Below are 121,837 nucleotides of genomic sequence, written 5' to 3' on the forward strand. Positions count from 1 at the left end.
TGCAGTTGCTGAGCCAGAAAGTTGGTTGGACCATGTGAGAGGCAACTGAGCAGTGGGCTTAAATGCCAGAGCTCCTGTCCTTGGGTTGCCACTTGTCCCTGAATTTCATTATTCCAATGCATGGAGAGAAATGTTTGTCTTTCTGTTGTCTTAGAGTTGTCATTGCAAATCAAGGAAGCCATCATTAAATTGTTCTATTTCTCTCACTTTCTGGATTTTTAAGAGATTGGGGGAAGTAACAGTGTTTCACAAGTGACCTGGTAGGGGAGCTATCCCAGAGGGAAAGCAGAGAACCTTGTCCTCTTTGCATCCTGGCAGAGACACAGCCATATGAAGCCCAGGTAGCTGTGACCGAGCCACGGTGGGATCCAGGCAGGGCCCAGTCACCTGCCGAGGGAAGAGCCTGGCAGGCGGGGGCTGGGGCCATGCATGGGCGCCCTCACCACGCCGGGGAACTGACCTCTGTGAGCGTCCTCTGATACTACGCAGTGCCCAATGTCATCCTCACATACCACAGACACAGAAAATGATCGCGCTGCAAAGTGTCCTCAGATGGTACCCAGCAGGAGCGAGGAGAGACAGCACAGAAGGAAGTGCTGGCCGCCTCCAAGGGGGACATGCAGGGAGCCCGGGTCAGCTCATCCAGGATTGGGGATGGCAGAAACAGGCATCTCCAGGAATGGGTTCTCAGTGGGGAGGGGGCAAGAGAACAATCCAAGGTGGAGGCTTCTGTTTGCAAAGATTTGCTGAAGTTCAGAGCCAAGTATAATACTAGAGGGCTTGGGAGAGGGATGATGTACAGATGGGACTTCCAGGAGGAGCAGAAACTGCAGGTGCTATTGAACACAAATGAGGGACACAGCTGAGAAGTAGCTAAGCTGGTTGTGGGATCCTGAGCAAGTGTGCTTAGCCGACTGAGCGTGTGGTGGGTTTCATGGGTGATGAATGCCTCATAAATACAAGGCTGGGACAGAGGGACCAGCACTCAGCATGTTTCCAGCCTGTTCGTGTGTCTGGCATTTTCTTGGCACCTTCGAGGGCCAAGCACTGCTTTGGAAGCTGCAGCAGGCCATCATATCCTTTCAAGACAGGCGGTGCTGGTTTTGAGAGGCAGACCAAAGCAAGACTCTCCAAAGCTGGGCAGGTGGGTACCCAGAAGAGCCCACCCAGAAATTGGGTTCTAACCCTGCCATCTCTCCCGTGAAACCACGCTGCCTGGGGAAACCTCAAGTGCTCTGAGTCTTGGGCACGCTCTGCAGAGATCTAACTAGGCTTTGGAAGTTTCAAGGATTTGGTCCGAAGCAAAGTGACGTTAGCTATAGATAAGCTCAATATATGAAAATTTATAATAGATTAGGGATGAATGTGTCCTTTACAAAAGGATTCAACTAGTAACCAACCATCTAAGTGTGTTCCAGCTTTACACACACAAAGCCTGACTTTCAGACATGGATTCCAGAGTGTGTCTTGTGTTCTTTCTATGAATGATGAAAGAGCGAGGAGCCCCCCACCCCAGAGGGAGAGGCCACTGCTTGGTTGAGCATCTGAAACAGATTAGGACCCCACTGGCCAATGATGGGAAAGATCAGAAGTAGCGCTCTCCATCCCAGCTCATGTGATGGAACAGAGCTTGAGTGTCACTGTCTCAGCAAACCCCTCAGCCACACTGATGTGATGCACAGTCCCACCTGGAGAAGCAGCTGGTGGTTTGGCCCTGGTAACAGGAGCTTGAGAATTGGTCTCCAGTTGGAGGCTAGCCCTGTGCTCCAAGGGAAGTGACTGGAGGGGTAGGGGCTAGCCCTTCCTCAGACCAATCCCTTTGGTCTCTTGTTTCCTAGCATCCGTCCTCCTGCACCTGCCCTCAAAAGCCCCGCCTGACGTCTCTGCTTCTGTCAGGCTACCCCACATGGCTCTAAGAGGCTGAATGGGGTTATTGCAGGCTCGTGGTTCCCTGCAGGGCCACTCACCCTTTCTTGAGCCTACCCTGGAAATTCTTGTGTCATACTTCAATAAAAAGAGGCCCTAATGTGTGATCTTTTAATTCCCTTATTTGTTCTACTTATACTCATCCTGACCAGCTATGGGTTTGGGGATAGCACGTCCCTCCTGCTCAGAGCTGCCCACCCATCCCACTGCAGTTCCTGGAACCTCCATCCTCTCTTCAAGCTTGCCCTGTTTCCTCATCCTTTTAACATGTTTAAGTCTGCTGTTTAAGAACCTTTCATGGGCTCCACATCCAGCCGTGGCCACAGTGGCATCTCCTCTGTGTCCTCTGTAGGCTGACCCCACCTCCATGCTCCCTGGAGAACTTCTCAGCAAGATTCCAGATGGCTCTGAATTGCCACTGGCAGAGGGTATCCCTGGGCATCTTTTTGTCTTTGCTGTACTTGACAGCATTGAGCCTTCTCCCTCCATCAAATTCTTCACTTTAGCTTCTGTGACCTTGGCCCTTGGGCCTCCTTGTTCTTTCTGACCATCCCTCCCTTCTTTCTGAATATTGCTGTCTTTCCAGTCTCTGTTCTTGCCTGCTTGCCTCAATTCAAACTTTAATATTGAAATACTCTCCCTGGGAGTTGATTCTGTTATAGTTTGTGATGTGAATTCTAGAGTCTCTGTCTCTACTCCAGGCCTGATCAAACCCTAAACTCCAGACTTGTCTCTCTGGCTCTCAGTTGAACAGAACCCCCTGGACACCCCAGAGTCTGTCCCAAGTCAGCATGTCTAGGATAGAACTCCCTGTGCCCTTTGCCCCAGATTGGCTCCTTTTCCTTCCTTCCTCCCTCCCTTCCTTTCTTCTTCCCTTCTTTCCTTCCTTCCTCCCTTCCTTTCTTTCCCCTTCTCTCCCTCCCTCCCTTGCTTTCTTCTTCCCTTCTCCCTCCCTTCCTTCCTTCCTTCCTTCCTTCCTTCCTTCCTTCCTTCCTTCTCAGTACTGGAGATTGAACTCAGAGGCGCTCTACCACTGAGCTGGACTCTATTTTAAGACAGGTTCTTGCTATGTTTCCCAGGCTAGCCTCCAACTTGTGAACCTCCTGCCTCCGCCTCCTGAGTAGCTGGGATTCCAAGTGTGTGCCACCACACCTGACTGCGTCCTTTATCTTAATTGGCAGTGCCGCCACCCCACAGGTTGTGCAAGTCAGAAACCTGGAAGCCGTCGATTCTTGAGCCTTCTCTGTAGGCAGCTCTCACGCCTATTCACTCACGAAGCCCCGCTAACTTCACGTCTAAGTAGTTTTGCCCCCCCCCCTTGCTGCCCCTGTTCCAGTGCCCTCATTCCTCACTCTCAGCATTGCAATTCTTGTTAGGAACCACTGGAGAATTTACCTTTACTAAGACCACATCACTTCTGCCTTTGAAAACTCCCAGGGCACCATTTTCTGAGGCATGAGTTTTGCTTTTTTTTTTTTTTTTTTTTAATAAAGATTTATATGGCCTCAAGGCCGCGATCTGCCTGCTGCTCTGGTCTTCAGGCTAGAACCTGTTGGCAGGAATTACTGGGCGCCCCCTACACAAGCCCTTGGTAAAGGGGGGATTAGATGCCCTCCAGACACCGCTCAGCACAGTGGGGGCTGGGTCTTAGGCCCGGGCAGCTGCTGGCCCCAAGCAGCCCTCTGAAGCTTTTGTCTTAGCACACGGTGCCAAACTTTCCTCCAGATCCAATGCACTGGCCCTGCCTGGGGGTGGAGGAGGGAGCTCAGCTGCAAGAAGTAACTGAAGGACTAAGAGAGGGATGCCAAGCCTGAGCCTGTGGTCCAGTGTAAGCATTAGCTTTCTGCAGCCTAGAGTCTCCCATGAGGCTCTGGAGTCAGTAGGTGGAATAGACAGAGCATAGGCATGAAAGCCGGCACCTGCCTGGGTGCTCCTGAGTCCCTGGGTGGCTCCTCTGCACCAGTACCTTCATCTGTATAGTATCACAACCCAGGGCCTTGCCTTTAGCAAGTGATCCTCCAGTGATGGCCACTGGGTGAGGGACACACTGGGCAGAAGCCTCCCTTGGACACCAGTGCTCCATGTAGGGAAGCAAGTGGTGCGGTTAGACCCCAACCTCGGCCCAGCAGCCCGGGTGCAAAACCTAACTCTGCCCCTTACTAGAGATGAGTAAAGTCTAAAACTCTACATGCCTCCCTTTGCTTGCTGAGAAATTGAGGTGCCAACCGCCCGCTGCAAGAGGCTGTTGTAAGGAGCATGTTGTTAACATGTAGAGGACATTTAGACCAACACTCTGTGTAAACACCCAGTGAGAGCTGGCTGTGCTGTCCACACAGCGCAGCCTCCCACCCCACCACCACCTCCAAGTCAAGCTTTTGCAGGTTCAGTGGGGCTTCTAGCTCGGTGTTAGCAGGGCCCAATAGACTTCAGAACACCCAGTATTTTTTAAATTTTGTTTTGTTTTTTAGTACTGGGAATTGGATATTGGACCCGGGGCATTCTACCACTGAGCTGTATCTCCAGCCCTTTTTATTTCTTTGTTTTGAAACAGGGTCTCGCTAAGTTGCTGAGGCTAGTCTCAAACCCGAAATCCTCCTATCTCAGCCTTCCAAGCTGAGCACAGAGCCACAGCTGGAGACAGGTGGGCACTGAGGGTACTGAGACTGCCCTGGGGGGACTTGGAGGGTCCAGGCTGCAGGTTGGTGGTCAAGAGCCTTGGCCCTGATGTTGGCTCTGCTGCTGCTGGCTGTGTGACCTTGGGCAGGAAGGACCTTCCCTGAGCCTTGTTCCTTCTTATCAGCCCATTATACTAGCCATAGTTTCCCAAGTGTGATTCACATGAGAAAGGTGATTTGAGGCTGTATCCAGAAGAATACTTTTTACTCAAGGACTTAGGTAATTATATTTTAATGCCTATTAAAAAAACATAATTAGCACATATACATTGTGATTTTTGTGGATAATCATGCTAAGGACAAGAGAAAAGGGGTAGGGAGTGAACATATATAAAGAAAAATATTTGGCAAGCTATGAGTGCAAATGAGACCATAAGTGGCAAAGTTTTGGAAGTGGCCGGTGCTGATGAGGCAGGTTTGGGCCCTGGAACCGACAGCAAGCAAAGGCACCTTCTGAGCTGCCGTCTACAAGCAACCTGGCTGATGGAATGGGGGTAGAAAGGGCCAGGCAAGGGGTTCTCACAGCTGTGCTACCACAGGGCTGCGAGCCAGCTCATGGCAGGCCCCAGTGGACCCACACCAGACCCCAGGACCCCCCCCAGCCCCACACTGTGCTGTGGCAGCTGAGAGTGTGGACGCAGAGCGGCTGCCTGGCTCCAAGTCCCAGCGCTGACCTTGAGCAGATGGAGCTATCGCCCTTTCCTCCCCTGAAAAATGAGAATAGTCACTCTTCTCATCGGACTACTGTAAGTGGTGTGGGGGGGGGGGGAGGGAGGCATGTCATGTACAGAGTTCTCAGTAGATGCAGTTGTTTATTTTTTTGAAGTTTCCATTTTGTGTGTGTGTGTGTGTGTGTGTGTGTGTGTGTGTGTGTGTGTGTGTTGCTGAGGATTGAACCCAGGGGTATTCTATCTCTGAGCTACACTCCCAGCTCTATTTTATTTTTTATTTAGAAACAAGATCTCACTAAGTTGCTGGCAGTCTCACTAAGTTGCTGAGGCTGGCTTCGAACTCTTGCCTCAGCCTCCCAAATACTGAGATTGCAGGCGTGCATCACCACACCCATCGGTTGTCTATTATTCTTAACATGTATCTATGAGGTAGGAAGGAAGGTCTCCCCACTTCTGCTGAAAGGGGTCCCCACTGGCCCCACACCTCCCAGGCTTCTGTCTGTAAGAAAGCAGCACAGAATTCAGCCTGGGTGTGGGCAAGGAGGCTGATTTCAGTTCTCTCAGATTCTAGCATGAGCCTTCTCCCTAAACCGACAATTCTCACCAGACAGAGGTGGGACTTCTGTGCAAAAGGCTGATTGCTAATTGCATGTCCTTGAACAAACTTCTTTCCCCTCTGGGTACCATATTCTTCAGCCGACCCCCAAAGACACGCCCAGGTCACCTCCCAGAGCCCCTGCTGCCTGGTTGTGGGCAGTTCTGCAAATGTGCTGCAGTGTGCCCTACAGTCCCTGGCAGGTGCTGGCTAAACAAAGCCCTCCTCAGGCCTGGTACTGTGTCCCTGGAGCGCCCTTGCAGCCCTGGGAGTCTTCCATTCAACCACACAAGTGTCTGGTGATCACCTCTCAAACCCCAAACCCCAAAATGGTATCACAAAAGCTACTCCAGAGAGTTCTTCCACTAACCACAAGGATTTCCCCCGCAATGAAGACCCTCTGTGTTCCCAGACCTTGCTCTGCACGCGCATGACACACTCCCTGAGCTCTGGTTCAAGCTCATCCTGCTGCGCAACATCCATCCTAGAAGGTGTCTGAGCTTCCCTGGCCACTGGCCAGCAGAGCATCCAGCATCCTTCCCGTGGCCTCCAGCTGAGCAGCTTCCTGGGGAGACAGCATCTCTCTGAGCTTCCTACACGCGCCAGCCCAGAGCCTCAGGTCTCTCACCCAGGCTGGGGGAGCCAATCGCAGCAGGCCAGGGTGGCCCTCTCTCCCCCTTGGGAGCGATCCCAGATCAGAGGAGCCCCCACCCCTCCTCCCTCCCCTTCTGGGTGTGTCGCCGCCGCTGTTTGAAGCTTAATCGGGTAAAGTGTACCTGGCTCCTGGTGCCGTGACAGGGAAGCCAGCCAGAGGCCGCCAGTGGTGCTGTGGGGCAGGCAGGCAACACAGGAGGAGGAGGTCCTGTGGTTCCCTCGGGAGGCCAGGAGCCACTGACCAGGAGCTGCGGTGCTGGAGGAGCGAACCCCAGAGGAGAAACGGTAACCATGGGATGCTTCTGAATGCAGTGCTGAAATAGAGCCGGCCGTGTGGACTGGGGAGGGAGGCTAGGCACACTGTTTACTCATGGCTTAGTCACCCCAACAGCTTTCCTACCCAACGGAAAGGAAAACAGCCGAGCCACCCACCTGCGAGGGGAGAGGGGAGATTAGCTGTGCTGCCAAGGGAGTCTCCACCAGCCGGGAACTTTCTCGTGGGCTGGAACTCTGGAGAGTCCACAGGGCTTGGCCTGTCCCAGTGTCCAAAGTTTGCATCATGGACTTTCTGGGTGGAAATTAGCCAGGGGAGACTTCTTTGGGAAGGAGCTGAAATGTGAAGGGTATGGGCAGGAGAGAGCCTAGGTCTGGGGCTGAACTTGAAAGCCAGTTCCAGGAGCTTCAGGATTAGGGTTAGGATTAGGGGCAAGGCCTCTGCAGCAGACTGCCTGGGCTCAGGGACCAGCTCAGCAGCCATGTGACCACACTGGCTTATTCAGTTTCCTATTCTAGCATCTGTTAAGTGGGTTAATAACAGTCTCTGCCTCATGGCACTATGGTGAGAATCAAATAAGTATTTAGACCAGTACCCAGCACAGGGTGGAAGCTATATAAATATTTATACTGTTTTTAATTCTGCTATTTATGAGCAATATACTATTCCTTAAGCTCACGGAGCCTCAGTTTCTCCATTTGTAAAATGGGGTAAAAAGTTACCCGAAAGAGAACTCGAGGGGATTAAATAGTTGCTAGCACATGATGGTAGGAGCCCAATAAATAGCCATCTCCTTCCATGAGTTGGGAGCCAAGATTCTGTCCTGTTAGGGTACCATTTCCTCCCATTTGTGCCCCATCCCTCTCCCGAGGAAGCAGCTTGCACGGTCAGGTTTCGTATTCTCAGGCCCAGCCTCTGCATGGCTGGGGCTCTGAAGACATTAGGCAGAGCAGATGCGGCTAATGAGAGCCCACTCTGCCACCACCCCGTGCAGACTGGTGATGCTCGCGCAAGGCTGCACGCCTGGTTGTCAAGCCACCCTCCGCCTTGGGCTACTTCCCAGGCTCCTCGGTTGTGTCAGGCCTCACAAGATGCAGAGGTGCACACAGAACCAACCGGCCCTTCCAGAAACTCCTTTTCCTGCAGCCAGCCAGATGCAAGAGGGCAGCAAGGCAGGAGGATGCCTCGAGAGGGTACCAAACCCACCGTGGCCAATGAAGGACCAACACGCACAGGCTTTAGGATGTGGGAAAGAAAGAGAAGGAACAGGTGCCAGAGAATACAGTGAGGCTCCGTGGAGAAGGAGGGACCTAAACAGGTCTGGGAGGAGGAGGATTTTGTGGGCAGCAGTGAGTGGGTGATGCTCCTGGGAGGAAGCAGGGAGAAGGCAGAGGCCGCTGCAGAGAGGAGAGGAGGGAGATGCAAGGGTGGAGCTGAGGGCTGATTTGGGGATGTGCTATTTGAGAAGTCTAGGGGACAGCAGCTTGCTGAGAACCTTATATGCCAAGCAAGGGCGGGTGGACGGCAGGGAGGTATAAATTGCCTATCAGAAGCACCATGACCAAAACAGTATTTTAGGAAGATGGTTGTGTGCATCTAGGGAGTTTTTGTGGTCAAGACCAGAGCCGGAGACATGCTAATATCCATGGCACACCTGAGGTTCCTGAGCCCCGAACAGCCAGACAGCGTGCAGAGACCGATATCCTCAACCTGAGTCCGGGTGCTAGTGCGAGCCCCATTGTGCAGAAGATAGGAAAGGGCAGAGCCAGGACTCTCAGCCACACCTGGCTGGCTCCAGAGTCACCGTCCATAAGCCAGGGTACACTGAGATGCAGAGACATCTCAGACTACTCCGATCTGCAGAAGGCAGATCGGAGCCCCGTCACAGCCTGATGAGGAGGGAGCTGCGAGGACTGGACCACCAGGAGAGGCATCTGGGCGGGGCAGTGGAGAAGACAGGGCCACAGTTCAGGGTCTCCCAGCCTGGGCTTCCTCCTACAGAGGATGCAAAGGTATTGTAGGGACACCTGAGACACAGGTGAGGGCCAGTATGGGAACATCATGAGCATTCAACAGCTCGAGTCCCGTGGGTCCCCCAGCATGGAGCTACTTTCCTGTTCATTTCTCCCACTGCGTGCCCAGGAGGGGCCAGCAGGCCCATCTTCCTTGGGGAACCTTAATGTTTTATTCTGTAACCTCTAAAGGTTTTTCCTCCTGAAATACCCATCACCCATGGAAGAGGCTCCTTCTGTGGGGAAGGGAGAGAGAACCCCCTTTGCTTCTGGTCCCTGAGCTTCCAGTGAGGAGTGGCCAGGTCAGTACTGGGGCCTGAGGAAGGCAGCACAAGCATGTTGATGGGACGCAGGCAGCGAGCAGCACCCCTGGGGCCCATCCCTAGCCTCCCTGGCTGTGCCTGCAGCTCCCAGGCTGACCATGGCATATCAAGGTAGGCTTAGGCACAGCTCAAATTTCTGGAGTCAAAACCGACTTCTTCCACACAACTGCCTGGCTTATCCTGACCATGCCTTCAGCTGTTCCTCAGGGTGATTTTTCTTTATCTTCTCTGAAATGAATAATGATTAATTCAAAGGTACTCTGAGCACCTGGCCCGGCAGGCAGAGATCAGAAGAGGAATCATAGGCTGGGAAATCAGCTTCACCCTGGGTTCCAACCCCTGCCCTGTCCCTTCTGCCTGCCAGTGTCCCTTGCCAGCCAACACCAATGGGGACACTTGGCCGTTGGACTTCTTTGAAGGTTTCTCTTCTCTCTGAAAGGCAAGGCAAGGGACAATGTTGCCTTCTGATAAGTTTTCCATTGCCAGGCATGGTGGCACACACCTATAATCCCAGTACTTGGGAAGCTAAGACAAGAGGATTGCAGGTTCGAGGCCAGCCTCAGCAACATAGTGAGATTCTCAGCAACCTAGAGAAACCCAGGGCTGGGGTGTAGCTCAGAGGTAGAGTACCCCTGAGTTAAATCCCTAGTAACACACATACACACACACACACACACACACACACACACACAATTGTCCACTGAGGCACATTAGCACGCTTACTGGTGGCTTGGGAACCGAAGTCCAGATATCCCAGCTCCTAAGCCATAGCTTCTTCCTCCAGCTTTTGGGCACAACTGACAGCAGAAGGCGAGGGTGTAGTAGGAGCGATGCACACAGCACACTTCCTCTCTCCTACCTCTCGGTCTTACTTATTATTCTAGACTCAGAAAGACTCACCCCTAGACAGGATGCTGATGAGCTAGTCCCAAAGTGTATACCAGGTTCTCCTGAACCCCAGATTCAATATTAAGCAGTTGTGTGACCTTGGGAGATTTACTTTGCCTCTTTGTATCTCAGTTTTCCTGTCTCAAATGGTGCCTACCCATAGTGACAATTTATGATCAAATGCTTGTGCACGCATATCCATGTGTATTCTTTGGAATAGTGACTGGTGTGGAAGAAGGCTTATGTAAGCACTAGCTCTTGTTCTCTGGGCCAGGCATACTCCAAATTCCAAGTTCTCAGTGACTTCTGAGCCAGTCGATCTGTTTCTGAAAGGCAACGTAGCAGGTCCCCTGTTGATAAACACAAAAATATATTTTCTCAAAAGCTCACTGTTGGCTTGAAAGGATATCCTCTGTTGAAACGGAACTTTATAATCCACAGAGTGATTTAGCCAGATCACTCTCTGGGTCATCAAACCAACTCGCGGGTAGCCTGGGCACACAGTGCTGCCACCCTCCCCAGCTCTAGGGAGGCGGGAGCAAAGCCTCGTGCTTTCCTGCACACCGCACTGGCGGCTTCACCTTCTCCAATTCCCTTTGCCCTCACCTCCCTGGTGAGATCAGTCTTGCTCTGCCGTGTGTGTAGTAAGTGGTGCTTATAAGGGCACCAACTGTCTGGACATGAATCCCAACTCTGCCCTGTACCAACTGTGTGACCTCGTGCAAGTTCCTTGACCACTCTGTGCCTTGGTCTCCCCCTCTGGGACACGGGAATCACACCAGTCCTGATATCACAGGGTGTAGTAAGAGTTACAGGGTTGCAGTAGCATCTGACACACAGCTGAGTGTGGGTGTGTGTTGGGCACAGCTGCTAACAGGTGATCTTTTCCTCCTCTAAGGAGGGGACAGCAGTCAAGGCTGTCCTCAGCTGAGCCCCAGACCTCAGTAGGGTTCCTAAAAGGAACTCAGGTGATGTTTGCTGGGAAGATTGACAGGCAGTAGGATGCATGGCCAAATAGATTCCATTTATTGGAATCATTCAAATTCAGTTGCCATTTTCAATCAAGCAATAGAGAGGAAACCAGATACATACATACATACATATATATATATATATATATATATATATATATATATATATATATATGGAGAGAGACATACATATATATCATATACATTATGCTATATGGATTTCCTTCTAGACTTAGGTCAGGACTGATGTGGGCATCCGTGTCTTAGCCAGATGAATGTTCCTGAGACAGGCACTTGCCATCTTGGGTTCCTCATGCCATCTGGCATCTCTCCCCAAGGGTACCCCTGCTTGATTGACAGGGGCTGCCTTGAGTTCAGCTCTGACTGGGTGCCCCATGGCTCACTTATGATACCTTTGTCTTTACAGTAACCTCATTGCCCCATTTTGCAGGTGAGAAACTGAGACTTGATAGAAATCAGTAGCTGAGCTAAGGCAGAGCCAAAGCTCAGTGGGGCCAGTTTTACCTCCTGCTCACACGGGCTCCTGAGCAGTAAAGCGCTCCGAGGTTCCCGCTCAGCATCCTGGGGGACCAGGAGAGAGAAGCCTGATGTCCTTCTTAGGAAACAGGGGTCTCTGCCTTTCAGCATCTTTCTGTGACTCCCCAGCATTGCAAATGCCAGGTTACAGTCAAGGAACAAAGACCAAGCTGTCACCCAACTCTGTCCCCCAGGAGATCCTGTAATAATCATGACTTCTGTAAAAAGTTGGGGACCCCCATCCAGTCAAGATCATCATGTACCCACCCAACCAGGCCCTGGTGAGTTTCAGTCTAGCTGTGTCACCTGGAACAGCTCTCTCACCTCCTCTGAGCCTCCCTTTCCTCCTTTGTGAATGGACACAATGATGCCAGCTCCCATCAGGTGTGGGGTCCACCTGAGGAAGCAGAGACCAAGCAAAGCTACAGGCACCTCACCCACCCCGGCCTCCCTCCCTCCACCCCATTCCTCTTCCTTCCTGGAGGGGCTCAGCAAAGCAATGCCACGTCTGAGGGCTTGGCTCAGTCAATGCTCTGCAGTGCTCTCTTCTGGCGACAGTGGCTGAAGACAGTGGCTTGGGAGCAGCCTGCTTTTGCTTGGGATCAAGACCTGAGGCAGGAGGTATGGCAGAGAAGGCAGTGTGAAGGGCTGAGGCTCATGAACAGCACTTGCCTTGTTCAGTGCAGGCCAAGGGCCAAGGGGGCTGAATGTAGCTGCACACGCCCCGTGTCCCCCAGAGGCTGAAGCATCCGTCTCTAGCCCATCAAAGGCACCTGTGTGCTCGTGGTCCAGGGCCTGGTTGCCCTCCTCCTTAGCTTGATTCCCTGGGCGTAAAAACTCCACCCCATGTAGTATCATCAAGATTCTGAAATGTCTGCTTGTACTGAATACATATTTGGTGGAATCAATATATATGCAGTGGGAATGGTAAGGTTATCCTTCCAGAAATATTTACAGGTGCCAGGCATGGCGGCGCACGCCTGTAATCCCAGTACTTGGAAGGCTGGGACAGGAAGATCACCGATTTGAGACCAGCCTCAGCAACCTAGCAAGCTCCCGTTTCAAAATAAAAAATAAAAAAGAGCTTGGGTGTAGCTTGGAGACAGAATACCCCTGGACTCAATCCCCAATTACCAGGAAAAAAAAAAAAAAAGGTAGGAAGGGAAAAGAAAAGAAAGCACAGGTTATAAGACAGATCCCCAAGGGAGATTGTAATACTTCTTTTATTTTTGAATAAGAAATGAAGATACTAATGCAGAATTTCCTGTCATGTGTTCTATTTGATTTTAATAGGCTTAAGGATTTTTTTTTTTTAATATTCAAGGACACTTGGAATTTCTGGGTTAAACACAAACAGGGTTCTTTACTAGGGAGATTCCAGAGTCCCTGGGGACCTCCCAGGAGGAAATACAGGCTGTGTTTCTCAAACTATCTGACCACAGAACCCTTTGGGGAAAGCTTTGGTGACCATCTTGCCTTAGGTAAGGTGTTGGATGGTGCTGCAAAGCCAGAGTCCTGTCATTTGAACCCTCCCGGGCTTGGGCGGCGGGAGCGGAGGGGCTCTGGAGGCATTCTCATCGCTGCTGAAAAGCACAGCTGTGGACTGAGCCCCTGCCGGGGCCTCTCACACTTCTCTCAAAGCCTCTTCCAGAGCCACTGGTCCCCTGTTGGAAGGGACATATTCAGCCAATTTCTGACCTCAGACCTCTAACTCTGTCTCTAACCCCAGAAGGGGTAAAAAAAATCTAGGAAGGTAGAATTGTGTTGTCTACATTTTAAGTGGTCCAGCCTGCTCAAAGTTCACATCTGCTTTTGTTAAATGAGTAGTTCAGCTCTTCGCCAGTGCCAATCAAAAAATAATTTTTTTTTTACTAAGCCTCAAGTGTGTGTCTCAAAGATGAAGGACAGAGCAGATGTTCAAACCCAGTTTGCCCCCTGGCCTGGGGAGAGGCATCAGGAAGAGCTGTAAGGAGAAGGCTCTCAGGCTGCCTGCTGACATCCAAGAATACAAGGACAAGGAGAGGATGGGGCCCCGTGAACACTGGGAGAGGCCTGGGACAGGGATCAAGAGATGAGTTATAATAACCACGTGTGGCAAGTTATAATAATGTGCCAGCCACCCCTGGAGGGCATGCAGGGCCGCAGCCTCTGGCAGTATGACAGGAAGGAGCTAATGCTGGTGGGCCAGACACAAGTGCTGCATAATTAGAACAGGGAGGTATGGGAGGGAAGGCCAGGAGACCCCCACTGTTGCAAGCCGAACCAGAGATCATAAGGTTCTTTGCATGATATCTGATGATAGCTGACCCTCTCCAAACTAGACGCCCAGGGTACAGCTGTGCACATATCATAGACATAAAAGGTAAAGCTCAGTGCGGCTTCCTTCGTGGAAGGGCACCAGGCACCTTCTGCCAAGCACATCTGCTGTGCTGTGCCCAGGACAAAATAGACCGAAGAGGATCAGAGTGGGTGAGGTGCCCAGGCCCAGAACCCGGGCCCATGGGAGGGTGGGCAGCACTGCCTGCAGGTAAGAGTCTATGGCTACTTGAGACGCTCCATGGTTCACCCAGCTGTGTTCTTTTAGTAGTTGCCACTGGGCTGACCTGTGGAGGGAAAACCCTTGTACGCTATCTCAGAACTGCCCTTTTACCTCATAAGTTGCTTACTACTGATAAAATGCGCCATTGTTTATTCAAAACAAGTAACAAGAGCCAGGCATAGTGTCACAAGCCTGTAAATCCAGGACCTGGGAGGCTGAGACAGGAGAATTGCAGATTCAAAGACAGCCTCAACAACTTAGTGAGACTCTGTTTCAAAATAAAAAGAGCTGGGGTATAGCTTGAAGGTAGAATGCCTCTGGGTTCAACCCCATGTGTCACACACAATCCCCTGTGACATACACACACACACACACACACACACACACACACACACACACTCCAAAGTGCATTTAATTGTGCCCTTTTTTATCTGTCTGTATATGATGGAAGTTTAAGTGATAGGAATTATTGCTTCATAAACTCAAGGAGAAAATTAGTAAATGTCAACATAAAACCCATTAAGTCTTTCCTGAGGGTCCTCTCTTACCCTGAATTGTCCAAGTTAGCTGGGGACTCACCGTTCCTAAGGAGAGCTGTAACTGGGAGTTCTAACTTTCATGCCCATGTCTGGGGTTAGGATCCTGAATTTTAACCTCCTGTTACTTGTAGTTTTCCTCACCACCACATGGTGGTGCTATTGGCAGATGGTTCCACCCAGTCTAGGGACCTGAGCCCAAGGGGTAGGTTCTCTGCTGCTGACGGATCCTGCCCTGGCCTCTGCCCCTTTTTTCTAAACTCTAGCAAGTGGGTACCTCAAGATCCCAGGGCTAAGCTCCAGATCCTTGACTCTTGTCTTTCCATAACAGAACTCCATGAGTACCTCCTAGGAACATCTCCCAGAGAGAGTTAACCTTCCCAAGGATGACCCAGATGACAGAAGCCAAGTACCAGCATTACAGCTAATCCGCAGTGGGACACCCCTTCAACAGAAATCAGAATCTAGTATTAAACTTTTGTTAGGTCAGTTCAAGCCTTTCTGATCCTTTGATCAGGTGCAAAGAAGAAGAAATAGGAAAAATACCAGGGGAAGAAGGAAGTTGGTATAGTCAATTAGCATCTGTTGATTCATTATTATTAACCATGAGACCTTAGAAAAGAGACTTTGCTTTATGCTCCTCAGTTTTCTCGCCTGTAAAATTGGGTAATACTAACAACTACTTTATAAGAATGGCATGAAAATTCAGTGCGACAAATCACATACAGCACTTAGCATGGTGTCTTGCACATCATAAATGGTAAATAATAGCTATCATTGTCATTACCCCACTGCAGTATTTACTGTTCTATCCCAGTCATCAGAGCCATCCCTATATGTAGAAGGTCCTGAGTAAATCTTTATTGAATGAACACCATGTTGCTTAATAAGAGATACAGGCTACATTGCCTCATTCAGCTGCTGGCAGGGGGGAGAGAATTTGTGATAGGGAGCACAATTTACTCACAGCTGTGTCCTCATCTGTGTTCCCTGGCAGGTTATCAGTTCTTTTCTAAAAGCAAAGACAGAACTAGCTTAAAAAAAATACACATATCTGCTTGGGGGGGGTGGTTCTTGTTTGAGTCACTTTTCTGAATATTTTATGAAAAAATAAAATAAATTATATAATTTATTTAAAATAATTTGTGAATATTGAATCAAAATGAGTGAGAATTAAGTTTATTTATTTATTTATTTATTTATTTATTTATGGCACTGGGGATTGAACCCAGGGGCATTCTACCTTTAAGCTATACACCCAGCCCTTTTTATTTTTTGTTTGGAAACAGGGTCTTGCAAGGTTGCTGAGCAGCTCACTGATTTGCTGAGTCTGGTCTCAAACCTGTGATCCTCCTCTCTCAGCCCCCGAAGTATTGGGACTACAGGCATGCTGGTTATTAACACTGTTGTATTTTTTAACACTGTTACTGAGGTAAATAAACTTCTGACTTCTATCAGACCACATTTAGGTAACTGTCAACTATGAAGAAATGGGGATCATGTGGATGAGTACAATCTGAAATCCATCCAAATTGTTACAGAAAATGAGCCCCGTTCACAAATATTTTGAGCCGAGCACTGAGAGGCTAAGGAGGGTTACCTACAAAAGACAAACCCAGCCCCTGCCCTCTGCCCACACTCTGATGAAGCCTCAACACTCTCAACCCGAAAAGCCCAAGTCTGCAAAGCAGACAGATAGACCAAGAGCCCAAGACAAGAGTCGGCCTCAGCCAAGGTGTAAGTCAGGAACCAGCAAAGGAAGAGACTGTCCTGATGGAGCTCAGGGTCTGTTTGGGAAAGATTTTCTAGAACTTTCTCTTAAAATCAATAGGGAGCCCTTTAAGGCTGTTGAAAGGGGAGGCATGTAGGAATCCGTCCTGATGTCTCAGAATTTGCTTCTACTTAAGAGTAAGTGCGAGTCTCCATGATGCTTGGGATCCTTGTTGATTTTGGTTCTCGTTCAACATGTAGGGGGAAAAAACTACCTACGAACAGGCTCAGGGGCTGCGAGAAGGACAAGGTGAGAGGCAGAGGAGGCACACAGGACCCTGCCGGGGCGGAGCTGGCCCCTTTTCATCGCATGAAGAGTCCTTGCCCCCTCCCCCGTCCAAAGCTCCTGATCTCTCCACTCTCCTCTGAGATGCAACATCCTCTCACTAATTGAGTAAACCCTGAGCAACTCCCACGAAGAGAACAGCAATGTGGTCAGCACTAGGATGTATCTCCTGTGGACACATGGGAGAGAGCAGAGCAGGATCAGAGAGGCTTCCTGGAAGAAATGGCGCTTACCTGGCTCTGATAACCACAAGAGATAGGGCTTGGTGGCACTTAAACTCAACACAGACCAATTATTTCCAAAATAACAGCTTCCTAAAACTTGGGGAAGGCTACATGTAATTAAGTCCCACCCTCACAAGCCCAGCACTCTGCCTCATCTCCTCTCTCTCTCTCTCTCTCTCTCTCTCTCTCTCTCTCTCTCTCTCTCTCTCTCTCTCTCTCTCTTCTGTTATTTAATAAGGATTTGTGGAGCATCTATTACATGCCAGGGGCTGGGCTGAGCTCTGGGAGTGTAGAGATGAAAAAATAGACACCTCTGTTAAGTGTTAAAGGAGAAACCCAGGATGAAGCAAGAAGGTATGTCCTGTGTCCATGTGGACTGGAGTAGGAAGGGCGTTGGTGATTTTTTCTGGCAGGCAGAGGGCTTCAAAGCGCCCAACAACACCGAGTTTCTTGTCATCGAAGCGCATCTCCTTCAACATTGAGCAGGGCCCCTTGGTTGGCTTGCAAGTGCTCTGGGATTGCCGCTGCTGATTCAGTAGGAGTGTCTGAGCAGCTTTTAGACCTAAGGCTCTGGAAGGTATCAGTGACCAGACCAGATCCCCTTTCTCAATAGAAATGACATCATCGGACATTTTTATATTTGATCTGAGCAAAGAGGCTGAAAAGTGGTCATTAGGCGTCTTTATGTAGGAGGCGTTTGGGAATTTGTTTTCTCATTTGGTCTCTTACCTTACTAATCTGTGAAGGATGTTTTCAATGTCACCACATAGGAAAACCACTGGAGGTCACCCAACTATTAAGAGGTGAGACAGAATCTGAACCCCGATCTGCATGTCTCCAGAAGCCACACTGCATCCCCTCATGATGCTAAAATCCCTTCTGAGGGTGAGAGTGATGCAAAGAAACCCCTAATACAGGTCTTTCCTAGCTGATATTTTCTATCTCTTCTTTTTTTAGAAATGCTCCCTGGGATTCTCTCTGCTGAGCAGATACAGTGCTGACACAGCTACCACTTTGCCCCCCACACACACATACACAGACGCATTCTGGGGATCCCCAAGGCCGTGAACAAGAAGAACCAGGCACTGGGGGCCTCCCGGCATGGAGGGTGGAAACTAGCGCAGGTGGGAGGTGCCCCTGCTAGGTTGCAGGAGGACACAGGGCGCATGCGCTGCTCTCTTGCTGGGCGCTTGGGTGCAGTGGAGCGCCAAGGCTCTGGAGGGGAACTGCTGAGCTGAGACTCTGCGTAGGGCCACACTTGTCCAGAGAGATGGCTCACATTAGGGAGTCCCAGAAAGCCACCCCCAGAGGCAAAAAGAGGCCCTAGCAAATCCTCTGGTGCTCCAGAGCTGCTGCTGGTGTTGTGACTTGTCTCCGTGGTCAGGACCGTGCTGACCCCAAGAAGGGGCCATTCGGCGAGGGTCTCACTCTGGGTCCAGCTCCACGTCACACCATGAACAGTAACTTCTGCCGGGCCCTGGTGGACCGGAGGCCCATGGGGGCCCCCAGCTGCATGCAGCTTGGCGCCGTGCCCCCTCCCAGGCAGGCGCCGCTGCCCCCTGCCGAGCCCCTGGGCAACGTGCCCTTCCTCCTGTACCCCGGTCACGCGGAGCCAGCCTACTACGACGCCTACGCCGGGGTGTTCCCCTACGTGTCCTTTCCCGGAGCCTTCGGGGTCTACGACTACCCCTTCGAGCCCGCCTTCATCCAGAAGCGCAACGAGCGCGAGCGGCAGCGCGTCAAGTGCGTCAACGAGGGCTACGCGCGCCTCCGCGGCCACCTCCCCGGCGCCCTGGCCGAGAAGCGACTCAGCAAGGTGGAGACGCTGCGCGCCGCCATCCGCTACATCAAGTACCTGCAGGAGCTGCTGAGCGCAGCCCCGGACGGCGCCACCCCCGCCGCCGCGCCGCCCAGCGGTCCCCAGCCCGACTGCCCCGGAGACACCCCGGCCCCAGCGCGCCCCGAGCCGGCGCCCGCGTCGTCCGAGTCCTCCGGCTTCTCCTCCTCCCCTTTCTTCGAGTCGGAGGAATCTGGCCATTGATATGGCCGTGGCCTCCCGGGCTCGGGGGATCACAGGCGCCGCTCCATCCTCAGGAACAGCGCGGGGGCTGCTGGATCACCCGCGCTGCGGAGCAGGACCCTGGCACTTGGAGGTCCGCGGCGCCCCACCACTGCCGGCTGGTAGTGGAGGTGCGGGGCAGGGGTACGACGCCCGCCAGAGGGATCCGCGATGCGGGAAGGGGTCAGGCCCGGGACGGCCTCGGGGCACGCCGCACTCCCTCCAGTTTGCTGCGGAACGACCCAGATCGGTCATCCCCGTGTTAGGATCCTGTAGTGTCTCAGCCTCACGCTGGGGAGAGTTGGAGGACAGCCTGGCCCTGGTGGCTCCGTCTGTCTTCCATTGACCCACTGCAGCCCAGTCTCTCCGCCCACCCCAGAAGCCAGCCGCGCTGGATTAGGAAGCGCCACCGCTCTGGCTGTCCGCAAGATGGCCTCAGATACTAGCGACCTCTTGCAGAGCCCCTTTGTGGATTGATAGAGGAGCAGGAGGGAGCGGTGGGAGGCCAGAAGGCTTCTTGCACTCAGCCCCAAGGAACCGGAAGGAGGCGCTGTGTAAGCACCCGCGGCTCTCTCTGGCTTCCTGGAGGGAGGGCCCCCAATCTTCTATGTGGCTTTTTTTCATTTTTCCCAGGTTGAGTGAGGACTGTATTTTTTTTTTTTTCATAAGACATAAAGCCTTTGGGTCCATTGGCATTGAGTTTGCATCAAAGACTAAATAAAACGATGGTTGGGTTTCACCATTCCTAGGCCATTGTCCAGCTCCACTCTGCTTCAGGCCACTTTCTCATCTGTCGACCCCCCCACACTCCCACCCCTCACCTCTCAGATAACTTGCTGCTGTGGTCTGAGGGGTATTGTTAACTATCACAGAGAGCTCAGTGTAAGCCAAGGGACTTCTTACAGGAAGGGCTGGAATCCCAGAGAGCAAACAAGCTACCCTTGCAAAAGTTATTGGGTGGGTGGGGTATGCAAAACAGAGGGTCACTACAGGTGCCATACCAGAGGTCCGAGCATTCCAGGCTGTCCTGGGAGCCTTCCACCCGGTGAGGAGGGTTTCGTGTTTGACAGGAGGCAGGCATGGTGGGTGGTGGGTGAGAGTGGGGGGAATTCGGCCCCATCCCTGCAGGTGCCAGCATGGGGGAGTGGTGCTGCACAGCTGTGCTGAGCTAGGCCACCCAGCACCTTCTCCAGACAGTGTCACGGGGCCAGGGTGGGGGAAACCTAATCTTGGCATGAGAGGCGGGCCTAAAATTTGAGGCTCCATACCATAGGTGACCCCTTCTTGAGCATATCACCCCAGCCTTGAAACCTTTGCTGCCCCCTACTAAGCCTGCCTCATCTCAGGCTTGTGTGTAGGTTTCTCCCTCACCACCTTACCCTCCTGGGGGGACAGATTGGGATGCCACTGACTGCTCTGGAAGGAATGACAGCTGCCTGGCCTTGGGAGCTGGGGCTGGGCAGCGGGGAGCCGAGAACAGGCTAATTTTACTCTGGGAGCAGAGAGAGTAATCCTCCGCCCCCACTCCCGCCCCTGCCTGGCTGGCTCAGCAGGGCAGGCTCAGTCAGGCCCAGTCCCCAAGACGGGGGCACTGGGGACGCAGGGAAGAGAGGGAATTGGGGTGGGGGACAGGCAAAAGCAAGGGTGTCCGAGAAGCCATGGAGCCGTCCTCACCCCAGGACGAGGGCCCGAGGAAGAAGCCCTCCAAGAAGCCCATTCCCGAGGTCTTGCCAAGGCCGCCCCGGGCCTTGTTCTGCCTGACCCTCCAGAACCCCCTGCGGAAGGCCTGCATCAGCATCGTGGAATGGAAGTATCCTTCGGGCCCGGCAGCCGGGCAGTGTGTGTGACGCTGGGGAGAGAACTGGGGGTGGTCACAGAGCACAGACTTGGAGGGTTGGGGCCACCTGGGACTTGGCATGGGGTGGACTGCCACAGAACAGCATGAGGGGCTTTGGGAAGGGAGGCCCCCATGCTAGAGAGGAGGGCAGGAGCTGGAGGGCTTGCTGGGCTCCGTGTCGGGCGCTACTCAGGGTTTTGAAGCAGTGGTCTCGCTTTGGAATGAGACAGAGGGCAAGCAGTGGCCTCTTTGAGGAAATCTCCCTTCATGAGGGGGTGACAGTGAAGGGGTGACAATGTGAGGAGGCTTTGGCAGGGCCACAAGCTCATGGAGAAATGGATTTGAAGGGAGGCCCGCCTTTAGAGGCTCCGAGCCTCACCACAGGTCCAGCAAACCTAGCTATCTTAGCTCAGACGTACCACCCTGGGGACAGAGACTTAGAAGTCCCTTTCTATGTTCACATGAACTCTGGGAGGAAGAATGATGAAAATATCCGGGCTATTTGGGGAAAGGAGGAAGGCGCTACGGAGAGGAGAGGAGGCCTGTGTCAAGTGGATTCTCAGGGAGAGGGTCAGGAATATTTGAAATATTCTGAAGGGCTCTAAAAGAGTGGGTGCTCACCAGCTGTTCCTTGGAAGAAATGAGCAGGAGGGACAACTGGAAGGGCAAAAGAGACAAAGTATGGAGTCGGGGTCAGCCTGCACCCCACAGCTGTGCTGTGGCCACACAGCACCACGCCAGGCCACACCCAGCCTCAGCCTCTCCCTGCCTGCCTATCTGCGCAGGCCCACTGGGCAGCTTCCCCCTTCTCCATCCTCTGTCCTCTGAGCCTTCTCCTCCCATAGGCCCTGCCCTGCATCCTCCTCTCTTCTCAAACACTGGTAGTTTCTGGGAAGGAGATGGGATTTTTCAACTTAGCCCATCTACATGGCATGTATGCCTCCCCAGCCCTTTCCCCAAACCACACACCAGTGACTCACACTGCCCCTCTTTCTTCTCTCCTTCCACATACTTGCTTCCTCATGGGTAGCAAGTCAAGAAAGGCATGGGCCCAGGCTGCCCTCTGGAAATGGCTGGGGAGGGGCAGAGTGTCTGGGAGAGGGTGCTCAGCTTGCTCCTGTCTTTCCTCCTTCCCGGTCCTGCTCTGTGGGTACAGAGCCTGAACCTGCCTCTGCCCCAGCATCCCTTGCCATTTCTCTGAGTGAGCCCCCATGGGTTGAGTCAGGCTAGAGTCTCAGAAGTCACAGCTCACTGGGAGAGGAAAGGGGCGAGCAGACACTGGGAGTAGAGGAGCCGGAAGATCCCTGAGCCAGGCGAGGTGGTACTCATCTGTAATCCCAGTACTTGGGAGGCTGAGACAAGAGGATCACAGGTTCCAGGCTAGCCTCTGCAACTTAAGCCCTCTACAATTTAGTGAGACCCTGTTTCAAAATGAAAACAAAAACAGGGCTAGAGGTGAGACTCAGAGGCAGAAAAAGAAGAAAGAAGATCCCCTGATGAAGCTTAGTAGCCCTCAGTCAAGTACTAGCCTTTGCAGTTCCAAAGAGTCTAAGTACTGAAGTTACCTGTTCTTGACAAGAGGGGACCAGGTCCCCAGGCAGGATGCTGCTGAGAGTAGGAAAGGAGCCTCAGGGCAGAGCCCTAGAGGTGCCAACCCCTGGAATTATAGTCACAATCCAGGCCGACCCTCAGCACTCTCTCCCCCTCAACGCTGCCAATCCCACAGCTCCCTTAAGTGCTCTCCTTAACGTGGTGCCAGACCCTTCGAGACCATCATCTTGCTCACCATTTTTGCCAACTGCGTGGCCTTGGCCGTGTACCTGCCCATGCCGGAGGATGACAACAACACTCTGAACCTCGGCCTGGTAAGATAGGTCCCCCGTCCTCTTCCTCGGAGCCCACAGCTCCAGGCGTGGGACGATGCCCTGTTCTGGTGGGTGACACTGCTGGTCACCTCCCTGAGGAGGCAGGCTCTGCCTTCCCAACCACCTGCTCACACCAGCTCCTGTGACGTCATTAACCAGCACTGAGCAAGTATTCACCGTCCCCAGGCACTGTGCTAAGAACCCGGCAGCAGCAACCTCATTTAAGCATCTACGTCCCCATAGAGCAGTCCCAGTTGACAGATGTGGAAACTGAGACTTGGTCAGCCAGTACGGGCCATGGATGGTGAAGTGTGGAAGTTGGATGGCAGGTTCCTTCCCTAGAGATGATCCAGAAGGAATTGCTTCCATTGAGCTAGCCTAAATGGGAACGATTGACCTGGGAATTTGAGGAAAGAGCATGCTTTTGAGTTCATAATACCATTTCCTTCTCTCCCTTTCACCGATGACAAGGGCATGGAACTCCCCAAGGTCAGAGCCTGAAGGAACTTTCCAGGATTGATGCCCTACCTTGTCCTGCCTCCCACTGCTTATGGATGAGAAAACTAAGGCTTCAGGAGAGGTGACAGGACTTGCTAGCCCAATAGCTAGTTAATAATAAAAATGGTTAACATTTATTGCCTATTAGCTGCAAGGCTCCATGCTAAATAATTCACATTATTGTATTATTTAATCTCTATAACTATCACTATGGGGTAAGTAGCATGATTAGACCCATTTAGAAGACAAGAAGCCTGAGGCGTGGAGGCATTTAGGTACCTTGCCCAGGGTTGCCCCCATCCAAGTCTTGTGGTAGGGCCTCCCACTCAGGGCTCTCTGACCTCAGAACCCATTCCTGTACCAGTTTTGTCACTGAAGATATAACTTAGAGGTAGAGAGCTTGCCCAGCACGAGAGAGGCCCTGTATCCTCGGGAACCACCACTGCAACAGAGCTTTACCCTACTGAAACCACAGGGGTGAGGAGAGAGGGGGCCCATTTTCGAGCACCCGGGGCCTGAAAGAATGATGCTTATCTCTTTGCCTCTCCTCTTGCTGGTTTCCATGGGAATCTATCTTGAGTTGGGGAGAAGATGGGATTCTAAATGCGTCCTTTCTATGAGTGGAAAAAGCTGAACCCCCGGACATGGAAGGAGAATGGGATTAAATGAGGGCAGGGCCTAGCAATCTATGCTGGTAGGGAAGGTGCTGCGTGCAGCCAGGATCTTTTGCGAGGCAGACCTAGTTCTCTGTCCCTGAATTTAGGGATGGCTATGGTTCCACATCTTCTTTCAGGACTTCATACTTTGGGGCCTGGTTCCATGTGCACCCCTTAAGAAGTTGACTACTTTTGCAAGAAACTCTGCCCTCCTTAGAGAATATTAAGTTATGTTTTAGTGGTTCTATTCTCTTCCATCTGGAAAAAAAATGGAGGTCTTGGATTATTCAAATGGTCCTGTGTATGTTTTCTTTCTTTATGGGAACAGAACTTGCTGTGGTGGAGGTGGTACTGGGGATTTAACTCAGAGGCATTCTACCTCTGGACTACACCCCTAGCCCTATTTTATTTTTTTATTTGGAAACAGGATCTCACCAAATTGCAGAGGTTTTGCTACATTGCTGAGGCTGGCTGCAAACCTGTGATCCTCCGGTCTCAGATTCACAAGTACTGGGATTATGGGCATGTGCCATCATACGCGGCTTTGCAAAGTCTTGAGTTAGTTCTAGAGCTCATAGAGACAAGGTGGTGAGTTGCATGGAAGAGAGGCTGCTGACCAGAAACCTTTCCAAAGCAGCAGGCATCACCTGGCATATTGATGGCCCTAATCTAACCCTTGACTGCGAAGCCCAGAGAAAGCAGGTGATGTGCAAGGCCACACAGCCAGCTGCTTCTCAAGGCCTCCTTACTCCATCTCGTCAATTACGTGTTCATCTCCACAGCACCCGGCAAGAGGGAAATGACTGGACAGAGCAGGAGGAAGGCAGATTCGCTATTTATCTCTCACCTTACAGGCAACTTTGTAGGTATCCGAGAAAAGCTAAGAACTTTCCAGTTATCCAGAATAACCTGTAATTTTGAAGAAGAGATGCCTAGGGACCAATTCTGCATTAATCTTATCATGCATTTTTGCAAGTATGTATTTAAGGCCTATCACGTCCCTGGCACATACTGGAGATAGAAATATAAACCAAAAAGGCTTAGTTTTCATCTTCATAGAGCTTAATTAATTAAACCAATTAAATAAGTAATTACAATTGAACCAATTAATCAGGTAGTTAAAATGAAATGGGCACTCTGACAGCCTGCTGGAAGGAAACCTAAGCTAGTCTTGGGGTCGCGGAGGCCTCCCAAAGGATGGGATACTTAACCTGAGACCTGAGGGCAGGGCTGGCTTCATAGGTGTGCTGCCTGCACACGACAACATGCTCAAAAGGGCCCCATGTTTTGGGTTTAATGCTTATAGTATTGAAGTTGTAATTAATCGCAACTTGGAATTTACATTTTGTAAGTAAAGTCCACTGAGGCTGGGAGTCCACATGTGCTGGGAGCTTGGAGGATTGGCTCACACATGGTCCTGCCTCCTGCCACCTTTCTGCCTCAGAGGACAGACTGTTAGATTGATTCCTCAGCACCTGGTCCCTGGGACCCTGGTAGGGATCCAGGTACAGAAGCAGGGAGAGTCAGGGCTGGGCACATGGGCCCTTTGGTGTTGCAGGGAAAGGCATGGCTGTGATGTCCTCACCCCTGGGCTCATCTTTCCCTAGTCCATTCGGTGGCCTCTGAGGCTCACCGCCACCCATGTACTTCCCACCTCCCGGAGTACAGGTTGCCACACACATGGGTTCTGCCTGTCCACCGGGGGTTGAGTGGCAAGTCTGTGTGAAGTGAGCAGGCAGGCCCCACTTCGCCTTTGGCCAGGGCATAGGATGTCGCACTGTCAGATGGCAGGGGGCTGGAAGCTGGTGCCCGTCATGGTCTGCATTTGCCCCATACAGCATTTATTTGGTAATTAAAAACACCATGGTAGCCAGATGCAGTGGCGCACGCTTGTAATCCCAGCATTTGGGAAGCTGAGACAGGAGGCTCACGGTTTGCACACAGCCTCAGCTACTTAGTGAGGCCCTTTGCAACTCAATGAGACCCTGTTTCAAAATAAAGAATAAAAAATAGCACTGGGGTGTAGCTCAGAGGTAGAATGCCCCTGGGTTCCATCCCCAGTACCAGAAAAAAAAAAAAAAAAAAAAAAACACCATGGTAGACTGAAAAAAAAAAAAGATGTGGAAACAAAAGCAGAAAGCTTTACGTTTTAGTACCTTTATCAACACCAATTTCCCACTTTTTGAACAAGAGGTCCTACGTTTTCTTTTGTACGGGGTCCTGTTATGCAGCCTGTGGGAGTGTGGAGGAGAGTGTCGCAGGAGACCTGGGCTGGAGGAGGTTCTCGGTGGAGGGAGCCCCAAGAACAAAGGTCTGGAGGCAGGAAATAGAGATGGGGTGGGACAGAGCCGAGGCTCTGGCCGCCACCTCCAGTGTGGATGAGGGTGAGACGGGAAGCAGGGAATGGGACAGGAGGCCACTGGAGTCATCCTGGCAGGGCTTGGGTCTGGAGCCCTGGAGCTGGATAAGAGGGCAGCATTGAAAGAGACCCAGGGGGCCTCGGTGACTGAGTGTGTGCGGGGTAGCAACGGAGGCCTGGGGGAGGCGGAGAGAAGGCAAGGGAGACACTGGGGCTTCAGAGTTGGGGACAGAGTAGACGGTAGTGACACTGGACAGGGCAGCACTTAGGTCAGGGATAAAGGATACGGTGAGTTCAGTTTTAGACACTTTGGGATACAGGTGTCTGTGTGTCTGTGTCTACCCACTGGGCAGCTGACCCTGCAGGTCTAGTGTTTGATGACAGGCAATTCCTCACTTTGGTACGTGCCAGGCTAGCTGGGGCAGAGCCGTGTGGGGATGCTGGGAGCAGGCAACAAAGACTTCTGCAGATGCCTCTGTGCGGGCAGTCAGGGGTGTTGGCATCCTTGGTTATGGGCAGGGAATCCTGACACCTGTCTGTCCCCCTTCTGGGTCCCTCCCCAGTTCCCCTCCTTCCCTCCATGATGGACCTGGGTTTCCTGGAGCCGGGGTACCCCTGTGAAAGTCTGCTCTGTGTCAGTTGAGAAAGGAGGAAAGGAAACCGAGGCTCAGGATGGGCAAGGAGTTCCAGTAATGCACAGTGGGCCAGAGAGTGGCAAAACAGACCAGAGCCCTGGCATCCTGGCTGTGGCAGCGTGCAGAGGGGGACGTGGGCTCTGAAATCACATGGCTGGAGAAGCAGTATGGTGTGGTGGTTAGGGAAATGGCTTGGGAGCTACAAGTTGTGCTTTTGAGTCCAGGCCCGTGCATGCACCAGCTGGACAAGTTATGTAACCGACCCCCTCGGTGCCTGCATTTGTAAAATGGGGATCACATTGCATACTTGAGAGAAGTTTCTGGATGAGTCAAGATCTTTGGCGTTGTACACCTTACCTATCAACATGAGGATAGGTAAGTTCCCACAGTGTTTCAAAGTGGGCACCCCAGCCAGGAAGCCCCTGGTCACAGAGATCCCTGAGTTGCTAGAGTCAAAGGGTTCAACCCCAACCACCATGCCCAAGGATTATTTCAGATTAAAAAATTCCTGTTCACCCTCCCTTCATCTACCCCCTAATTTCTTCTTATTCTTATTTATTTATTTATTTATTTATTTATTTATTTATTTATTTTGCAGTATTGGGGATGGAACCCAGCAGCATTCTACCTCCAAGCTACACCCACAGCCCTATTTTTTATTCTTTATTGCAGAGGGCCTCACTAAGTAGCTGAGGCTGTCTGTGAACCGTGATCCTCCTTTCTCAGCCTCCCAAATGCTGGGATTACAAGCATGCCCCACCACACCCCGCCCCTAATTCCTTCTAAACCTCATCTTCTCTCTTAGAACTGTCCATTTTGTCTGAATGGCTTTCCTGGTCACCTTTCCTGCCCCCCCCCCAGCAAATCACCATCATTGTTATGAACAACAGCAACATCCTGTATTTGTTCTGTGCTTTATCAGCCCTCTAATGTCTATGAGGCAGGTACTATTATTTTCTCATTTGGATATATAAGTAAACTGAGGTACAGAGAGGTTAAATTACTGCACAGGCCCTGCTGGGTAGGTGGGCAAATCTGCATCCCCTGTGGGCCTCTTGGGGTGGCTTTCTGGACATCAGAAGAGGAGGAGGACCTCTCTGCTTCCCTAGGGTGTGGCACTGGAGAGCAGAGCCCCTCACTATAACCCCATTTTCCCCTGATCTTGGAGTTGCTGATGCCCAGGACCAGTGTGGACAATCAGCAACCAGCCCCAGCCTCTAGGCCAGACTCCATCTCTCCAAGACAGAAGCTCGCCTAAGCCTTGGGGGCTGCTGCTAAAACACCTCTAGCATTCTCCCAGAAGAGTGGAGGCTGGAGGAGGAGGTCACAGAGGGGAGCTGTTTGTCTAGACACTAGACGTTTAAAGATGGAGTTTCCCCTGGGCAGAGCGGCAACATGTCCAAGTGTGACTGGAAACCCAGACTAGAGCCCAGAACTTCCAGCCAGCCTGGTCCCTCCAGCGCCAGCTCTGCCCCTAACATCCTGCCTGTTCCCCAAGGTCTGAGGAGCTCCTGCTCCTGGGTGGAGGCGCCTGATTGAACCACCATTCCAACCTCGGCCAACCTGAGGGGCCTGTGTGAACAAGCAACAGCATCAGTGAGTCCCTGTATCCTCCGGGAACAGGCCAGAGATGGACTGGTTTTACCAATCATCGCCCATCCCCAAGGCAATCCTGCATCAGGGGGTGATTTCCAAAAGGTGAAAACGGCCAGGCATGGTGGCGCATACCTGTAATCCCAGTACTTGGGAGGCTGAGACATCACAGGTTCAAAGCTGGCTGCAGCCACTTAGCAAGACAGTGTTTCCAAGTAAGCAATAAAATAGGGCTGGGAGTATAGCTCAGAGGTAGAATGCCTCTGGGTTCAATCCCCAGCACCCCCCCCACAAAAAAAGAAATAGTGAAAATATTTCTAGTTAAAATATAGCAGCAACACAAGTCAGGGATTACTTTGACTCATAAGAGAATGAGCAGGAAGATAAAGCTGGCTCACAGAGAATCAGAGGAGCAGAAGGTCTATGATAATGGAGAAGAATGGTAGGGTGGTCGGGCTGAACACCACGCTGGTAGATGCCCCGCAGGACCACAGAACAGTAACTATTGGGCTGCCTTTTTACCAGGAGAGAACCATTTACATCTTTACAAGACCCAGCAGTGATGGTTGGACAAAGGCACAGTCCCCAGGTCAGCAGCTTTCAACAGAGGGGGCAGGAGGAAGAGGTCTGTCCACCAACAGATAGTTAGCAATATCTGGAATCGCAGGAGAGGGGGCGGGGATGCGTGCTTTTGGCATCCAGTGGGTAGAAGCGGGGACAATGCCAAACTCCCTGCCACGCACAGGACAGCCCTTCCCCCAGCACAGAACTAAGTGCCCCAAATGTCAGTTAGGGCTGAGGTGGAGAAACCCCACCCCAGACAGCTAAGTCATCCTTGGCCGGCTGTTATAAAATGTTCCAGCGTGACATGAGGATATTTTGCCCTCCCTTTGCCCTATTTCCATGTTCTAGAAGATTTTTCTTAGCATCCCTCGAGCGGGCCTTGCCTGCTGCCCACGTGGGGAGGGTGGGTGGGATGGGACTGCTGCCTATCCGGCCCCTCCTGGGCTCCTGAGCCGCCACCGCCCCTCGCATCACCAGGCTCGCCAGGCCCATCACATTCCTGGGGTTCAGGTTGCTGCTCAGCGTCCTCCACGAGGCTGGAGCCTAAGCCCCTGGCAGCCGGGCCGTTTGTCTTTTTATAGGGTCTGGAATGTGCCTGCCTGATGACTCCAGCGACTCATAGCCCACTCCAGCTCACTGCCCAGGGAGGGAGGCAGGGGCTTCAGAAGACCCCTCAGGGACCCAAAACTTCCAGGGCACAGGGTGGCCAGAGTCCTGGCCACTGTGCAAAGCACTGAAGATATTTGACAAGGGTATGTGACAAGGGTCAGTCAAAAAAAAAAAAAGGGCCCAGCTCCCCCCCACACACACACACACAGGGTCAGGGCTGAAGCTACTGCAGGGCTGAGAGCATAAAATATAGAAAGAACCTGAGCATGTTGCCATGTTGTGCAGCTTTAGGGGGAGCTGCTCGGTAGCTGTGTGATCCTGGAGAATTATACAACCTCTCTGCTTCCGTTTCCTGCTCTTTAAAATGGGGTAAAGTACTTGCCATATGAGGTTTCGATGAGGATTAAGGGTATGTATGTGTCTAGAATAGGGACGGGCATGTATGTACGTGGATGCTTAATAAGGTTTGGCTGTTATTATCACTATTACCATGATGGAGCCGGTTGGCTGCCCTCTCCCAGCTCAGCCACTGCTTTCCCTCAGCTCACCGATGCTCCTGAGTGCACAGACCTCTCCTGTGACTCTCAGCCGCACCACCCATCTCCCCACCTAGACAGCCCTGGCAAATCCGGCCACTCGGAACCGGGGAGCCAGGCTCTCCCAGTGGAGAAGGGAAGAGGACAAGGAAGGCCCAGCCAGGGCAGTAGGATGGCGAGACAGACCCACTTGAACTTGGCGATTTGAACAAAGGATTCAATGAGCTAAATATAGCCACTTCCCTCTGCCCTCTACCAGTCGCTTTCTAAGCCTAGAGGCTGAGGGGCTCCGAGATGCCAGGCCCTGACATCAGAGAGGTTGCTGGCTCAGTCCTGGCAGGCGGGGTTGGAACTTGCAGCCTCAGCACCACGCTTCCCTCTCCCCTTGCTCTGCTCATCTGTGAAATAGGAGAAGCGCAGCAGAAGCAGACCTCAGTCCACAGCCGAGGTGTGCAAGAAAACACCTACGTGTCCTGTAAACTCGAGGCACTGGAGTCTGTGCCACTTCTCCCTGGGGCGCAGGAGCTTTGGCTGCAGGTATTCTCAGAGCTTGCAGTCACCCCACCTGCCCTGGGGGGTGCCCAGCCACCGGGGACATAGGTCCTCTGCACCCTTATTAGGGCAGGAATCCTGGGCAAGGCTGGAGCCTGCTTTCCTTACCACATATTCACTGTGAGCTCCACCCTTGGGGTCTCATACCCTGGAGTGAGTCCTAGGCTATAGAAAACAAAAGCCAGGGCTCCTCCGCTCCTGAGGCACAGGGGCCGGGCCTGCTGCCTGCTTCAGAGAGCAAGAGAGGGGGCAAGTTGCTGCAGGTTGCTATGGATTTTCCAAAAGCTCACTCAGAACCTATACTGCACAAGCCTCAGAGTGAGGGCAACAGTCCGCAGACCAGCGCTGCCTATAGTCCGCACCTTGTGCGGTAGTGTCCTGTGACCATTCGTCTTTCATCGCAAGTGTTCACAGGACAGGCGCTGCTCCAGATGCAGGTGGCAGGCAGCACACAGAGCAAACTCCCTGCACCCATGGACCCCATGTGAGGTAAGGAGCTAACGTATATAAGTGGATAGCGGCACCTGGATGGCACACACCTGTGATCCTGGTACTTGGGAGGCTGAGACAGGAGGATCGTCGGTTTGAGAACATCCTCAGCAATTTAACGAGGCCCTCAGCAACTTAGTGAGACCCTGTTTCAAAATTAAAAAATAAAATAAGTTTGGTGTTGTAGCTCAGAGGTAGAACATCCCTGGGTTCCGTTCCCAGCACTGCAGAAAATAAAAATAAATAAATAGCAAGGCAAATACCAAAAAGAGAAATAAAGAAGGGTGAGGAGCTAGATCGTGGGGGAGGGTGGTGGAAGGTCTCAGTGATAGGCCAACATCCACGTGGGGACCCAAAAGGAAGAAGACAGTGAGCCTGAGCTGTGCGGCGTCTGGGGATCAGCCTTCTAGGCAGGGGGAGCCATGACAAGAGTCAAAGCCCTGACCCTGAGATACCGGGAGGGAAGCTCCTACTCGGGGAAGGGGGCCCTGGAGTCCCCAGCAGGGTGGGGAGGGTCCAAACCACACCTCTGCCCTCCCCTGCCCCCAACAGTGACTCCGAGAAACCTTCTGATGGGCGCCTGACCAAATACTTGTCACTAATGGGGATACGGCCTAACCCCGGGCACCCCCACAGTTAGGACGACACAGGAGGACGATGTGGTCTCCAGGAGGCTGCAGCTGGGCAGTGTGCAGCCAGGAGTGTTCCAGTGCCACGGGGGATGCAGAGGACACACGGGGCGGATTCTTTCTGCACAGGATCAGGGGGCCGTAAGAGATGAGCGGTGCACTGGGCTGGAGGACCTCGGGACCCCCCAGACAGAGGGCCCGAGTGAGCAAAGGCACAGAGGCCGGGCAGGTAGAGAGCTCAAAGTCCTTCCCCGACAGGCAGGAGGCCAGCAGCCAGGTCACCGTCAGCAGGCGTCATGGCGCAGATGGCTCACAGGCCTGGGAAGGTGTGTGGATTTTATGTGCCTCAGGGCCGTGGTGGATTAGTAGGTGAGGAGATGTGGAGGGCTAGTAGTTGAGGAGATGCCTGGATTGACCCAGAGAAGGACAAGGGGTGGGGGAGAGGGGAGAAGGGGAGAGGAAGGGGGAAGAGGAAGAAGGGGAGGGGAGGAGGAGGGGGAGGAGGAAGAGTGGCCTGGGAGCAGCAGATGACTGTGATGAGGAAGAAGAGGAGCAGTGGTGCGCTCAAGGGAAGGAGAGGGATACACCACTGGAGTAGAGAGGTCTGGCCCTGGTGGGTGGTGGACCCCTGGGTTGTGGCTTGGAACAAATGAATGTCGCTGGCCAAGGCAGGGGCATGTGAGTTAGAGCAGGTCCAAGGGGAAGAGAAGTTCTGTTTGAAACACGCAGAGTTCAGGATAGGACAGAGCCACACCCTGGTAACTCACCCACAGGAGGCCTTCTAATCCCCAAGATGACTCTTTTGGGTAGCTTTTATTATCTTGAATTTGCAGATGTGAAAACTCAGTTTCACAGACGCTTAGGAAATTTAGCAAAAAGACAGAACTGCTGAGAATCCTTCCACCATACCCCTGAGCCTCCCACCCCAACCCCCATGGCAGACCCTTGTGAGGAACAGCTGGAAACTGGGGTGCTTTGGGATGGTTGGTGACTTTGATCCTGGGAGGCAGCCAGGCTCCGCCCAGGGCATACAGTCCTGAGCTTAATAAATACCCATGGAATGAACATTCCTCATTCCTCTATGCAAGACCACCAACACAGCGTGACATTCATGACACTCTCTCTGCGGCACAAGAGTGGACACACTTCTCTTCCACGTCCCCCTGAACAAGGGCCAAACTGTGTGCACACAAGGTTTTCCCAACAGTGTGTTAGGATTCAGGACTAGGTGGTGAGGATAATGGTGGAGAGGGATGGGAACAGGAGCTAACGGGCTGTGCTACCCGAGTGACCCCATCTGAGGCCCGCAGCCCCCAACACACTTGCTCTGAGCCAAGTGGCGCCTGGACAGGCAGCGGCAGGTGCAAAACGCTCTCCGGTGTACGTGGCTCGCCGCCCAGCCCGTGAGCTCAGCAACTATTTTGGGTCCTGTTTTCCCTGCCCTCAACCCAACTTCAGTCTGTGCCCTGGGGTTGCAGCCACCTGAAAATGTACATGCTGAGCCGGGCATGGTGGCGCAGGCCTTAACCCGCAGAGGGCGGTTGAGGATCTCAGGAGGATGTCAGGTTCCGTGAGGTGGTCAGCAACTTAGGGATATTCTGTTTCAAAATAAAAAATAAAAATAGGGCTGAAGGTATACTTGGACATAAAATGTCCCTGGGTTCAATCCCTAGTCACACACACACACACACACACACACACACACATACACGCGCGCGCGCGCGCTAGCGCACACAATGTACATCCTGACTTGACTCCACTCTCTCCTCTTACACCTTTCCCTGATGCGTGCCTGCAAAGAGGAGAGACCAATCGCCTGCTTGCAAGGAGCCCCACCCAGTGGCCCCACCCACTCCTCTGAGCAAGGGGTGCCCAGACTTCCCTTTGCAGTTCCCTGGCAAGGAGTAAGTTGCTCAGGACCCCACAGTCTTTAGCAACAGGCCCTCTAGCAGAAAGGCAGGCTTTGCATTTTAATCGCTCTCTCATTTCTGGAAGAAGGAGAAAGTTGTGAGACTACAAACTAGTAAAGGAGAGTGGGTCTAGTTCACACGTGCCTCAGTTTCCCCTTGTATAGATTCCCAAGCTTATTGGCTTTCCACTCTCTTTACAGAAAAAAAATTGTACCTAAAGCTACTACTGCCCTCCAGATTGTTCCAACATCCTCCCCCCCCCCAGGATCACTGACTTTAGGAACCTATAAAAGGAGAAATTATGCTGTTAGGAGATTTCTGGGGCCACATCCAGGTTAATGAGCCATTCGGAGATCTCTTCCCTTGCCTTCCACATCTAGCTATTTGGAAGTAAGAATAAATTATCTTCCAAATCACTAGTGAGGTGGCCAGTTCCCAGATCTGACTCTTCCAGAGTGAGGAACTGTGCCTTGTGGTATGAATTAAACCTCCAGAGTCTGCCAGGGGGAGGCCCAGGTCCTTGGAGGGGCTTTCAAGGTGCAGGAGTTGGCAGCTAACAGTAATGGGGACCGGAGTGTGGGGTGCAGGGCCCCTCGTTTCTAATTCTATGGGGTACCAGTCACCGTCACCTCCTGAAGTCGCGCAGCACTTCATTTTGGCCCAGCAGATCCCAGATCAACACCCACTCAGGGAGACCAAGACTCCATGGAGAGGCTGGGGGACTGGAGCTCTTGGAAGCCACCAAGCCAGGGTTCAGATGGCTGCAAGGTGAGCAGTTTCCACCTGGAGCCCTGACAGGAGGAACCTGCTTCCTTAGTTAGAAACAGGTCTTATCTGGGCCCAGAGGAAGGGAAGGGTGATTCTACCAAGCCTGACCCAGGATCAGGCTACAGGGCAGGGGGTGGAACACTGCCCCCACCTGGAAGGAGCGAGCAAGGCCGTCTGCAGGGCTGAATCAAGCATCCCCACACAGTTAACTCCACATTCAAATCACCCTGCCTGCAGGCAGCTGGTGTGGGGTAGGCAATGCAGACAGGGAAGTGGAAGAAAGGGCAAGCCCCGGACCAGCAAGGGAGGCCATCTGGGGTTCTGAGAATCCACCCACACTTCCTGCTGTCAATCAGTAGGTAGCGGAAGAAGAAGGATGCCCAGACACAAACCACCTGGGACCTTTCATCTTGGGGATTGCCCCAGATCATTCATTCATTCATCTAATTCTAGACTCTGAAAGAAGAGTAATGACCAAAAAAAAAAAAGAAAGAAAGAAAGAAAAGGACAGCTGGGCGTGGTGGCACACACCTGTAATACCAGTACTTCGGAGGTTGAGACAGGAGAATTGGAGAATTGCAGGTTCAACTTAATGAGGCTATCAGCAACTTAGCAAGACTTTGTTTCAAAATAAAAGATAAAATATGGCTGAGGGTATAGCTCAGAGGTAGAATGCCTTTAGAGGTTCAATCCCCAGTGACACAAATTAAAAATAGACAAAAACCTATTAGAATATAAACCTTGTTTCATGGAGTTTATATTGTAAAGGGGGCAAGAAAGATCATGAACAAGATAAAAATACATAAACAGTATTTTAGCCAGAGATAAGGGCTAAGAAGACAAAACGAAGCTGGGAGGAGGGACATGAAAGGCTGGGTGTGGCTCAAATTGCACTTGGTGGCCAGGGATGGATGGCCTCAGGAAGGGACTTGTCTTGTTTTGGTACTCAGGACTGAACCCAGACACATTTTACCTCCCAGCTATACCCTCAGCCCTTTTTGTCTTTTATTTTGAAACAGAGTCTTACTTAGTTGCTGAAGGCCTAAGTTGCTAAGACTGGCCTCAGACTTGCCATCCTCCTGTCTCCCCCTCCCAAGTACTGGGATTACAGGATGTGCCACTGCACCGGGCTGAGGGGACAACTTTTGGGTAAAGCCCAGTGGGAAGCGAGGGTGCTGGCAACATAGGGGCGTGTGGTGTGAGGAGGCTTGAGGGGGTCCCCACAGAGGGGCCAGCATAGCCAGCATCCCCAGCAAGCACACTGAGGGATGGAGGGGCTCAGCCTGGAGTGCTGGAGTATGCAGAGGAAAGCTGAGACCACATTTGCTCCCGCAGGAAAAGCTGGAGTATTTCTTCCTCATCGTCTTCTCCATCGAGGCTGCCATGAAGATCATCGCCTACGGCTTCCTCTTCCACCAGGACGCCTACCTGCGCAGCGGCTGGAATGTGCTGGACTTTATCATTGTCTTCCTGGGGTGAGACCCGACTGCGGGGGCTGCAGGCGCCACCCGCACCCCAACACAGAGGCGGGCACTGAGCTCATGGTGGCCAAGGAGTGGCCTCCACTAGAGGCTGGACGGCTGGAGTGAGGCCAGTTTTGTGGGGGTGGAACACTGGCCCCATCTGGCGGCAGGGCAGGCCCATTCCCCAGCTCCAGCCTGAGTCCCGTGGTCCCTCACATCACAGACGGTGGAGATGAGGTGTGTGGTCTAAGCGCCACGCTTTCTGGGGCTCATGTTTCTCATTCTTTGTTTTCGTGGGTGCTGTTTGTTGGTAGCTGTGTCAGTGTGCTAGGACTGTGCCTTCAAGACCTTGCGGGCTGCAGGCCTGAGCGACGGAGACGTGTTTCCTCACAGTCCTGAAGCTGGCCGTCCCCGCTCAAGGTGTCCGCAGGGCCCGGCCCCCGGCCTCCCTCCTGGGCTCTCCTGGGCCGGCTCCTCATATGGCCTCACATGGTCTTTCTAGCACATCCCCATGGTGCGCCTTTGTGTGTACAAATCTCTTCTTATAAGGACACCAGAGAGACTGAGTTAGGGCCTGCCCAGATGACTCCATTTAATGTAATCGCCTTCTTTTCTTTTCTTTTCCTTTCTTTTCTTTTCTTTTTGCACTGTGGATGAACCCAGAGGCATTCTACCTCTGATCTACACTCTATCATCTTTTATTTCTTTTTAATTTTGTACTCTCGCTCTTGCCCCCCCCCCACTGAGGACCAAACTTGGTGCTTTGTGCATGCCAGGAAAGCGCTCCGTCTCTGAGCTAAATCCCCAGCCCCTACTTTATAATGTTGAAACGGGTTCTCATAACATAATGAGACCAGCCTCAAAGCTGACATCCTCCTGTCCCAACCTTGCAAATACTGAGACTACAGGCATGCTCACCTGGCATGTAATCACCTCATTTAAGGCTGTCTCCAAAGACAGTCACATTCTGAGGTGCTGGAGCTTAGACCTCCAATATGTCAATTTTGTTCAACGTTTCCTTTAGTAATCACCACCTATTTCTAACAGCAGTATTTATTGAGCATTTGCTTATGTACCTTAAACAGCAGGTGCTCATTTAATTCTCCCAACCACCCTTTGTTGACTCCATTTGATGGATAAGAATACTAAGGCACAGAGAAATCAAGCAACGTGCCCAGGGTTACACAGCTGGCAGGTGGCATAACCGGGGCTGCCTTTGCTCCAGAAGCAGCGCTCTTAGCTAGTATGCTGTCCTTCAATCGAATTAACACCGTGTCAGTTATCTGCTGATGATTCGGTGCTGCTTTCAGCACGAGGGGGGAAGCAGCCTCAGCCCTTAATGAGCTGCCCGGGTTAGAAAGCAAGACAAGTAGCCAGACACAGTGGCGCACGCTTGTAATTCCAGCATTCGGGAGGCTGAGACAGGAGGATTGTGGTTCGAGGACAGCCTCAGCTACTTAGTGAGGCTCTTTGCAACTAACTCAGTGACACCCTGTTTCAAAATAAAGAATAAAAAATAGAGCTGAGGGTATAGCTCAGAGGTAGAATGCCCCTGGGTTCCATCGCCAGTACTGAAAAAAAAAAAAAAAAAAGGCAAGACAAGTACCCGCAGCACTGAGTGTCAGAAAACAGCTTTGCACACAGTGTCCCAAGAGGTTCCTGTTGTCAGAGGAGAGATTCACAGGAAAAGAGATTCGAGGTGGACTTCACAGGGTAATGGAAATTTGAGTAAACTGAGGGGGGGGGGTGAGCAGGAAAGATGAAAGGGGGGCCTGAGGAGAAGGCCACTGAAGAACTGCCCTGGGTTTCCTCCTCTGGGTCACCACTGAGAGGGGCTGACCGTGGTGCCTGCGGTAAGCTCAGCCGCAGGGCAGGGATTGGGCCCATAGCACTTTGGCACCCAGAGCAGACATCACTAATGGATCACAGACTGTTCTCATCTAGTCTGAACTTGGCCTCAAAATCCTTTTTACTAAAGCTCTCCAGGCAGGCATTCCCAAATCATCACAGTGAGCAGCTGTTGAATCGTACCAGGTGCCCTGAGCACAGGCCAGGCACAGGGTCCCTGACCCTGGGACAGCGTCTTCTCTGACCTCCAGTCCCTCTCTCCATCTCCCACACTAGGGTCTTCACCGTGATTTTGGAACAGGTCAACGTCATCCAGACCAACACAGCCCCCATGAGCAGCAAAGGCGCCGGCTTGGACGTCAAGGCCCTGCGAGCCTTCCGCGTGCTCAGACCCCTCCGGCTGGTGTCGGGGGTGCCCAGTGGGTGGCAGCGCCTCTGCAGACCCTTTCCTCCTCTCCCAACCTGTTCCCTTGTGCCCCTCTACCTGGGTGTCCAGAGGCTTCCAGGATGGATGGAGAGGGAGGGCAGCGAGACCAGAGGGAAGGAAGGTAACCGGTCTTTCCCCTGCCCTTGCGGCAGGCCTGCAGGTGGTCCTCAACTCCATCTTCAAGGCCATGCTCCCCCTCTTCCACATCGCCCTGCTGGTGCTCTTCATGGTCATTATCTACGCCATCATCGGGCTGGAGCTCTTCAAGGGCAAGATGCACAAGACCTGCTACTTCATTGGGACGGGTGAGTCCCGGGACTGGGGAGTGGGACGGGTTCAGGGACAACTCGGGAGGGGCAGCGCTAGTGAAGAAGCTGCAGGTCAGGGCCATGGCTCCCCACCTGTTGGCCTTGGAAATGGATTCCTCCTGGACAGGGGGGAGTTGGAGGAAGGACAGCGCTGCCATGGCCAGTGATCAGAGACAGTGGCCTGAGCCATAGCTTGTTTTCACACCCCCTCCCCCAGAGCTGGTATCTTCCAGGCTGTCTGGGCCAGTCATGGATTGAGATGAAGGCTTGGGATAAGCCTGGATTTCTCTTCCTACTCTCCTTGGTAGTTTCAGTTCTAGTCTGAACTGCTCTTCAAAACCAGGGCCCAAGAGAGGTTTGAATGAGACTTCAAGAAAACCCCACGGCCTGTGTGGTGGTGCACGCCTAAAATACTAGTGCCCAGGAGACTGAGACAGGAGGATAGCATGTTCGCAGCCAGTCTCGGCAACTTAGTGAGACCCTGTTTCAAAACAAAAGAATAAAATAGAGCTGAGCGTGGCGGCGCACGCGTGTAATCCAGTACTTGGGAGGCTGGGACAGGAGGATCACAAGTTTGTGGCCAGCCTCAGCTACTTAGTGAGGCCCTCTGCAACCTAGCAAGACTAAAAAGTAAGGCTAGGGGTGTATCTTGGAGGTAGAATGCCCCTGGGTTCCATCCCCAGTACAGCAAAAAAAAAAAAAAAAAGAAGAAGAAGAAAATAGGGCTGGGAGTGTTGCTCAGAGGTAGAATATTCCTGGATTCCATCCCCAGTAACACACACACACACACACACACACACACACACACACACCTAAGAACCATTTTGGGGTTGTCAGGAGTAACCTATATTGAGGCCCAGATCCATTTGAACAAAATTTCCTAAACCAGCAATTATCTGATTTCTTGGCTTCAGGATCCCTTCACACTCTTTCAAAGTAATAAGGACCCAAGGGAGCTTGTGTTTGTGTAGATTTGGCCTATTGATAGTTATGGTATTCGAAGTGAAGACTTAGAGAAATGTCATGATATTAATTTACTAAATCATTTTTAAACAACAGTAATAAGCTGGGCGCTATGGCACACGCCTGTAATCCCAGTATTTGGGAGGCTGAGACAGGAGGATCACAGATTTGAAACCAGCCTCAGCAATTTAGCGAGACTCTACAATCTAGCGAGACCCTATTTCAAATTAAAAAAAAAAAAATAGAAAGGGCTAGGGGTGTAGCTCAGAAGTAGACTGCCCCTGGGTTCAATCTCCAGTAAAACAAAAAACTAATAAAATATTTAAAGGGCTGAAGGTGTAGCTCAGAGGTTCAATCCCCTGGGTTCAATCCCTAGTCCATAAATAAATAAAAAGAGAGAATCCAGGATATCATCAAAACTGCAGGATTTTAGGGACAATTAAAGCAGCATCCAGGGAAGGTGGAGGGGTGCGGGCTAAGGCCTCTCAGCAGCTTCCCCTGAGAGCAGAGCCCTGCCCGCAGACCGGCTGCCCCGAGGAGCTCCACCCAGAGCTGCTGTGTGGGAGAGCCTCCAATTTAGCCCCCAGATAAGACTCTCAAGTCAGAACATGGGTGTCCTTGCACCCAGCCTGTGGTCCTCCTGTCTCAGCCTCCCAAGTTCTAGAAATACAGGCGTGAGTCACTGAACCCAGCTTACCCATTCTTTTAAGCTGCTAATGAGCACCCTCTCTCAGGGTATGGTCCACCTGCTAAAGTTGTCTGACACTGGCCCCGTCTTCTGCCTGCAGATATCATGGCCACGGTGGAGAACGAGGAGCCATCACCCTGTGCCAGGATGGGCTCGGGGCGCCGGTGCACCATCAACGGCAGTGAGTGCCGGGGCGGCTGGCCGGGACCCAACCACGGCATCACCCACTTCGACAACTTTGGCTTCTCCATGCTCACCGTGTACCAGTGCATCACCATGGAGGGGTGGACAGATGTCCTCTACTGGGTGGGTTTGAGGCTGTGCTTTCAGAGCCATTCACAGGCTGGCCAGGGGAGGAGACAGAAAGGGCTTGCCAGTCCCCGGGGAGAGTAGCCACTGGCTGGGGTGCTGCTCCTCCCTGCCCTCCCCGGCACCTGTATGAGGAACGCCACCATCTTCTCGTCCCTAGGTGTTGTCATAGTATTCTTCGGGGCAGTCCCCACAGTGCGGAGGGACATGTCCGTGTAGGCCCAAGAGGGAGAGAGTATTGAAAACCAAGAGCTCCATGGCTTCTGGTCTTCCAGCCTGGCTGTGAATGACTCCTTTCTGGTGGCCTGCATCTCGGACACTTGGGATGAGCCTTTCTCCTTGCCATGGGACAAGGCTGCTTTCTCATATAAATATTACTAGACATGGGTCTTCTCTTCTCTGAAATAAGGATCATAACACTGCCCACCATATAAAGTTAGTGGGAAAAGTCACTGGGTTACAACCATGCCTGGCACCTAGTAGACGCTATTGTGAGAGTTTTCTCCCTGGAGTGTGTTATTTATTCGGTGTTTATTAGAAGCTAGGTTGCATTTCTTATTTGATTCTCCGAGGATGGAAGGCACTGCTTCCATTTACAGATAAGCACACCAAGGCTCAGGGAGGTTAAAAACCTGCCTGGGGTGATGAACCCAGTGAGCAGTAGAGTCAAGAATCCAGGTCAGATCCATCTGGCTCCAATACAGAGCTCCCCGTCTCAGGGTGACGCTGCCTGGGGCGGGCGGGGTTGGGGGAGCATTTGTAGAACTGTCAAATGCTTCACAAGGATGAAGGATGAATACAATTACTTCTTAGGAGCTCGTATTAGGGAAGCCAATGATTAAACAATGTCAAAGGAATGTCACCGTGTTATCTTACCTCTGCTATAAGCCTATGAAGGCAGAGCACATGTCATTACCCTCACCAGACAGATGGGATGCTGCTCAGAAACAGTCCATGACTCATCTAGGGCCACAGACCTTGCTCACTTAGAAAATCGCGGCTGTAAAGACAACCACTGGAAGCCTGGCGTGGTGGCACATGCCTGTAATCCCAGTGTTTGGGAGGCTGAGTCAGGAGGATCACAGGTTCAAGGACAGCCTTAGCAATACAGGAAGATTCTCAGCAATCTAGTGAGACCCTGTTTCAAAACAAAACAACAGCAAAGAAAGGTTTGGGGTGTAGCTCAGAGATAGAATGCCCTTGAGTTCCACCCTCAGTACAAGCAAGGAAGGGAGGAAGGTTGGTTGGTTGCTGGAGATGCCGTCTGTGTGGGAGTGAGTCCTAACACAGAGATGCCCTTGCCTGCAGGGAAAATGTGCCTGGGCCAGATAGGTCAGCAAGGCCTCCTTGGGAGATCCTTCCAGTCCAGATCCAGGCTTTTTGGGCAAAAAAAAAAAAAAAAAAAAAAAGTCTCCTCTCTGGGCCCGCATGGCTTCTCTCCTATCCCCGGGAGTGGCTGGAGTCTGCGTGGCAGCCTGGGGAGAGGGCTTTGGCTCTCAGGTCAGAGGGTGGGGCTCACACCTTTGTCTGGACCAGGTCAACGATGCCATCGGGAACGAGTGGCCCTGGATCTATTTTGTTACCCTCATTCTGCTGGGATCCTTCTTCATCCTCAACCTGGTGCTGGGCATCCTGAGTGGGTAAGGAGGCTCAGAGCAGTGGGGTGGGTGAGCAGGGCAGGAAGGTGTGGGTTAGGACCTCAGCTCACCCCGGGTCCCCTTCAGCCACACTGGGCCACACTGAGCTCTTGCCCCTGGTTAACAAGGGGAGGGTAGATGTGTCAGCGGGACCCTCCAAGCTTTTATTTCCCTCCCTCCTCTCTTCAAGCCTTCAGCCGCTCTTGCTTCCTTCAGACCTTCAGCATTTGCACCTGTTCTGAGTGGAACCTTTCAGACCCCAGGCTCCTGCCCCGGATGTGCCTAAGAGGATACTTGGCACTCAGAGGCAGCATGGCCTTCTGCTTAACACGGACTCTGCAACTAGATTGTCTGTCTCAGTACCCGCACTGTGCTTGGTAGCTGTGTGAGCTTATCTCATGACCTAACTTTCCTGTGCTTCAGTTTCATTCAAATAGGAATGATTACAGAACCTATCTCATAGGGTTTTTGTGAGGATTAAATGAGTAAATATACATTAAGTACTTAGAACAGAGTCTGGCGTGTGAAAGGCACTAACCGTCCCTATTAATGAGGCTGTTCTTGCTGGTATAGTCCTGCTGGGGTCCCAGCCCAGCGACAGTGAAGAGGCCAGTGGGGGCCATGAGCTCCTCTACCCCAAAAGTTCCCCCAAGGCAGCCTGTAAATAGAATTCAGGCCAGCTGTGAAGTTGTCGAGGATAAATTTATTTTTGTTTTTTATCTCTCTAACTGAAATTTAGTGGGGTTTGTTTTTTGTTTGGGTTTTGTTTTTTTTTTTTTTTTTTTTTTTTGGTACTGGGGCTTGAACCCAGGAGCATTCTATCTCTGAGCTACACCCCAGACCTATTTTTTATTCTTTATTTTGAAACAGAATCTCACTGAGTTGCGGAGGGCCTCACTAAGTAGTTGAGGCTGTTCTCGAACCTGCGATCCTCCTGTCTCAGCCTCCCAAGTACTAGGATTACAAGTGTGCACCACCACGCCTGGCTTAGTGTTTCCTTCAATAATGGATGTAGGCGACGAATCACAGTGGTCTTAGCAGTGGCTGTCCTAACAGAAATCACATGTCACCTTACCTTACTTAGACTGTACTCTCTTGAAACTGTAAGAGTCACTAGGTCTGCAACTAGGTCTTGCTGGTTGCTGAGTGAATGAGAAGCACGTGTATCCCCATCAGAAACTTTCATATTTCATCAGCCATATTTTAATATCACTGGTTCCTTTGCAGTGCTGTGGTTTGATTCTGTGCATCTTGTGCCACTGTTCGGAGGAGGTGTCTATGGGCTTTGCTGACTTGCCAAAGTGTTCAGGGCACAGAATGGTCAAGAGCCCCGCCAGGTTGAGGTGACCGTCCTGCCTGCCAGCGGAGCCCTCCTGGCCTCTGGCTCCAGCTCAGGGCCAGCGACGGCTGTTCCCTCCCTGGGCCTACTCTGGGCTCTGCCTGCTGGCCCTGGGCTGCCCTCTGCTGGTCTGAACATCCCTCCCCAGGGTCAGGCCCTTTGCTTCCACCGCTGATGCCTGGCTCTTTCTAGGCCCAGAGAATTTCCTTCGGGCCTCAGGTCTGTGTGCTGGAATAATTCCCAGGGTAGTGTAAAGGCCGGGCTGGGTGGCAAATTTGAAGACACGTGGCTGTTTATTCAGGACAGCACTGTCCTGTCATTAACTACTAATGTCCAAACATAATCCAAGATTAGGAAGGAGGGAATGAAATGGGGTGAGAAGAAAGAAATGAGGGCCACAGTAGTCCTCAAGTTGTTCCTGAGTGGGAGAGAAATGAGGGGACACCAGGACCCCAGCTGACACCCCAGGCCAGAAGGGGGCACCCAGCCACAGAGCGTACCCCTGTCCTCAGGAAGCTCAGCCCTTCTCCTGACCTCTTCTCTCTTCTCCTCCCTTGTCGCTTACAGGGAATTCACCAAGGAACGGGAAAAGGCCAAGTCCAGAGGAACCTTCCAGAAGCTTCGGGAGAAGCAGCAACTGGAAGAGGACCTTCGGGGATACATGAGCTGGATCACACAGGGCGAGGTCATGGACGTGGAGGACTTGAAAGAAGGTTAGGTCTGGAGGTCATGGGCAGCTCCCCTCCCACAGGACCCTATGAGAGTGCACCCCCACTTGAAAGCCTAGGGGGCCCACTGAGCAGGTGCGATGTTTGCCCTCAGCAGGAGACAGCTTGCCCAAGACCTTGCACCTCAAGATGAAAGAGTCCAGGTGTGCCCCAGTTCTTCCCAAAGTGCTGTGTAGCCCATCCAACAGTGCCCCCATCCCTTGGGGGCTCCCCAGATCTTGAGAATGTGGGCTTCAGGAACTCATGAAGGACCCAGGGACCCCTTGGGCCATGGTTGCACCGTCTTTGCCAGGGGTGCCTAACCCAGGTGTGTCCAGCCCAGGGGCCCTGCAGGCTGGCCAACTATATCAATATCTGTCCCTCCCCAGGGCGGCTGTCTTTGGATGGCGGGGGCTCTGACACAGAGAGCCTGTATGAGATAGAGGGCTTGAACAAAATCATCCAGTTCATGTGAGTACTGACCACCTCCCCGTGTCTGTCCATCTCCCTGAAACATGGAGCCAGAGTCCAGTTACCGTCTTAGAGATATTGTCAGAGTCTTAGACAGGCAGCCTTTCTGAGAAACAGGGCCAGTCTTGCTCTGAGGTATCTGCAGTGGTCACACGCTCAGGGGGCTAAAACCAGAAAGTGCCCTGAGCAGGTGACCCATCTATACACACAAGGAAGAGGCGGGGAGCCTGAGGGCAGCGGGCACAGGTGTCTGTCGCCCTCCAAGGAGTGGGGTTGGGTGAGGTAACTTGTGTCAGACACCTCCAGGAGGAAAGGGGCGGGACACACAGCAACCTGGGACTTTTTTAGAAGGAAGTGACCTTGGCCCCGGAGCAGGGAGAAAATGGGGAGGCCCCCAAGCTCTCTCCTTTGTCTTAAAGGAGAGTTTGTTTGGTTGGCAGGCTGTGTCTTTTAAAAATGCACATCTAATTATGATTTTCAAAAGATGAAACAGTAGAGAAATACAGCAAAAAAAAAAGATGAAGATCCCTACTGCCCTTCAAAGAGGTAACTATGGCAACAGATGTGTAGCCCTCCAAGATCTTTTCTGTGCTTTCACTTCTGTTACACACACACACACACACACACACACACACACACCTTGTTTTTGTTTTTATTTTGTTATTTTTACACACTAGAGTTATTTGTTTTAACTGCTGTCACTACACTAGAATAGTGCCCAGCACATTGACAAATGTTTGTTGAATAAATGAATGTTATATACATATCGCATGACATATTTTACATAAAACTGTTGGGTACATTTTTCACACCTGAGTGTGTATATGTATATAGATCTACACATATGTAAACACACACCTTTTTAAAATATCTTTGAGCCAGGCGTGGTGGACCGCACAGGTTCGAAGCCAGCCTCAGCTATTTAGTGACGCTCTCAGCAACTTAGTGAGACCCTGTTTCCAAATAAAATATAAAATAGGTTTGGGAGTGTAGCCCAGAGGTAGAAAGCCTCTGGGTTCCACCCCCAGTACCACACACACACACACACACACACACACACACACACACACAATATATATATATATATCTTTGGATGTGAAATATTCCTCAGTATGGATGTCCCAGAATGCATTTAGTTAATCTTTCCTGGTTTAAATAATATAAACAGCACTTCAGAGAACAATTGTACAGAAGTATGACCATTTCTGCTGGGCAGAATTCTAGAAAGGGAATTTCTGGGTTAGAGGGTATATAAATTTTAAACTTTGGTAAGTGCTGCTGGATCACTCGCCGAAATGAAAGTGCTTACCAGACATGGTCGCCTGTAATCCCATTACTTGGAGGCTGAGACAGGAGAATCACAAATTTGAGAAGAGTGTATGGTGATTTCGTGAGACCACTGTTTCAAAATAAAAAATAAAAGGCTGGGGATGTACCTCAAAGATAGAAGAATGTCCCTGGGTTCAGTTCCCAGTACCACATAAAAAAGAGAGAGAAAGTACTTTTCCTTATACCCTCCCAGCATTATTCATTTATTAAAGACTTCCTTTATAATGGGGGGAAATGTGGCATCTCAGTGTTGCTTTGATTGAAATTAAAATGTATGACGTGCCTATTCTCTGTCAGGCGCTGTGCTAAGCATCTTACTTGCATTATCTCATTTAACTGTACCATTATTGTTCTCCTTGAAAGATGAAGAACCTTGCTAGTAAGGGGCCAGCTTTAAGTCAGTCGGGCTCTACAGCTCTTGAGCGTGGCTGGAGGGCAAAGTGGGTGATCAGACCAGATACGGCTGAGTCATCTGGCAGACCAGGGTCAAGCTCTCTTGGCTCCCTCTTCTTGTCTCCTCCCTCAGCCGCCACTGGAGGCAGTGGAACCGCGTCTTTCGCTGGAAGTGTCACGACATCGTGAAATCTAAGGTCTTCTACTGGCTGGTGATCCTGATCGTGGCCCTCAACACCCTGTCCATTGCCTCGGAGCACCACAACCAGCCGCTCTGGCTGACCCACTTGCAAGGTGAGTCAGAGCGCAGGAAGCCAGGAAGGGACCAGGTGGGCTCAGAGCCACAAACTGCCAAGGGCGCCACAGGGTTCACAGAAGAGGTGGCTTCAAGACTGACCTGGTTTTCTAGGAATGATGGGCTGCTGGTGCTGATCATGTGATCTAGCCCACTCCTTTTACAGTGGAAAGTAGAGGCCTCAAAGGGCAAGGTGACATGCCCAACTTTTCTCTTTGTGGAGTTGCTCTCAGGGGAAGGGGCAGTGACAGAAACGCATTGGGACAACCTCCGGGTGCTTGCCCAAGGACTGGGAAAATTATTTCAATCAAAGATCGTTGCAAGCTGGGCACGGTGGCACATGCCTATAATCCTAGCACTCGGGAGGCTGAGACAGGTTCAGGACAAGCATGGCAACTTACTGACACCCTGTTTCAAAGTAAAATAGGGCTGGGTGTGGCTCAGAGGAAGAGTATCCCTGGGTCCAATCTCTAGTACACATACACACAATCATTGTATATAAGATTACAAGTTATTGCCAGGCGTGGTGGTGCACGCTTGTAATCTCCGCGCTTGGGAGGCAGAGACAGGAGGATGGCGCAGGTTCGAAGCCAGCCGTGCTGGCTTAAGAGACCCTGTTTCCAAAAATTAAAAAAAAAAATATGAAATAGGTCTGGGAGTGTATCCCAGAAGTAGAAGGACTTCCAGGAACCCCAGTACCACCAAAAATAAAAATAAAAATTACAAGTTATTTATTGCACATGTGTGTGTGGTACTGGGAATTGAACCCAGGGGCATTCTACTTTTGAGCTATACTCCTAGCCCTATTTTACCTTCTTTTTTGAAACAGGGTCTCACTAAGTTTGGGAAGGTCTAACTAAATTGCAAGGAGTCCTCACTACATTGCTAAGGTTGGCGCCAACCCCCAGTCCTCCTTTCTCAGCCTCCCAAATATGGGATTACAAGTGTGCACCACCAAGCCCAGCTTGATTGCAATAAGTTAGAGCTCCAAGCATCCAAATTCAAATCCTGCTATGAAACCAGCAATATTTCACCAACTACTTATTGAGTGCATATTACATGCAGAATGGAAAAAGAACTTGGGCCACAGAGAGAGCTGGTCCACTACTCAAGGAATTAGAAGGAAGTCTCTGGGTGGCAGAAACAACGAGATGACACAACCCAAAGCAGTGAGCACATGAGCTGACTTCCAGGGACATTTTAGACGTGGACCTAAGTCCCCATGGGTGGCAGGTGGGCTCTTAATGCCTAGGCAGGGACAGGAGACAGCACCCTGGGCCCACCTGCAGTGAGGGGCTGAGCTGAGATACATACATAGAGCCAGGGACCTGGAAAGGCTGCCCCCATGCGAGGGAAGAAAAATCTCACTGCCCCTTGGGCCAGGTGAGCTTGGAAGTTTGTTTCTGCTGGAGGCCCTGGGAAGAAGGAGATAAGTCTCAAGTGAATTACCAAACTCAGATCTGTGCCATGTATAGGTATGAAATCCAGTTAGCACTACCATTCATATCACAAGGAGCATAAGCTAAGAGATAAACATTAAAAAGTCAGTGACACTAGCTATAGACAAGTCAAATCCTCAGGGATGCCCAAGAAAAGCAAACACAAGTACTCTTTTAAGGATGCTTCAACTAGCCAAGGCATGTAGAATCCCTGCAGGGGAAAATGTTTCCTGATGATGAGCTCACAATAAAAAAAAATTACAAGCCAAGCAAGGGAACAGAGCCACCCTGAGGAAGAGTCATTGGGTCCAGCCAACAGGAGACGAACCTGAGACAATAGAACAAAAGAGACTGTGTGTAAGTGATGAGAGAAATTAAATTTTAATAAAGAAAGAAATAGAAGACGAGTTTTTTTTTTCCCTGTGGGAAGGAAATAGGAAACAAATGTCTGTTCAGATGCTTGTAGGCATCTATTCATTCATTCATTCATTCATTGCAACCAATCTTGAAAGTCCCTTAAATGAACCACATATTGGTATGACCATATGTGGAGAAGAAGGGAGACTGCCCACCCAGTGGAGTCAGAGGTGCATTTGAGGTTCCTGATCCATGCAGAGAAAGGAGTGATGGTAGTTCCACTTACTGAGATGGGGAAGGTGGTCAATGCCCAGGCATTTGTGAGGGGGTGGGGAATAGGCAGTACTCACTGACTTGATCTTGAGCATGCTGAGTTTGAGATGTCTTTGAGACATCCCAGTGGAGATGTCAAGGAAGCATATGGGAAAATAAATCTGGAACTTAGGAGAGAGGTCTAAATCTCTTGAAAAATTCAATCTCCTGGGAGTCATTGGGAAGGACTATGTTGAAGCTCTGATCTTGGAACATCACCAGATCGTCGGGGGATGGTATATACTCAAGTGTACAGCTCAAGTGAGTATTCAACGACTGGATAAAGAATGTATCTAGCCGGGTGTGGTGGCGCACACTTGTAATCCCCGCGCTTGGGAGGCGGAGACAGGAGGATCGCGCAGGTTCGAAGCCAGCCACGCTGGCATAAGAGACCCTGTTTCAAAAATATAAAATAGGTCTGGGAGTGTAGCCCGGAGGTAGAAGGGCTTCCAGGAACCCCAGTACCACAAAAAAAAAAAGAATGTATCTAGAAAGGGCACTTAGGAGAAGCCAGGGAAGGTGAGGAAATCCAGAAGGATGTGATGTCACGGGAGCCAGAGAAAGACAGAGAGAACGTTTGAATGGTCAGCAGAGCCAGTGTTGCTGGGAGAGCCAGAAAACAAGGGTTGAGACACCCCTAGGATTTGGCAACATGGAGGTGATGGAAGACCCTGGAGAGAGTTGCCTCGGTGGAGTGACGAGGGCAGGTCCAGATCCTCGTGAGTCAAAACACAAGTGGGACAGAGCAAGGTGGCAAGCAGAGAGGGATACTGACCTCTCTCTTAAAGTTTGCTGTGGCAGGAAGGAAGGAGCAGGCGGGCGAGACTGGAAAAGGGGAAAGACTTGGGCTTCTTAAACACCATGGGAGGGTTCACTTGAAATAAAAAAGCAGGACATATAGGAAGCACAAAGGACCTTTGAGAGTGGATTGCCCAAGATGGGGCGGGGCAAAGCGTAGGTCAGATTGGCTTTAGCCAAGAGAGAAGGAGGTGTGTAATAAGGAGGGAATGGTGGAGTTAATGTACCTACATGAAATTACAAGTATAAAACTCTCTTCCTGTTAGACATGGCATAGAGCCAACACAGGGTACACTCCTGTAATCCCAGTACTTGGGAAGCTGAAACAGGAGGATTGCAGGTTCCAGGCCAGCCTCAGGGACTTAGTGAGACTCTGTTTCAAAATAAAAAATAAAAAGGGCTGGAGGCATAGCTTGACGGTACAATGTCCCCAGTAGTCCTCAAAACAAAAACAAAACGTGGTATGGTTTAGCTTGTTAGAAATCTAGGTTGTGTTTCCTTCAATGGACAACATTCACCAGGTTCTACTGGGGTTTGAAAGTTATAAAAAGGATAGTGGCTTGGAGACCTGGAGAGGGTGTGCTGGACTGAGACTTAGCCAGGGCAAGGGCTTGGTGATGGGAGAAGGAAGGAGGGTGATGAGGCTGTGCCGCCCGCCCACCTGCCCGCAGACATCGCCAACCGGGTGCTGCTGACCCTCTTCACCATCGAGATGCTGATGAAGATGTACGGGCTGGGCCTGCGCCAGTACTTCATGTCCATCTTCAACCGGTTCGACTGCTTCGTGGTGTGCAGCGGCATCCTGGAGATCCTGCTGGTGGAGTCGGGCGCCATGACGCCCCTGGGCATCTCCGTGCTCCGCTGCATCCGCCTCCTGAGGATCTTCAAGATCACCAAGTGAGCAGAGGCGGGCTGGGCTCCAGAGGACTCATGCCTAGCTCATGCTTGGGGGGCCACCCAGCTTCGCGCATGGCGCCTTGCTGGGGAGTCCTCCCCTCCTTGGGGAGATCACTCTGTCAACCTGAGCTCGTTTCTCTCTCTTTCTCTTTTGTTTTCCACCATCATCTGTAAAAAGGCAGGGGACAGAGGTGGTGGGAAAGAGGAAGAACAGAGAGAAAATGAAACACTGGGAGAGGGAAAAGGAAAGGAAGATGTGGGGAGAAGGAAAGGAAGAGAGTAGAGAAAGGAGGTGGAAACAAGAGAGAAGGAGGAGAGCCTAGAATGAGCCGAGGGACCAGGAGGAAGCAAGAGAAAAGGAGCAGTGTGCAGTGTTCGTTTGCAGCAGTGCCTCCCTGTCTATGGGGATCTCTCCCAGGACCCTCAGTATTCTCAAGGCAGTGGGTAGTGCTGAGCCCTATGTAGAGTGTGTGTGTGTGTGTGTGTGTGTGTGTGTGTGTGTGTGTGTGTGTGTTTTCTGTACACACCCGTGATTAAGTTTTTTGTGTGTTGTTTTGATTGTTTTGTGCTGGAGATCAAACCCAGCTAAGCTCTATGTCTAGGCTATTCCCCTCCTTTTTTGTGTGGGTCTGGGGATGGAACCCAGGGATATTCAACCTCCAGGCTACACCACCTGCCCTACTTTTTATTCTTTATTTTGAAACCAGGTCTCACTGAGTTGCACCAGGTCTCACTAAGTTGCAGAGGGCCTCACTAAGTAGCTGAGGCTGTCCGTGAACTGTGATCCTCCGGTCTCAGCCTCCCGAATGCTGGGATTACAAGCGTGCACCACCGTGCCCGGCTTTTTTTTTTTTTTTTTTTTTTTGCGGGTCTGGGAATGAGACCCAGGGGCATTCAACCTCCAAGCTACACCCCCTGCCCTATTTTTTATTCTTTATTTTGAAACTGGTTCTCACTGAGTCACAGAGGGCCTCACTAAGTAGCCGAGGCTGTCCACGAACCGTGATCCTCCGGTCTCAGCCTCCCGGATGCTGGGATTACAAGCGTGCGCCATCACGCCCGGCTTTTTTTTTTTTTTTTTTTTAACTTTGAAACAGGGTCTCACTAAATCGCTGAAGCCGGCCTAGAATCTTCAATCCTCCCTCCTCAGCCTCCCAAGTACTGGAACTATAGGCATGCACCCACCCAAGCCCAGTCTATGATAAAGTTTTATTTATAAATTTTGCATAGTGTAAGAGATTAACCATAATAAAACAGAATAATTATAGCAATATGCTATAATAAAAGCTATATGGATATGGTCATTCTCTCTGAAAACATCTCATTGTAGTATATACAGGGTTCAGTACTATCCACAGTTGATCACAGGTAACTAAAACTGCAGATAAGGGCATTACTGTACTTATATTTACCGAGCCTTAGCACAAGCTGGACACTGCTAAGCACAGGGAACATAGGGGTGCCCAAGAGAGAATTGGTCCTTATTCTCTTGGGGTTTCTAGCCTAGTGGTGGTAGCAGAAGTTAATCTGCTTCTCTGGGGAGGAGTACGGAATACAACCCGAGATGAGTACACTGCAGGAAGGAGATAGTGCATGGGCGCCGTGAATCCAGCCGCTTCCAGCCCCAAGCCAGAATTTCCCCCGGCATCCCATCAGCTCCAAGCGGGGAGCGCTGGCGGGAGGCGCCCCCTCCTCCCTCACTGCTGCTGTCCCCCAGGTACTGGACGTCGCTGAGCAACCTGGTGGCGTCGCTGCTCAACTCCATCCGCTCCATCGCCTCCCTGCTGCTGCTGCTCTTCCTCTTCATTGTCATCTTCGCCCTCCTGGGCATGCAACTTTTCGGGGGCAGGTACGACTTCGAGGACACCGTGGTACGGCGCAGCAACTTTGACAACTTCCCGCAGGCCCTCATCAGCGTCTTCCAGGTACGCATGTTCCCGCATGTCCCACTCTCTGTAGGATCGCAGAATCCTGCTTCTCGTCCTTCAGGATCAGGGCAGGCATTGCCTCCTCCAGGAAGCCTCCTCTGATCTGCTGGTTAAGTTTAATGTTCTTCTCCTGGCTCCCCCCATCCTGTGCGCTTCTTGCCGTCGTGATACCTGTCGCTCTCCTCCGCTGGGGTGGTGCCATCTGGCTGCTTTGCACTAAGTAGAATTACAGATAATGAATGGTAAAGCTGGGGTGGGCTGGGAGCCCAGAAACGTGAGGGCAAAGCCAGGCAAGGTGAGCACTCCCTCTCCAAGGCTGGGAAAGCCTCCAGGACACTCTTTCTCACTCAGAGGTGTAGCTCTGCCTCCTGGCCAGTGGGAGCCACCCCAGGGAGCGCTGCCGAAACTCAGTGACCTGAGTGATGCCCGGCCAGGGACCTGACGTGTTATGAGATGCTGGGGCCTGGGTGGGTGTTTAGAGTTTAGTTTGGGGGTTGGGAAGAGAGCTGGGGAAGCATGCCTCCCCATCCAATTCCTTGGCCCTGGGGAGCCTGAATGAGAGTTTAGAACATTGGAAGAGGAGCAACAGAAGGACAGGAACCGATCACCTGTGCCATGGCATGAAGACAATAGGTCTGGGGGAATTTTTATTTTTTAATGGCAGGAATTTTTAAAAATGTGAATGGAAGCAGGGTGTGATGGTGCATGCCTATAATCCCAGTACTTGGGAGGCTGAGACAGAAGGATCACAGGTTCAAGGCCAGCCTCAGCAACTTAGGGAGTCTCTATTTCAAAATTAAGAAAGGCTGGGAGTGTAGCTTGGAGGTAGAATGTCCGTGGACTTAGTCCTCAGTACCCTATCCCAAAATGTGAATGGTGCTGAATATATATGGCAGGAATTCTAAAAGCTTCATTATTAATTTTACATGTTTAAAGTTTAGATTTAATGTGTATTATATAAAAGAGTACTTATTGATTACCTTGCATCGATTTAAAGTACATATCTCTATACAAATTTTTGCATAATATTTAGCTAAAACTCAAGACAGCATATTTAGCTCTCAGATGGTAGGTAGGTAGATAGATAGAGATATAGGATGTCAGATACACTATATTAACCCAAAATAATATTTGTTTAAAAGTTTTCATGAAAGACAGTAAAGAACCAGGAATGATGGTACACGTCTATAATCCTAGTACTTGGGAGACTGAGACAGGAAGATCACAGGTTCGAAACTAGCAATTAGCAATCAGCAATTTTTTTTTTTTTGTGGTACTGGGGGTGGAACCCAGAGGCTTTCTACCTCCAGGCTATACTCCCAGACCTTTTTTATATTTTATTTGGAAACAGGGTCTCACTAAGTTGCTGAAAGCCTCACTAAGTAGCTGAGGCTGGCTTTGAACCCGTGCGATCCTCCTGTCTCAGCGTCCCAAGCGCAGGGATTACAAGAGTGCGCCACCATGCCCGGCAGCAATCAGCAATTTAACAAAACTCTCTACAACCTAGAAAGACCCTGCTTCAATCAAAAAAAATTTTTTTTAAGGGGTTAGGGTGAGGGTATAGTTGAGAGATAGAATGTCCCTGGGTTCAAGCCCCAGTACCACAAAAATAAATGCACTTAAATAAACCCTGACAAGTACTGCATACATGTATGTCACTATGATGTGAGGCAATAATGCACCAGTAAACGTATAAAAAAATTCTGACTCTACTAAGACTCAGCTTCATAAGCAAAGACTTAACAAATATAGCAACCACAAGAGGCTATCTTAATCAAACACAAAATCTTAGTATTTTAAGCCGGTTCTTTATAAATGTTACTAAGAGCAGAAAACTTTGCATTAAATACAAACAAATTAGATTCTTTGTTTTTTGTGGGGGGGGGAGTGACTGGAGATTAAACCCAGGGGCATTCTACCTACCTCTGAGCTACACCCCCAGCTCTAGTTCTTATTCTTTATTTTCAAACAGGGTCTCACTAAGTTGCGGAGGGCCTCACTAAGTAGCTGAGGCTGGCCGTGAACCTGCAATCCTCCTGTCTCAGCCTCCCAGGTACTGGGATTACAATTGTGCTCCACCATGCCTGGCCTCTAGATTCTTGTTTTACATTAGGGTATTAAATTTTGACTTTAGGAAAAAAAACTTCAAATAACTTTTTTAACCATACTCAGTTGAATCACACATGTATTTCCTAATATTTATCCTTCCAAACCTCCTGCGACTTGCTTAGACATTCTACAACTAGTTTTCATCCTCAGTTTTGTGCTGCCTCTCTTTGGGGTGTGGAGGGAGTGGCAGGGCTGGCAGAGGACAACACGGTCCCCACGGAAGACCCGCCATGCCCGTGATCCTACCTCACCTCTCTCGTCCCTCCTCCTCCTCCAGGTCCTGACGGGTGAAGACTGGACCTCTGTGATGTACAACGGGATCATGGCCTACGGAGGGCCGTCCTACCCTGGTGTGCTCGTGTGCATTTATTTCATCATCCTTTTTGTCTGTGGCAACTGTATCCCTTGGGAGCAGTGTGCATAGCAGAGCTTAGGGAGGGCTCCAGAGCACCCACTAGCTAGGAAGCTGGGCCCTCTGGCTGGAGGGGAGCTCCCAGGCTCGAGCGGTGCGGGAACAGGACACAGCTATGGCAAAATAACTACAGGATGATTCCTTCCACTGGAAAGTCTTTGAGAAGCACATGAGTGGTTGGTTTGTTACAGGGGAAGGAACTGATCCCAGCCAGGCTGGGAGCCCTGGTCAAGAGCCAGTCTGAGCACTGGGACCAGAAAGATTGAGATAAAATCGGCCGAGAGAGATGAGATGAGTGGATGGGAGGGTGAGGCGGGTGGGGCCAGGGAGGTGCTGGAGGCTCCAGAGGGGTCCTGATGCTGCACCGGGGAATCAGAGAGGGAGCAGGGAGGGGACGCTGTACTTGATCCTATGAGTGCCTGGCGTGGCTCTCGCCTGCCCCAGCTCTCTGATATGGGAGCTGGGGTCAGTTCTGGCATGAGATGGATAGAACTCAAAGACCACAGTGGCTTCAGGCCCCATCATGGATACCCTCCATGGCCAGGCTTCTCTGAGGACTCTTGTCTATGTCCCTGGTCCACACCCTCCTGTGTGGTAGCTCTGGGCTTAGGTCCTGCCAGCACCCGGACAGGGCAGTTCTCCTGTCCTGGAGGCTTCCTTCCACCCATGGTCCAAGGCTCCTTAGCTGGACATAGACATACTGCTCAACGTCTTCCTGGCCATTGCTGTGGATAACCTGGCTGAGGCGGAGAGCCTGACTTCTGCCCAGAAGGCCAAGGCCGAGGAGAGAAAACGCAGGAAGATGTCCAAGTGAGTGCCGGGCCCTCAGCAGGATGGAGTGGAGTGCAGGGCCCTGGCTGTGGCCCCCCAGGTCTGGGCCAGGTCCTCCCTAGAGCCACAGGAGCAGGGCCATGTGACACCAGCTTGGGTGGAAAGACGTCTGAAACCAGGGCATACAAGGTGTTCTACGAGCGGTTCCTCGAGCAGGACTAGAGCCTGGCAGCCTTCTAGGCAGATGTGGTGGCAGAGCCCTGTGGGTTTTGCCAGGCTACCCTTGGGAGGAGGTCTGGGTCACTTAGAGGAAGTTATTTCCTTTGCTGAGCCCCGGGCACCCTCCACCTGTGCAGTGGGTGCTGACTTCTCAGGTCCTCATCAGGTCTCTCCATCTGTGATGTATCATGTCACTCTATCACCTGGGACCTCCTCTGGGAGTGCACTGGTCTAGACAGCATTTCTCAAACTCAAACTGCATAGGAATCACCCGGATATCTTGTTGGAGTGCAGATTCTGTTTCCGCTGGTCTAAGGAGGCAGGGAGGGTTGAGTTTCTGCATTTCTGGCCAGCTCCCAGGGGTGATGCTGCTGTTATCAGGGGACTACATTTGGGTTCGTTAGGTTCTAGGTGGGGGCCATGCCTGCAGGGATGGGACCCAGCAGAGTCCCATCCAGAGCATGGGAGACAGAGCTCAGCAGTGGCACCCAGGTGTCTCCAGAGAGTTGGAACCCTGCTTCCTCTCTGTGACTTCTGTGAGAACCAGGTGTAAAGCCACCGTCACCCGCTCTCTGTGGGCAAGCATTGAACGTGGTTGAGTGGGAGCCTCAAGCTGGAGCTGTGCACGCATCATGCCTTCTCATCATAGACGAAGGCCTGCCCAGGCCGACTGTCCTTCCCGCTCAGTGGCCAGTGCTGCTCCTTCTCGCACAGACACCCCCCCTCCTGAGCATTAGAGTGGGAGCCTCCTGAGGGAAGTGTCAGGATGAGGACTTCCTGCCGGGGCCTCCATTTCAGGTCTCCTTGGTTTTCCAACTCAGGGGTCTCCCCGACAAGTCAGAGGAGGAGAAATCCACAGTGGCCAAGAAGCTGGAGCAGAAACCGAAGGGAGAGGGCATCCCCACCACCGCCAAGGTGAGCCCTGTGGGGTTGTTTCACAGGCCTGAGGGGGTTCTGAAAGCTTCTGGCTCATCAGGGTAGTGGTGGGGGTTGAAGGGGAGGAGGGGAGGGCACCTGGGCTGTGTTGGAGGGAGAGATACATCTGCTTTGGGGAATCCTGAACTGAGAGGCGCAGATACCCCAATCTGGGAACCAGACTTCCCCAGAGCCCCAGCTTCCTGCCCCATAGCAAGAAAGCATTCCATCTCCCCACGGCTCCTGCTGTTGCACTGAGAGGCCCAGGCTGGCTTTCCATCACTGCTACCCTGACCTGCGTGCTCCGGCCCGGCTCTGCATGGCATTCTTGGAGGCTGAGGAAATGGAATTCTGAGAGCCAGGGAAATGGGGATCGTGCCCTGGGGAGCTTGAATCTGCCAGAAAACCAAACGGAGGGCACAGTGAAGCCAGACTGGTGGGCTGGGACAGGCCTGAGAGGCAGTACTTGCTGTCTGACCTCCCTGGGCCTGACCACTCATCCATAAGGCAGGGATACAGGATCCTCGGGCTGTGGCGAGGATTAGGCAAGCTGAACGCCGTGCTTGCTGAGTGCCAACTGCAGCTTTCCCTGCCTCATCTTCCCTGTGTTCCTTCCTACAGCTGAAAATTGATGAGTTTGAATCTAATGTGAATGAGGTGAAGGATCCCTACCCCTCGGCTGACTTCCCAGGTGAGGGGCTTGGAGCCTGGGCTGGGCCAGGAGCCAGGACCAAGGGGGAAGTATACCGGTGCAGAAATCTCCCTATGGGCAATCGTTTGAGTGTCCCCTACCTGGGCTCCTCTATGTGGGGTTCTGGACTCCGGAGGCGCCTCTTCTCCTGCTGGCCTTGCAGACAAGTCCTCTCTCTGTCAGCCTACCTCCCCCAATAATACACAGTAGAACAAGTCACATTTTATCTTCATTAACTAATCAGAAATTTTACAGAGTGCCAGCTATGTGTTTCAGTGCTGAGCACCCAGTTGTCATGAAACCCAGAATCTGATGGGCATACAAGTCCTCCCTGCCAGTCCCACAGAGTGGACCTTTAGTGAGGCCACACCCAGCCATGGGGGAGGAGCAAACCAGTCATCACCCAGTGTCTGGACTGGGATTATAACTGGCATTGTAGGAAAATCCAAAAGGGAAAACAAGGGCTGGATGGGAGGGAGGATGGATGAGACATGTAAGCTGCAGACATCTCATAAAGGCACATAACCAGTGGCCACTGCAGAATCCTACTCATCTGACCAAGGAGAACCTGGAGGAAGATACAGGCTGGATTTATGAGCCTGGGCCCGAGAGCTCTCAGATTCACTCTATCTCTCTCTCTCCCTCTCCCTCTCCCTCTCCCTCTCCCTCTCCCTCTCCCTCTCCCTCTCCCTCTCCCTCTCCCTCTCCCTCTCCCTCTCCCTCTCCTTCATGGGTCCTTTGGAGCACTGGGTCACGGGGGCAATGTTATGAGTCTTTGTGGAATCAGCCAATGACCATCTGTTTGCCAGTGACTCTAGGCTGCATGGGGACTTTTTGTGCTCTGAATGGCACAGTGTTTGGCACAGAGTGGGCACTTGGTGAATAGAACGAATGGATACAGGAAGAGATTTTGCAAAGTGCAATGTAGAAAGAATGGAGGTGGTATTAGTAAAACTGAGAAAAATCTTCTTCCAATTTTTACCAGAAATGAATGTTTAGATTTTAGAATAATGCATTTAGAGTTGTTTCACCTAAGAAATATCATCTGTTAGATGGAAGTGGCAGGCGTGCAGGTGGGTGAGGCTGATACGGGTGGGAGGGGAGGAGCTGAGCTGGCAGAGGAAGGAGAGCAGGGGCGGAGGGGGTGGGGCATTTGGACGAGAGCCCTTACCTAGGAGGTTGGACGTGTTTATATACAGCTTCTTTCTAAAATTAACTTGAGATGGCTTACAACAAAAGGTATGTGTGCTAAAATTAGCAAAATGAGCATACTCAAAGGGGAAAGAACGCAAAGATGCTAACACTAAGAATTATCTTCACTTCAGCAGAAAGTGTGTCTCTAGGGTCCTTGGTGGCCCAGGCAGGACCAGAAGGGTCGTGTCAGGACAGACATTCTGCGGAGGAAGCAAGAGTTCTGGCTTCTCAGGATAAAAGGGGAGTGGGGATGTGATTTGGAAGGGAGAGAACACCCACAGGCATCCTCAGTGGACCAAGTCGAGTCCTGGAGCTCTTGGCTCCCTGGATAGGCTAAATAAAATAATAAATACTAGGGGCCAGAACCCAGAGGAATCCTACTTCAGGCTTGCCCCAGTGTGTTCCCTGGGTCCACCCACACTGGGGCTGAGGCTCCACAGCCCTGGACCCTGTGGACGTGCTTGGAATGCCTGTCTCTTCCCCCTCTGCCTCCCCCTCTCCCTCAGTACCCATCATGGTCCTGGGAACTGGCTGAAGCTCGAGAAATATTGATTGCTTTCTTTATATGCAGGAAGTTCCTCTCTGGTGTTATTATTTTTAGAATTCTAGCCCAAGAGCAGAATATTGAGTTTTTACTTTCTTTTTTTTTGGGGGGGGGCACTGAAGATTGAGCCCAGAGGTATTCTTCCTTTGAGCTATACCCTCAGACCCCTGCCCTTTTTGTGGTACTGTAGATTGCACCCAGGGGAATTCTACCTCGAGCTACACCCCTAGCCCTTTTTATTTATTTATTTATTTATTTATTTTCATTTTGAAACAGGGTCTCATTAAGTTGCTGAGTCTGGTCTCAAACCTGTGATCTCCCTGTCTCAACCTCCCAAATACTGGGATTACAGAGATACACCACCGCACCTGTCTCCCCCGGCTCGCTCTTCCATTCTCTCTCTCTCTCTCTCTCTCTCTCTCTCTCTCTCTCTCTCTCTCTCTCCCTCCCTCCCTCCCTCCCTCCCTCCCTCCCCCTTTCTTTCTTTCTTTCTTTCTTTCTTTCTTTCTTTCTTCTTTCTTTCTTTCTTTCTTTCTTTCTTTCTTTCTATTGGGTCTGGGGATGGAACCCAGGGGCATTCGACCTCCAAGCTACACCCCCTGCCCTAATTTTTATTCTTTATCTTGAAACCGGGTCTCACTGAGTTGCAGAGGGCCTCACTAAGTAGCTGAGGCTGTCCGTGAACCATGACCCTCTGGTCTCAGCCTCCCGAATGCTGGGATTACCACCATGCCTGACTTCCCAGCTCTTTTTTTTTTTTAATTATTATCTTATTTTGAAACAGGGTATCACTAAGTTCCTGAGGCTGCCCTCAAACCTGTAATCCTCCTGTCTCTGCTTCCCAAGTACTGGGATTACAGGCGTGCACTACTACACTGTTTGTTTTGTGGTATTGGTTATTGAACTCAGGAGCATTCTACCTCCGAACTATATCCCCAGTCCTATTTTATTCTTTATTTTGAAGCAGGGTCATAATAAGTTGCAGAGGTCCTCATTCAATAGCTGAGGCTGGCCGTGAACCTGCAATTCTCAGAATACATTTATTTTCACAACCCTCCTGCCCTTTGTCATTTTTACAAATTGCAAATTGGGAAGCCAGCTTGGGGGTGGGGTTGCTCAGTGGCAGAACCTTTGCCTAGAGTGTGCAAAGTCCTGGGTCTAATCCCCAGTGCTGCAAAAGAGAGAAATACAGAGAGAAAATGATGGGAGAGAAGGAAGGAAGGAAGGAAGGAAGGAAGGAAGGAAGGAAGGAAGGAAGGAAGGGAATTGGGAAGCTGCAGCTTAGGAAAGGCAGACTTACCTTGCACTGCACAGCAGAGCCAGGAGCAGAACTCATGTCTTCTGAGGCACCCCCTTCCCCAGCTGGTTCTGTTGGACATATTGTGGGTCCTTGAAACAAAAGATGCAGCAGCTCCTTGCCCTTGCCCCTGGCCCCACTTCCAGAAGGTTCTGGACCTGCTCCTGCACATCCCTGACAGCTCATGTGTGCTCTCTGCAGGGCAAGGGAGTTGCCCAGGCTACCCTGGTAACCAAATGGCCTGGTGTCCCACATGGTTTTGCTGTCCCCTTCACTTGCTGGCTGCAGGAGCTCCTGGGAGGCTCTGAGCACAGATACCATGAGTTAATTTGCTTTACTGTTTTCTCCCTAATTTCTCCTCCTCTTCCCACAGGGGATGATGAAGAAGATGAGCCTGAGATCCCAATAAGCCCCCGACCACGTCCCCTGGCTGAGCTGCAGCTGAAAGAGAAGGCAGTGCCCATTCCAGAAGCGACCTCCTTCTTCATCTTCAGCCCCACCAATAAGTGGGTGTTCCCTCGGCGGCCGGGAAGGGTGACTGATGAGGCATCCTGCCTCCCTGCCCTGGAAAGTCTTCTTGATTCTCTAGCCTACAGTCACACTATGAGAAACTCATTCCTTCAGCTTAAGATTGTGCACACTGTTTAAAATGCTAGTATTGGGTTGGGGCGGTAGCTCAGTGGTAGAGTACTTGCTTAGCACATTCAAGGCACTAGATTCAGTCCCAAACATGTGCACGCAAACCCACACACACACATACATACACGTGCACATACATGCCCACACACATACACACACACAGCCTTAAAATAAATAAATAAATAATAAATAAATAAATACTAGTATTTCTGGGAGAAGTAATGCTTTTAAACCTTAGCAGTTACACCAAAGAAGGACTATGTTTAGTGGTTCCTTTCTAAGGGCATTTTCAGACAGGGCAAGGGAATGAGAGCTGGGGAAAGCTGTAGTTTGTACTGGCTTCATAATTTTACAGTTTTACATATACAGACCGTAGACTTCATGGAGAGTCATCTGTCTGCCTTGGGGATGACCGGCCCATCCCATTCTTATGAAGTAGAAACTTCAGGGTAGTGGTGTACTGGGACAGGGGGCAGGTGATACATGGGGCTCAGCTGGGAGATGGGGCCAACATTGAAAGAATAAAATCTAGGGCAGAGCCCCTGCATGTCCAACCAGGGGACCGTGCAAATGCAGAGGCTGGTGGGGCTAAGCTTCCAGCAGCTCACAGCTCCTGTCCGCCCCAACCTGCCCCTCCAGGATCCGTGTCCTGTGTCACCGAATCGTCAACGCCACTTGGTTCACCAACTTCATCCTGCTCTTCATCCTGCTCAGCAGTGCTGCACTGGCCGCCGAGGACCCCATCCGGGCCGAGTCCGTGAGGAACCAGGTGAAGGCGGCCCCCACTCCACTGCTCAGCACCCCTTGTCCCTCCCACACTTCACTCTGGTGCCCAGCGCTCAGCTGTGTGCTCTGTGGGGCCAGGGGCATCAGCGTGCTTACAGCTCAAGTCCCTGAAGGTCCAGGCTGCCCACTCCACCCCTCAGAACGGGGCTGTCAGGGCAGGGGCAGGACGGGCTCTGGCTGCCGCCTGCTTTGCATGATGGTGGTGACCGTGAGGGGTGATGCCATCGCTCCCCTCCTCTTACCGGCTGCTCCTGCCCTTTCTCTTCCCCAGATCCTCGGGTACTTTGACATTGCATTCACCTCTGTCTTCACCGTGGAGATCGTCCTCAAGGTAATAGAAGGCTGTGTGGCTGGACAGACAGCCCTGGGCCTGGGGCTCCTCTGGGCCAGGGAATGGGGTCCTCCCTGAAGTAGTTCCAATTTACACACACCAGACTCACTCAGGAGCTGGGCCAAGGGGTGGGGAAAGGGCAGGAAGAAGGTGAACAGCCATAGGGAAGACACACAGGGCCCGGAGGCCGGACAGAGCGTCAGCTCACGCAAGCAGGTAGCCGGGTGAACAGCTGGGGACATGAAGTGCAGCCCACCTGTGGCCACCGCCCTCAGCGGAGCACAGCCCCTGCTTGTGAAGCCTTTAGCATGTTTTGTCCACACAGCAGCACGATGCGCTCAGGAGTAGACCTGGGGAGCTGGGGTCTGTTCCTAGAGCTGTGTTGCCAGTGACCATGAAGGCAGGGGTTTGCAGGGAGGCGGCCATTGCTCTGGCCTGGCCTTCTGGCAACTTTGTCCTCTCATGCCCTCGCTATGCCTTACCCATAGCACATCCCCACTTGCCCATTCCTGAGGTGGGCACACTGGCTTCGAGCCGTCACAGGGCAGTGGGCTTGGGGGACAGAGGGAAGACCCATTCGCCCCAGCCTTCGCCTTCACCCTCACCAGCAAGGAGCAGAAAGGTGGCCGTGCACTATGAGCAGCCCCAGCACCGCCCCTGGAGGACCATTGACTCCAGGGCCACGACCGAGGGTCAGAGGGAGATGGTGGCTTCCCAAGTGTAATAGTTAGCTTTTGTGTTGCCATGAACAAAATACTTGACAAGAACAACTTAGAGTAGAAAAGATTTGGCTCACAGTTTCAGAGGTTCAAGTCGGCAGGCTCCAGGGAGAACATCATGGCGGCAGAGGAAAGTTGCTCCACTCATGGCAGCTGGGAAGCAGGGGGAAGCAAGGGAAGAGGGACAGCTGTAAGCAAGGCCACACCCCAGTGCCCACTTCCTCAGCCACATCCTACCTGCCTGCTATTACTGCCCAGTAGTTCAGATTATTAATCCATCAAATGGATTAACCCGTGAGGCCAGGGCCCTGTGATTCAGTCATTTCACTCGGATGTGGCTATGTTGCCAACACATGGGCTTTTCTAGGAGACAGTCCAGATCCAAACCCTAACACCAAGGTCAAGGAGGACTCTTTGGAGGTGGGGGCATAGAGCTAGACCTTAAAGTTGGACAGGACTTCATTAGGGAAAGACAGCCAGGGCAGTCCAAGAGGACAGACAGCAGCAAATAGATTGTAAGGTTTAAGGACATGCTCAGAGAGGAGAGAGTGGCCCTTTGGGGCCAGGAGAGACTGGGGACTGGAGTCAGGAAGGCAGGATGAGACAAAGCCTTAAGTGCCAGGAAAAGCTTCCACCCAGTCAGCCTCTAAGGGCATATAATAGATTTGTGCAAAGGGCCTAGAGATCATTAGAGAATATAAGAAAGAAGCTGAAGCCAGGCATGATGATGCATACCTGTACTCTCAGTACTGGGAGAAACAGAAAGATTGAAGGTTTTAGACAAGCCTTAGCAATTTAGCAAGACCCTGTCTCAAAATGAAATATTTAAAGGGCTGGGGGGTGTTTAAAGCTTGGAGGTAGAATGCCCTGCCTTCAGTCCAGAGAGGAAGGAGGAGGAGGACAAAGAGGACGAGGAGGAGCAGGGCCTGGGAATGGAGGCAAAGGGAAAGAGAAGGGTTGGTGAAGGGCTGGGCCCTGAGGGGTTGTTCAGCTTAGGGCAGCAATCCCTGGGCAGAGGGGATGTCCCAAGAAGCTTTCCAGGGAAGAAGGATTGTATCTTGCCCTTCAGGAGAGAAGAAGGCCAGGGCTTCCTGCTTTATGACTCCATGGGGTTGGAGCCCGGGTAACCCTGTGGCTTGTGAAGGGTACTTGTGTAGCCGGGTGCAGTGGTGCATGCTAGTAATCCCAGTATTTGGGAGACTGAGACAGAAAGCTGCAGATTTAAGGACAATCTCAGCAACTTAGCAAGACTCTCTTTCAAAATTTTAAAAATAAATATATAAAAGCCGGGTGTGAGCCAGGCGTGGTGGCGCAGGCTTGTAATCCCAGCAACGGGGAGGCTGAGACGAGGATCACAGTTCACGGACAGCCTCAGCTACTTAGTGAGGCCCCTGTAACTTCATGAGACCCTGTTTCAAAAATAAAGAATAAAAAATAGGGCAGGGGGTGTATCTCAGAGGTCGAATGCCCCTGGGTTCCATTCCCAATACCAAAAATAAAAAGGGAGGGGGGGAGGGGGAGAAGACTTGTGCTCAGAGAGCAAAGCCCAACATGGCTGCCCCGAAAAGTCCCCGGAGTTCAGCTAGGAGCAGAGAATAATAGGAGGGCTGAGTGCACTGCGGCCACGGGTGGGGGTGAGTGGCCCGCAGTCTCCTGTCTGCTGCAGCACGAGCTCAGCCTGAGCAGATACAGCGAGAAGCCCTCCTTCCCCCCGCTCCTCCCCACCCTGGGTGCTCCTCTCTCCCCAGATGACCACCTACGGGGCGTTCCTGCACAAGGGCTCCTTTTGCCGCAACTACTTCAACATCCTGGACCTGCTCGTGGTGGCCGTGTCCCTCATCTCCATGGGACTCGAGTGAGCAGCTGCGACAGGGCCCCGGGCTTGGGCCCCTCTGCTCTGTGCTGGGCCTGGGAGCAAGAGTGCCACCCCCTGTTTGTTGGTGGGCGCCATGCTGCGGGAGGGTCTCTCAGGGCCGTGGACTGTGGGGGGGTCCAGATCCTTGCCTGTCGCCAGCTGGACTGGAGTGGAAGGGCTACATGGACAGAGCCCTGTCCTGGAGACCGAGAGGGGAGGCAGTGGGGAGAAGGGGTGCATGAGGAGCACAGCCCCTGCCAGTGTGTTGGGAGAGACAAAACCTATCGTCTCCCAGAGAGGAAGCCTGAATTCTGCTGGGCCCTGCTAACAGAGTTCTGCCCTGTTAGCAGGGAGCAGCTTTATCCTGGGGTAGGGCACACACCATTGAAGGAAGGGGGCACCAGGCAGGGTGGTGCGTACCTGTAATCCCAGTACTTGGGAGTCTGACTGAGACAGAAGAATTTCAGGTTCCAGACCAGCCTCAGTAATTGACGGAGACTCTTGGCAACCTAGTAAAACCTGGTTTCAAAATAAAAAAATGAAATGTGGGCTGGAGGCGTAGCTTGGAGGCAGAATGACCCTGAGCATTACTTAATTAATTAAAAAATAAAAAGGGCTGGGGGTATATCTCAGAGGTAGAATGCCCCTGGGTTAAATACCTAATACTCAAAAAAAAAAAAAAGGTAAAATATGAAATAGTTCCAGGCCTTGTGGGGAGCTAGTGGCAGGAGTAGTGAGGCTCCCTGGCAGGCCCATCTGGCCAGAGGCCCTCAGCTCCAGCCCCACACCCTCTGCCTCCACAGGTCCAGCGCCATCTCCGTGGTGAAGATCCTAAGGGTGCTGAGGGTGCTCCGGCCCCTCCGAGCCATCAACAGAGCCAAAGGGTTAAAGGTAAGAAAAGGCCCAGCAGGACCCCAGTGAGAGGGATTTCTGGGTCCTGACTCCAGGAACTTCGGCTAACCTGCTGGGACACTAGCTGACCTCTCCAGCCAAACAGGGGTTAAGGATGAGGCCTGGTCGGCCATGCTTCCCCGGGGATCTCCCTCTGCTCCCCCTGGGAGGCAGCAAGTCTTACACTTCTGGGTTCCTTTGACTGACAGTGGGGTGCCATTGTCGTGGGCCCCTCTCTCCCCAGCATGTGGTGCAGTGTGTGTTCGTGGCCATCCGCACCATCGGGAACATCGTCCTGGTCACCACCCTCCTGCAGTTCATGTTCGCCTGCATTGGGGTGCAGCTCTTCAAGGTGAGTCCCTGTCTGAGCAGCCTCGCCTCCCCACCAGGGCCAGCTCTTGGGCCATGACAAGAGCCAGCAACTTCTCCCCCCAAGTAAAGGGAACTCCAAATGCAAGAGCAAATCTCCCCAAAGGTGCAGGGTTTGGGGCTAAGATAGTGGGAGCCTAGATCGTTTGCTAAGCGAAGCTGTTCATGGGCCTCTGTGGCTCTGCGGGCCGCCACTGCCTATGGGACTGCTCTTCCCCACAGGCCCTGCAGTGAGCCTGCCCCTCGCCACCTCACCTGCCTCCTCCCAGCCTTCCAGGCTGTCTAAACACACACAGCCAGGCATGGTGGTACACACCTATAATCCTAGTAACTTCAGAGGCTGAGATGGGGGGTTGCAGGTTGAAGCCTCAGCAATATAGCGAGACCCTATTTCAAAATAAAAAGGGCTGAGGATGTAGCTTGGAGGTAGAATGCCCTTGGGTTCAATGCCCAGTACAAAACAAAAATCACACACCACCTGGATCCTGCCACCACCTCCACCTCCTTCGGCCTAGCAGGGTTCTGCAGCCCATGTCCCCATCTGGAACATCAGCATCGTCTACCTGTATCAGGAGCACTTGAGGCAGTTCGTTTCACACCTGGAGCTGACCTTACTCAAGTCTTGCTTTCCTGGAGAACCAGCTATTCGGTTCCTCTCTAGGAATCAGCCCTACAAGGACGTCCCCTCCCACAGAGCTCTGGTTTCCAGATGCCTCTGGCTCTCGGGTCATCTGTAGGACACAGAAATTGATCCCTTAATGTGTCACTGACACCTTTGATACTCTCTATCATGACCCAATCCACTCCTGCCCCAAGAATAATCTTTGAAAGTCATGATCAAATAACCTCAGTCCATCTTAGACATGCAGTTGTATCATCTAATACCATTCATTCAACAAATGAATATAAACCATTTTCTCCATTCACGGGGCCAGAACCTCTGCTAGAGTTGAAGGGGTCGAAAGCAAAGCCCTGTATCCCTCCTGGAGGGCAGGGAACAGGCTTTGGGGAAAGTGGTCAGGGGGAACTCCTAAAGGACCTTCAGGAGCCACTGTCCTGGAAGAGCAAGATGCCTGCGGAGGGGATTCTGCTACTCGGCCACACGTAGCCTTGACCTCCTGCCCAGGAAAGTGCTGCCCCCACCTTCTTCTCAGTAAAGCGTGGGGCCCTGGAACCCCCTGAGGCAGAGTCCATGTTTGACTCACTCCTTACCCTGGCTCCCAGCCCGGGGCCTGGCACACTGGAGCCCCCACGAACACTCCCTGAAGGAACAAATGTGGAGCGGCCCTTCCCTGGGCTTCCTGTCCCCTCCAGGCAAGCACAGCGGCCCTTAACAGCACAGCTCCTGTCTGAGTACTTAGCAAACCCTCATCTAAAATGCTGGCTTTTCAACCTTGACAGTACCTTGGCTGGGTGGAGAAGTTAGAAGGGGAACTGTGGGGGTAGATGATGGAAGAAGAGAAATATTTCCCAGGGCCCTGCCCCAAGGCCAAGGCCACCCCTCTAAAAGGAAGAGAGAGACTCCTACATCCAGATGGCCTGCTTTCCTCTCCCTCTCACCAAGCAATTCCATGCCTACTTTTCCATCCTGTTTCCATGACAACATGTCTCCATCCCTCCCGCTGCTCCTGGATGCAGGGGAAGTTCTTCAGCTGCAACGACTTATCCAAGATGACAGAAGAGGAGTGCAGGTACACCATGCCCTGCTGGCCCTGCTGGGAACTGGGAGGCCTTAGGCCAGAAAAGAAGTTCATACAAGTCCCTTTCCTTTGCTGTTGTGGGGAGGGAGTAACCAGTGGTGTTTTCTGGTCCCAGGATGCGGGTGGGGCAAGGGTGGCTCAGCCATGCTCAGCGGAGTGACTGGGTCTCCCTGTACCAGGGGCTACTACTACGTGTACAAGGACGGGGACCCCACACAGATAGAGCTGCGCTCCCGCGAGTGGATGCACAGTGACTTCCACTTCGACAACGTGCTCTCAGCCATGATGTCACTCTTCACAGTCTCCACCTTCGAGGGATGGCCCCAGTGAGTGAGGTCTGGGTCCAACATGACACCATCGGGGCAGTGCCAGCTACAGCCCCTGATATACCATGCCAGGCCCGTGGCAGTACTCAGCAAACCCTACCAGCTCACTGATGGTTCGCAGGACTCATATGTTGACTGGTCACTCCAAAGTGAATCTGACCAGGAAACTCTAACAAACTGTGCCTGACCTTCCCATAGATGTCTGCCTCCCTGCCCACAGGGGGGCCCTACTTACTGATTAGGGCTAGAGCCGGCATCCCATGGAAGGGCAGGACCATTCCAGGATTGGTTCCAGCCTTCCTTGGCCCAGTCCTTCCTTCTCTCCCATCACCTGACTGTTTAGAAGGCTCCCTTTACTCCTGTGGCCGGTGGGTTAATGCTCACCCTTCCTGGCCTGGCTTTCTGCTTCACTGCCCCGGCTTCCTCATCCTCTCCTCTCTGCCCACCCCAAGGCTGCTGTACAAAGCCATAGACTCCAATGAGGAGGACACGGGCCCCATCTACAACAACCGAGTGGAGATGGCTATCTTCTTCATCATCTACATCATCCTCATCGCCTTCTTCATGATGAACATCTTTGTGGGCTTCGTCATCGTCACCTTCCAGGAGCAGGGGGAGACGGAGTATAAGAACTGTGAGCTGGACAAGAACCAGGTGCCTGGGCTGCCTGCTAGAGATGGAGAGCAGAGCCCTAGCAGGCCTCCTTCTGGCCCTGAGCCCTGGGCTCTGGCCAGGGAAGAGCATCCTAGGGGTGGCCCCAGGTGCTTCATTTCACGCCCAAGCTCCAACCTGAAGCAATACAGGTTGGCTGAGTAGGAGGTCTTCTCATGGAACCCCCATGATGCTCAGAGAGGAAGCCCTTCAGAGCCCCTGGGACGGGCTAAGAGTTGTGGTCAGAATGGGTTGTGGGAATTCAAGGGAAACCCAGGGAGCCCAGGGTAATTCTTCCTCAAGATTGTCCACAGGGTCCCTCAGCCACAAGCTCCTGGCCACAGCTGCCCATTTGCACAGATCCAGGGCTCCCTCATTCCCATGAGTCATAGATGTGGGTAGGGAGAGGGAGGGAGGCCCTCTCAGTGCTGACCCCTACCGTTGTGTTGTGTCCCAGCGCCAATGTGTGCAGTACGCCCTGAAGGCCCGCCCGCTGAGGTGCTACATCCCCAAGAACCCATACCAGTACCAGGTGTGGTACGTCGTCACCTCCTCCTACTTTGAATACTTGATGTTTGCCCTCATCATGCTCAACACCATCTGCCTGGGCATGCAGGTAAGGGGCCTGCCAGGAAACAAGGGACCATCCAGACTGGGGCCTGGGCCCAGGGTAAGTAGGACAGGATTTCCTGGTTCTTCCCAATAGACATTTCCAGGGCACCTGCTACGCACCAAGCACTGCATGGTGAGGTGATGTGCAGGATACAGAAGCAAGCCATCCCCGGCTCTGTCATCACACACTTGTGGCGTATTAAGGCACTAATTTGAGCATACAGATGGTGTCGTGGTTCTGCAAATGGAAGGCAGCTACTGCAACAGGAGGAGGAAGGAGAGAAAAGTAGAAAGTGCTTTCTCTGGGTTTTCTTCTGCAATCGCAAATCAGGATGGTTGAGTTAGTTAGAATCTTGGCTCCGGTCCCAAGAAAAGTAGGTTTAGTATTCACAGAACAGGTGTCTCTCTTAGGAGCTGAGCATCCCTTATAGATGATATCTTAATCAGCAGCTCCATTATGAAGCCTTAATTAAGCATGTGTTTCTTAAATCCCTATCTATATAAATAGAATCACACAGCCAGGCCCACTACCTTTAGGAGCCCAAGACACACCCAGTGATAAGACCACACATTGCCCTGTCATGAGGATGTGGAAAGAGCGTTGCTGATCCCCAAGCCGAGACCACACAGAGGACCATGAGCAATGGCTGGGGTTTGGGGCTGAGTCAGGAAGCGCACTGGGCAGCACAGCCCAGGCCCGAAAGGGTGGAGACAGCCTCATATCCTCTGACCTACCCGGGAAGTTTAGTGAAAGAAGTAGGGTTTCATCAAGCTTCTACAGAAGGAGTAAGAGATTTCCAGGAAAATTTATAGTTCATGGACTTAGAGCAGGCCGTGCTGGTGCATCAAGGGCACAGGTTGTTCAGAGTGTAGACACGGGAAGCGTCGTGGGCTCTGTCTTCCACCAGCCAGCAACGATGACAACTACAGAAGCCACCCATCTTCTCTCCTAGTCTATGCCCAAATGACTCCATGGAAGAGGCTACAGACCCCTGCCTGGATGGCCTCCTGTCCTGCTCACCTAGCACAAACATATACATGAGCTCGACCTTGGAGAATCTTCCCACCCCCTCTCCAGGGCCTCTTTTGTAGTCAGAGAAGAGAGAGTGTCTTTAAAATGTGGTGAAATTCAGGGGATCGCTAAAGCAAGCTTCTAGTTTTCAGAGCTAAAACAAGGTGGAAAGGGGCCCCAGGACAGTTGGGGGCTGCCAGGTAAAGGAATAAGATGGGCCCTCCCACCCACCTTTCCCGTGTTCCCTCCACAGCACTACAACCAGTCAGAGGAGATGAACCACATCTCGGATATCCTCAACGTGGCCTTCACCATCATCTTCACCCTGGAGATGGTCCTCAAACTCATGGCATTCAAGGCCAGGGTGAGAGCCGGGGCCAAGGACGGCTGTAGTCTGCTGGGGTGGGGCCTTCCCCTGGGCCAACACTGACGGATGATGGGAGCGATAGATGGATGGATGCTGGGCGCCTCGCCTGCCACTCCTTTGAGATGGTCTTCCATTCCCGTCTTACCTTTCAGCTTCTGAAGCACAGCCCGGGGCCAGGGAGCATCTTGCTTTGCTTGTTTGGTTTCCTAAGTCCACTCCCATAGCTCCCAGCTCCAGCCAATCCAGCTGCCTCCTGAAAGTTCTGGTCTTTCAAGCCCAAGTCAAGACTATAAGGGGGAATCTCAGCTACATGGGAGGCTGATGCAGGAGGAGCGCAAGCTCAAGGCCAGCCTGGGCTACTTTAAAGAGACCCTGTCTCAAAATAAAAAATAGGAAAGGGCTGAGGGTGTAGCTCAGAGGTAGAGTGCCCTTGGGTTCAATCCCTAGTACTGCAAAAAATAATAAAATAATAGTAAGTTAGTAAGTGTGGTGTGTGTGTGTGTGTGAGAGAGAGAGAGAGAGAGAGAGAGAGAGAGAGAGAATATGAGAGAGAGAATATGAGAGAGAGAATATGAGAGAGACAAAGATAGAGACAGAAACAGAAAGACAGGTAATTGAACCCAAGGCTACCTCAGAATTATACCCCCAGTTTTTCTTTATTTTTGAAACAGGGTTTTGCCAGATTGTTGTCACTCTGGTGCTGACTCTGGTTTCCAATTCACAATTCTGCTGTCTCAGCCTCCCAGGAACTGGGATTACAGGTGTGCACCACCACACTCAACAATAGTTGTCTTTAAGTAGGTCTCAAGAGATGAAAGAGTTCTCTTCTGGACGAGGGCCCCGAATCCTTGGTTCCCAACAGCTCTCCCAACCACCTTCCACTCTAGAGGGAGAGAATTAAAGAGCCCAGAGGAGGGAGGTGTTGGCGCAGGTGGAGCTCAGGAGGAAGAGGCACCGTGGGCGCCCACCTTGGCTGCCCCCACAGATCTGCATTCCCTCCGATGGGGTCCCTGCTGGCTGCCAGAGCCCCCTCCTCCCAGGCTCACCCCCACCCTCCCATCCTCCCCTCCCAGGGCTATTTTGGAGACCCCTGGAACGTGTTCGACTTCCTCATCGTCATCGGCAGCATCATCGATGTCATCCTCAGTGAGATCGACGTGAGTATCTGTCAGGCAGCGCCACCACTAGACGGGGACCGAAATTACTGGTTTGGTCCACAGATAATTGCTGGGGTACCCGTCGTATGTGCAGCACAGCGCCCCAGGGTTACAAAGATGGCAAGGGCAAGTCGTGGCCTCCCTCTGCCCTTGAGAGGTTACCGTCCTCCGGGGCAGGGAAAGCACTGAGGTCCTAGGTGGACTTGCGGAGTGTACCTGGCTGTCGAAGGCAGGGGTCACAGTGGAAAGCAGAGGTCATCATGGGTGGTGGTCAGGAAGGCTCCAGGGAGCCTGTGCGATCTGCCTGGAAGCTGGGAGGTGGTGACCAGCTGGAGGAGCAGGCAGCACAGGCAGGTCTCCGTGGAGAGGCCCTGCATAGCCCTGGCGTAGGACCCCACAAGCAAGACTCAGGAGTCCTGAGTGGGAAGGAGGAGGGCTTGGGAGGCTGGAGGCGGGGAGGCTGTGTGTTGAGCCTTATGAAGTAGGAAGTTGGAAGTCATCAAAGGTTTGGTGTTTTTGCTTAGTTTTACTTATTTTTACTTATATTTGTGGAATAAAATAGAGGTGTTCTACCTCTGAGCTACACCCCCAGCCCAATTATTATATTATTTTTTTTAAGCAAAGTCTCACCAAGTTGCTAAGGATCTTGCTAAGTTGCTGAGGCTGTTTTGTTTTTGTTTTTGTTTTGGTACTGGGAGTGGAACCCAGGGGCTTTCTGCCTCTGGACTATACTCCCAGACCTATTTTATATTTTATTTGGATACAGGGTGTCACTAAGTTGCTGAGAGCCTCACTAAATAGCTGAGGTCCCGTCTCAGCCTCCCAATCGCAGGGATTACAAGTGTGCGCCACCAGGCTGGCTGAGGCTGGTTTCTTTCTTTTTAATTGGTGCACTATCGTCTCACATCATAATGTGGATCATGTTGACAATGGCATGTATCCATGTCATTCTCAGAGATGGAAATACCTGGAGAACTTTATGTTAAGTGAGATCTGCCAAGCACAGAAAGAGAAGAGACATATGTTTTCCCTAAAATGCTCAAGACAGGGAGTATTAGGAATACCGGAGGGACTCCAGATAATGGAGGGGGAACCTAAGGCTGGTTTCAAAGTGATCCTCCTGTCTCAGTCTTCCAAGTACTGGGGTTACAGGTGTGTGCTACCATGCCTGGCCACCAAAGGCTTTTGAATATGGCAGTGGGCAGATAAGAGCCCTCCTTTATAAGTCATTAAGCTGAGGGGCAGAGATGAGAATAACTGAAAATAGGGGCCCTTATTCAGGGATTCAGTAATTCATTTATACCGCCAAGACCTATTGAGCTCCTCCCATGTGCCAGTCCAGTTCTTGGTGCTGGAGTTACAGCAGTGAACAAAACCAGGGGAAAATGCCGGGCGTGGTGGCGCAATCTTGTAATCCCCGCGCTTGGGAGGCAGAGACAGGAGGATCGCGCAGGTTCAAAGCCAGCTGTGCTGGCTTACGAGACCCTGTTTCCAAATAAAAAAGTATAAAATAGGTCTGGGAGTGTAGCCCGGAGGTAGAAGGGCTTCCAGGAACCCCAGTACCACCAAAAAAAGAAAAAAAACAAACCAAACAAACAAACAACAAAAAAAAAACCAGGGGAAATAGTAAATAAATCTATCGGACGATAGCGTGCATGAAGAAAAGTAAAGGAAGTTAAGGGTGTAGAGTGGAAGGGAATGTAAGGATGGGATATAGATGACTTCAGAGCTGGGCGTGGTGCCGCATGCCTATAATCCCAGTTCTTAAGAGGCTGAGACAGGGGAATGGTAAGTTCGAGGCCAGCATCAGCAACTTAGCAAGACCCTCAACAACTTGGCGAAACATTTCCAAATAAAAAGTAAAAAATACAGCTCAGTGGTAGAATGCCCTGCCTCTGGGTTCAATCCCCAGTATTAAAAATATATATACATGTATATGCGCACACACACACACACACACACACACACCATATTGGAGTAAAGATCTGAGTAAAACAGCAAAGTGAGCCCTACTAGATGCAGGCACAGGAGAGAGTGCTGCAGAGAGAAAGAGAAATGTGCGTGCAAAGGCCCCATGGCAGGAACGTGTTTCTTGGGTTTAAGAAATAGCAAGAAGACCTGTGGCTAGGGTGGGGATGAAGAGGAGAGAAAGCAGGGGTCAGACCTGGGCTCTCGAATGCCACCATTAGGGCCCTGGGTTTTCATCTGAGATAGATGAGAGCACTTTGGAGGGTTCAGTGTGGTCCCTTTGGTTCTAAAGGATCTTTCTGGCTGCTGTGTTGAGCTCATGCCTAGGGGACAGCAGGAGGCTATTGCAGCAATTCGGATGAGAGGTCAGGGGCTGGGTGCCAGTGTGAGATGTGGTGTGCATCTATTTTAAAGGCTGAGCTGACAGGAAGGCAGATGGCTCCAGGAGAGGGACCAAGAGCTTCAGGATGGAGGATGGGTTCCCGGGGTGAAGTGAGCCCAGCAGCGGGGTCTGTGTGGCTGGGTCAGGGGAGCTGCCCAACCCTGGCCAGCACCCAAGGGGCGGCTGATTTGGCCATGGGGGCCCCAGTGAGAGACGATTCCAAAGCCAGGGACTCATCTGTGGGGCTTTTTTCTGAGCCAGCCCATGGAGTAGCCTGCTGGTGCGTGGGGGTGGGAGGGGGCGGATCAGCCCGGGAAATGCCTGGGGAGTGGAGGCGGGACCCACAGCTGAGAAGATCCCAGCATGCCAAGAAGCTGGGCTCTGGCGGGGAGCAGCACTTTCTGGGGACTTGGCTGCCACACCAGCTGTCTGGTGTGCTAGGGGAGGGCCCCAGGAACTCTGTCCACCTGCCATGCACAAAACAGACAGTGACAGACAGAGATCTGTCTGCTCAGAGCTGACGAAGGGTGGGCAGGCTCAGGAAAAACGTGTGTGTGTGTGTGTGTGTGTGTGTGTGTGTGTGTGTGTGTGTGTGACATTTCCATCTATGCACAGTACTTGCTGAGAAAATAGCACCTCAAAGGGCCTCATGAGCCGGGCGTGGTGGCACACGCTTGTAATCCCTGTGCTTGGGAGGCTGAGATAAGAGGATCACACGGGTTTGAAGCCAGCCTCAACTACTTAGTGAGTGAGGCTCTCAGCAACCTAGTGAGACCCTGTTTCCAAATAAAGTATTAAAAAAATAGGTCTGGGAGGAGGTAGAAAAGCCCCTGGGTTCCACCCCTAGTACCACAAAAAAGGGGGTCTTCATGATTTGACAGGAGCGCTTATCACCAGTTAGAGAATTCTAAGCAGCCAAAATAAATAGCCCAAATTAAATAAAGTCACTTCCACCGGGAATAGTGGCACATGCTTGTAATCCCAGCATTCCGGAGGCTGAGACAGGAGGATGGCTGTTTGCGCACAGCCTCAAATACTTAGTGAGGCCCTTTGCAACTCAGAGAGACTCTGTTTCAAAATAAAGAATAAAAAATAGGGCTGGGGGTGCAATTTAAAGGTAGACTGCCCCTGGGTTCCATCCCAGTACCGCAAAACAAACAAACAACAAACAAATAAATATAGTCACTTTCTGAAATCAGAGGCCCACAACCAGAAGGCCTGGATTAGTCAAAAGTTTTCTTTGTTGCAGAGGATAGGAAGTTATCACTGATCATGATTTGATTTTTAGGAGCAGCAGATGTCCCTGACCAGTAACAGGTGCTTGAAGTTGCGTTAGGATTGATGTACAGCCAGGTGTGGTGGCGCATGCTTGTAATCCCAGCTTTGGGGAGGCTGAGACAGGAGGATTGTGGTTTGTGGAAAGCCTCGGCTACTACTTAAGTGAGGCCTTTTGCAACTCAGTGAGACCTTGTTTCAAAACAAAAAAATAAATAAATAAAAAATAGGGCTGGGAGCTGGCCGTGGTGGCGCACACTTGTGATCCCAGCATTCGGGAGGCGGAGATCGGAGAATCACGTTTCGCGGGCAGCCTCAGCTACTTAGCCAGGCCCTTTGCAACTCAGTGAGACCCTGTTTCAAAAATAAAAAGACTAAAAAATAGGGCTGAGGGTGTAGCTCAGAGGTACAATGCCCCTGGGTTCCATCCCCAGTACTGCAAAAAAGAAAAATAGGGCTGGGGGTATAGCTCAGAGGTAGAATGACCCTAAGTTCCATCTCCAGTACCACCAAAAAAAAAAAAAAGAAAGAAAGACTGATGTACAGACATGGTAGCACAGAACTTGGGAGGCTGAGACAGGAGGATTGCGGGTTTGATGCTAGCCTCAGTAACTTAGCGAGGCCCTCAACAACTTAGCAAGACCCTGTTTCCAATTTTAAAAAATAAATAAAAATAAAAAGGGCTGGCTGCATAGCTGAGAGATAAAATGTCCCTGAGTTTAATCCCTAGTTAAAAAAAAAAAGATGGACGTTCATTCCTGAGTCACATACTGGAAAAAGGCCTAGGACACATCTCCCAGAACTTCTACAGTGATAGACATGTCCTGCCCTATCTCATGTGGTAGCCACCAGCCACGTGTGCCTCTGATCACTTGAAGTCACTCATGGAATTGAGGGGTTTTATTTTATTTTAATTTCATTGTAATTCAAAAGCCACATGTAGCTAGTAGCTACCGTATGGACAGCACAGGTCCGGACACATGTCCGCCATCCCTGGCTATACATCAGAACCACCCGGACGACCTTCGAACCTCTGAAGCCAGGCCCCACTCCATAGGAGCTGACTTAATCAGCCTAAGTGGAAACCCAAAAAAAGAATGTATTTTTTTCAAAAATTCCCTGGGTGAGTCTGATGTTCAGACAGCACTGAAAACCAGTGGTCCAGGAGAAAACTGCCCAGGATGCTGTACTTAACAGGGGGAAACCATTATGTTGGGGTCAGTTACCTGCAGACACAGGCAAGCTCAACCATGACTTTGCTTGACCCTGGGCTGCAGAACAAGGGCTTCTCATGAAATGTGGCCCAAGGGAAAAGCTCGGCATAAACAGAAAACACTGTAGCTCCCACAAACCCAACCACCTGCTTGTTAAGAACCTGGCCATCCAGGTGTGAGCCTTGGTCCTGGTCCCAGTCCTGGGCTGAGGAGCATCAGCTTGGGAGGGGGGATTCTCAGGGTCCCGCAAAGGAGCTTTGCCCTTGAAGCTAGGACTTCACTAAGGGCCACAGGGGTGGGAATCCACCTACAATGAGCAGGTGTAACCTGATGAGTCCTCAGCAGGGATGTCCCCAGACACAGAAGAGCCTGTATCTCAGAGATGAGAGGGGATGTGTCTGTGTCCAGTGTTCCCTCCCCTCTTGTTCCCTTGCCCCGGTCTCTGCCTCCCCATCAACAGAGCCTCGTCCTCGCCACGTCCCACCCCTGACTGCAGTCACCGGGGTCTTGTCTCCTGCCTCTCGTCTTTTCTCTCTTTAACTCTTCCGTGTGTCTGTCCTTTCTGACACCTCTCTTCACCTCCCTCCCGTGTCCCTCCTCCTCTCTCTCCTCTCCTCCCCCTCCCCTCGTCTCTTTTCTCCACAGACTTTCCTGGCCTCCAGCGGGGGACTGTATTGCCTGGGTGGAGGCTGCGGGAACGTTGTAATTCCAGGCTGCATGCACCTGTCCAGCACGCTCGGGCTCTGACCCGCAGCTCGCATGCGCAGGCCGGCTGCATGGGCCGCATGGGGATACCCAGCACTCAGGGCCGGCCTCCCCAGGGCAGGCTCTCTGGGCATCAGGATCAGGGCGGGTGGGCGCTCCGTGGTTGAACGTGCATGGATGTAGTGGCTTCCTCAGAGCCCTGGGAAACGGAGTGAGGGATCTCTCAGCACATTCCGTGCAGATGGAGAGCACTGTGCCGCAGTGGACCTCAGGGGCAGATCATCAGGCAGCAGGCCACTGGGCACGTGGGAAGCAGGGTAGAGAGGGCTCTCTCCTCCAGAGTTGTCCCTGTGTCCAAGGCTGGCACAAGGACAGGGGCTTGCCCAGCTTCAAACAGCTGAGGTTAGAGTGGGAACAGTGGGGAGTGACCAGGATGAAGTTTAAGCTATGCTTTGGGATTCTTTGTGCTGGAGGACAGTAGAGGGAACAGCCCAGCAGGGCCAGCAGGGTACTAAGCCCAGGGTACTAAGCCCAGTGGCAGCTTAAGGCAAAGGGGAGTTGGGCAGAAGCCCCAGAAGGGCGGACAGTGAGCCTGGCTGCACCCTGCAGGGTGGGTCCCTGCCGCTGCTCCAAGTGGGCGCTCACCGCGCAGCTTGACGCCCCACGGCCACCCTCCTCCCAGAGCCATGAGCCTCAGGATGGTCCAGCGCTAGTGGGCCATGGGGCTCAGGGGCCATCGGTGGGGCATGGAGGTCTCCCCAGTACACATGTGGCACCTCCCACCCCACCCTGCCCCTACTACCCTGAAGGGCCACCCCCAGACTGACCTTTGGGGCCGCTGCCCCGCAGGACCCAGACGAAAGCGCCCGCATCTCCAGCGCCTTCTTCCGCCTGTTCCGGGTCATGAGGCTGATCAAGCTGCTGAGCCGCGCAGAGGGAGTGCGCACCCTGCTGTGGACGTTCATCAAGTCCTTCCAGGTGTGAGCGAGCGGACGCAGGTGGGGCCAGGCGGGCCCTGTGAGCTGCATGGCTGACCTCCCCGTCCCCACAGGCCCTGCCCTACGTCGCCCTGCTCATCGTCATGCTCTTCTTCATCTACGCCGTCATCGGCATGCAGGTGAGAGGCCGATGGGCCAGGCCCAAGGATGGGTCCTGCCGGGTTAGAGGGGGCATCCATGAGCCCAGGGAGAGGCCTCTCCTGCATCCCAGAGCCCAAGGGTCCGCTTCCAGGCTGAGAAAGGAGGGCATACACCTTACCCCAAGGCCACAATGTTAGGAGCCTGGAGAGACCTCAGACACAGAAGGTCATTTGTGGCCAGATCTCTAAGGCCATGGCTGGGCGCTCCCCTGGAGCCCTCCACCACACCATGCCTTGCTAGGGCGGCCTGTAGTTAGGAGAACTGGTCTCCCCTCCTACTTTTCTTTGGGTGGATGGGAAGAATGCTACTAAACTTAGAAAATAGTCCTGTTTGGCTTCAGATCTGACATGGACCCACGTGAAGTGGGGTGGGGAGAGGCGGGGGAGGGGGGAGGTGCGGGCAGGCAGCGGGAAATGAGCCAAGCCCCGGGGACGCTTGCACCTAGGCTCCGAAGCCAGAGGCCTTTGCGCTTTGCAGATGTTTGGAAAGATCGCCCTGGTGGACGGGACCCAAATAAACCGGAACAACAACTTCCAGACCTTCCCGCAGGCTGTGCTGCTGCTGTTCAGGCAGGAGTCCCCCGTGCCCCCCACCCCTGACGTCGAGCCTTTGCTCTGATCTACACTGGGGACAGTGCTGGCTCCACTCGGAAGGTCCCCTGCCAGGCCGAACACACCGCTGTCACCATGGAGATTTTAGCCATCTGGGAACAAGTGGCCCCACATTGCCATTTTGCACTGAGCCCCTCCATGTGAGAGGCATCTCACATCCCTCCAGTCTCCCTCCACGGACACAGATGACAGAGGTCAAGTGTCACTCCCAGCATGCACGGAGGCCTCCATGGCCTCTGGGCCTGCCCAGCCCCGGGCAGCAGCCCTTCCCTAGATATTCCCTCTCTAGAGACTCCAGTGGTCCATCAAGTCCCCTCCAGCCAGGAAAGCCCCTTTCCATAGTTTAGCTCCCACTTATAGTGCCCCGTGGGGGCAGGGCAGAGGGGCTACAGCACGGAGGGGAAACTGGCCAAGCTGGCAGGGACAGCAACCTGGGGATCTGACCTCCTGACCTCCAGGAGTGTGTGGAGCAGCCCGCCCAGCTGCTGACCTCCAGAGGAGCCAGGCAAGAGTGTATAGGCTCTTTGCATGCCTGTAACCCCAGGACTTGGGAGGCTGAGACAGGAGGGTCACAAACTTGAGGCCAGCCACAGCAACGAAGCAAGGCCCTCAGCAACCTAGTACGACCCTGCTTCAAAATAATAATTAGAAACCAGGCATAGTGACATTTGCCTGTAATCCCAGTACTTGGGAGGCTGAGACGGGAGGATCACAGGTTCAAGGACAGCCTCAGCAAGTAGTGCGACCCTCATCAACCTGGTGAGATCCTGCTTCAAATAAAAATAGATCGGGCTACGGGTGTGGCTTAGAGGTAGAATGCCCCTGGGTTCAATCCTTAGTACCAAAAAAAAAAAAAAAAAAAAAAAAAGAGTGCATGGCGACAAGGGCCTCTCTCCCCCAGGTGTGCAACAGGTGAGGCCTGGCAGGAGATCCTGCTGGCCTGCAGCTACGGGAAGCTGTGTGACCCAGAGTCGGACTACGCGCCAGGCGAGGAGTACACGTGCGGCACCAGCTTTGCCTACTACTACTTCATCAGCTTCTACATGCTCTGCGCCTTCCTGGTGAGACGCCGCCTTTGGCGGCCGTGGGGGGCCGAGAGCCGAGGGAGGGTGGCGGGGCTGCCTCCTCTTTCCGCTGGCTTCGGGCTCTCCAGGGACCTAGTGAGACCCGGAGGCTTTGGTTAGATTGTCCCTTGTTCTGGTCATCTTGGGTGTGGCTTTGTTTCGTAAGCACATTTTTCTGCTCTAGGAAGATTGCAAAAAGGTTTTAATACACACATGTGCGCACCACACACAACCTGCCACATACATTGTGTAATTGCTAATATATATTAGTAACTAGTAATCAAAAGAAATGTAATGAAGCCGTGCCCTAAATGGGTTGGCCGGCGATTCCCTGTAAAGACAATGTGCCTAAATATTCCTTAGAACGTTGCCCTTTTAGCAGGGACTGAAACTCTGGCGACAGGGTTTCACAAGGAGTCCAGACTGGGCTGGGCATGGTGGTGCATGCCTATAACCCCAGTACTTGGGAGGTGAGATGGGAGGATCACAGGTTCGAAGCCAGCCTCAGCAACTCAGCGGGGCTTGCGTCGACTTAGTGCAACACTGTTTTCAAATAAAAATAAATAAATAAAATAGGGCTATGCGTGTCGCTCGGAGGTAGAATGTCCCTGGGTTCAATCCCCAGCACCAAAAAAAAAGGGGGGGGGGGTTCTGGTTGGGTTTAGAGAGTATTAGGTCACTCTGAGACTACAAGGCTGCTTTCTGCCTGTGTGTCAGACATCCACTGGGCCCTTCTTCCAGCACTCCTTTTTCTTTCCTACATTCACTCAAAACTGTTGTTTTAGCCTCCAGGCTATGTCAGGTGCTGGTCAAGCACAGGGCTAGAGATATAAGTTATGCCCAGTCCTCACACTCACAGAGCTCACGGGGACAGGGAAGTCCATGTGTGAACAAGCCGTGCAACTCAAAGGGACCCCCAAGGTGGGCAGAAAAGGCAGGAACCGCTCAGTGCTGGGCCAGGGCGGAGGGAGAGCACAGGCAGCAGACTGCCATTGGAGCAGCCTCGAAAGAGGCGCTGGAGCTGGGACTTAAAAACAGGCTCCGGCACCTGGCAGAGTGCGTGCCTGCCCCACAAGAGCACAGGGCAGCCTGGCTCACATGCGGGTGTGGTCATGCAGAAGGGCCGGGACGAGGACACAGGGAGGAAGAAGCTATGGACCCGTTGCTAGGGAGGCCTCCTAGCTCTCCTCTGCCCGGATCCTCGCCCCACCTGCCTTTCCTGTTGGGAGCCCTTGGTCTTCATCTTGCAGATCATCAACCTCTTTGTGGCTGTCATCATGGACAACTTTGACTACCTCACGCGCGACTGGTCCATCCTGGGCCCTCATCACCTGGATGAGTTCAAGGCCATCTGGGCCGAGTATGACCCGGAGGCTAAGTGAGTCCAGTCTGCAGGCTCTGAGCTAGACGCTCTCTAAACTGCCCACCCCTCCATCCTAGACCCCCATCCAGTGTCCTCTAGGGAATCACTCCCCTCTCCCTTCATTCATCCAAGACCCAGCCCAGAGAATCAGAGCCTCTCAGAGTAGGAAGGAATCCCATGGCCTTCCAGGATACAAAGACTCTTGAGTAGCCAGGAGTGGTGATGCACACTTGTAATCCCAGTACTTGGGAGGCTGAGTCAGGAGGATCACAAGTTCGTAGCCAGCCTCAGCTACTTAGTGAGGCCCTCTGCAACTTAGTGTTTCAAAATAAAGAATAAAAAATAGGGCTTGGGGTGTATCTCACAGGTAGAATGTCTCTGGGTTCAATTCCCAGTACTGCAAAAAAAAAAAAAAAAAAAAAAAAAACCTGACCCTTGATCCAGCAGGTTTGTATCCAACTGCACTGGCTTAAGAGACCCTGTTTCCACATTAAAAAAAAAAAAAAAGTATAAAAATAGGTATTGGGAGTGTAGCCCGGAGGTAGAAGGGTTTCCAGGAACCACAGTACCACCGGGAAAAAAAAATGCAGAGTCCTAGCCACGCATGGTAGCACACATATAATCCCAGTACTTGGGAGGCTGAGACTGAAAGATCACAGGTTCAAGGCCAACCTCAGCAACTTAGAGGGGCCTTCAGCAACTTAGTGAGAGTCTGTTTCAAAAAAAAATAGGGTTGGGGATGTAGCTAAGGGGTAGAATGCCCCTGGGTTCAATCCCTGGAGCCAATAAATTAATGAACAAATAAATCAGTGCAGAGTATCAGGCCCCACTCAGAATGACTGAGTCAGAACCCTATTGCCATTAACCTGATCCTTGGGCATTGGTATAAACATTAAAGTTTAGTAAGCACTGCTCTTTTACATTTTTTTCTCTAAAAAATGGTAATAAATTATCTGGATGTGGTGGCACACACCTGTAGTCCCAATACGTGGGAGACTGAGTCAGGAGGATCATAGGTTTGAGGACAGCCTCTACAATGTAGTGAGACTCAGCAATCTAGTGAAACCCTGTTTCAAAACAACAGATAAGAAGTATTGGGGTAGTTGGAGGTAGAACTCCTTGAGTTCAACCCCAGTATCTCACACACACACACACACACACACACACACACACTCACATTTACTCAAGGATTTCTAGGAATCAGGCACTGTGCTAAACACTATATGATCTCTGATCATTTTAATCTCACAAATATGAGAAAACCGAGGTTCAGAGAGATTATGTTGCCGTGGGTCATGCCCTTAGTAAGACAGGGTACCGAGATTCAATGCAGGGCTGTCTGGGGTCCTTAGAAACGAGTGTACATTGGGGCATCAAAACCTGCCTGCCTCTACCAGCCCCCTCCAGTCCTAACAGTCCCCTGGAGACAGCCAGAAAGTGGGTCATCGTTTTCACAGGCAGATCACAGTGGACTTTCAAAAATTACCTCTCTCAGGCCGGGTGCAGCGGCGCACGTTTCTAATCCCAGAATTCAGGAGGCTGAGACTAGAGGACTGCAGTTTGCAGACAGCCTCAGCTACTTAGTGAGGCCCCTTGCAACTCAGTGAGACCCGGTTTCAAAGTAAAGAATAAAAACTAGGGCTGGGGGTGTAGCTTGGAGGTAGAATGGCCCTGGGTTCCATCCCCAGGCCCACAAAAAAATAAAATTATTTCTCTCAAGGCTATACCCACTTTCTTCCTTGGCCTTGGTCACTCTGCTTTGTGCTTTCAGGGGTCACGGTCACAATGAGAATGTGATTTCTGGCTCTGGACCAATCTCTGGATGTGGACTTCCGCCTCCCTTGTCATATATCAGTAGTAGTAGTAGTAGTAGTAGTAGTAGTAGTAGTAGTAGTAGCAACAGCAGTACTGGGGATTGAACCCAGGAGCATTCTACCTCTGAGCTATACCCTTGGCCCTATTTTATTTTTATTTTGAAACAGGTTCTCACTAGGTTGCTGAGAGTCTTGCTAAATGGCTGAGGCCGTTCTCAAACCTGTGGTCCTCCTTCTCAGCCTCCCAAGTACTAGGTTTACAGGTGTGTGCCACCACGCTTAGACATTCTACACCTACTGATACTGCCAACGAGAACCCCTGTCAGCTGAACCAAAAAAACTAAAGAAGGTCTTGATATGCAGAAAATGAGGTCCAGATTTCAGGCCTGGAGAGCCCCTATCCTAGAGAAGTTCACAAAAAAGAGAGGCTCTACTCACCCAAAATAAGAGCCCATTCCTGATCCTGGGCAGCAGTGAATCCAAACATTGTTTCTTCTTTTAAAAAGGTATGAGGCTTCCACTTCCTAAAACATGATAGGAAAACAAGGAAGTGTCCCATGATCCCTTCCCCTCGCCCACAATCTGAGCAAGGGATGGAGTGGGGTAGTTTGCGGTGGGACTCCTGGATGGACAGGTTTGCGTGTCCTCCTGCAGGGGGAGAATCAAACACTTGGACGTGGTGACCCTGCTGAGAAGGATCCAGCCCCCTCTGGGCTTTGGGAAGTTCTGCCCACACCGGGTAGCTTGTAAGGTAGGCAGAGTGCCAGGAAGGGTGGCCTGGGAGAGGAAGAGGCTCAGGTGCCCCAGGCAGGGAAGCTGGTGAGGGCTGACAGATGTGTCATTTACACCAGTGATCCCCTGGGCCTCTGTGTTAATCGGCTTTCCATCACTGTAACAAATGCCTGAGATAAGCCAGGTGTGGTGATGCAGGCCTGTAACCCCAGTACCTAGAAGGCTGAAACAGAAGGATCACAGGTTTGAGGCCAGCCTCAGCAACTTAGCAAGACCCCCAGGAACTCATTGAGACCCTGTTTCAAAACAAAAACTAAAAAGGGTTGGGGGAGTAGCTCAGAGGTAGAATGCTCCTGGGTTCAACCTCCAAAACCAAAAAATTACAAAAAAAAAAAATGTTACTGATAAGGCAGACCTATTGCTTTTTGGTTTCTAGTGTGTTGGGGTTTACAGCACAGCCTGGTGGGACCATGTAGCAGAGCAAGACTGCTCATGCCTGGGACACCAAAGAGAAAGGGGAGGAGATTGAGGGCCCCCAATCCCTTTGCAAGGCTCACCCCCAGTGACCTAAAACCTCCCTCTAGGCCCCGCCTCTTAAAGGTTCCACCATCTCCCATAATGTCCCCTGGAGATAAGTCTTTACTACATAGGACTTTGGGAGACATTCCAGATGCCAACTATGGTTATCCTGGGCCCCTCCCTGATAACTTGAAGTCTCAACAGTGACCCCAACTCATCATTCCAGCCCCTCATAGAAGGTGTCCTGGTCACCCCACACACCCAGCCCCCATGCCCTATCCCTTCTGGGTAAGGATGGCCTGGTCCCAGCTCAACAGCCAATACCACCTCTCCCTACACAGCGGCTGGTGGGCATGAACATGCCCCTCAACAGCGACGGCACGGTCACCTTCAACGCCACGCTCTTCGCCCTGGTGCGCACGGCCCTCAAGATCAAGACTGAAGGTGAGAGGCTTCCAGCGGGCATGGATTCTGCCAGATTCTCAAATCTAAAGGCTGGAATCAAGAGCCATTGGGAGAAGCAGAGGAGAGCCCAGGCCACAGCCCCAGAATCCCCTGCCCATTGAGGCCTGAGAATCCCCACAGGGCCAGGCAACTAAGGATCTATTCCCATGCTCCTCCTCTGTGGCTACTGGCAGTTCTAGTGCATGGCCGGTGTGCTCTGAGGTCATCTCTGGGTGGCAGCGGAGGAAGGGCCCCAGTTGTACTGGGCAGGCTGATGAAATCCACACTTGATGCTGCTAAACCTGTAGGTCCTCCCCTACCAGGAAGACAGATGCGGCAGGAGCAGGGAAGCAGTCGGGGAGGGGTGTGCTGGTGTTCCTGAGCCCTGGCTCAGAGCTCAGGCTGCACCAGGGTGGTCCTCACAGCAGGACCATTGCAGGTGCCACGGGGAAGATTCCTGAGTGAGGAGAAAGGCCAGGAGTCAAAGGGGAATGAGTTAGAGCAGCTGGAAGGTGTGTGGGCAGTTGACGGCTTGAGGGAAGGAGCAGAAGATGACCACTTTCAAAGCCAACCACTCCAGGCACTGGAAGCCAAGGCCCCTGGGGAGGAAGTAGTGAGCAAGGGTGGGGCTCTCTCAGAGCGACATGGTTCCCTGGCCCCATTGCCAGTTTTAGCGCAGCAGCTGTCACCAAAGAAAATTGAGCCAGTGTTTGCTGAGTGCAGGACTGGCTCTCGGGAGGCGCGCTGAGTATCAGAGGCTTTGTCATGTACAGTTGGCCTAGCGTAGGGTTTTGGAGTCACTCCTGTCTTTCCCTTGTCCCAGGTAACTTCGAGCAGGCCAACGAGGAGCTGAGGGCCATCATCAAGAAGATCTGGAAGCGAACCAGCATGAAGCTCCTGGACCAGGTCATCCCTCCAATAGGAGGTGGGTGCGGCTCAGAGAGACCAGCGCCCACAGCAGACACAGAGAGGGCCAAACAGCTTCTACAAGAAGTCCCATGAAGCCGGGCGTGGTGGTGCAAGCTTGTAATCCCAGCATTTGTGAAGCTGAGACAGGAGGATCTGGGTTCACGGACAGCCTCAGCTACTTAGTGAGGCCCTCTGCAACTCAGTGAGACCCTGTTTCCAAATAAAGAATACAAAAATAGGGCTGGAGGTGTATCTCGGAGGTAGAATGGCTCTGGGTTCCATCCCCAGTACTGAAAAAAAAAAAAAAAAAAAAGTCCCATGAAAACCTAAGAATGGCACAGACCTCTGCAGATACCTTAGATAGGTCCCGCCTCCACCTAGCAGGGTGGCCAGCAGCCTCAGAGTGGGTAGTGCCTATTGATCAAGTCAGCAAACAGGAGTGTTGGGTACTGACCTGGCTACACCTGGGTCCTGCTCTAAACCCAGCATCAGAGTCCTACCAGCCTTTGAGATGTCCTCTACTGTCTTCTCTACAGACGATGAGGTGACAGTGGGGAAGTTCTACGCCACGTTCCTAATCCAGGAGCACTTCCGGAAGTTCATGAAACGCCAAGAGGAATATTATGGGTATCGGCCCAAGAAAGACACCATACAGATCCAGGTAAGCACAACCCAAAGGACTCCTATGCTGAGCCAGGCTCTGGGCTCCAGCCCCTCTGGAACTTGAGCTAGAGATAGAGAAGGGATAGAGGGAGCCTGGAGGAGGGAGGACCTGAGATGATCATTCTGGATGGTCTGTGATGGGAGCTGTTCAACTTCAGGAGAGTGAGGAGGAGCTCATCACCTCTGGATAACAGGATGAAAGAAAATAAGGCTTGTTCTCAGAAGAGACAAGTGAAATAAGAGCCGTAGTCTCCAAAGAAAGGAGAGCCCGAGGGGCACTGAAAATGCTGCACAGGGTACGCAAAGAAAACTTTAGAACTTTTTATGTTTCATCTCATATGGGATTTTTTTTCCTATTTCTGTTCATTATAATGCACATACATAATTTATAAATCCAAAAATTCACCTGCATTTGTGTAGCACACCTGCTGTGTGCTCAAATTTTTATTTCAATTGTTTTTTGTTTTTTTTTTACTTAACATAATCACATAGTTTTTTGGTTTTTTTCGGTACTGGGGGATGGAACCCAGGGGTATTCGACCTCCAAGCTACACCCTCAGCCCTATTTTTTATTCTTTATTTTGAAACAGGGTCTCACTGAGTTGCAAAGGGCCTCACTAAGTACCTGAGACTGTCCGTGAACCCGGGTCCTCCTGTCTCAGCCTCCCAAATGCTGGGATTACAAGCGTGCGCATCCATGCCTGGCTAAAATAATCACATGGTTTTAAAAGTGGCAAATATGAGCCCGATATGTGGGAACACACCTGCAATCCCAGTACTTGGGAGGCTGAGACAGGAGGATTGAAGGTTCAAGGTCCGCCTCAGCAAGTTAGTGAGGCCCTCAGCAACTTAAAAAGACTCTCTTTCAAAATTAAAAGAGCCAGGGTTGTAGGTTAGATGTAGAAAGCTCCTGGGTTCAATCCTGAGTACAAACAAACAAACAAAAAGTTGTAAGTATAATACAGAAACCCTTCTTTTTTTTTTTTTTTTGACCATTTGAGAAAGTCTAACATCAACCCTAACTAGATGCCCTATGATGTAAACATTCAAATGTGTTCCTGAAAATATAGACATTCTTCTCCATAACCATATTGTGGTTATGTACTATATAAACACAACCACTGAAATCAGGAAATTAACATTGATGTAACTACCATCTAATCCTCGGCTCTTCTTCCAGTTTTCCCAGTTGTCCCAATAATGCCCTTCATAACAAAAGAATCACACATAGCTTCAGTTGCCATCACTCCTTATGGTCTCTCCCGTCTGGAACCACCCCTCAGTCTGTTTGACATGAGATGACAGGCCAGGACGCAACTCAGGCGGGGTTTACCTCACATTTCCCCATGCTGGATAGAAGACAGGCATGTTGGGTTAGAATAGCACAGAGAGCCGGGCGTGGTGGCGCACGCTTGTCATCCCCGTGCCTGGGAGGCTGAGACAGGAGGATCACACAGGTTCAAAGCCAGCCTCAGCTACTTAGTGAGGCTCTCAGCCACTTAGACCCTGCTTCCAAATAAAATAGATCTGGGAGTATAGCCCAACGGTAGAAAGCCCCTGGGTTCCACTCCCAGTACCACCAAAAAAGAGAGAGAGAGAGAGAATACCACAGAAATGACGCCGCATCCTCATTGCAAACTGTCAGGTGACAATAATTTTGATTTGTCCTTTTGCTGGTGAGAAAGAAAGAAAGAAAGAAAGAAAGAAAGAAAGAAAGAAAGAAAGAAAGAAAGAGAGAGAGAGAAAGAAAGAAAGAAAGAAAGAAAGAGAGAGAGAGAGAAATGTGTATAATAAAGAGATTTCTCAACCCAGAGGCATGGTTAGGGCACAAAATCTCCACCTACAAGATTGAGAGACTCTTTCGGGGGGAACAAACTAGAGTGTGGACTATTGCAGAGACCAGAGAAGAAGCTGGGGACCTAACAGAGCTCTGTGACATTAGGTAAGCCAGGAGAGGGGTTTCAGGAGAGCCCCAGGAGCAAGGATTAGAAATGGTGGGGCTAGCTGGGCATGGTGGTGCCTACCTGTAATCTCGGTACTTAGGAGGCTGAAGCAGGAAGATCACAGTTTCAAGACCAGCCTTAGCAACTTAGCGAGATTCTCAGCAACCCAGTGAGACCCTGTTTCAAAAACAAAAAGTACACTGGGCATGGTGGCACACGCTTGTAATCCCAGCACTTGAGAGGCTGAGACAGGAGGATCTGGGTTCTCGGCCAGCCTCAGCTATTTAGTGAGGCCCTTTGCAATTCAGTGAGATTGCCTCAAAATAAAGAATAAAAAACCGGGTAGGGGTGTAGCTCGGAGGTAGAATGCCTCTGAGCTCAATCCCCAGTGCCACAAAAGGAAGGAAAGAAGGCAGGGAAGGAAAAGGGAATGAGTGGGGCTGAGAGGCAGTTCTGGCCTCTGCTCCTGGACTGGACGGGTCACCAGGCCACACTGCCGTCCCCAGGCTGGACTGCGGACCATAGAGGAGGAGGCAGCCCCCGAGATCCACCGCACCATCTCTGGAGACCTGACAGCGGAGGAGGAGCTGGAGAGGGCTATGGTGGAGGCTGCCATGGAGGAGGGAATATTCCGGGTGAGGACCATGCCTGCCCCTAGTGGTCTAGGCACAGTGAGCGGCAACGGGTGAGGACCATGCCTGCCCCTAGTGGTCTAGGCACAGTGAGCGGCAACAGAGGGGGGGGCCCAGCCTCGCGGGTGGGCGGGTGTCCTGGGAGCTGATGGCGCCCTCCACCTTACCACCCATCTCTCCTGGGACGCAGAATCACTGACCCAACCTACTCAAGGGAGAGTATAACACAGCCCTCCCCGCAAACCCTCACCAACATTCCATCTTCCGAGAACCTGTTTCCTGTGTTGGTCCTCAGCCCTTAGCTCTGCCCAGTGTTTCTTGTAACACTTCAGATCTGAAAGATCCTTTATGACCACCTCACCAAAGCCTCAGGTTATTGGTGAGGAAATAAAGGCCCAAAGAGATGTGAGATGCCCACTTAGTTTCAGAAGGGGCAGACTCCCAGTTCAGTGCTCTCTACAGATAGGGACCGCGTGTCCCTATCTGTTGTCCATGTCTCCTGTACAGTTCCCGAGGTGTCCTGTCTACCCCAGCCCCCGGCCCCTGCTCTCAGTCCTCCCTCTTTCCTCCTTGCCTCTAGAGGACCGGTGGCCTGTTTGGCCAAGTGGACAACTTTCTGGAAAGGACCAACTCCCTGCCCCCCGTCATGGCCAACCAAAGACCCCTCCAATTTGCTGAGATAGAGATGGAGGAGCTGGAGTCGCCCGTCTTCTTGGAGGACTTCCCTCATGATCCAAGAACCAACCCTCTTGCTCATGCCAATATCAACAATGCCAATGCCAACGTTGCCCATGGCAACAGCAATCACAGCAACAGCCATGGGTTTTCCAGGTAATGGCAGTGCCTACCAGCCCTGGGTGTAAAGGTACTGGGATAGGACTGAGAGGACCAGGTTAGCAGGCTCCAGCCGCGATTGGAAGGGAGAAACCTGAAATGTGTAGGGTGTTCTTACTTGCCTTTGTGCAATTGGGGACCCTCTTGCACCGTAAGGCAAGGTGCATGATAAAATGCAGAGGTGCCTCTTGCCAGTAGGGGGCACTCTCGTGTCAACATTGGCCCAGGGCCCAGTGGGCTTTTTATTCCATGTCTACAGCAGGCCCAGGAGCTGAGCTGTATTGGATATATTATAAATTAGAAGAAGCCAGCTTCCAGAGGTAGCACATAATACCAAAAGAAAAAAATGGATAAGTTTCAATTGTTGGATTTGGCTTCTAAGAAGATCCCACTGCACTGGATAGTTCTCCTCTCGATCCCAGGCTGTAGACTAAATATAATCTGTGATGGCCTACACATCACGAAAAACACCGTAAGAAACTGAGAGAGGTGACACAGACCTGTAATCCCAGTACTTGAGAGGTTGAGACAGAAGGATCGCAGGTTGGGAGCTAGCCTCAGCAACTTAATGAGACCTTCAGCAACTTAGTGAGACCCTGTTTCCAAATAAAAAATAAAAGGACTATGAATATGGCTTGAAGGTAGAATGTTCCTGGGTTCAATCCCACTACCAAAACAAACAAACAAACGAACCTCATAACCTAGGGGCTGAGCTGAAGGCAGAGCTTCTGTTCTGCACAGGAGCCAGCTGCATGGAGGTCTCTTTGGGCAGGACAGGGCAGACGCCAGCTGAAGAGCTCATTCCGTGGCCAGGGCCAGCTTCCTACTCTAGTCAGAGAGGCCTCTCGAGTTCAGCCCAGAAGCCATGAAGGGCACGTGTGCCTCTGCGTCAGGAGAGTGCCACGTGGTATGAAAGTACAGAAACATCCTCTCTGGGCTCTGCCGTAGGGGGACGAGCCCTATAACCCGACAGTAACCAAATAACCATAGCGATTAGGCATCTTGACAGGACAGAGGAAGAATCCATCACCAGGGGTTGGAAAGGCCTAGAATAGTTCTCAGCTTCATATGCGCATTAGTAACACTGAGGAGGCTTTCAAAAATCCCAACACTTGGGGCTAGGACACAGCCGCCACTGGTCGTTAAAACTGGGCCTGCAGCCCAGGTTGAGAACCAGTGTCCTAAAGGTTGTGAGGCTGCACCGGCCGTGGACAGCCCGGAGGGGGCCACTGAACAGGCCTGGAGCCAAGTGCACTGGGCGTGCTCCCTGAGAGTCGGGCTGCCTGGGCAGGGGTGGGAGTACCAGGAGTCAACGCCGCTGCACCAGGATAGGTCCTGCCCCAGAGGGAAAGGATACTTGGGCACGCCAGAGGGGCAGGGATGAAGGGAGAGCCAGCCGCCTGCTCCGGTTCATCTGGCCTTGCTTCCATTTCAGGGTTCACTATGAAAGGGAGTTCCCAGGAGAGGTGGAGACTCCGGCTGCCAGAGGAGAAACCTTCGGCCAACACCATAGTGCCCTGCGTGAGTCCCTCTGTGTACTGGAGGAGCTGGGCCTTCTCCTAAGGAGGCCTGGGGAGAGGCCTGCCTCCCCCTTCCTTAGAGTCTGAGAAACCAGCTGGGAGGGCTGGTTTGGGAGGGCTTCAGGAACCAACTGAGCCCAGGGGTAGGAAACCCCAGGGCAGCTCCTCATCCAGGCAGGGAAGGGCCAGCTAGTTGCTGGGGGTGGGGGATTCTCTTTCTCAGCCTGCTGGAAAATTCACCCCCAGGTACATGTGGCCCCGAGAATCCACCCTTTTTTAGACCCCTTGGACACACTGACACCTTGCCCAGGGGCCCTTCTGCAGGTGATCTTGTGGTCTCTCAGTGTGTCCTGGACCTACTGTGGGGCAGTAGGAGCCCCTAAGGATGCTGGGGTACAATGGGGATAAGAGTACTTCCTCTGCTCTCCAACACACACACACACACAGACCCTGGCCCTACGCCCTTCTCCCAGACCCAGAGCCAGGCAAGGAGAATGAGGGCAGTTGTTTGGCTAGAGTCACTTGGGCCCCAGCAGGAGCCAACAGCCCCTCTTGTCCTTGTCCTGCCTTGTCCACAGGACCCCTCAGCAAAACCCATGCAGAAACGCTAAAAGGACAGCTGACCCCAAGCGTACCACCCAGAGGCCAGGCATCTTCTGCTTCCCTCCAGGTAATAGGCAAAACCCGACAGGAAACTCCTTGCAGAAAACCCACCTGGACTAGACCAATGCTGGGAGGGGAGGACCTGGCAAAGTTTGCCCATGCATGACAGAAGAATCTGGGCTCCTGGGGCCTCCCCTTTTCTATGGGTCTTGGTTGAGCTGGGATTTCACAGGATCTGTGGGTCACAGAATCATTTGAAACAGTACCCCAGGGCAGAGCCTTCTTTGCTGGAGGGGCCACCTCTGCATGAGGAACCAGCTCACAGCAGGGGCTCCCAGAAGAGGACCACCAGGCGCCCTGCAACAGCCCTGCTGATCCAGGAGGTGAGGCGGGGCTGGGACATAGCAGTGGGCTGCCTTGAGGGGTGGCCTGGGATTGCCTGGCAGAAAGGGGGTAGGGCCAACAGAGGCAGGCCCCCCACCCGAGGACCCCAGCCAGACTCTCTCCCCACTGCAGGCTCTGATTCGAGGGGGCCTGGACTCCTTGGCGGCCGATGCTGGCTTCATCATGGCAACAGGCCAGGCCCTGGCAGACGCCTGTCAGATGGAACCCGAGGAAGTGGAGGTGGCAGCCACAGAGCTCCTCAAAGGACGAGAGTCTCCAGAGCGCGTGACCGGCGCCCAGGGAGGCCCGAGCTCCGCATCTTCCCTGGGCAGCCTCAGGCAGCTTCAGGGCTCCCAGGAGACCCTTATTCCTCCCAGGTCATGAAGGCTTAGAGTCCGCGTGGGCTTAGAGCTGGCGCCGCCCAGGGGAGGACGGGGCTGGAGTGGAGAGCCCTGCCGGCATAGCAGCCTCTCCCTCTCAGCAGTGAGGCAGGGCTGAGCAGAGGTGGTCCAAAACCACCGCCAGGCATCAGGAGGGAGTAGATGGCGGGACGGGCCCTTATCCCCACCATTGAGAAGCACAATCCGATGGAGCTTCTGCTGCCATTCAAAAAGCCCTGGTCAGAGCCAGAGTCTGTCTCACCCTGCCACTTCCACCCGCAGGACATTAAAGTCTCCAGGCCTGTGACCCTGGCACCCGGTCTCGGCTTGTCTCCTTTTTTGGACCCTTCTACTCTCACTCTTTCCCCTCCTCCCTTCGCTTCCCGGGGAAGCCAGGGCCTAGGAGAAGGACAGGGGTGCCACCTGGGCTTTCATTCTGTAGGAAGCAGAGAGGGACTGGTATGGAGACGGGGCTCTCCCGAAGCCCATGGCCAGCTCCACTGACCGGAGCCAGGCAGCCCCAGGAAGCACTGTTGGCCTGAGAAGCAACCCCACGCCCTAGTCACACCACAGTCAGCCTTCTAGGAAGCCATGACTATGTCTCTTTGGTCAGAGTCCACTGCCAACTCGGCCTTCGGCCCTCAGCTGCTCTCTCTTCACGGCCCTGGTTATCACAGGCCCGCAGTCTCCGTGTTCCTCTTATCCACACATGATGAGTAACAGCAGCTATTACGTGCTGTGTCTCCTGTTAGCCTGAGCTAACAACAGGGCTCTTCACATTACTTAGACAAGTGTTTCACACGAAAAATCTTTTTTTTTTTTTGTACCAGAAATTGAACCCAGGGGCATTCTACTTCCTCCAAGCTACACCCTCCCTCAGCCCTTTTTTATTTTGAAATGGGGTCTCGCTAAGTTACTGAGTCAGACTGGCCAGGAACCTGCCATCCTCCTGTCTCAGCTTCTCAAGTACCAGGATTAGAGGCATGCACCCCCACGCCCCATATCCATTTTATCCTCCCCATAATCTTGCGATGTAGACTTAAATGAGGAAATGGAGGTGTTGAGAGGTGATAGGACATGTCTGCTGGGCACAGCTGGGGGAGGAAAAGCTGGGCCTTTGGAATCTCCGACCCCCTCCACTGGACACTTTCTGTGTCTGGCCACGCAGGCCACTACTGTGGTGACCAGGATGGCTTCCTGTGCCAGCAGACTCTGGCTTCTGGGGCCTGCCCAGAAGTACACAAGTACACAAGTAGCCTGGGGCAGGGACACTCACACTCTCCTGCACCCCCCTCCCCAGCAGTCCCCAGAGCTTACTGGTGCCTGCTCGGTGCAGCTGTTTCAACTCTCTCATCAAACCTCAGCACCAGTATCCGGCCTTGTCTTTCCTTCACAGAGACAAAGAAGCCACTGCAGTGTCCCTCCCTGAGCTCGCCACACTGATGAACTCTCTTCCTCCCCTCCTGACCCGGTGGAGGCCGGGTCTCTCCTCCTGCCACAAGCTCATTCTGCCCTGACCTTTCAGCCCACTCCTGCCTCTCCCCCCTCCTTCTATTTTCTAGTAAGAAACACATTCCTGGTGCTTCCAGGTTAACATGACCTTGCAGCCACCTGTCTGTTTATCTATGTAAATGTCACCTACCTACTGTCTATCAATCATGTGTCTGGGCCCAGCCTCAGCAATTTAGTGAGGCCCGATTTCAAAATAAGAAATAAAGCCAGGTGTGGTGGTGCGTGCTTGTAATCCCAGCATTTGTGAGGCTGAGACAGGAGGATCGCGGTTGGCAGGCAGCCTCAGCTACTTAGTGAGGCCCTTTGCAACTCAGTGAGACCCTGTTTCAAAATAAAGAATAAAAAATAGGGCTGGGGGTATGGCTTAAAGGTAGAATGTTCCTGGGTACCATTCCCAGTACTGCAAAATAATAAATAAATAAATAAATAAATAAATAAATAAATAAATAAGGCTGGGAGTGTGGCTTGGAGGTAGAATGCCTCTGGATTCCATCTCCACTACTGCAAAATATAAATTAATAAGAAAAAATAAGCCAGGCATGGTGGTGTATGCTTGTAATCCCAGTCCTTGGGAGGCTGAGACAGGAAGATCACAAGTTCCAAGCCAGCCTTAGCAACTTATACCCTGTTTCTAAATAAAATAAAAAAACAGGACTGGGGGTGTAGCTTGGAGGTAGAATGTCCCTGGTTTCAACCCCCAGCACCACAAAAAACATAAATAAATAAAATAGGGCCAGGGGTGTAGCTCAAAGGTAGAATGCTCCTGCATTGAATCTCCAGTATTGGGGGAAAACTGTCTGTCTGTCTGTCTGTCTGTCTGTCTATCTATCATCTATCTACCTATCATCTTTCCATGATTGAGGCCCACACTCCTTACCTGGGTGGTCTCCTTGTACACATTTCTGTTCCTACCTCCCATTTCTCCTCCCCATTTAGCCCCGGTTCTGCCCAGCCCTTGTCCCGCTCATCAACATCACTAACAATCTTGCTACTTACCAGACCCTTTTAGAAAGTTCTTGTCTTCCTTGACTTGTAGGCAGCACTAGATACAATTTACCTCTCCCCACTTCCTGCAATGCCCTGCAAGTCTCAGATTTCCTGAATTTCCTGCCACCTCTCAAGCCTTCCAACTCCAAACTGATTTGAGAGTTTCCCTTGAGCTCCCTTGCTCTCCGGGAGGTCCTGTCTCTTTGGCCCTTCTTTTCATTCTCTCTGGCTGACCCCATCTGCTTTCATATCTCAGTGGCATCTACAGGCTGATAATTCCCAAACCTATATGCCTAATCCCAATCTTTCCTACACTCCAGCTCTCTGCACCCTCCTCCTCCTAGACCACAGTGCACCAGTGTCCACTCTTGTGCAAGTGTGACCATTCCCACCTCCCCCATAGGCTGCTTCTCCTCTGGTGCTCCTGGTCTCAGGGAAGCCCACTCCTTGTCCACGTCCCCTCCCTACCGTGCCTCATTGATGGCCTCCTTGGTGACTCACACCTGACCCCCTTTCCTTGCACCCCAGGGCCACTTCTTGATATGTCTCTCTGTCACCTCATGCCACAACCACTGCAACAGGCTGTGCACTGGTCTCCTAGCTTCTCCTCTTCTTTCCAACACATCTCTGTCTTTCTTAACAAACCTGTTATCTTCTTCCCTTTCTTCAACCCCTAACAGCGCCCCCAAAGCCCTCCAAACCTCATACAAACCCTTCCCTCTCCTGCCAAGCCTCATCCACATTTGCCCTGTGGGTCTCCTATGCCAACTCTGAGCCCCATTATATTGCTCCTCCTGGAAGATTCTGAGCCCTCTACCTGAATGACAGGCCCCTAATGATCCTTCCAACATCTGCTTTGCTGTTCCTTTCTGCTTTCCCTGAACACCCCCCAAGCTTTCCGTTGTCTGGCCCAGAAACTTTGCACTCTGTCTCTCGCCATTCCAGCAGGGATTATAACCTTGTCGTAGCTGCTTTTTACCCCAGCCAGATGCTGAGCTCCAGGAAACTTGCAGCTGCGGCACCTTGCTCACAGTTACCCCTCCAGGGCTGGACATTTTTCAGCCTCCTTTGGCGGCTCAATAGCTGCTTGTTAAATAAATGCAGAAAAGAGCTAAGAGGTGTGGTCCCTGTCTCTGCAGGCTCAGGCTGGCTGCCCAGGGTCACCTACCTGCTCAGCTCTGCGTCCTCAGCCACCCTGGCTGTCCATCTAGGCCAAGGAGAGGCAGGGAGGGACACAGGGCTCCGCCTCCAGAGAGCAATGTGCCAAGCTCCAAGTCAGGGAGCACCTGACCCGCTCCCAGCTACTCGGGATCCTCCTCCCCCAGTGCGGTGCTTACACTGTCTCCCATTCAGCTGACTCATCACTAAGGGGGATAAGATAACAATGTGCAATTTATGTGAAAGTGCTTCTATAAAAGGGTATTATTACTTGTAAGAGAGACCTGAAGCTGGGCGTGGTGAAGCATCCCAGTACGTGGGAGGCTGAGGCAAGAGGACTGCAGGTTCGAGAATAGCCTCAGCGATATAGCAAGACTGTCAGCAACCAAGTGAGACCCTGTTTCCAAATTAAAAAAAAAAAAAATAGAAAGGGCTGGGAGTATAGATTGGAGGTAGAATGCCTCTGGGCTCAGTCCTCAGTACCACAAAAATAAAAGGGATACCCGAGCATCCCACATTAATACCCACCTCCTATAGATCCTATAGAATGCTAACTCTCTCAGCGAGCCCTAACCCAAGGGTTTTGCACACGTAAATTTGTTTAACCTTCTTAACAATTAAGAAAGGTAACATCCATGGTCATTTTGCAAATAGGACACAGAGAGGATATTTATCTAGAGGAGTTTGCCTAAATCCACACGGCTGGTGAAGAGAGAGTCAACCCCAGACAGTTTAGCATTGAACTCCAAGTCCTTAGCTGCTATTCCATTTATCAAGTCTATGTCATTCTTCCTAGGCTAGCTGACAGTATACATGTGCACATAGGCTCTGAGAAACTTCCCTGTCCATTATCTCTTCGCCCTTTTTTAAAGTTCAGGCAGATTCCCTTGCAACACATAAAGTGTTCTAATTCATCAGAATGTACAAAACCCTGCCTTCGTGTGTCAGTCAACACCCCCACCGCTGCCATCCAAACAACCGACCATGCAACTTAGAGGAAGGGAGATCTATTTGCTCACAATTTTTGGAGATTCCAGGGTTCAGTCCATGTGAGGCTGAGACTGCAGTGCTCAGATCATAGCAGCAAGGAACAGAGAGAGAAAGAGAGGAAGCAATCACGGGAATCTAAAGACAAAAGCACAGTCCCTGAAGCCACCCTCGCCTGTCTGGTCACTACCCAGTAAATCCATTACAATTGACTTACCCACTGATGATATCACAACCCTCATGCCTTAAATGCATCAACTCTAAACATTAAAACACAAGCTCTTCAGGGGACAGTCTATAGCTAACTGTAACACTCCCCTCAGTTCCCCTTGTGGAGCGGGTAGGTTTCTGCCAGGCTACTCAGGTAAAACCTGGGGGAACCAATCGTGGATAGATGAGGGCTGATAAGGGAGTGAGGGGCAGTGAGCGGATTTCAGATGAGACAGATGCCTCTCTCAGCAGGACCACCTGACAGACACAGTGTCCTGATAGGGGCAGATGAGGCCACCTTCTGTCACTGGGGGGCACTGGCCAGGGGCAGTGTCTGCCAGACTCCATCTTCTCTCTGACAGTTCCCTGCGGATTTGGGGCCCAGCTGCTGGAGGGGAATTGGCCAGAAAAGGCAGGGTGCAGCTGGCAGGGGGTGTGGACACAAAGCTGTTTGCTTTGTGAGGTTGTGGGGACCAGGGAAGCCTCCATCTGGAAGATGCAAAGCTCGGATGGAGGGTTTCTGGAAAGGCCAAAGAGAGAGGGCTCCAGTTCTAGTCCATCCTCAGAGTGCAAAAGGCTCCTGGCTCTGACCCTGGGTTGTTTCCCACCCTTGCTCTAAATGAGACCCAAGTGGCTCCTGCCAAGCCAATTCTCCCGGATGTTGTTGTTGTTGTTGTTGTTGTTGTTGTTGTTGTTTATTTGTGGTGCTGGGTATTGAATCCAGTGTCACTCTGTCACTGAGCTACAGCCCCAGCCCTTTTTTTTTTAATTTTGAGATAGGCTCAAACTTGAAATGTTCCTGCCTCAACCTCCTGAGTCACAGGGCATGTGTCACTGGCCCAGGTCATTCATTCATTTATTCATTCATTCATTCAATCATTTTTTCAATGCTGGGGATGGAACCCAGGGCCTCAGTCAAGCTGGGCAAGCAAGCACGCTACCACTGAGCTGCACTCCAGCCCGTCTCCTGGAATTCTGTGTGTGTGTGTGTGTGTGTGTGTGTGTGTGTGTGTGGTACTGGGGGTGGAACCCAGAGCCTTTCTACTTCCGGGCCATACTCCCAGACTGATTTTATATTTTATTTGGAAACAGGGTCTCACTAAGTTGCTGAGAGCCTCACTAAGTAGCTGAGGCTGGCTTCGAACCTGCGCGATCCCCCTGTCTCAGCCTCCCAAGCGCGGGGATTACAAGCGTGCGCCACCACACCCGGCTCTCCTGGGATTCTTAAAGGAGAGATATGGCTCCTCTCTGCACGGTTTTTATGAGCAGAGCTTTGGGAGCTGGACTGTTCTGCATCCCAAGCTCAGTCCAGTACTTAGGAGGCTGAGACAAGAGGACCGCAGGTTCACAGCCACCTTCAGATATTTAGCGAGGTCCTCCACAATTTAGTGAGACCCTGTTTCAAAATAAAGAATAAGCCAGGTGTGGTGGGTCACACTTGTAATCCCAGCATTTGGGAGGCTGAGACAGGAGGATCCGGGTTCGCAGACAGCCTCAGCTATTTGGTGATGCCCTTTGCAACTCACTGAGACCCTGTTTCAAATTAAAGAGTAAAAACTTAAGGCTGGAGGTATTGCTTGGAGGTAGAATGTCCCTGGGCTTATTCTCAATACCACAAAAGAGAAAGAAAGAAAGAAAGAAAGAAAGAAAGAAAGAAAGAAAGAAAGAAAGAAAGAAAGAAAGAAAGAAAGAAAGAAAGAAAGAAAGAAAGAGAGGAGGGAGGGAGAAAGGGAGGGAGAGAGGGAGGGAGGGAGGGAGAGAAAGAAGCCAAGCATGTAGCTCAGAGGTAGAATGCCCCTTCTAGCCCCAATACAACAACAACAACAATAAAAAGCAGAACTGGCACTTGGTAGAAGCTGGGGTTTTGATCTGACCTGTGCTGGCTAGTGCAAGGCGAGCTCTAGGAAGGGAGGAAGCCGCGGTTGTGGGGCCGGGCAGTATGATGTTCTGCTGCACGGCGTGGCACCGGCCTCATCTTCTTCCAAGCCCCAGTAGCTGCCCATTGTGGATGTGGACGGTCCTACCTCAGACCATTGCAGGAGACGCTGCCAACGCAGAGCTGGACACAAAGTCTTGCCCCCATTCTTCTGGCATCTGAAGCAGCGTCGGGTCGCCCCTGCCTTTGGGGTCTAGAGCTCAGGGTCCCGTGGCTGGTCGGGGGCCAGCAGAGGATTTGTCCTCGCCTGGTCATTTTGTTGCTTCTTTCACTTTGGTTACACAACCGCACCCCTAAGTGAACTTAGAACCTCATTGAGGGAGTCAAGGCACAGAGGCCTTTTAGAAAGGAGTGGCCACAAAGCCAGGTGGTAAATAATAATTCTGCCATTGAACACCAATTGAAAGCACTCATGTGTCTGCAGCACTTTGGTGAGACAGACACTCCAGAAGGTTCAGAAAGACCTAACTAGTGTAAAATGAACAGAGGACCAGGCGTGATGGTACATGCGTGTAATCCCAGACCTTTGGAGGCTGAGATAGGAGGATCACTGGTTTGAGGAGAGCCTCATCAAAGTGGCAAGACTCGTAGCAAACTAGCAAAACCCTGTTTCATAAAACAAAAATTTATGCCGGGTGTGGTGATGCATGCTTGTAATCCCAGCATTTGGGAGGCTAAGACAAGAAAGATCGCGATTTGTAGACAGCCTCAGCTACTTAGTGAGGCCCTTTGCAACTCAGCGAGACCCAGTTTCAAAATAAAGAATGAAAAATAAGGCTGCGGGTGTAGCTCAGGGGTAGAATGCCCCTGGGTTCCATACCTAGTACTGCAAAAAAGAAAGAAAGGAAGAAAAAAAATGTGTAGCCAGGAGTGGCGACACATGCCTACAATCCCAGTAGTTGGGAAGATGAATGAGACGGGAGGATCACAGGTTTGAGGTCAGCCTCAGAAACTTAGTGATACCCTCAGAAACTCAGCGAGACCTTCTTCCAAAATAAAAATAATAAAAGGGCTGCGAGTGTAGTTCAGAGGCAGAATGCTCCTGGGTTTAATACTCGGTACAATAAAGAAACAAAGAGGAAAAGGAGATGCCACAGAGGTAAAAAAGAAAACCAAGTCTCAGAGAAAAAAAAAGCCCCTGCCTCACAGGAGGCAGGAAGAATACCAGGGAGGCCCTTGCTTCCTTGTGCCAATCTCAGAAAGGCAGTGGTGAATGAGAGCGAAGCCCTGGACTTGGAGAAAACCCACCCCTGTGGGCGTGGTGGCGCAGGCTTGTAATCTCAGCATTTGGGAGGCAGAGACTAGAGGATCATGGTTTGACGACAGCCTCAGCTACTTAGCGAGGCCCTCCGTAACTCAGTGAGACCCTGTTTCAAAATAAAGAATTAAAAAATTGGGCTGGGGCTGTAGGTCGAAGGTAGAATGCCCTTGGGTTTCATCCCCAGTACCCCCAAATAAATAAATAAATAAATAAATAAATCCCACCGCTGCTTCTAGTCTTGTGGTCTTCTGAAAATCCCTCTACCCCTTGGTTTCCTCGTCTGTAGAACAATGGCTAAGATTCATCAAGCCTGGTTCATTAAGTGCCTTCCTTTACTATCTGCCAAGTTGCCTATAAAATGGGTATTATTGCTAATTCTGTCTTGTCTCAGCATAATCCTATGCTGAGAAAACTGAGGTTCAAGAAAAGCCGAGTGAATTACTGCAGTCACATGGCCACCAAATGGCGAAGCCAGGTGTCATAACAGGAGCCTGGACACACTTCCTAAATTTCTTATTCCTGCATTATTGTGAGGCTCAGCCGCTTTGCACACCCTGCCAAGCACCAGCCCAGCCACAGTCTGCTCAACCCTTCCCTCTTCACACAGGTCAACCTTCCTGATGCTTCCAGGACAGGCCCCTCTGCAGCCAGCAACCCCTCCTTCCATCGCTGCCTGGAAGCATCTCTCATGAGCCTTCTCTGACCCCTGCGTTAGTCAGCTTTCCGTTAGTGTGACAAAATACCCGAGAATAACATCCTAGAGGGGTAGAGGTTTATCTGGCCACGGTTTCAGAAGTTTCCATCCACAGTCAGCTGGCTCCATTGCTTTTATGCCTGTAGCAAGGCAGAAACAACATGATGGGAGAGCATGATGGAGCTAGAAGGGCAGAGGAAGAAGAAAGAGAGGGTGAGGGAGACAGAGAGAGAAAGGGGAAAGGACAAGGTATGGTCCCCAAGGGCATGCCCCCCAAGGGCCCACTCCCTTCAACTAGGTCCATCCTCTACCACCACCCAATAGTCGGTTTAGCCAGGAATCCATCATGGATCAACTCACTGAGGAGATCATGCCTCCAGGAGCCAATGACTCCTCAAAAGCGCACTGCATGGGAGACCAAACCTCTAACACATGAGCTTTTGGGGGACACTTCATACTCAAACCATAACACCCCCAAGTAAAGATAGCGGCTGCCTCTGAGAGCTTTTAGGGCATTTGATAACCTGTATTGTGGCATTTATTATACTGTTTCATAATTAGGGTGTTGCAATTTGCTTTTCTAAAGTATACTGTGCTGTTCTCAAGGGCAGGGACTAAGTATTCATGGACTTTGTATCCCCAGCAAGGGGCAAAGGAAGGAAGGGAGAATGCAAAAGACTGCAAGTAAGTTGCTAAATAGTATTATTAGATTGAATTTTTTGAGGGGTACTGGAAATTGAACCCAGGGTCTTCTACTTCTGAGCCACAGCCTCACCTTTCATTTTTTTGTTTTGAAACAGGGTCTTCCTAGGTTTCTGAGATTCTTGCTAAATTGCTGAGGCTGGCCTCAAACCTGCTATCCTCCTGTCTCAGTCTCCCAAGAAATTATATTACAGGCATGCACCACCAACCTAGCTAGACTAGGTCACTTAAAACTGCCCATCTTTCATCCATTTTGATCTATACAATGGCAAGTGTGTGTGTGTGTGTGTGTGTGTGTGTGTGTGTGTGTGTGTGTGTGTGTGTGTGATACTGGGGAGGCATTCTATTTCTGAACTATACCCCCAGCCCTATTTTTTTTTTATTCTTTATTTTGAAACATGGTCTTACTAAGATGCAGAGGGCCTCATTAAGAAGCTGATAGTATGACCTCCTCCAAACACCTTCCTTTGCCAGCACAAGGGACCTGCATCAGTCTGGGTGGGAGGAGATGAAGGCAGAAGGCAGGCCCAGCATCTTCCTCTGGGTTCTTTCTAACTTTGGTTATGACTTGAACTCTTTGCTCCACCCAGCTCTGACCTTCCATTTAACTTGGTCTGTATCCTCACTAGACCTTCCCAATTTGCTAATCCTCCTTGAGGCAACATGTCTCTTCTGTCTATGGGTACCAGTGTCAGGAAACACAGACACTGGGGGAGGACACAGAGGGACTTTTCAAGAGTTCTGCCACCTCAGGCCAACTCCACTGTGTAAGTCAGAGGTCTTTGAAATGCTCCTAAATCCACCACACAAGATGCAGGACACACACTGCCTGGGGCACTGGCACCCACAGCTGTCCCTTAAAACCCTCTGTCTGGCTTCATTTCTGGAGAGCTTCACCTTTGAAGTTTACCTAGCACAATCCCCCTCCCCTCCTTCCATGGTGTCTCCAGCCCCTCTGCTGTTCCCTTACTCTTTTGGTTTTGTTTTGTTTTGGTACTGGGGATTGAACCCAGAGCTACACTCTCAGCCCTTTGATTTTTTGTTTTGAACCGGTCTTGCGATCCTCCTGTCTCCAGCTCCCAAGTACTGGGATTACAAGCATGTGCACCACGGCTGGCTTTCCCTTATTGTTTTTTTTTTTGGGGGGGGGGATGGTACTGGGGGTGGAACCCAGAGGCTTTCTACCCCCGGGCTATACTCTCTCAGACCTATTTTATATTTTTAATTTGGAAACAGGGTCTCACTAAGTTGCTGAGAGCCTCACTAAGTAGCTGAGGCTGTCTTTGAACCTGTGCGATAAGTAGCTGAGGCTGTCTTTGAACCTGTGCGATCCTCCTGTCTCAGCCTCCCAAGCACGGGGATTACAAGCGTGCGCCACCACGCCTGGCTCCCTTATTGTTTTAAAGCTCATTTACTGGTAGTTGCTCTGTGGAGTCTGGCTAAGGCAAATATCTACTAAAATCCAAAGGAATGGCGCTTTGGGGGAAGGGCTGAAGACCAGCAGCTCGGAGTGGGGCTGGTGGAGAAAGGTTTGTGAATTCAATCGGAGGGAAGGGTTATAAGGACGGCAGATGAGGAAGGAGGAGGATGACTCTTCTGGGGTCCTGCTTAGGCATCCAAGGGTCCTCCTCACACCAGGTCCAGAGAGGACTCCTCCCTCCCATCCCTTCTTCCCTTGACCCCAACCCTGCGGCCCTCCAGCCTGACCACCTGCCTGCTTCTCTCTAGGGTCCCCTCGGTGCTATCTACTCCCTGCCACCGTACTCCTTTGGCAGGTGGGGTCCCTTCAGTGAGCCCACAGCCCACATGGTGCAGGGCAGGGGTCCTTCAGGTGGCCCTAGTGAAGTTCAGTTAACTTGAGCCAATCTGGAAAATAAAAGTTACTATTTATTTGTTGTACTGATGATTAAACCTAGGGACATTGTATCTCAAAGCTACACTCCTAGCTTTTTTTTTTTTGTTTTGAAACAGGGTCATACTAGGTTGCTGAGAATATTCCTAAGTTTCTGAGGCTGTCCTCGAGCCTGTCTCAGCCTCCCAAATACTGGCATTACTGGCATGTACCACCACACCCAGCTAGGTGTTTTCCTTAAACAAGTTACTTTTTTTTTTTTTTTTTTTTTTTGGTGGTGGTGGTACTGGGGGTGGAACCCAGATGCTTTTCTACCTCCAGACCACATTCCCAGACCTATTTTATACTTTATTTGGAAACAGGGTCTCACTAAATTTCAAGCCTCACTAAGTAGCTAAGGCTGGCTTTGAACCCGGGCAATCCTCCTGTCTCAGCCTCCCAAGTGCAGGGATTACAAGTGTGCGCCACCACGTCCGGCCTCTAACAAGTTACTTTTTAAAAACAGCTTTATAGCCGGGCATGCTGGCACATGCTTGTAATCCCAGAATTTGGGAGGCTGAGACAGGAGGATCGTGATTCGAGGACAGCTTCAGCTACTTAGTGAGGCCCTTGCAATTCAGTGAGACTCTGTTTCAAATAAAGAATGAAAAATAAGGCTGGGGGTATAACTCAGAGGTAGAATGCCCCTGGGTTCCATCCCCAGTATTGCAAAAACAAACAAACAAACAAACCAAAAATAGCTTTATTGCCAGGCATGGTGGCGCACTCTTGTAATCTCAGTACTTGGGAGGCTGAGACAGGAGGATCACAGATTTGAGGCCAGGAACACCCTGAGCAATTTAACAAGACCCTGTTTCAAAATTTAAAAATACAGTAGGTTCGAAGGTATAGTTCAAAGGTAGAAAACCCCTGAATTCAGTCCCTAGTAACACACACACGCTGCCCCGCCACACCAGCTTTATTGATGTATCATCAGTAGGTAGTAAGTTGCACATATTAAAAATGTACAGTTTTTTTTTACACACAGAGAACCATAACATCATAATAATAACTACATATCTGCCACCCAGAAGCTTCCCTCAGGCTTCTCTGTCGTCTTCTGCTCCCTCCCTGCCAGGCAGCCACTGATCTTCCGAGTTTTTTGTTACTGGGGATTTGAACCCAGGGATATTCTACCTCCAAGCCACATCCCCAGCCCTATTTTATTTTTTGTTTTGTAACAGGGTCTCCTAAGTTGCTCAGGGTCTTGTTAAATTGCTGAGGTTGGCTTTGAACCTGCAATCCTCCTGTCTCTGGCTCCCAAGTACTGGAATTACAGGTGTGTGTCACCACACCCAGTTTGATCTGCTTTACTTTCTTTTTTTTTTTTTTTTTTTTCTTTTTTGTGGTACTGGGGGTGGAACCCAGGGACTTTCTACCTCTGGGCTATACTCCCAGACCTATTTTATATTTTTGTTTGGAAACAGGGTCTCACTAAGTTGCTGAGAGCCTCACTAAGTAGCTGAGGCTGGCTTCGAACCTGTGTGATCCTCTTGTCTCAGCCTCCCAAGTGTGGGGATTATAAGCGTGCGCCACCATGCCCGGCTTCCTTTCTTCCTTCTTTCTCTTTCTCTCTTTCTCTTTCTTCCTTTCTTTCTTTCTTTCTCTCTTTCTTTTCTTTTCTTTTTTTTTCTTTCTTCAGTACTGGGGATTGAACCCAGGGGCATTCTACCTCAGAGTTTCATTCTAAGCCATAGTTTTTATTCCTTATTTTGAAACACGACCTCACTAATTGCACAGGGCCTTGCTAAGTAGCTGAGTCTGAAGGCGAACCTGTGATCTTCCTGTCTCAGCTTCCCAAATACTGGGATTACAAACGTGTGTCATCACCATGCCCAATTCTTTTCTTTTACTTTCTTTTTCTTTTTATTTTATTTATTTATTATTTTTTTATTTTATTTATTTTTTTGGTACTGAGGAGTGAACCCAGGGGCATTCTACCGCTCAGTTATACCCCTAGCCCTATTTTTTTTTTTTAACAGACTCTTGCCAGATTGATGAGTCTCAGTACTTTCAGTGCTTGCTGAGTCTGTCCTCAAACCTGTGATCCTCCTGTTTCAGCCTCCCAAGTACTGGAATTACAGGCCTGTGCCGCCATGCCTGATTTTTTTTCAGTACTTGTACTGCTTTATTTTTTAAATTTTGAAACAGGGTCTCATTAAGTTGCTGAGGATGGTCTCAAATCTTTTATTCTTCTGACTCAGCCTCCCAAGTACTGGGATTATAGGCATATACACTTCGCCCAGTTCCCTGATCTGCGACTCTATAGTTTATATTTTCCAGAATTTTCACATCACTGGAATTACACAACACATGCTTTTTTTGACCTGCTTGTTTCACTGAACACAGTTAATTTTGAGATTAATCCATGCTGTATTGTGTATTAATCACTCACTCCTTTTTGTTGCTAAAGAGTGTGCAATACCCCATTTCTGTATCCATTCTCTGCTGATGGACACTCAGGCTGTTTACAGCTGGGCCTATGGCGGCTGCTCTCACCAACCTATGTGAATCTGTGTGTGGACTCTTGAGTGACTGTGGAGGGTGTTCTGATCACTTCCTTAGCCTGGCAGCTGCCAAGAGACAAATCCAGCCTTTTCTCTCACTGTGATTCAGCACAAGATTCCGGCCAGCAGCTTGCTTGAGTGTGAACCCTGTTCTGCTTGTGGTGTGACCTTGCACAACTCTCACTGTCCTGGTTTGTTTGATGGGGATGATAATTGTCCCTACTTTGTAGGGGTTCTCATTAGCATTACATCACAGTGTGGATCTGAAGCGTTTACCATATGCCCAGCAGAATATTCAGAAATGGTATCTGTTAAGCTGGGCGTGGCGGCGTACACCTTTGATCCCAGTACTTGGGAGGCTGAGACAGGAGGATTGCAAGTTTGAAGACAGCTTCAGCAATTTAGCAAGGCTCTCAGCAATTTAGCAAAACCCTGTTTCAAAATAAAAAAATAAATAGTGCTGGGGGTGTAGCTCAGAGGTAGATTGAACCCTTAGGTTCAATCCCCAATACCACACACACAAAGGAAGGAGATTGAGAGAGAGAGAGAGAGAGAGAGAGAGAGAGAGAGAGAGAGAGAGAGAGAGAGAGGAAGAAGAAGAAGAAGAAGAAGAAGAAGAAGAAGAAGGAGGAGGAGGAGGAGGAGGAGGAGGAGGAGGAGGAGGAGGAAATAAATGAAGAAATGGTAGCTATTCCTGTTTTACATGTGTCTCTGAGGACATCTTTATTTTTTAATTTTTCAGTATTTATGTTATCTTACTTTTTTTTCAGTGCTGGAAACAAACTTAACCCAGGAGTACTCTATAACTAAGCTATATCCCCATCCCTTTTTGAGACAGTGTCTCTGTCAGCTGCTGAGGCTGGCCTCAAACTTGTGATCCTCCTGCCTCAGCCTCTGGAGTACCAGGGCTCTGAATTCTGGCTCTGTTCCCTTAATACCTACATCAGAGTAGGCTGGGCTCTGCCCGGTTAACATGCGACCTATCAGTTCAGTGGCTTCACACACACACACACACACACACACACACACACACACACACACACACATTTACTTCTCATTTACAATCTATGAACAACACGGTGTGAGGGTGCCCATGGCTCTTAAGGCTCCACCTACAGGTGGCAGGTCTGTTTCTGATCAAGGCAAATTACCTAGTGAGCTGACAAAGTCCAGTCCACATCTCTTGGTTAAAGTCACGTGGCCAGTCACCATCAAAGAAGCCCAAGGACCTGCCATGCTAAACAGTGCGGAAGGCAGAGAGCTGGAGATGTGTGACCAGCCCTAAACACAGCAGCACCAGCCAAGTGACCTTTACTCTTCTGCAAGATGGGGATAGGAGAGCTTACCTCGTAAATTATTATAAGGATTAGAGAAGAAGATTTACATAACATTCTTGGTCCTGCGTGGCCAGACCAAGAGTCTAGATGACCTTCCCGGAAGCCCAGCCCGAAAGGCTGAGAAGGGACATGCCAAGACTCCCTCCTGGCTCTGTGGACTTACCCTGGCTCCTGAGACCCTGCCATGGAGTGGTCAGCAGAGGATGGATGGCTTCCTGCAGATCTGCCTCCTGCACCCTGGACCTCATGCTGATGACACAGGCCAGGGAAACCTCGGGGTGTGACCTTTCTTTCCCCAACACTCACCTCTGAGACTTCCTAGCCATCTGAGGACTTTATTTATTGGTACAGGGATTGAACACAGAGGTGTTCTACCTCCAAACCATACCCCCAGCCCTTTTGAAACAGTGTCAGCCAGGTATGGTGGCACATGCTTTTAATTCCAGTACTTGAGAGACTGAGATAGGAGAATTACAGGTTTTAGGACAGCCTCAGCAAATAGTGAGACTCTCACCAACCTAGCAAAACTCTGGCTCAAAATAAAATAATAAAATAGGGCTAGGGGCATAGCTTGGAGGTAGGATGCCCCTGGGTTCAATCCACAGTATCACTCACACACAGAGAAAACAAAAAGAAAAGAAACAGTGTCTTGCTAAGTTGCTGACAGCCTCACTAAGTTGCTGAGGCTGGCCTTGAACCTGCAATTCTACTGTCTCAGCCTCCAGAGTACTGGGATAAAAGGCATACACCACCACGCCCAGCCTCTCTGGGGACTTCTTAATGACAAACCCAACCTTCTGTCTAGTTAGGAACTCTTGAAGAGGCATGGGGAATCCAAGAGAAATGTGAACGAAATTGCTATCTACATTGTGCTGGTTGACCCAGGCTCCCTCATTACAACTCATAAGAGCCCGTGATGAGCGGTGATTAGTCTCGTTCTGAAGAGCGGGAGCTGATGCTTGGCGTGGGCACATTGCTGGCCCAGGCTCTCACACCGTGAGTAGCAGAGCTGGGATGGAGTCCAGCCAGATCTCTGTGACTCAGAAGACTACGATGCAGCCTCTAGGTCTTTCGTTATTTCTTTCAATCAGACTGAACTTCGGTTAGGACTATAAACTCACTGACAGCCCGATCTCAGAGGTTTAGCTTTTGGGTCCTATTGTACCATTATGGGAGCCTCCCTGGTCTGAGAGTACAGGGATCAAGCTTTCTGTCTTATTGTTCAGCCCCTATCTAACTATACTGTGCAACTCTGGGCCTTCACCTTTTGAACCTCATTCTCTTCACCTGAAAATAAAGGGCTGGACTTGGGGGTTCCCTCCAAGTCTAGAGCTTGGTAACATTGAGAATCGCCCATACCCGCTCCTGCCTTTGACCCTAATACTGTGTTAGAAAGCACCTTAGAGTAGAAGGCTGGGTAAAGATTCCATGCTTGAGGTTACATGGAACATTAATTTAAACCCTAATCATCATTTGAAACCAAAAATAGGGTTGTTGTGTTTTATTTTGATTTTTAAAAAAGACCAATGGGGTGTTGGCAATCTGCAACAGTTTTCTCTCTCCCTTGCTATTTATAACAAACTCTGGTTTCCTCTGTGGCTAAGTCTGTCTCCTCCAATAACAGAGGAAGTGGGGCTGAGCCAGGCCTGAGCTCAGATCCCTTAATCTGTAGCCCAGTGGACCCTCTCTGGGGTTCTGAGCTGCTGGTGGGCGGAACTGGGCTCTTTCTCCAGGCAGATATTGGAGACTATGGTTGGATATCTACCAGAGGATGGGCGAAGTAAGGCCTGCTCTCCCATGAAACCAAGCATAGCTGCCAAGGTGGGGTTGGGTTAGCACCGAAGGTCCAGAACTCTTATCTCCCATTGACCCCAAAACTTGAGGTCAATGCTTGGGTAGATTTTGCCAATGCCAAAGCCCAGTACTAACCCTGGAGAAGGTACAAAGGACAAGGGCTCAGTTCAGGCCACCCTTGGAGACGTTTCTAGGGTCTACAGGTATCTTTAGGTGTTTTGATTTGTTCCTACAGGGCTGACATTGGAAGCCAGGATGTGCCTGAGAGAGATCTGGGCCAGATGGCTGCCCAGAGTCGCTGCTGGAGTATTTTAACCACGGTAGCGTGGGAGCTTCCTGACTTGGAGGGCCCCCCCCACACCTCCCCCAGGGGCCCATCTGCCCAGACGCCCACAGCTCCTGTCAGGAAAAATGATGGAGGCCCCAAGATGCTTGGGGGAAGGGCTTGGGCCAAGATCTGGGACTAAAACTCCAGTCTAACTAAGGGCTCAGGGTATGTGTGTGTGTGTGTGTGTGTGTGTGTGTGTGTGTGTGTGTGTGTTTAAGCACTGAGGGGGACATATGCCTTAGGCAGCTGATCCTGAGAAGCTCCAGGGTTAATGGAGGAAGGAAGGAAAGAAGAGTGACTGGAGGGAGATAGAGGGGTAGGAATAAGCCAAAGGGGAGTCCTGGCGGTGCTGAAGCTGGACAGAGCTTGCAGGGGCAGGGAATGTCCTAGGCATCCTGTGACCTGGCTAACCCAAATCTCCCAAGCTGTAGATAAGCCTCTTCCCTACCAATGGATTCCCACATGGCCTCTGCCCAGGTAGCTCCCTGCCTCTAGGCAGCAGACTCCAGGAGTCAGAGTCTGCTGGACACCCTGGACATGGGGCTGCCCTGCCGCTCCCTGGTGGCCCAGGAGGCAGCTACTGAGGTAGCTGAGGTAGCCAGAGTCCTGAGGTCCCTTCTCCAGGAGGCCTGACCACCAGTCCTGGCTGAACACCCTGTGGTCTGGAGGGCTGCAGAAGGGGTGGGCAGCAGCTCTGCTGGCAGTTCCCAGCAGTGAAACTGTGAGTCAGAGGGGTCACCTACTGTGGGAAGTCAGAGCAGACCTCTGCAGGCAGAAAACCAGAGTTGGGCCCCAATGAGGTCCAGAGATAGGTGGGCAGGAGAGCAGCTCTGTGAAATGCCACATTACCATCCAGCTAAGCCCCAGCTTGCTGTGCCTGCAGGAAAAGCTGGGGCCAGCCTAGTTTCCACTCCCCTGGGCATATGCTTGGAGATAAATCTGGGGAATCCAGAAGCACATGCATGAGTTCAAATCCAGACTGTGTTGCTTACCCACTGAGTAAGACTCAGTTTTCCCCAACTGCAAAAGTAAAAAAAGAATAAAGCCAGCAGGGCATGGTGGTGCATGCTTGTAATCCCAGCATTTGGGAGGCTGAGACAGAAGGATCGTGGTTCGCAGACAGCCTCATCTACTTAGGGAGGCCTTTTGCAACTGAGTAAGACCCTGTTTCAAAATGAAGAAGAGCCAGGCGTGGAGGCCCACACTTGTAATCCCAGCATTTGGGATGCTGAGACAGGAGGCTCGTGGTTCAGCTACTTAGTGAGGCCCTTTGCAACTCAGTGAGATCCTGTTTCAAAATAAAGAATAAAAAAAGTAGGGCTGGGAGTGTAACTCAGAGGTAGAATGCCCTGGGTTCCATCCCCAGTACTTGAAAAAAAAAAAAAAAAAAAAGAATAAAAAATGGGGCTGCAGTGTAGCTCAGAGGTAGAATGCCCCTGGGTTCCATCCTCAGTATGGCAAATAAATAAATAAATAAAGCCTAGCTTGCAAGGTAAGAGGATGAAATAAGAGCACGCACATAAAGCATCTTGTTTTATATGTGGTCCATAATTGTTTCTCTGCGCCTTACCTCTTATTTTGGTTGGAAGATGGGGAGAAAACGTCCAGGATCTGACTCTTCAACACTCTGCTGGCTGCTGATTGTGGGAGAGACAAATTTCACTGGTCCCAAGGAGTGCTTTCTCTGGATCCAAATGCTAGTCAAAGATGCTAGGGCATCTTTTACACCATCACCATCCTGGGGCACCACTGATAATGGGGTTCCTCCTATTTGTCGGGAGGGAGGATGGGGTGTGTTAATTTGATCTTGAAATCACCTTTGTTTTTGGTCTGACTAGGTCAAACCAAACAGTCATCGGTGGAGTGGGTGGGTGAGAAAGAAAGGAGAGGAAGATGGCACCAGCAGATGCATCCTCAGACCCTACCCGCATCCTTGCCAAAATCTGACATGGTTTCATCATCTGAGGGTGATGCAAGAGGCTTGGAGTCAGACTCCCTTTCCTCCCCTCCCCCAGGGAGCTCCATTCACATCTGGAGCTGCAGCTGGGTCCTCCTCTAGGGCCTGTCTGGGGAGGGAGCTGAGTGGAGTGAGGGGAGGGAGGGCAGCTGCTGGGGGCCCTGTGAATGGCACCAATGTTGGGAGTTGGGGGGAAGCGAGGAAGAGTCCAGCTCAGAAGGAGGGGAGGTGGACTGGAAAGGGAATTGTGACTTCACAGCTCTGGTCTCCTCCTCCACCACTGCCCTGTGCTCAAGTGTCCACGGCCCCCTCTTGTCCTTTATGTCCACCCCTCAGGCAGCTGCACTGCCCTTTTTCCTCCCACCACTTCCCAGCCACCCAGCGTCTCTGTCCAGGTGCCCCTGGAGCTGAGTGCCCCCTTTGTTCCCTCCTCTTCCTGGGGCAGCTCAGGCCTCCCACACTGACCCTCTGTCCCCACTGCCACGACAAGCAGAGTGGGAGCCAGGCCCGGTGGGGTCATCCATGGGTCATAAAGGTCAGTGGGACCGAGGTCGAGCAGTCCGGCGGATCAGTCTGGACTAGGAGCCTGGCCAGGAATCAACCAGAAGATGGACTTATGGGCTGCAGGATGGGGGCGGGAGAATTTCACTTAGACACTAGCAAGAATCCCCTTCCACAAAGGTTGACGTATTTACTGGAATAAATGCAGAAGGGAAGCTGCCCTGGCTCTTTCAAAACTACAAAACCGCTAATCGCTGTGGGATGCTTTGAAGTGCAGCGCTCTGCCTGGAAGGCCAGGGTTCTTACCCACGCTTAGCCACTAATTCGCTGTGTGACCTTGGGTAGTTCCCCTCTTTGCGTGTTTCCTCGAGTGTGAAAAAAAAAAAAAAGGTCCCATTGACGCTGAGGTCCTGCGACTCTGAGGGTCAGAGCTTCGGTGTGGCCAGCTTCTCCGCCCGCCCCAGCCCCCACGCCTCCAGCTCCTCCAGCCCCCAGCACCCCAGTGGAGGCGAGCCAAGAGGTCCCTTTAAAGGCGCAAGTCCCGCCCCTGCTGCCCGTTCTGGTTATCGATTGGTGGCTCCGGCGAGGGGCGGGGCCCGGCGCGGCTCGGCGGGCCTCGGGGGCGGGTCCTGGGCCGGTTCGGCCCCCGCCCCCTTTGTTCGCGCTGCGGCGGGAGGTGGCGGCCGGGGTGGGAGGTGTGTGCGCGCGTGTGCCGCGCGGTGGGGAGCGGCGGGTCGCGCCGCCGGCTGTCAGGAGCTCCGCGCCCCGCCCGATGGCGCGAGGAGGCGCGCGGGATCAGCCCCGGGGGTCCGGCCGCCGGTGACCCCCTCTGCAGTCGCCCGCGAGCATGTCACCCCCAGCCTCCGCGGCAGCCGTCGCCAGCAGCGCCCGCGCCCCCGCCTCCTGCAGCCGCAGCCGCTGCCCTGGGCATTGGCCCCCGGACCCCCGCCCCTGATCCACGCCCAGACCCCAGCGTCAGAAGACCATGGCTGGCCAGGGGGACTGCTGCGTCAAGGTGGCGGTCAGGTAGGGGCCGACGGCGGGGAAGAGGCGCGTGCGCGGAGGGGCCCGGGCTTTGTCCTGCGTGGGCTGGGGGCCGGGGGCGCAGACCCCGCTCGAGCTGGAACCCGCACCCCGGGAGGAGGGGCCGGGCTGGAGGGCGCCGCGCGCTGGCCCGGCTGCCGCAGGGAGCGGTGGCCCGGAGGACTGCTGGAAGGTGGCTTTGTTTGGGTGGTAATTTCGGGTCCCTCTTGGGAGCCCTTAATGATCAGAAAATCGAATAAACAAGGAAATCCGGTATTTCACACCCAGCCCTGGCCCAGGCCGGAGCGTCTGTGTATTTCCTCTTCGCCCCCCCACGAGGCTGCTGTCTCATACCGGGATGTTGGAGGGGAAATTTTTTTCTCTTCATCTACCCCAGTCCGCTAGTTATGTGCTTTTGGTCCAGCCAGCCAAGGCAGGCAGCCCAGAGCTCATCTGCAGACAGAGATGAGTTGTGAGACCTACGTAAGGGCTGGGAGGGTACCTTGGCCTTCTTGGGGGAGCCGTTGGCTTTTGGAGAGAAAGAACCCTGTGGGGTCCTGACCCAAGAGATGGGTGGAGGGAAGGAAGAGCTGTAGCCTCTGAGAGGGCTGGAGGGTGTGAGGCCCTTCCTTGGGTACCAGGAGGGCTGTTTAGATTTACCTGGGGCTTCATTCCTTGAAGTGATCTGAAGAAATCAGGCGGGTAGAGGGCATGGCTAGCGGTTTCTACTGGGAGGGGTGCACAGAGGTACAGGGGCAGGAAATGCTGCAAAGTTGAGCCATCTGTGTTCTTTGTGCTGGGTGGAGATGTTTTATACCACCTCTCCCAGCCTTTATATGAGGGCTTTCTCTTTGACAAAGGTTATATTGGGAGAGTACAGATGGAACTGGTCACCAAGACAGTGATGGGGAGCTGCACATCCATCCCTGCCACCGCCTTTATGATGGGGTTGGGGAATAGTCCAGGTTTAGGGTGGGTCCCTGAGTCAGGTCTCCAGATCCCCAGGGTCAGAAATGACCCAGATTCCAGGGGTCCTGGGAAGTTGCTTCTAGACAGGGTCAGAGATGGCAATAGAAAAGCTTCCCGGGTCCTGCCCCAGGGCAGCCACCTGGCCAGCCCTTTGCAGCCTAGAGAGGATGCTCTGGAGATTGAGGCCCCACACCCCGGCACTCAGCATCACTTCGATACAGCCTTCCTGGCTCCAAACAGCCTGAGACAAAGAGGAGCCCCGCAGGTGCCTGGTGGGCTGGCTGGGGCGGGGCCAGGCTGTCACTGGGGCTGACATTGCAGCGGGAGCCCTTGGAGGTCGAGGGAGGGAGGTGCACGGGTGGGGGGTGGGAGTGAGAAATGTAAATATGGCATCTGCAGCAGATGGGGAGAGTCCGAGCACCATAAAAGGAAAATGAAGCTCCAACCCCCACCCGGTGTGAACCAGGGCTTGGAAGGAAGGGGCTTGGGGTGCTCCTCAATGGGGCTTTCCTTTAGACTCCATCTTGCAGGAGAAAGCTAAACAAAGGCCTTCTACTTCTCTTCAGGATCCCCAGCCTGGGCTGGGGTGCTGTAAGGTGTGAGGCTCCGAGAGGGGGACCCTCAAGGGATGGCACCATGGGGGAGGGGAGAATACTAGCACCACCAGAGCTCTCGGGTCCCCTTTTCCACAGAGAAGGGATTGCTCCGTATACCCAGTTCTGCAGGGTGAGCTTCCCGTCAGATTGTCCAAAGTGGGGTTCAGGTGCTCCCACACCTTGCCTGCAGTTGCTGATCTGGATGGAAGGATGGGCATGGGGGATGGGGATCTGAGGAGCTGGCTTTCAGGGGCTCCTGGAAGGTGCACCAGGCTCCTGTGGCAGGAGCGCCCAGCCCGGCACACGCCAGACCTCAATGGGCAGCCGGCCGTGGAAGGCCGACAATGCCTGGACCAAACCCAGTTTCTAATCAGAGAGCTGAGGGCAGGGCTGTGCTAGGGCCAGAGTGGGAGGTGCAGCAGATGGTACCAGTGACGTACTATAGGGGGCTTCTGTTTGCCTTGGGGCTCCTTCTACCTCCCCTCCGCAGAAACCACTTATTCCACCTAAAGGATGGGGTGTGGGGCTGGTGTTGAGCAGAGCATTTATGGGAAGGATTGAAGATTCAGGGCTGCCTAGAACTACCCTATCCCAACCCCAGGGTTCGCTACTTCCTGCTAGGTTCAGCTGTCTTTCTGACTTCCTGGAAGTCCTTTTTTTGTCCCTAACTGAAGCACTTTCTGAATTCCTGTGAGAGTAGCTCGTAGTGAGCCCTGGAGGCCAGCTCTTTGGACAGGAAGGCCAAGATTGAGACAGACTCTGTCGTGTGTGTGTGTGTGTGTGTGTGTGTGTGTGTGTGTGTGTGCGCGCGCGCGCGCGCGCACGCCTGCAGGTGAAATTCCAGGCCTGGGGCTCTTGGCCTTTAATCTGGGATGAGGATGAAGTTGAGCCAGAGGAAACTGGCAGGACCTGGGGCCCCAGGTGAGTGCTGGGCCCTCAAAGCCCCACCCGTGGCCTCTCCAGCTAGGTGGAACCTGGCTCACTGCTCTGGGTAGTTCAGCTTTGTCCTGAGATACCAGTCCCTCTGGCCTGCCCTGTGATCCCTTTATCCATTAATCCTCTTGTCCTATAAGGACTCTCAGCTTCCTGGGCTGGCCTCTGACTGGCCTTTACCTGGGCATGGGGGAGGAGGATGTGCAACTAAGCTAGAGAGAAGTGAGGCCGAGCTAGACCCGCTTCAGACTACAGAAATACAGACCTGACAAAAGGCGGGGGGCGGGGGGGGGACCTCTAAGAAATGCAAGTTGGCAAAGTTGAAATTGGGGAAGGAAGCCAGGTCACATGGGGAGTTTATTTAAGCCCCTTTCAAGCCCCCAGCTCTAGTCTCAGCCATGACGGCCTAGCCCCCTCCCCCTATCTCTGCTTGGCTTCTCTGAGCTTCCTTCCTTTAGTAGGCTGGGGAGGGGGAGGGGCCTTGGCCAGTAGCACATCCATCCTGGAGACCACAGGGTTGAGCCTGGTAGGCAGGGGATTAAGCGGAGCACCAGCTAGGGACCCAAGGGACCTGCCCGCTGCTCATTGGGTTCTCGAGCTGCAATAATTTCCCTAGTCCCAGGCTACTCAGAAATCTTGGTCAATGATTCTAAATTTTGAATCAAGAACATTGTAGGATTGGGAGAGAATGCAGGTGACCCGTGAAACTGTGTGGGGGTGGGTATGTAGGTGCCTTCAGGGTCCCAGAGCCAGTCAGAGCCAATCCACGCCAACCATGTCCTATGTTGTCTGGTTTACAGACCTGGGAGACAGGACCTCATGTGGGCTGTGCGGAGACCTGAGACTCTTGGTGGGAGCCTCTTGCTGCAGAAATAGGATTATGTCATCCTAAGGAAGTGGAGTGTAGTAACCACGGGCCCCGGAAACTTCTCCCTCCACTACCCAGCCAGCCAGCTTGACCGGATCTCAGCTTTTGAAAACCTCATAGTGCAAACTGGGGTGGAGCCCGCCCGGCTAAGGGACCGAGGTGACCCGCCTGGCCCTCTAGTACTTCCAGCTCAGGGAGCAAAGGGCAGGGCTGGAGCCCGAGGCAGTTCAACTGCTGGATGGATCCTGGGGCCCCTCCCCTCTTTGCCCTTCTGAGCCTCAGTTTACCCACTGGAGAATGGGAGCACCCGCTTTGTTCTGATTTGTTCATCGATGCAGAGCAGTAGTTGGGAAGAAGCAGAAGGTGTATAATCCTTGGGGGCAACATCAGAACACAGGTGGATCCTGAGGAGTGTGAAAAAAAAGTCTGAAAAGTAAGGCCTAACTGAAGCGCGCCCTAGGAAGTGTCTCTAGTGTAAGCAGTAGTGAGCTATTTGGTAAGATGAATTCACCTATTGATTTTTTTCACGCGGAAAGCATGCTGACTTAGGAAGGGCGACTCAGCTGGGAAGTGGCTAAGCACTATGAGTTACTGAACACATACTCTGTGCCGGGCACTGTGCCTGCATATCCCCTTCAATCCACCAAGGAACCGATGCTGCCCTGTCTGCAGATGAGTGAACACAGCGGCAGGTGGAGGTGGATGGATCTGAACTCAGGGCCCTCTTCCTCTGCAAGTTCTTCCTCCTCAGGCTGCTTGAACCAGCCTCTAGCCCAGCTGCTGACTGGCTAAGGGCTCTGAGCCTCTCTGCTCCGTTTCTTCAAATTTATCATTACCCGCGCTGTGCTGTGCAGATGTGCAGCAAGGGGTGAGGGTGTCTGGATTTGCTTTATGGAGTTGCCTGGTGCAGGGTTGCCTGTCACCTCTGTGGTCCCATTTTCTAAACCTCTGCTGTTCCCTTTGATATTTAGGGAGCTTTTGCCTTCTCTGGGGTGTGTGTGTGTGTGTGTGTGTGTGTGTGTGTGTGTGTGTGTGTGTGTGATGGATTGAGCCCATGGGTAGTCTACCTCCAAGCTACACCCCCAGCCCATTTTATTTTTATTTGTTTTTTTGTTGTTGTTGCTGCTGTTGTTTTGCTGTACTGGGGATGGAACCCAGGGGCATTCTACCTCCAAGCCACACCCCCTAGCCCTATTTTTTATCTTTATTTTGAAACAGGTTCTGAGTTGCAAAGGGCCTCACTAAGTAGTAGCTGAAGCTGTCCTCGAACTGCCATCCTCCTGTCTCAGCCTCCTAAATGCTAGGATTACAAGCATGCGCCACCACGCCTGGCTCTTTATTTGGAAACAGGGTCTCACCAAATTGCTGAGAGCCTCACCAAGTTTCTGAGGCTGCAATTTGAACCTGCAATCCTTCTGTCTCAGCCTCCCAAGTACTGGTATTACTGACATGCACTACCACACCTGGCTCTGTTGGGTTTTTTTGTTTAGCTTTTTTTTGTGTGTATGTAGTACTAGGGATAGAACTCAAGGGTATCTGTCTCTGGGCTATGCCCCCAGTCCTATTTTAGTTTTTATTTGGAAACAGAGTCTCACTAAGTTTCTGAGAGCCTCACTAAGTTAAGGCTGGTCTTGAACCTGTGATACTCCTTTCTCAGCCTCCTAAGTACTAGGATTACGGGCACGCCACCACACTACACTCCTCTTCTCTCTTCTTAGATCCCTGCACAGTCTCCAGCCTGGCTTCTGGGGCAGACAAGTCTCCTCACCCCCCTGCCCCCCATCTCCTGCCCAGTCACAGATCAGACCCAGGCATCCTGGGTCTCCCAGCTTCTCATTGGCCCTCTGGGCAGCCTTGCTGTTGAGGCATAAGGAAGGATGCACCTCCTCCTGCCCCTCCCCCTCAGAACAGCTGGAGGGAGCCATGACAGGCCTGGGAGCAGAGCTGGGGCTGCAGGCCTAGGCCTAGATATCTACTCCTCCATCCTAATGAGAGGGGGAGGGGCGGTGAGGCCTGGGGCCAGGTGGCTGCTGCAGTCTCTGCAGTGCTTGGAGGATTCCCTCTCACTTCCATGCTGTTCTAGGGCATGGAAAGGAGGGCCTGCCCTGGTCCCTGAGCCCAGATGCCCAGTCCCCATGCCTCTGTTCCTTCTTGGAAGGCGGTGGAAGCTGCCTGCACTTTCTGTAGGCTGGCTGGCCCTGCGGGAGGTGAGTGAGGATGCACTCTTCCCCATGGGGAGCCTGCTGTATGGGGTGTGGACAGGGCCCCTGTGTGGGGGAGAGGCTCCTACCGCCCACCCTCTACAGCCAGCCAGCCAGTCAGCTGTCTGTTTCTCTGCATTCCTCAGCAGGGGAGGGTCCCCAGGGCCCAGTCCCCACCGAGCTGTCCCCCACCAGATGCAGATGCCGTCACAGCTCTGAGCACTGAAGATCCCAGTCTCCTGGGAGGTCATGGGAAGCGCCCGCCAGATGCCCCGCGATGGGGGTGGGACCGCGGGAGCACCGAGTGGCACTTCCCCCAGCTGGGTTGGCCCTTCCCAGGCCCCGGGAGGGAGGAGGCTGACGGGCTCAGGAAGCTCCCGGTGCTGATCACAGCCTGGGGTCCTTCCGGCTCAGCTCAGCTTGGCTCAGAGCTGGGACCGCCCCCTCCTCTCAGCCTCTCCGCATCCCACTCCCAGGCTGCAGAAATCTCACCCAGCCCTCTTGCCGTCTCCTCTGCGGTGCCTGGCTCCAGCCTTTCTGGGTGTACCCCTGGTGTCCTGGAGGGCCATGAACCAAAAGGCTCTCTCCAAACTGCCCCACACCAGGCACTGCTCCCTAGCACTGACCTCAAGGTCAGTGGCCAGGACTCTGGATGAACTGAAAGAGTAAGGCAAGGACATTCCCTAAGGAGGAAGTGGGGTCAGAGTCCTGAACCCCGTGTTGGGTTGACACTCCAAGACTTCCTGTATCTTTCCTTGGAGTGTCTCTCCCCACTCTCAGGAGAGTGTTCAGGGGCAGAAGCCAGGCAGAGAGGGTTAACAGACCTCTCTCTCGCTGGGCCTGCCAGGGCCTCCTAAACCCATGTCCTTTGACCCCACAGTACAAAGCCTTCTTGTTTGGGGGTTCAGCTCCAGCCCCAGTCTTTCCCTGAGGGCAGCTGCAGGAGGGCTGGGTTAGGGGCAAGTCTGGGAGGCAGGGAGGGTCCAGTGGGAGGGCAGAAAGACCTCTGTCCCCAGTAGTGCTGGGCTCTCCCCCCACCTTGCCACCCAGCTACAGGGGCTCTAGGCTTCTCCTGACACCCTGATTGAAAGGAGACTGGCTGGCCCCTGTGGGAAGATGCCTCCTTTGGACTAAGTCAGCTAAGAGACCCCTGGTGTCTGGGAGCCAGACTCCCCTGAGAGAGCAGGGATTTTGCTTCCAGTCGCCTTCCCTAGAGCTGGCAGGCTGCCATGGGAGGAGGAGGGTGCGGAGGAAGAGGAGGAGGCGGAGGAGATGCCCATTAAAGTGGGGGTGTAGACATCTCTGTTGCAGAGGAACACTGCCTTTCTCTGGCAGGGCCTCATGCCTTCCCAGGTCCCAGGCCTCAGCTTCCTAACTATAAAATGAGGAAAATGCTTTCCCAACAGACAGCTCCTGGCATTGCTGGCAGCGGTCCATGGGATCAGCTTGGGAGATTCTTGGGGGGAGGAGGACCATTCTTTTCCTTTGGTCTGACCTCTCTCGGGCCTTGGTGCAGAGTTGCTTGGGGGAAGCTGCAGGATTGGGCCAAGGCAGGATTGGTTTGAATTTCATCTCCACCATTACAAATTGTGTGACACCAGGCTTGTTCATTTCAACCTTCTGAGCCTCAATAAATGGGCCACAGATCCTTTGCTTCCTAGGGTTGTCACAGCACGTTACTGGTGTTCCTGTGCAGAAATGAGCTGGGCACCTAAGTTCTCAAAAGAAAGTAGATACTGTCCTGATCAGATGAGGCCCGGGAGGCAGCGTGTGCTTAGAGAAAGAAATTCCACAGACTCTTCCAGGCTAGCCTTTCCAGGGTTTAACAATCCTTGCAGGCAGGAAGTTCTTTCTGCTAGCTTATCTAAATCCCTCCTGCTGTGGCTAAGTTCCCTTTTGATCTTGCTCTGTCACTCAGAGGAAGACCTACTCCCTGGCTGGTTACTACACAGCAAAGTGACTGTGCTGCAGTAGGCAAATCGAAAGATCATGGGGCTTCTCTTTATATCTCTCCCCTACCTTCACCCTCAGACAGACACACACACACACACACACACACACACACACACACACACACACACCTTCCACCATGGAGAATAGAACTCTTGTCCCCATTCTGCCTCTGCCAGCGTTTGGAGGCTGCTGTGCTAATTCAGGGCTGGGCACAGAGGGGAGTGAGTGGAATCGAGCCAGCATTGCTTTTCATCAGACAGTGTGATGAGCTTCCTGGCTTTGTGGTCCCTCCCTGGGGCTGCCTCATCAGCCTTTAGGGGCTCCTTTTTAGAATTCCAGAAAGGCATTGGAGATCGAAGAAAAGAACAGCTATGCTTTTAGGCCCTTGGAGCTTTTTCTGGAGGTTCTAGTCATGATGGTTATTTCAGTCATTTAGGGTTGAGTCTAGTCCAGGTCTCCAGTTCTGAAAGTCTTTGAGGGAGGGCCTGGGGAGAGGGTGTCCCTCAGCCTGGAGGTCCC

At 51.9% G+C, this 121,837-nt stretch overlaps 3 protein-coding genes across 5 annotated transcripts in view; all 3 read left to right on the plus strand.

The window, feature by feature from the left end:
* Positions 1-18,334: 18,334 nt before the first annotated feature.
* Positions 18,335-18,922, plus strand: ASCL5 (achaete-scute family bHLH transcription factor 5; the record flags this gene model as incomplete). Its single annotated transcript, XM_080698739.1, has 1 exon — positions 18,335-18,922. One exon carries the CDS (start codon positions 18,335-18,337, stop codon positions 18,920-18,922), a length of 588 nt encoding a protein of 195 aa, XP_080554865.1.
* A 1,676-nt stretch (positions 18,923-20,598) lies between these two features.
* CACNA1S (calcium voltage-gated channel subunit alpha1 S) lies at positions 20,599-93,017 on the plus strand (the record flags this gene model as incomplete). The annotated part of the gene is made up of 43 exons (XM_080698740.1): positions 20,599-20,750; positions 22,537-22,642; positions 35,776-35,915; positions 38,028-38,170; positions 38,331-38,483; positions 40,238-40,443; positions 41,983-42,086; positions 43,990-44,135; positions 44,519-44,600; positions 46,456-46,616; positions 50,195-50,420; positions 52,138-52,345; positions 54,735-54,855; positions 55,565-55,679; positions 56,681-56,774; positions 57,396-57,465; positions 60,874-61,006; positions 61,779-61,908; positions 62,197-62,256; positions 64,724-64,830; positions 65,634-65,721; positions 65,966-66,073; positions 67,729-67,781; positions 67,970-68,116; positions 68,569-68,770; positions 69,225-69,383; positions 70,645-70,755; positions 71,832-71,915; positions 77,400-77,456; positions 78,309-78,437; positions 78,511-78,576; positions 79,076-79,167; positions 80,111-80,270; positions 81,524-81,651; positions 84,105-84,201; positions 85,043-85,145; positions 85,969-86,070; positions 86,591-86,715; positions 89,167-89,295; positions 89,873-90,123; positions 91,562-91,647; positions 92,568-92,632; positions 92,766-93,017. 43 exons carry the CDS (start codon positions 20,599-20,601, stop codon positions 93,015-93,017), a joined length of 5,451 nt encoding a protein of 1,816 aa, XP_080554866.1.
* A 20,743-nt stretch (positions 93,018-113,760) lies between these two features.
* Positions 113,761-121,837, plus strand: part of KIF21B (kinesin family member 21B) — a gene marked incomplete at both ends in the record, with an annotated part of 48,492 nt that continues 40,415 nt past the window's right edge. For all 3 annotated transcript variants that reach the window (XM_080699603.1, XM_080699602.1, XM_080699604.1), the window contains one exon: positions 113,761-113,801. In XM_080699603.1, coding sequence (XP_080555729.1) covers positions 113,761-113,801 — 41 coding nt within the window. The remainder of the gene's footprint in view (positions 113,802-121,837) is intronic.

Source organism: Muscardinus avellanarius (genome assembly GCF_963383645.1).
Source record: "Muscardinus avellanarius genome assembly, chromosome: 7".
Classification (NCBI taxonomy): domain Eukaryota; kingdom Metazoa; phylum Chordata; class Mammalia; order Rodentia; family Gliridae; genus Muscardinus; species Muscardinus avellanarius.